The following is a 142822-nucleotide window of genomic DNA, read 5'->3' as shown; positions in this document are numbered from 1 at the left end:
AGGTCTTACTGTGCATTAACTCGGCTGAGCCCAACTTTTCCCATTGTTTCCTTAATTCCTACCTTTAGCTTCTTTGCCACTGTTTCTCAGGGTGTCATGCTGAAGCCAGAAAGCAGGAGTTTCCAACTGCCAAGCAACATAAACCATCTCTACATTTATACCAACACCTTGTGCTGGTGTTTACTTTTAGCAGTTTAACAATGCACCATGGACATAGAAAATACTTGTTTCTAATCGTCCGGCCTTTAGAGTTCTGTTCAACACTTGTTCACAGCGACCGATCAAATGTAGAAGCTATCTATCCGTTAACTTTATTAAATAGCTGTGGCAGGATCGATTCTTGTGTCTCCAAATTGAAAGAAGGGTTGTGCGTAATGTCTGCATGCGGCACAGCAACTTGATTAATTATTCAAATCTTCTAATCTGATATTGTGATCTTGAGATAGTCTTATTGATTGGAATGCTAAGGTAAGCTGTTGCTCAGAGACTCCATGTTTGTAGAATTCAGTTATAAAGGGAAAAAACATCCATGCTCAGGATGAGTACAACGCTTCCAGGATATCTTTGTGTTTGAAAAGTCAAAATATTGCTTTTTTCTGGAAAATTTGCAGCGTGGAACTCATCTGATCATTTAAAGCAAATAATAAGGGAGAAAATATAAAATTTGCTATAATGAAAACACTATTTATTTATTTGTATTGGGCCTATAAGTTACCCTTAGATTGTTGAGCAGCATAGAACAAATACAAATAAATCTCTTGGCATTATTCCTTTTTTTAAAAACAGTCCAGTTTTTACCGGAAGTACGTTCTACTGAAAATAATAGTCTCTATCAACACTGTGAAAGTTGTGTTTTGCTGGAGCAACCTCTATCCTCATTGGACTATCCCCCTCCTCAGAAATCCCAATGTAACCCCAGCAGTAACCGTAGCTAGATAAACATGTCATGACAACGAGATATGACTTAGCATACAGCTGTGGATTCAGCACCTTGACAATTTGTATTCACTGCCAGTACCATTATACCAGGTCTGAAAAAGATGAGCAGAGCCCCACACATGCTCATAACAAATTCAGCCACATGCACGCAGACACATAGCAGTAACCAGGAGGCAGCCCTAACTGGGCTCCCAACAGTGGGTTTCTGTATTAATGCTGAGGTAGAAGAAGGAACTGTAAAACTCCCCTGCCAGGAAGTGGAAAAAAGATAAACTGTGAGTCTGTATTTTAGGGCTTCCGCAGAATTTGCTTCCCTCATCACACGGGGAGAGTCGATTCCAGAGATGGAGCACACTCTCTCGCCTGCTGACTTCCTCTCATGTCAGTCAGGTAACGAGCAGACTGCAATCTGAGGGCACACGAGGACACACAGGAACAATGAGGTCAGATGATATGTTGCTGTAAGCCTGTGTAATGCCTTCTGTGATAACAGCAGCACTGAGGTCCTATGTCTGGGAGCCCTTGCTATATTTAACAATGCTTGGATTTATGCAACAGGGTCTTGAATTTTTTTATGTGGTAGTGAAATGAGAGCATGGGCTAGCGCAAGTGTAGTGTAAGAGTTACAGTCAGACAGTTCCTCATTTAGTTTTTTTCTCAAGCCAACTCTTAGTATTTGTTGTTGCTTTTAGCTTGTATTAACTGAAACTTGAATAACAATGTTCCCAGCAGAAAAGCAAAGTTTTCTTACAAACACTAGAAGTTTTCTTTTTTAAATGCTTATGAATTATAGTGAAGCAATATATTTAATTTTGTTATCATTTTGGTAAGCTTGGGTAAGATGAAAGTATTTATTTACCAGTTCTCCAAATCTTTCTGGTGGAAAAGTAACTCGGGACCTCCTTGCATTTATTTCCTTCCCCTTTTTTCTTTTTGTCTCTTCTTACGTAAGATTTACTTTCCACTCCTTTGACCTCAAAAGGTGCGACTACTGCTCACCGTGTTTATTTACACCACGCCTTGTTTCCCTGCTCTCTGACAGCAGCTTTACAGAGTAAACATCGACGTGTCACCTACCCCACCATTTCCCCTTGCGTTTCACCGCCATAATTATATGTATCAGTTTCTGGGCAGAGAAATAACTACACAGCACACCGCGCTCCTCAGAAAATTGTGACAGAGCTCCCTCCTTCAGGGAGTGCAGAGTGTGCTGGAGTTGTGGAAGTTAACGTACAGTACACCGCTGATTTATGAGCAGGGAAATATCTGCTGTGTGGGTGACAGGACTCAGATGTGTCAGCAGTGCCACGAGTGGACAGGAGCGAGGTGTGTGATAGTGTTCGAATCCTTATTCATAGTATGGCTCAGGGAAAAAATATCTTTGTTGGATTTTTTCAACTTTAATCAATAATTTATTTTGAAAACTATAATAACATTAAAAATATAGCAATATTTAGATCGAATATGGTTGAAATATAGGTTTACCCGTAGAAATAAAATAAGAATAAAATATATATTTAGTACAGTAATCCATCCATCCATCTTCTCTGGCCACATCAACCAGCTCTGACTGGGGGATCCCAAGGCGCTCCCAGGCCAACGAAGAGATATAATCCCTCCACCTGGTTCTAGGTCTACCCCTTGGTCTCTTCCCAGCTGGACGTGCCTGGAACACCTCCCTAGGGAGGCGCCCAGGTGGCATCCTAACTAGGTGCCCGAACCACCTCAACTGGTTCCTTTCGACGCGAAGGAGGAGCGGTTCAACTCCGAGTCCCTCCCGGATGACCAAACTTCTCACCTTATCCCTAAGGGAGACACCAGCCACCCTGCGGAGAAAACCCATCTCGGCCGCTTGTACCCGCGATCTCGTTCTTTCGGTCATGACCCATCCTTCATGACCATAGGTGAGGGTAGGAACGAAAATGGCGCGGTAGACAGAGAGCTTTGCCTTCTGGCTCAGCTCCCTTTTCGTCACAACGGTGCGGTAAAGCGACTGCAGTACCGCTCCCGCTGCTCCGATTCTCCGATCCATCTCACGCTCCATTGTTCCCTCACTCGAGAACAAGACCCCGAGATATTTGAACTCCTTCACTTGGGGTAAGGACTCATTCCCTACTTGGAGTGGACAGTCCATCGGTTTCCTGCTGAGAACCATGGCCTCAGATTTGGAGGTGCTGATCCTCATCCCAGCCGCTTCACAGTACAGTAATGTAAAAGTAAATAGCTTACATTAGCCTATCAACAAACTACACCACCGTCACATGACTAGTGTTTGGCATTATGAGGTTACGTTTTCTCATTTAGCCACATGCACATGCTTTTCTGAGATGCGTTACGCTTTTAAACTCGAGAAGGGAGTATTTACAGATTTATTGTATGTCTTAGAAAGAGAAGTAGAGTAGATGGGTTCAGGAAGTGCAAAGATACTCACATTTGCCATTGATGAAGCGCTATGCTTGTGCTAAATGCTAACTGAGGCTAAATTGAGTTAGTATTGCAGGTACTACATCATATATATATTTATAATAACGAACTTATGATGGATGGCCCTACAACATTTATGTCACATATATTTGTCCTGAGAAAGTCAAATAAGACGGTGTGTAAAAAAAAAAGTAACCACTTTGAACTATAGGCCAGTATGTAAGGGCATTCCACTGGATAATAATACCCCTGCATTATAGCAACAACAACAATAATAATAATAGCAATAATAACTGGGGGGGGGGGGGGCGTGGCTGTTCTTATGTTCTCTGAGGGGAGGCTCACCTTCCCACACTTTGAAAACCTCTGGTGTAGAAGATTGACAGAAACTATAAGATCCCAAAAAATAAGAAATAATAATAGATGAGACTTGTATAGCGCTTTTCTAAAAACTCATGTCAGTAAATGTGGAAACACATAATTATCCTACTTTGTAAAGTACTGTACATCGTGACTGGAACATTTTCAGCTTTTTCCCTTTCAGTCAGTGAGCCTAAAATAACATTAGGTCCAATGTGCAGTCTCTGATATGAAAACAATCAATTTGGTCACAATGAGATCAAAAATAAAAGGGACGTTTGAACAAAGGCACATTTTCTGTGATAGATTATCCAGCTGAGGAAATGTAAAAGCCTTGGTAGCAGCAGCAAGAAATAGCATCAAGCAGTTTCTTCTGAATAAAAATAAAAACAAAGCCTGATTTCTCTGTGCTGACTGAGTGGAGACAAACTGGAAACCACGACAACTTGAAAAAGCATCAGTATTATTCTTGTTATCCTTTGGTGGCCATGTAAGTGATTGACACGAGCAGACAGCAGAACCACCTCAGTTTGATGGACAGGAAGGCGAAACCACACCAGTTTGTCTCCTGAGGACTCATCTGTATCCCCACCTGAATATATCACACATTGTCATCACCTTCACCTGGTGTGTTTCAAAAAGACATACACAATATGTACAGCGCACAAACGGAGCTCATTTCATGGCAGAGCAGAGGCCCATCTGTGTGGCACAGCCTGCTGCTGCCGGGGTGAGGGGGGGGCCGGATGGATGGCAGGGCGAGGGGCCGTAACGCTCGCATTGTGCTCCATCGAAGGAGGAATTGATTATGTTCACTTGGATGGTTGCATGGCTTCTCGCTGGAGCGCCGGTCTGCATCTGATGGAGCTGTGTGATAGGGATGAGCAGGCACTGAGGAGGTCTGGAGGGAAGGGTACAGAGGGTGCTGCGGGACAGATGGGTGCAGATTGATAGATATAAAAGACAGATGAAGCCTACCTTATGGTTAGGCTTTTCGCTTTTTTCATCTCAATATAGATCATTAAATACTGGATACTATCCAGAAGATTACTAAAGCAGCAAAAACGTACTTGCTTTGTTAACATATAGTAGTGTTTTTTTTTGTTTCAGTCACACTTTCTCTGTGTTGTTATTCTTCTCTATACTTTGTTTACATTGCTGGTATGTAGTACAGCTGTTAGTGTTGACAACGTGGTATCGGAAGTGTAACGCCCTCTCAGGTTAACTTCGTTAGCTCAGAACCATTGTCGTTGTCAGTACTGTTCTTACTGTTTTGATTGTTAGCTGCTAGCTACCCTCTTGGCTATTACCATAATAACAGCTCATAAACATGCTCTGTAATTCTTGCACAGAACCATTTACAATTTTAAAATTCTGTAAAAAAATCGTAAAATGTGCCCAAAAAATTCAAGATTTCGCGAAAATTTTCATTTTGAAAATATTTGTATTTCACTATAGATCTTATTTAATTCTTCATCAGTAGCAGATTCAAATGCATGAGCAAACAAATCGACATTTTGTGCAATTACATCTGGAAATCTTAGGTTTTCTTTTCCTGTGTTTCCATAGAACTTTGAATAGACACTGTCATTAACACATATTATTATTAATGCAGTGAGAATATGAAATGCACGGTCGTAAATCGAATAAGATTGATTACTGCTCAGCTCAAATTAAAAGCTGTTCTTGAAAAACAAGCGATACATTACATTTTTCCTGAGACACTCCGAAAGCATTGATACGGATACACTAATAGATGAGATATGTTTTACCATGGTGACCTGAAAATAAAAGTATATATCTAGAAACTGAATTGCAAGGTCTTTCTTTATTCAAAATCATACATCAACATTGTTCCCAAAGTTAAATGTTCTATTTGTTAGATTAATTTTAATACGATCCTTTATCAGCATGTTCCCTAGTCACTTTATTTTATCCCTTTTGCTGCTGCATCGACCCATTTTCCGACAGGAGTCATTAAAGTTTCATCTAATCTTAATAAATTGTTAGACTCCTAATAGAAAGATGAGGATTATGGATGGAAAAATGGAGCGATACTCACACGGCGTCTGCAGAGAATCCTCGAGCAGCTCCCCTGTCTACAGGCTGTGAATGAAGAATGGATTTCCATCTCTGACTTTATCCTTTTGACTGTGTGCTTTTGTGTCGTTTGATTGAAGGTAGCATCGTTTGGGGGGGCTGAAAGAAAGAGAAAGCCACCGCTGTGTCGGAGGCTTCTCCCCTCCCTGTGCCATCGTAGAGTGAGGGAAGAGTTTTAATAGACATACTGGGAGCAATGAAGACGGGGCACCTTCTTCTTTTCCCTTTTCATTAGTACGTTTATCCATTTGTCAGCCCCGTCCCTAGCCTCAGCATGGATGATAGTTCCCTCTAATACTAAATATGCTTTTAGCTGGAGTGCAGAAATCTGTCTCCCCCCTCTGGCAAGGACAGTAAGTACATAGCAGTATCGACACGTGCTTATGACGATATGATATCTCCTTCTTTTCTTTTTTTACCTAAGGCTACTTTTCTATCTGGAGCATCGACTGCATCGTGTTTTCGAGGAAGCTTTTAAAGATTGTACCTTCGCTTTTACCTAACTCCCAGATTCTGCTCGATTGCTATAGTCTCTCCCCACTTTCTCCCCCCTTTAGCTCTGGCTAGTTGACGTAAAACACATCGATGTGGTAGAGTGGGACATTTGCTAGAACGCCATTAAAATACTTTGAAATACAGAGAGCTTCCTACGCGGCGAAAGGTGCACTCAAAATGTTGTTCACACATTCAGCGAGGGCTTGAATGGAACTGGGTTCTATTTTATGTAAATGTCCTCCAATCCAGATCTTAAAGAAAACAATAAATCGCTTTTAACTACCCCACATGCCATGCTATCAGAAGCCTAAAACGTGTAGCATCGTTTTAGTGTGTCTGACAGAAGGAGGGATGAGACGAACAGCCTTTTAGTGTCCAGAGGAGAGCTGAGTGTGAGGCTTAGGGGGAGACAAAGAGGGTCAGTGTGCGTGACAAAACGCAATGGAGCAGAGCCTGTCTGCTGACAGCGAGGAGATAGCACTCTGACACCTGTGGGATCGTCACCTCTCTTCATGGCGTTTCCGTGTGTGTGAGACTTCAAACATGTCTGCTTGCTCCTGAAATGCATTAAATGCTTGTCAGGTCGTTGCAAATTGCCTGCAGCGTTTATCATATACAAGCCCCCTGTCGAGCTGCAAAGTGCCATAATTGTTTGGAATACTATTTGTAAGTCATGTATGAACTTGTGTGTCTTAACATGTAGAAATAGTGTTGAAGGTAGGAGAAACTATTTCAGAAGGTGCCATTGTGATTTGCATTTTTAACCTATATTAAACCCGATAATGAAATGCATCGCAATGCAACAACGGGTGCTAACGACCTTAACAACGCATCACTAATGAGCACCACACACTTAATTATTTAACATGTTTATCATCACATAATGATAACATCAAATACAAAAATATAAGTTTGGCTCATAATATATATAAGATTTTGGCTGAAATAGATTTACTAAAATGTTCAAATTGTCTATCAAGGACATTTCACACAAGACTTATACTTATTTATAGAATAGAAAACAGTGAAAATGAACATAATACATTAAGGCTTCCGCTTTATTGCCTCCACCTTCATTCCTTCTGTGTGCTCTGTAAAGTGTGTTTGAAAAATGGCTTTAAATACTAACAGCATGCTTTGATTGCTTTATATCCGACAGTGTACATAGTTACTATCGAAGCACAAGTAAAATCTGTGTTCTGTGAACTGTGTGTCTTCCTCCACACATGCAGTTACACTCAAACCTTTCCTCAGCCAGGGAGAGAAACTGAGCCCTCCAAAGTAAATTCTCGGTGTCAGGTGTTAGCCGGGTGCCATAAATCCAGCCAGGCCGGCATGGGTGGGAGGAGAAGGGGAGCCCGGAGGTAATTTGTGGCCAAAAAATGGGGCATTTTTCCTAGCCGCTCATAAACTAAGACGCCAAGCCTGGCACACTAATCCATGGACCGCCAAACTTTCCCCATCTCTGGCTGAAGGGTTGACATCGCCTTCGATCATGTGTAAACCATTACGAAGGAAAGGGCTGTCATTTATTTCCCATGATCCCGTGGGAGGCTGCAGGTGAGCAGGGCAAAGATTTGAAGGCAGGATCACACAGAATATGATGACCTTTTTCTCTCGCTCGCCCTCTCTTGGCGTGTGCACACACGTGTTAGAGGGAGAGAAGAAGAAGGGCTGTGATTTCGCCCAGTGTGTGTGAGATAAGAGAGAGAGATAGTTGGGGGGGGGGTGGGCAGTTGGAACAGGCAGAGTTTTCTCATGAATCTATAAAACATTCACACACAACAAAGTATTGAATTTACAGCAGCAAAAATGACAGCCCACCACTAAACCAAGAGACCCCCTTAACCCTTTGATTGTGTGTGTTCAGCAGTGGTGGAATGTAAATAAGTGCTTTTTGGTTATTTACTCGAGTATTTTCACATTATGCTACTTTATACTTTCACATTACTACATGTTGTAGGCAAATGTACTTTTTACTCAACTACATTTACTTTACAGGGTTAATTATTTTGTAGATCAACGTTATTTTTTACAAATCTACAAAAAAAAAATCTATTATAACAGGTTACGCTACCCAGCAGTGCATTATAGATATGCATCAATGAAATAACACAATTATATGACATATACATCCAAAATGAGCCATCTAACATCATGAATACTTTTCCTGTTGTTACTTTAAGTCAATTAAAACTAATACTTTTGTCCTTAAGTTTAATTTTGAATGCGTACCGAGTGCTCTAACCTGTGCAGTGAGCAGTAACACGTGTGTATGCATGCAGCTTGCTCTTGTGTTTGTACCCGTGTTTAACGCTCAGAATACAAACACACACACCCTGTCCGGACGTTGTTTGCATGTAGACGTATGCACCTCTCCGGTCATTGCTATTACCACCTAATAGCTCGCTGGCTGTGGATTTATAGTCATGTGCGACTATATGTGTCTGTGCTGCCCGTCCCTTCATGGACCAATGCATTAAGGCCTTCTGCTTTGAATACCAAACCAGGCTTTGGCTTGCACCTCCAGCGGCGCTGTGCTGAACAGAGAGCACGTGGTCCCTCTCCTCCTACAGAAAGGCCTCCCCCCCCCCCCCCCCCCCCCCGAGGGGCCTGAGGAGCTGTGGTTCTGTTTAATAGCAGCCCCCGCCTGTTAGGAGTCAGTAAGCGGCACTCCCCACATGCAAAATGTATGACTGCAGCGAAACACAAAAGAGGAGCAGGGATCCAGTTCTGTCTCGCAGAGCAGATATAGGTTTTCAAATCCCACACTCCTATACCCCAAGATATTGTGCAGCTGTGTGACAGTGGCAGAAGGAGAGAGGGAAAAGATGAAAGTGTTCCTGTCTAGCATGTCTATTTTCATCCTGCTCTACAGAGTGTAAGAGTTTCCATCTTATTACAGTTGGAAGAGGGAGCAGACTGTGTACCCCAGAGAAGGCTCTGGGATTGGGTACAGGTGGAGGCTGGGCCCACTTTTCTGGAGCGATGAAAGCAATGTTCTCCGCTGGAGCTGACTATCTGAGGAAACAATGATTCATACTCAGTGCTGGAGACGAATGATACGATCTCAATATTACTGGCTGTCTTTTTTACTACTGCTAACAGAGCACGCTGCAACTTGATAGAACACAGGAAACGGACAATCAAGAGTTACCTTCAAAATCACTTCTGGTTTCTTTGAACCCACAACACTTTAATGGTAGTCTGTCGATAGTCGGATTCAACGGATAAATGACAATGTGTCAAGGCGGCAATTTAAGGGGAAAAAAAGGTTTTGGGTCTCCTAACTTTCATTTCTTTAATTCTTAAATCATTTCTGTATTTTTTTCCAATGTGAAATTAGAACAAAAAGGTCAATTTCCAAAGACTGCTGAAATATTCATCATCTTTCACAAACATTTTAACCAACATCAGTGCTGATCCTAACTACTAAATATGTATTTGTATTTACAATGTTATAATTTAAAATGCCCTTTGGTTACATAACCCCACTGTTTCAATCTGGAAAAACATACAAATAAAGTGATCTATACTAAATGCAGCAGCTATAAGCCTTGAGGGGGATAACATGATGTTATTCTCAGATCTGGTGGAAGGAAAGGCTGTAGATTGAAAGCCTGATATAATAGATTGTTTGATAATATACAGTAATGTGTGTGTGGGATCAAACCGTGTGTTTGAATAGGGACATGTTGGTCCTTTGGGGTCTTTTTGTGTTTTGGCAGTTTATTAAAGACTCTTTTTTCACAATTTTTTTAACCATTTGCATTAACACAGACAAAATATTTGAAAAAAACTCAAAATCCCAAATGATCCCTGGCGAGGCACAAGGGTTAACGCAATTATACACACAATACATTCCTGCCAATAGTTTCATATTATTTTAATGTCGAATAATGTTTCATCTCCCAACTGTTAAGGGCAGGAGTCAGCTTTCTGTTTGAGCAACACTAATAACTAGCAGCTGACTCTTTTAATGTTATTTTCAAATACGTATCTGGCATGTACATGCTTGAAACAAGTGTCTAGAAACTATTTAAGCAGCATCCCTAATTAATGCAGTGTAAAGTATATCAGTTGAGTGTGAATAATTTAGCCATCATAGCATGCAAACAAACAAATAGGCTGTTTAGGTCCAGCCGACAGCCCATGACTGATTTAATGGTTATATAGCGAAATAGCTGAGCCAAAAACACTAACAGCTGACATTTCCTGACAATAATGCGCACTGAAAAATGTTGACACATGATAAATAAAGCTTGAAGGCTACTTGCACCGCCCACACACGCCACTGAATTTAAGGACACTCATTACATGCTTGACCTCTGTCGCGTGTCTTCATTTCTTTCGACACTCATTAATATGTGTTCTCAAATGTCATTTTGCTCTTCCTTTTATATCGCCGTCCGCAGGAAGAAGTGATGAGACAGACGACGTGGGTGGATGAGCAGGTAATAGCTTGCCTGAGTTTGTGGTGTCTTGTGTTTCGCCGCCGTGCTGCACAATTGATTGGCCTTAATGTCCAAAGGCAGGAAGCTCAAAGGAAACAAAGTTGAAGAAAAAAAGCTGTCCAAAGTTCTAATGGTCTTATCTGCAGTTGTATCTATCAGTAATTATAAAGCAGGTGTCTTTTTTTTTTTACTGAAACAACTTCTGAACTTTTAAAAATAGTATTATTTTCTCTATCTCCTTGCTCTTGACAATGGTTGAGTCATACTTGATAAACACTTCTGAGTCTATGTGTCCTTAACTGAAGCTTCTTCCTGTGGTTGGTTAGGAAAAGGCATGTCTCGCCGTCACCCAAGGGATATTATGGGCTTCTATTTAATTTGATTTAGGTTTTATGTTTTTGATAAAAGTTTGTTAGGAGAGTTTCCATTTGGTACACAACAAATCATGTTCAGCCCTTGTGTGGCCAACAAAGAAAAAACATGTATAACAAAGCCACAATGTGTGCACTATTGAATTGTATGACCTGAAGTTAATTAAATCATTTTTTAAAGTTCAATACAATATAGATTGTTGCATCATACTTATCAACCTTGAGACCTCAGAAATCGGGAGCATTTAAAAATGCAAAATAGAGGGGGGGTGGGGTGTTAGTGGATCGTCGCCGGAGCTGTTAGATTAACATTAACATGCTTAGTGTAGTTCTAAGTGCAATGCCTTGTGGCCTGTAGCCATACTTGTCAACCCTCCCGATTTTCGCGGGAGACTCACGATTTCATTGCCCTCTCCCGGTTTCCTCCCGGGCTCATATTTCTCCCGCATTTCTCCCGATTTCTGACAAAATCAGATTTACACACAACTGTTTCCACTCGGACTTTAATACAGCTACACCATTGTTTGGGTTCCATGGTAACACGTCTCTTTAGTAGCGCGCGCAACTCAAAGTCTGAGAGGGTGAGGCAGATATTCACAGAAAACAGAACAAGAATCGACAACTACTCTACTCTCTGCTCACTCCTTTCCTGTAAAATACAGGTCCAGCCCACACATATGCTCCATCAAGGACGGTGCTACAGGCCGCAAGGCAGTGCACTTACAACTACAATAAGCATGTTAATGTGAATCTAACAGCTCCGGCGATCCACTATCACCACCCCCTCCCCCCCCCCAATTTTGCATTTTGAAATGCTCCCGATTTCTGATGTCTAAAGGTTGGCAAGTATGCCTGTAGCACCATCCTTGATGGAGTATATGTGTGGGCTGGACCTGTATTTTACAGGAAGGGAGTGAGCAGAGAGTAAAGTAGTTGTCGATCCTTGTTCTGTTTTCTGTGACTATCTGCCTCCTCACCCTCTCAGACTTTCAGTTGCGCGCGCTACTAAAGAGACGTGTTACCATGGAAACCAAACAATGTTGTAGCTGTATTAAAGTCCGAGTGGAAACAGTCCTGAGTAAATCTGATTTTATCCGAAATCGGGAGAAATGCGGGAGAAATATAACCCCGGGAGGAAAACGGGAGAGGGCAAGGAAAATCGGGAGGGTTGACAAGTATGTGTTGCATCGCACAGGGCAAGGTCATTATTTCTTTCCATTGTAAATAGCTATGGATAAAACTTCTTAAACTGAGCGTTATGTACTTGGGGATAAGTTATTAAATTGAATGTGTAGATTCAGATTTGTATTTTCTGGCCCTGAAATAACTTAGTTATGTTGCATTAATGGATATTAGCAAGTAAGATGCAGCAATTTCTCATTTGCCCCTGATTTACTAAACTGAAAAGAAATTGTCATTTTAATTAGATCTAAAAAGTGAGTTGAATGCTTTGTTTTAGAAATGATAATACATCTTAGATGTGTGAAGTTATGTAGAAAACTTTTCACCTACACAAAAAATGAAAGTCTGAAGTAAAAGTGAACTTTCCTCAATATAGACCAGTTATGTAACACGGTTATTTATGATTCATTTGTATAGACTTCTTCGGAGAGGTTTCGAAGGTGGATGATAAAATGTAATTGCCAGCCATATTGATATTCACTTTATTAAATATTCTAATGATAACGAGGAAATCATATGAAAAAGTCTGCACAACTCTGGATATTAATCCGAAGGACTATTATTTTCTGTGCTGCAAGCTCCATCTCTGCATCATTACATGCTCGAACACACACCTTTGAAAAGTTTTACCCAAATTCTATTAATTATTGCCGTCTGTGACATTCCCTTTTCTATTTTAAATGCATCCAAAAAAAGATCTTCATAGTTTCTGGCAGGCTTCCTAAAATGCCCATTAATCTTAATCTGGAGTTATATGAGTCTCGCTTTCCTCCCAGAGTGATAGTTAGTATTTCCACTGGCGAGGAAAATAGCTTTTTAAGATTGCCATGATGTGGCAACAAATCACATTCTGACATCACGGGAAAAAGGGTCAAAATCAATCAGCCGCCCAGTGGCCTTTGACATTCAATAAACGTCAGTGGGTATTTATATGCATCCCTAACCGATGTCTAAAATAACATGCCGCAGATGACAAAATATGATAACAATTAGCCAGGCCTCAGCAAAGGGGGGGGGGGGGGGGGCTCAAAACTGCATGGATCATGGTGGGAGATGGAAAGAGGGCAGCGATAGAGGGAGAGGAAGAGGAAGGAGGGGGTCAGACAGAGAGAGGCATCATCACGTTAATGTGGTCATTTACCAGAAAGCATCATTCAGCCCACACAAACCCAAATGCCAGCATCTAAATCCATCTTTAATTAGGCCTTCGCTGTGTGGAGAGGACAGAAGGCTGAGGGGACTAACAATATCAGTTGTTTACAATAACATCAACCGCCTTGTTATGGCGAATGTGTGACAGGGTGATAAGGTCACACATGGGACTCCTTTACAGCAAGCTGCTGGGAGCATTGATCCCACAGAGTGAAGCTTAAAGGTATTCCAGTAAAGCGTACTTAAACGTCAATTCTTACCTCATTGTTTTGCTTATTAAAAAATGGCAACATATGGCGAGAATTCTCCTAAGATATGGATAAGAAAAATAAAGCCTGTTATGAGCTATTGCGCATAATTCATGTACATGTCTAGATAGATAGATAGATAGATAGATAGATAATGGCTGTGGCTTGTGTCAAGTATGTCTGACTGCATTCATATTCAGCTTTGCTCACACGCCTGAGCAATGCCCTTCCACAGGTGCGGAAATAACAACCCCACCACTGTCTTAATGGCCAATCTCTGCCTGCCTTTCCCCCCCCCCCTTTCCTTCCCTTTGATTGATTGTTTTAATTTAAAAATAACCTGGGTCATCTATTTATTTTTGGTTTATTTATTTCACTGAAAGGGCTCCTATCGGTCACTGGCAGGTCGCACGATTCCAATTTCCTAGAGTCACTTCACACCAAAAATGCAGACTGAGTCTAATAATGCCCTTTCACTCTATCAGACTCCCCCCCGCCCACCTCCACCCCCCCTTCTCCTGACACTCTTTCTTTACCTTTTGCCTCTTGCAGTCAGTCAGTCATTGTATTCTTCAGAGCGGGTAGATAGGTCAAATAGACAGACGTTTGGCATTTCATGTGAAGGAATGTGGTGGAGTCCAAAGATTAAGTTGGCCATTCCATTGTCTACATTTGGATATAGGAACATATTCAATTCCTTTCAAATACAGGATATCGTGTCAGTGCTTATTATGAGTCTGGTGGTTTTGTTGATCGTAACATATGTAATATAAACTCAACATTTAACATTATAGTTGCTCTTATCCATTTTCTTTGGTATAAACATTGCATAACATGACTACCACTGCAGTTCCCCTCAAATCTACAATGTTAGCATAAGCTTATCATTTTGGTTTTCATTTAGATTTTTGAACAGCAAGAAGGCCGTTATAGGCCCACTGTTCACTACCTAGCATCTAAATCAGACAAAGTTAGACTTAAATGGGTGATCATAGTGGAGCATTAAGCAGCTAGAGTGACAATAATTTCCCTATGAAGTTGGAAGAGACCAAAACATAGCAAAAGATGTTTAATGTTGTTCAAAACTAGCTTGTGTATGAAGCATTTAGCAGCTAGCTCCAAATGTCCTTGAGGATTTGCTGAAGGGGATAATATATTGTACTAAGATACATTATTCAGGTAGCAGTAAACACAGCTGTACAGTATACAAATGCTAATGTTGCTCTGTAACCGCTAAATCTAAGCTGTTTGTTAAAAAGTTAGCCATTTCATTTCTGAAGGTGATTATTTACCAGTCCTGTGTTTAGATCATAGGTTTAGATCTTGTCTTCTGCTGCCCCCAAGTGGACAAAAAAACAAAACAATGAAGGCTTACATGTCATGCTAACATATTGCTAACTTTATTCATTATCATCAGAAATCCTTCTATCATCTCACATAGGGAGATGTACAATGTTACAAAGGCACAGTGAATATAAAAGAGAGAAAAAACAAGGAGCCTAACATATTGAATGACAGGACGCCATGTTTAATATAAAATCAAATATGTACACAACATTGGAACAAAAAAGAGATGATGGCTTGGTAGCCCTACTAGCATGAAATTACAGGAATATATTAACTGTCTCTTTTATCCATATACTTTTAAATGTGTCTCATACGTACATATAATGTGTAGAAAGTTGTACTTGATAGATTTGTTCTGCCCTCCAATCATGACCCATCCAGCTAAATAGTCTGAGGGACCTTCCAGAATGTAATTTCCAAGAGACTCCCCCAAGAGTGCCGGCTAGGTTGTGAGAATTGGTAAACACACAAAACGAGTGTAGTCCCCGAGGCCCTGCAGTGCCTAAGAGAATGGGTAAGTGAGTGTGGATAACACTATCAAACAATGAGACAGCGCAGTCGGCCAGTACGGGGCTTAAACTCATTACAGCTCGGAAAGGCTGGGCCCACATGTTGGGTTATAGGTGTCTACTTATCTCTGAGAAAATTTCCCTTTCAGTGCTTTCAGCGTTAACTGTAATCCTGTGGTAAAAGCCATTAGGTGCATTCCCTTGAACTGGAAATAGCTTGTATTAGATTGTGATGTTGTTTAGTGCAGCTGTAGAGTTAAATGAAAAACATGATTTACTTTCAGACTACACAGTGCATTTCCAGGCCGCTATTTTTTTATGTATCTACCAGATTCATATAACTCTTTAATAATTGATGCAGATGAATGGAAATGGATGAAAGGACATTTTAGAAATACAATCTAAAAAGGAGGGATGTTTAAACCATGAGTCAAAGGGTCTGCAAGTCAATGTTAGAAAGGTGCTCCTACTGTGTGAATGTTTCTGCTAGCCAAACAATTTTCAATTTCCCCAGGTTCATAGATCACCAACAAAGATTTGAAACCAATCTACAGAGTTCCCACCTGTTAAGGTCATAACCAAACAAACCAAATTAAAGTAAATATTTTTAGTAAAGCAGAAATATATAGGCTTTGGCAACTTTCAAAAAACTGATATTCTGTCTATTCTGTCTATTGAAATATATGGGCAAATGTACGTATTATGCTTAGCTCTTTAATTACTTCTCTCTTTAAGGAATTAAGAAAGTATGTCGTCTTCTTCTTCTTAATGGTGCAGTTCTCAAACCCTCCACTAGATGTCAAGGTTCAAGGTTCTTTATTTAGTCCTACGCACATAGCTACAGTGTAGTTATGCCGATGAAAATCTTGTGTCACAGGCTTCTCCAACAGAGCAACACAAAACACAGATAAACAGGAAAAGCATAGTGCAAGTAAATAGTAATAAAGTAAATACAAAAGAAAAATAGTTTTAAAAAAGTGAAATAGTGCAATAAGAGTCTATATGCAAGTCATTTAAATAATATATATAGTTAAATAGATAAATAATGTTTAAGATGAATATTTTGGATGTTATTTCAACTGTTCGGGTGTTTAACAGTCTTATTGCCTGTGGGATGAAACTGTTCCTGGGTCTGGGAGTAAAGTTCCTCCATGGATGGCAGCTCCGTCCTGGTGATGTTCTGTGCAGTTTACACCACCCTCTGTAAAGCCTTACGGTTGAGGGCGGTGCAGCTGCCGTACCAGGCCGTGATGCAGCCAGTCAGGATGCTCTCTATGGTGCACCTGTAGAAGGTCAGGATGCTCTCTATGGTGCACCTGTAGAAGTTGCAGAGTATCCTGGAGTCCATGTTGAACCTCCTCAGCCTGCGGAGGAAGAAGAGCCGCTGTTGAGCTTTTTTGGTGATGTGTGAAGAGTCCATGTCAGGTCCTAAGGGATGTGGACCCATTGATGGCGATGGGGGCGTGTCCCTCTCCCTGCTGCTTCCTGTAATCCACAATCAGCTCCTTGATTTTGCTGACGTTGAGATGGAGGTTGTTATCCTGGCACCAAGATGTCAGGTTTTCAACCTCCTCTCTGCACGCCGTCTCGTCGGTAATCTGGCCGATGACGGTCGTGTCGTCAGCAAACTTCACGATGGTGTTGGAGCTGTGTGTGGCCACGCAGTCGTGAGTGAACAGGGAGTAGAGGAGAGGGCTGAGCACGCAGCCTTGAGGGGCTCCGGTGTTGAGGATCAGGGTGGAGGATGTGATGTTTCCCACCCGCACTGCCAGGGGTCTGCCCGTCAGGAAGTTCAGGATCCAGTCACAGAGGGCGCTGTTGAGCCCGAGGTCTCTGAGCTTGATGACCAGCTTGGAGGGCACAATGGTGTTGAAGGCTGAACTGTAATCAATGAATAGCATTCTCACATATGTGTTCCTCTGGTCCAGGTGTGAGAGGGCAGTGTGGATGGTGAGGGCTATGGCGTCGCCTGTCGACCCGTTTGCTCTGTAGGCAAACTGCAGGGGGTCCAGAGAGTCAGGGAGGGAGGAGGTGATGAAGGTTTTGACTAACCGCTCAAAGCACTTCATTATGATGGAGGTGAGTGCTACTGGGCGGTAGACGTTGAGGCTGGGGATTTTGTCTTTTTGGGGACAGGAACGATGGTGGAGTGTTCGAAGCATGTGAGGACTACAGACTGCAGCAGGGACCTGTTGAAGATGTCTGTGAACATCTCTTCCAGCTGAACTGCACACACCCTGAGAACACAGCCAGGGATGCCATCAGGTCCAGGTCACATGACATCCTCTCCCACTCACACACCTGTAACCTCTCTCCTCGTTAGCCCTGCAGTCACACCTCTACTCTCTCAGCTGTTTCCAATGTCCCTAATTATCCATTCCCAAACACTCCTTGCCAGCGTGCATGTGCTTCTTGCCATGTGCAAACCTTTAACATTGCTTCTGAATTGTGTTTACCTGCTTGTTTCTTCTTTAGTCACCTGAACATTGTTGCCCCATGTTGGATTTATTTGCCTTTATGGATTCTCTTCCCTGTTTGAAACCTTCATGATTCATGTATCTGCCAGTAAGCCTAGTATTTTACTTTGGAAATCTATCTGAAATACTTGGTTCATATACTCTGCACACACCAGCCATGACAATACAAGTTAAATTAAGGTTTATTATTATTTCTTCTGACAAGATATTTTGTAAATACAAGTCTAAATAGAGAATATTAAATAGAACATTCAGAAAAATGGTTAGTGTTTACTTTAGAGTTAGGTACCAGTAAGATATCGTAAGAAATAATGTCTTTATTTGCCCCTCGAGAAACCTCTGCTATGTAAGGCTTACTCAACCATATGAGAACTTTTAGATTAGATTACTTTATTGTCATTACAAAATGCAAGCACAGTGTAACGAAATTAAGGAGGGTCTAACCAGTCAGTTATATACACAATTATCCGAAGTATGTACAAAATAAATGATAAAAAAGGTAAATAGATGTGAAATGTATAAATAAGAATAAATACACAGATAATAATAAATACAGTGAATACATTACTGTATATAGCAGTAATGTGCAAGGATAATTGCGCTTCAGCACAGCACACAACAACACTAGGCAGTATGGGACAGCATGGGGTTAATTGTCAGCAGTCTGACTGCTGAAGGGAAGAAGCTGTGCGTAGTCCTGTTGGTTCTGGTTTTGAGGGGAAACTCAACTCAGTCACACCCACGTGACCTGATCCAACATGGGGTTTAACTAACTGATCTGTACTCCTTGTATAGGTTACTGATGCTCCAAATCTGACTGATGATGAGGAAAAGAAAAGCTAGAGGAGGAGGATGCATAACAAAGGTCACTGGATGATTTTTTTCTATAAGGTAAGCATGTCATCCGTGCATCACCCTTTGATAATACACTTTGAAATGTCAACAATGTACCGCCTTCAAGGCCATTCAGCAACGATAATGTGTGCGTTAGTTATGCACTTTATGATGAAATGTTAAATGTTACGACGGTTGTGATAACCGTCAATTTACTTTATCGAGCACATGTGACAGTTTGACCGTACCTCTGCCAGAAATATAAGAGGCAGACAAAGAGAGGTTATGAACTTGTTTACTTTTTCTTTCATGACAACATCTTTTATAGGTGGAGAGTGTATCTCAAAACCTCAGCATTTAAAAACTACTTACAAATGTACTGCTGTTTTTGTGCAAAAATGCCTTGTTGTGTTAACACCCCTCTAGCTCAACAAAGAATCACTGAGCAACAACGAAGTTCATTTTAGGTTATTTATTTATATAAAAAGAAAACGTTTTTACATTCTCTGTATAACTAATGCACTTACAACTCCAAATCACTCTTTGTTTTTTAATAGAGAAAAAGTAAATATGGAAAATATTGTTTTTACATAATTAATAAAACAATACATTTAAATAAGTTCTGTAAATATATGATATAGCATGAAATGAGCCAAGACACTATAACACATTAACATAAGACTGATATTAGTAATGATCATAATAAAGTGTATCATGATATAACAGCAAATCACAGGGTTTTGATTACCATGCACACTTTTGTTAATATTTGATGCAGCTAGTATATATATATATATTCAAAAGTTTACTAGTCAGAGGAAACAGTTTGCAGGGATTTTTATTTAAGTAAATCAACCTAGAACTATAACAAGGATTTTGAAAAGTGAGGGGGACGTGCTCTTTCTCCTCCCTAGTGGAACTCAGGCCCTCATGTCCATATGCTAATAAAACACAGACAATGACCACATGTCAGAGTCAGGGCCTTTGGGTTTAAGCCAATGTAGACAGGCCCATGTATTTAATTCAATATTTCATGTGTGACCATTACCTTTTTAAATAAGAGTAGCGCTGGTGCTCACTAAATGAGGTCCCTGTGGCCATGTGTTTGGAATGAGCCCAGTGAACAGGAGAGATAACAGGACTCAGCATTTCCAACTCATATTTTATCAATATTTAATTAGAGGTCTGTCTGACCACCAGACCATCCCATAACTAAAAGGTCATGTAGTAAAACCCCTCATTTCTTCCTGGAAAATATCAAAGTATCCTCCATAATGTTCTCGAAGAAACGTTAAAGTTGGTGACATGAGAAAAGTTGATCTCTTCCAGATATTCTTACTAAAGTCAAATTGTTGTTGTATTTCTATTTGGTGAAAATCATATAAATGCGTCATTACATTTTCCACAAAAAAGACTTTGCCACAACATCTATCATAATCATTTTTGTAATGTTCAAACTGTCTTTTGTAATAACATCATTTTTGCTTTCAAACTATAAAACTATCCTTCATAATTCATTCATGTCAGAAAAAAAGTAATTCACAAAAGTGTAAATTAAATGCTGGCCCTAACAAGTACGTTTTGGTAAATGTGCTTTTTTGCTTTTTGCAGTGTTGAATATTTGATTCCACAAATGTAGATATGCTAAATATGCATTTGGAGCAGAAGAATATTAGCTTAGCTTAGCATTAAAACTGCTTGCTTGGCCAGATGTAAAAAGAATCTGCCCACAAGCACCTCTAGAATTAACATATTATATGTTGTTAATGGTGGACTTTCAACTTCCTTGAATATCCGCTGGTTGCCTGGCATCTTTTCCCAGCCAAGAAAAAAAACAAGGAAACGACTCAAAAACGTTGAATTGATGTTTGTTTACTTTGGTTTAGTGCTGAAAATTGCAGATGCCATTGCTTTATTGACCTGTAGGTATTGAACACGAGACATGTTCAGGCTTATGCTGCATTTCTTGTCAGTAGGAGCTCAGGAAGTGAATGATTTTGGTTCAATCTGATGCTGAGTGCTATGCATCATCTAATAGCTCTTCGACGTGTCCTCAATAATGTAACAGTGCCTCTACCTAAAACACACAGTGTGTTAGGAGCTAACGTTTTTATGCTTCAGCTGCTCTTTATAGGAAATCAGCTTAAATGCTCCTCTATCCATCTTCCCTCAGAATGCCATATATTTCTTACTTCTATTTTACTTGATTCTCATTGTCAGGCCCATCCTTTCCCCTCGGTCTCTCACTTTGTCTCTTACTCTTTTACCTCCATTTCTTCTCATTCTCCTTTATTGTTCCATCGCTCTCCTTCTGCCGTAGAGTCAATCTGTTGCCTCATGCTGCCTGGTTCTTCCACTTAGCCGCGTTTATGTTTTACCCATTTATTAATCTCAGTGTTTCTCCAGTCTGCGTTTATTCTAGTTCCGCTCCGTATTGATGTTCCTTCTGACAACAGCAGTATTTAGAGCCATTAGATATTAGCTCAGTCAGCTCTGCTGCAGAGTAACTTGTTTCCAGCTTGATTTACAAAACACACTAGTCAAACTCGAGCATTCTGCTGTCACATATCCCGCATATGATCATGTGTTATCACAGCTATTTCTGCTGTGGTGTGCTGAAAACAGCCCCATGCTTTGCATTTCTTATTCTAGCAGAGTTATGGTTGTCGTAGGATTTACTGAATGCACACATTGATCTAATGCAGAATTTTGAACACGCTCACTATTCCTTTTAAAATCACAGCAAAAATAATTTGTACTCCTATTAAACAAAATACATTACCATCAGACTTATCTGTGTTTTGTTATTAGAGTTATTTAGCAAACATTTAAACTAAAATGGTGAACACAGTAAAAGTTATACCTGCTAAACATCAGCATTTGTTAACATTGTGAATAGCGTAAGGCCCATTTATTTTGTATTTATTAAAGAGCAACTTCCAGGTTAAAGACACCTGTGAATAAATGTGTAGGAAAATGATGAATACACTAGATTTTCAAAAACATATACAGAAATATACACTACAGTGACATCTCTCACTTCCGCATAAAAGAGCCTCGGCACGTGACCTCCCGCGTGTGACGTAACATGGGGGAAACAAGGGGGAGAGCGGCCGGTGTAACGTATTAATAAACATGGATCCCAATGCTAGCTTCGACACAGAAGACACAGAAGAAGTTGAACATGAATATTCAAATGCATATGACGGACCACAACCTTATAATTATGAGCCTGCTAGCCGTCCAAGAGACCAGGAGCGGCCAAGGATTAGAAGAAATAACGGCCATCGGAGAGAAATTGAGCTATGGTGTGAGGAGAACCAGTGGAGAACTGGGCAGCTATCTTGGTGAGTGACCGGCGTTAGCTACAGAATGTTAGCTAACGTCACATCACAACATTGTGAAGTTAGCTATCATATATCAGGCTATAACTAAAGTAGCATTGATAATATAGTAACGTTACTGGCAGGACTGTTGATACTGATCCATAACAGAAACTAATGCGCGTTACCTAATGCAACTCCACACTACGGTGCTGTGTACCGGTGGGGAGACGCGAGATACGGCTGATACTTGACGATCTGGCGGAGAAAGGTTGTGGAGCCTCCGTTGATATGCCGTTGTAAATGGCTTGATGGAAAGCAGGTGTGTAGTCAGGGAGGGTGCACAGCTGATTGCAGCAGGTGAGTGGAGGTTGAGCCGGGAGCCAGGAGTGACAGCCACCACGCACACCAGCCACCACGCACACACCACGCACACACAAACAACACAGACAGGGGGAAACAAACACAAAGGAGACGGCTGGAGCAGTGCAGCCACCACAGCGTTACCTAATGCAACTCCACACTATTTTTTACGGTGCTGTGTACCGGAGGGGAGAGAGAGCAGCGAAGGGGGGGAGAGAGATGTAATACGGTTTCTTGATAAAGCTGTGGAGACGGAGTATGTGCTGCAGGGAGGTGGATGCACAACGCACCCAGGAACGAACGCTAGCTCCGGTCCTTTTCCCATGAGGGAAACTGTGGACTCGATGTCCTGACAGGCTGGTATTTGTGCAACCTGCACAAACACAATACTGCACCATGATTACAAATGGTGAAATACAATGTAAAACTACCGAAAAAAATACCAGCTCACTAAAACACAACCGCTCAACTCAACGCAACTACTAACTATACCCGCGGTCAGAGAGCGGAGATGTTTACCCTTTGTGATGTAATATGACGCGTTTGATGTATGAACTTAAAAAAAAGCCGTTTTTAAGAGCAGAGCTCAAAATTGCTCCTTTCCCTCTGAATTCCTGCCCTTATGTCTCGTAAAACATATCAAATCATACATTCACTTTTTTAATTGTAATTTTCAAGCAAGTTTAAGCATAAATGTAGAAAAAAAAAACTGCAAGATGCTCTTTAAACACTTCTCCAACAAGTAGAAGCACACACACACACACACACACACACACACACACACACACATACACACACACACAGACATATTTTAAATAAAAAGAGAAAAGTTTCTCACACCACTGAAAGCTGATTTGATAATGTTTGTAGGTGGCCCCTTTAGCCTCCATCATTTGTCTTTGCCATTAGTTACTGTGGGAATTAGTCACATTGATGAGCCATAAGACAGAGGGCAGTTTATACACTGCCCCCCCCCCCCCCCCCACCCCCCCCCCCCCCCTCCTCTGAACACAGCTCAGTAACTTATCTCTTTGTTTTAGATGGATGGCTTGAGTTTTTCAAGGTCACACCTCTTGAAGAGCTCCTCTTTAAAAGCAGAATAACAAAGTGTAATGGATCATTGTGTGTCCTGTTCTGTGTAATCTGTCTTGACTGGTCTTGTACCATCAGATAGCTCCTGTACCCTGCCGTGACCTGGCCTCTGTGTGGTTTATACATCTTTTCCTCTGTGTTCATATATATTAACTTTCAGACTACCAACACAACTTTGTTAACATTGGTGCTGTATAGAGCGCAAGACGTCACCTGAGTGCTTCTCAGTTTCTAAAAGTCACAAAAATGGTCAGTTGCAGCACCCTAAATCAAACATCAAACACTTGGTATGATGTATACCAGTGGTGCCTTAAGACTTACCCCTTTATAGTTTCCAATAAATGTGTCACAAGTTTCAGAAATGTTACGTTTTGCGGATGGACAACATCACTTGTTTTGTCACAGAACACATTCTTCTCCACTTAAAGGGGACCTATCATGCAAAATGCACTTTTGTATGTCTTTTACACATGAATATGTGTCCCCGGTGTTCCAGGGAACTCACCAAGTGTCAGAAAACACAACCCTCTCTATTTTCCTCCATACCCAAATCTCTTAAAAAGGGGCTGCAACGGATCTGATACAGACTGATCACTTCTATGACGTCACAGAAGTGGTGCTACGGCTATTGGGCCAACTCCACCAATCAGGAGCTTACAGCCACGGACATTGCCGTTCGAAAGTGCTGGAGACGCTGTAGTATATATGCCAGGCCTGTAGATGGTGCTGTTCTCACAGAATCAGCCCATGCAAAGACACTGTTAAATTGAGCGAAATGAGGAATGGATAAAATGCATGATCTGTTTGGTATTTTGAAAAATAAAACGTATAAATATACCTTATATAGGTATGTCCCTACAATATATTATTCAAATGTAGCACGACAGGTCCACTTTAAGTTAACACACTGTAGTCTCCATCCTTTTGACTCAGTCAATCATTAGATATTCTTTAAAGAAGACAGCTGTAGGAAATAGGAGAGTGAGGACTTCTGCATGTAAACATCAAATCTGATCTTTTTTATTTCCCTAGTCTATGTGTCAGGATCAAATTACGTCCAAACCGGCACACAGGCGAGCTGCTTATTTCCACAAATCTTCCAAACTAGCTGTAGAGGCGATTGCTAGTGTTGAATATTTAATGGTAAACAACATCTCCCTCCACACTTTCCACCTTTCAGCCATTATTGTCAAGCAGGTGCCACCATGGAGGATGTTGTGGTGGACGGGGTAGATCTTTCACACAGCAGCAATGTTAGAATAAAAAAACTGTTACAGGACTTTTAAGTTGTTGTTGACAATCCAGAAGTCCAAGTTATGGAGCTTTAGTTTTTATGTGTGATGTAACAAAGGTAGAAGGGCCGAACTGGGTGAAATAGTGTGGGTAGAACAATCATATCAATCCATGTAGCACTGCATATCTGCTCAAAAATGTGACAATCCACTTGACTGTAGAATTTGAAATGTTTAACACTCATTCAAATGTATTCACAAGTTCAGTGTTTGTAGTGTTTTTCTAACAATTGTTTACCCTTTTGATGGTTGTAAATCTATATCAACTTTTCCTGGCAGCTATATAATGTCAAAGATATCAAAACTAACCCACACATATTGTATATATTTTTCATAGAATAAATCAATAGCAATGTGTTGCATTTATAAAGGAACAAACTGCTTCCATCCATAAGGGTTTTTAGTCTTAATACAAACATCTCATTGGCTCCTAATCTATTTCTTCTCTTTTTATGTCTGCAATGTGGATAAAGCCGGATGTGGAAATCCTCAGCGGGTTGATGCATGAGCCCCTAAATAACCTCAATGGTTCCCAGTTTTGAAATTGAATAGGCTTCCTGAATGATTTAATGGCGAGCTTTATGGGAATAATGGAGGCGAGTGCGCTATCACAGTGCGAACAGGTAACAAGCTCAATAAACAAACACGTTGGCAAACATGATGCTTAAACTTATAAATGGATGCTCACACCGCACATAGGCCATGTGAAAAGACCGGCACATAAGAGACGAATACATTGTGTAAGCACACAGTAAAGCACATCAATCCTATGAACAGTGTTGTGCTTTTGAATCTATATTATCTGAGACTGTAAGGCAGCCACGAGGTCTGGAGGTACGATTATAATGCAGCTCTGCTTATTTCAGCTTTTTCTGTTCTTGTTAGAGTCAAATATGAGACCTCTTCTTCTCTGCTTCTCTATCATTCACACTCTTTTAGCTTTTATTGTTGAAATGAATGAGCTCTCAACTAAAAAGTAATTTGACATTTACAATGATTTTCATCAATGCTTGTCCATTCTCCATGCTGTTTCTCATCTTTCATTCACACCTCCTCGCCTGTCTTCACCTTTTAACCGCAAAAATCAGTCAAGTTTGTATTTCTTTTCTTCCTTTTACATATTACTTTTGCTATTCAGAAGCGCCGCTGCTCAACCACATCAACCCTCATTCTTTCCCCTTTTGCACTTTTTGTCTTTGAAAAAACCACACTTCTACGCTTTTGTGAAATATTTTATGTTATCCTCGTTCTTTGTGTCCACTGAAGGGTACATGAATAGAGCGTGGAGCAGATGTATTTTTGACAGAACTAACGGGGCTGATATTTTACCTTGAACAAGAGCCAATACCTCGTTGTGCTTACACTGATGTACAGTGGCTTTTCAAGTCAAGACATTGATACGTGTAATGCTGCTGTTTCAGTGAGGATTAGCATTCACCACACATAGCATTTGCAGTTTTATCACCTCTTGGCACCATGTGTTCATACAATTTTATCACCAATGGCCACACAGGGAATCAAACCACTAACCCTGCTAGTGTTACTGTCACGCTTTACCAGCTGAGCCTTACAGGAAGCTCTGCACTCGCATTGGATTATTCAAAAATATTCTGCCATGCTAACAGGAATCCCTCGACCGTTTTACTAGTTCATGAGTTCATGAAAAGTAGAACACTTTTCCCATTTTTCACACCGCCTTATAGTGTGGTGCACTCTTTTGGTGCAAGCTGTACCCAATCACAGCGCAGTCAAAGGAAATGCTAAACAAGATGATTGGCTAGGAGAGGGCCGCTTTCAGCAGGATCTTTTTCACTCCTCAGGCTAAAGTAAAAAGCTCAGATTTTTTGGAGCAGTGCTAATTTTCAGACATGCACCATGAAAATACAGGTGTGTACTTACAGAAACGCACAGAAAAAAATGCATGTTACAAGTAAAAATGTAACCCTGAATAGAAAACAGAATTTGTAAAAGTTAGAGTTAGATTTAAAGGGTGTTGGGTATATTTCCATATAAGTATAATAACATTTACTCCTGTATTTAATTTTTCTGTGCTCTTTTCACTGGCTTTAAAGCCAAAAGAAGCCCATTTGGAAAAGGTTCAATTGGCAGTTGGCAGTTTTCTAGTGGTTGTCAATCAAATCTGATTATGTCACCTTTAAAGAACCAGATTGACAAAGTATTTGAGTGTTTAACGCTGACGAAAAACTCACAGGTTGCCTTTTGTGAATGGTAGGATCCAGTGTTGACTCGTACATGGGGACTGTCTCTTCTGAATAATATGAAAGTATTAAACTACAATTCGATGGTTTGGACTTTACATTCAACAGTACAGTGGGAACGTTGTAAATCTTCCCTAAATATTTCCTAAAGGCCGCTACACACCAACCTGAGACCAAAGAACGCGTACCGAAGGCGTCCCGACTTTTACGTCGCCTGCGTCGGCTACGCCGCCCGCCTACGAACACACCGCAAAGACTTCAGTCGACGAGTGGCAATAACTGTCCTTACCAGCAGGCAACGGTAGTGTGTATTCGTCATTCAAAAGAGGCAACAGCCAATCAGAGTGATTTCTTTGGGCGACTTTCTTTGGCCGATTCAACATGTTGAACATGTTGAATCGGCCGTGGGAGGTGTGAAAATGTGCCGTAAAGCAACAACGGTGCGGGACTATGGATGTATAATAAACCTGAGTAGGGCGCCGCAAATGCCCGACTGCCTCTGACTCCCAAAATCGGGTAGGTGTGTCAGGGCCTTTAAAGTTTGTTTGTTTGTTTGACACTTATGGTCAACTCGTGCTGTGATAATTTGATTGATGGTGTAATCGTGCAATTAGAAAATGGCGTAAATGCATATTATGGAAAACCTTTGATAGTCTTTACTACGTAGTTAGAAATCATGTATTTGAGAAAATATACAAAATGATGGTGGCAGATAGACCCATCTGTTTGTATTTTGAATGTTTAACACTGGCTGAAATTACATTTTAACGATGCCCCATGGGTGCAATTGTTGCCAATTTTCAACCTTTATGCATGTTTCATGGATGCAACACTATTTTCTAGTACTTAAAAATAAATACAGCAAAACAATCTTTCACCTCTTTCTCTCTAACCCCACCTTTTCTTTCTTATTCACATTCTTTCCCTGATGCAGACTGTCGTCGCAGCTTTAAAATCAGCTGTGGTCTAGAGAGAATAATCAGTAAGGCGACACAATATTCGTATTAAAAGCAATAAGGAGCTTTATAGTTGCAAGTAGACGTCTCCTCCAAAGAGCACGTACTGTTCTGAGTAAAACAGGCTCTCTTTATAAGAGGACATCAAAGCAGATTTACATTACAACAACATTCTGGGAGGCCAGCTGATACCCCCTCTGGCACTGTATGCAAAACCTCACCTTACAAGACACGTCTGTTGACCACACATACATTTAATGTTCACTCCCAGAGAGATGACCTAATCAGAGAAACTAAGGTTAGCAATGTCAACACATTTGATTGCACACTTTCCTTAACAAGACGCACACTGTAGTGGTGTGGACACGGTGCTCAGACAGGCAGTGTGTCAGCCTGCACAGTGCAAGGCTGCCATCTGCTGAGGAGAGGGGAGACTTCGGCATGTTGGCACTGTATGTAGATACATTAATGTAGCTTGGTGTGTTATGTACTGTATCTAAGTATATGGATCTCTAGATTAGGTCGTTTTGCATCATGTTTTTTCCGCTTACAATAGGAATGAGTAGACATGAATATCGAATCTGTTCTGCATTACAATCAATGCAAAGGCATGCTAATTGTTCAGGTTTCTCAAAAACTAGAAAAAAAGATTACATATTTCCTGATTCAATTAAACTAAGAGAAAGCTAATAAGCTAAATGAACTGTGATGCTAAAGCCAAACTGGATGACTGCAGTAAATGAATATTCAATTCAACTAAATATAGGCTTTTATCAAATAATGTAAAACAATCATGTCACTTAATTTACCAGCACTTACCGTTATGTATTTTAATGTCTATCCTATGCTACAAAATCATTGCTTTGTTTAAAAAACAGTATATAAAAAGCGTAGTTGACTTTGTCATTAATTGTATATTATTTTAGAGATATGTTTATTAACACCCTAGTGTAAGCATGGTGACAACGGCTAAGAGTGTAAAGCCAAGCTAAAGGCTAAAGTCAGCTTGCTAACTTGCTCATGTCTTTAATATTCATGAAGCCTTAGAAGTTTTCGCATTAGTTAGTTTTGCAGGATTTTAAAAGGCGTCGGGGGTGAACTACAAAGAGACCCAGTGGGAATATTAATCCAGTACGTTGTTACTTTACATTTTAGCAGCGATTTAGCCGCCTAAATGTTCAACACCACGCACTGACAGTTTGAATAATTCCACGTGGTTGTCCCTTTTTTCAATCTCTGGCCTCAAAACTGCTCATTCCTCTTTTGATTGATTACTTTAAAAAAAGTCCCATTTCAATTACTAATTTGACCCACAGCAGCTTCCAGAACACTTAAATATGTATGAATGCTAAACACAGCCACTAATCACACTCAGCCTGTAAAACTGTGGATTAAGTAGGAATGTGTAGTGTGTACCGGCTTCTCCGCAGTTTTACTAATCTTTACATATCGTTGTTCATGACAGATAAGATGAAATTGAAGATCAACTCTTTCTCTTTTCATTTCGGTGTAGCCTACCTGAATGTATCTTCTGTGCACTTATCTTTCCTCGCAGCCAATCTGAAGACATACTGTAGATTCTAGAAACTTCATCTCCTCTGTTTCATCCTGCGCTGGGGTTCCTGCACTCTGTCACCAGCGAGCTCAAAGGGGGGAATCTGTGACTTGATAAGTCCGGGTAACATCAAGGAGACACGATGTTTTATTCATCGGCACAAAGCTCCTGTATTCCCTCAAATCAAATTCGCCCGCCTTTGTTTGAGAAATCGGGCTTGAGGTTTGAGACGTATAGAAATGATTGGATTTCTTAAACTTAAAAACAGAGTTATGAGTGCGGGAGAGGACAGGGTGGTGTTTTAATAACATTAGGAGGTTATTTTCTGCATACATTTATGTTTTCTATCAGATCTTGCATGATATCTTTTTTATTTTTCTCTTATTTGTAATATTTCCCACAATCCTCTGCAGCGTTGTCTCTCTCTCTAAGTCAGCCGCTCTCACATTCGGTGACCTTGGCCCCCCCCGCTGATTATTTTGTTTTGTTGCAATTCTTTCATCCTGTGTTTCTCTCTTTCTCTTATTTTTTGTATCCCTCCTCTCTCACACTCTGACACCCTGCTGCTGTCAAAGACATTCAAATATTGTCAAAGCAGCGCATACCGAGGTCAGATGTGATCTTCAGATATTTTAGGAATAATTTGTTCCCTCTTAGATTGGACAATGCCGTAATTGCAGAAAGGTCTCATCACTCGATAAATGCTCAATAAACCCGAGCTGAGCCCTTCAGGAATTAAAAATTATTAGGAGTGAGTTTCTACGTTCGGGATTTAATCTCATCTGCTCAAATGTTCTATTTTTTGTACTTCCTTTTGTTCTCCTTTTATCTTCTGTCTTGTTTCACCGTGTTTCATCAACTAAAGTAAATTAAACTAAACCCCTAGACTCCCAGAGTGTCAGCCGGCTCATAACCTGATCCAGGTCACTGCAGCATGTCACCGAGTCACAACGCTGCCGAGTTCTCCACTCAGATCCATACGACTCCTGAGCCATCCCATTATTGAACCAATGTACACTGCAGCCTCAGTATAAACATTGGCTTCTTTTTGGAAGGTGATAAGAATAATTTCCCTTTCCAATGAGAGCTGGCTCCAGGCTCCTCATTAGTCCAACAATTAATATCAGGAACAATTCTAGTCCTACTCTTCCATTGCAATTACTGTAAATGCCCAGAATGTAAATTGAAGCACACTGGGAAATGGTAAGAAAAATAATGCTGCTCAAGTTTTCCTGTTAGCTAGTTTGTATACTGTTAGTGGAGTAGCACTCAGTCAGATCTCAGTAGGGCTCAGCAATAACTCGGTTAGTCTTCTGACGCATTTTGATGTGTTTGTTGATAGAAGAAGTCATATACACTCCCTTTTTTTTCTTTAAATACAGTTAGTCAGAACGGCCAGTTTGCACTGCTTTTTATGTTAACCCCCTCAGCCACTGCCATGAGGAGACACATTTGAATTTGTTCAATGTTTTATTCACAGATATACTCAAAAACATCAGAGAAGGAAGCTTTGGTGACTGGATGGAGCGCACCTTGAGACAGTGGGTGTTTCTCAATGTCGAGGATATTGGCTTCCAAGCCAATATTTCAAGGATGCTACGTCATAAAGTGGCGCAGCAGGACCGTTCCAATGTCCAGCATACTTGGAATTCCACTGAGGCCGCGTTCTTGGTTTGGGGGAAATGTCGAGGCTGCACATGGGTAGACTTCGCATCCTTAAAATCCCCACAATGCTTTGCGCACCGACCAATTTCCCCAAATCTGTGGCGGAAAATGTAAGGCCTCTCATATGACGCACACCTGCACACTTGCTAGCCTGTTTCACTCTTCGCTTTCCGAATGCCAGGAAGGATTCTTGCCTAGCTTCTGAAGGAAGTGACTCGGAACACATGTCACTTCACATGTGCTACCATTGAGAAACACCTAGTGGGTGTTTCTCAATGTCGAAGAAGGATGCTCCAGAGCCACTATTTCAAGGATGCTATACGTCATCGAGTCCCGCCGGAGGACTGTTCCGATGTCCAGGCGTCCTTCGTAGCGAGACATTTCGAGGCTGCACATGTGTATCCTCCGCAGTCTTAAAATCCCCACAATGCTTTGCGCACGGACCAATTTCCAAATCTTTGGCGGAAATCACGCTCCATTTAATGCGGGGCCTCTCATATGATGCACACCTGCCTGTTAGCCTGTTCCACCATTCTTCGTTTTCCAAGGCTAGGAAGGATTCTTGCCTCGCTTCTGAAGGAAGTGACTCGGAAGACATGTCCTACCAAAGGAAGCGTCCTCGACATTGAGAAACACCTAGTCACTGCATCTTCCAAGTTACCAGACCAGACCCCGCCCAGAGGGAGGGAGAAAAGAGGAGAGGAGTTTATACTGTAAGCGAAGTGAAGAGAAGCGTTAGGAGAGCTCTGGTTTGTGATAGCTGTGATCACGTTTGCAAATCTCTGTTTTATCACTCTTAATCAATCATTTTATATTTAATTTTTAAGTCATTCAAGCTGACAAAAATTGATTTGTTCGTTGATCCTGATAAGGCCTCTTTTTCATCTGCTTTAGGACAGACAAATTAGTCTTACAATTAGGGTGCCTGTACTCCTTTTCAGAGGTGCCTTGAGATGAAATGTTCCCACAGGTTCATTAACTGTGTAATTAAATGCATCACTACATTTAACCTCTGTGCCAGACACATTAATGCATCAATAATCATCGTCCAGTCATTTCATATACAAACTGAAACATAATGAAATGGGCCAGTCTTTTCTCTTGGTACTTTAAGAATATTTTGAGGCCAGAGTTGTTGCTTATGAATATTGAAACCGTTTTTTAATGATATGCCACACAACTTGTTTGATGCTTTCAACACCTGAAACCACTCAGGTTTTGCGTATTGGAGAAGTGAAATGGTCAAAATCTATAATTTGATTTTAAGAAATAAAAGTCTATTCAATAGAAAGGTTTATCACAGGGAGGCTGCAGTTAGGCCATGTGCCTGGAGATGCATAAAGACAGACGAACCAAACCATCTGACCTGAACTGGGTTGTGAGCCCAGCCAGATCCTGACAACTAGTCGTCAATTAATCAGCAATAAGGTCAAATGTAGGAAAAGTGTCTCACAACCGATATTTCCCCATAATCTGTCATTTTCAGTATTTTGCCAACTCATTGTGTTACTTGCAATCTATATAGTCACCATCCATTATATTAATCTTTATTCACAGGTTTGTATCTTTAAAAGTGAATCAATCTTGGAATGTATAAAGATCCTGATTACTTGCTTTTGTTTCTTTAAATTATTTGTACCTTTGTACTCTGAGTGAATACATTTAGAGAACGTAGTAATTGATCTTGTAAATGTTTGAACATTATGATAGGTCGTCTAGTCAAAGTCAACTTTCAGTTTTGATACTCAGTGTTGTTATATCTGATTGACAGTATAGCATGTTAAAACATTTGAGCTAACTACAGTGTTATATGTTAGAAAAAAAGCATAATATTGGCGTTGAGAATATCAGAAATAACGGTATTGTATACTGTACTTAGATAACATGTAAGCAAAGTACATATATAGTGTGTTAAAAAAATTGAAAGAATTACTATTAGTATGTTGAATAAGTGAAAATAACGATAGAGCAGAAAACCCACTCGGATGGAGCCAGCTCTTTGGACGAGTACGAGAAGAGCAGAAGACAAAGGAAGATGAAGAAAAAGGTATGGAATGAGGAAATGAGAAAAACAGGCAAAGTACATTATGTTAAAAAATCTGGGAAATAGTATAGTAAGCTCTATGAGGAAAATAAGCCAAAATACGAAGTAGTATAGTATGTGGGAAATATACAAAATGCAACATAGTATTGTTATGTCGAAAATATGCCAAAAAACGACAGAGTATGGCAAAAATATGCAAATAACAACATAATATAGTACGGCGAATATGGACATAAAATACCATGTTTGTTTGTTTTTGCATTTTTTCGACATGCTATACTATTACTTGTTTGTCATTTTGGCAACATTTAAATTATCCAAGATTCTGTCCAAGAAAACAAATCTAAGATCTCGTGCTAAGCAATCAAACAAACGGGGTCTCTGAAGCCAAACAGCAGGGGGCGCTAGCTGTCACAAGATAGCTTCTAGTTTAGACATGACAGCAACGCTTGTTTGTTTTTGACTTCTTTTCTTTTTGACGCAAAATAGATCGTCACTTTGACTCTCTTCGAATTACAACATTGAAAAATGAAAACTCAACCATGAACTACAATGAAAGTTATTCTGTGGTGAGTTTTCTATCACATTTATTCGCTCGCCTGCACAATGTTTACTAAAAAGTTGAAACGCATGTCCCCATGTTTCTCCTCATAGAGCCCCAGGCAGCCCACCCTGCCTCCGGTCTCCAACAGGACCCTGACCCACCCGTCTTTCATGCCTCTGTACCTGACTGCAGGACAGCACGCCGACTGTGCGAGCCTAACAGGTAAACTGATTTTTAAGTTACCCACATTAGTTTAAAGCAGGTGTGTCCGTGTCCAAACTACGGCCCATTTTGAATCGGCCCTCGCCAAATAAAAAAAGTATAATGAAATACGGCCAACAAAGAAACTTGTGCTCTTCTTATATTGTACTTCTTAAATATATATGTACAAATATTTACACAGTATTATTCATGTGTTAATAAGACCACTTTTCAAATAAATTCAGTCAATAAAAGTTGGAAACATTTTCTTACAAATCTTAGTTTTTAAGAAAAAAGGCCCAATAAATTATTTACCTAACAAGCTTGAAATATACCCTTCATATGTCACCTTATTATAAGCAATCTGAGGCTTTTGTTGTAAGGAATGGGCTGCCAACAGAATAAAGTAAACCCTATGGAGAGCTGTGATGTAGGCTGTTTTTGTCTTAAGGCATTTACAAGCATCATTTACCTACATTTGATTGATTTTGCTAACTTATAACTGAACTTATGAGGCAATAAATTTCACCTCTAGTGAGCGGCCCAGACCTTCGTATATTTTTCTGTATGTGGCCCTCGGTGAAAAAAGTTTGGACACCCCTTAAAGCTTTATTAAACCTCCGATTTAAGTGGCTGCTGTTACAGTTGATAACAAATAAAGTTTTGAGATTACTCACCACTTGTGGAAGGCTGGGTTAGTAATGTAACAACTACAATTTCTTAATTAAGTATTAAGTTAAATTAAAATGTGTAAATAATCTAATTTGAAAATGTTTTGATGAACAACTGGAATATGAAACTAAAGCTTTTCATTTCAAGATATGCAATAATTAACCTTTTGCTCATGCACTGTACTGCTAATCAGACTGACATGCAAATGAATGTTCCTTAACATGCAGAAGTAAGAAATGATGATCAGTCATTTGTAATACTCTCAATATTTTTATAAGATGTTTAATATGCTATAAATAATGTAGTATTCTTGTTTCCATGCCCTTATCATAAATACATGATAATAATGAGCCTTTATTAGATTAGATTGGTTAAAGGAGTTTCTGTTACTAGATCATGTTGTAAAACTGACAACTCCATCTTCTTCCAGTCCTTCCCCTCGGCCCAGCAGAGTGTTTCTACTCTGATCCCACCCTGGCCTGTGGAAGGATCCCCAACGTAGTAAGTGATTTGAAGGTAAGTGGACTTCATAAACCCATATCTTAAAAAACTAATTGCCATGAACATCCACAATATCCGTAGAATGAAGTCCCTGGAAGACATGAACACTGACTTAAGTTGAATGTCTTAAATATAGTATTTGTTTTTGTTGACATATTGGATGTTTGTCGTTGTATCAATGTTTTAGAATCTATCTATATAAATTGGGCCTTTGTCAAGACTGTTGAGTTCAATGCATTTTCAATACTTTTTTCAGATTTATTAGATTAAAACTGGCCATTAACAATTAGGCAAAGTGAGCCCTCAACCGTTCATCCTCAAAGTAGTCAACTTGAATAATACTGAACATTTATTAAATGAATATGTGGGGATATTTCTGGTACATGCATATTGAATTGGCACAGGGTCTCTCTGGATTGGCGTACTGAACTGCAAAACAAGCGTTTTGATCAATATAACCCTGGATTGTGAGAATGTATTGAACACTGGTTGAGGTCCTGTCCTCTGTGTTTTGTATGTATTGTTTGTTGTAGAGAGCAGAGCTTATGGAGGGGATCAGGCAGACGATAACTTTTAATAAAATAGGCTCAGTCCTGTTAGGTGGAGCTAAGACCAGGAGACAGGATGGAAAGAGGCAGTTTGTTTTGACTGTAAAGACGTTATCAGTGTTTTTCATTTTAGGTACAAATATGAAAGATCTGCGATGATTGTATTATTGAAAGAAACCGAAGTTCACGTAATAATTGGGCCCTATCGCAGAAAAGAAAGGACGATGGCAGTAAAACATGCAACATGGACATAATCAGAAATGTAACCTTCTAAAAGTAAATGTTGAAATGCTTATATGAACATGAAGACATCCATGTTCTTATTTCCTCTGTTCAGCTTCAAGCCATCTCATGGTTGAACTGTAATCTTACCCGTTAGGCTCTATTTTCTATTAAAACCTCTTTTAAACGTGTATTTCTTTCAGGTTTTCGAGTGCTTCAAGCTCAACACTCCCCCACCAGTTATGTCCCCCTGCCCGGCTCCACCTCCCTGTCCAGACCCATTCAAATTCGGACCACACCCCACCAGGAATCTGGGCCACCTCACTCTGGAAATCAACAACCTCCAGCCTACAGTGCAGAAAGGCCAGGTTGTGCTCCAGCTGACCCAGGAGGAGGACCAGGCCATCACTAACCTCCTGACACTGCACTACCAAGAAGAGCCTTCGCAGATGGATGAGACCCTTACCAGTGTCAACCCCAACTCGTTCTGTCATCCAGAAACGATCGACTTCACTGCAGCTGAAGAACTTTCCAATCCCTTCCTTAGTGATCTGCAATATCCAGGGGAAACCATTGAGTTCCAGCAGGGAAGCTGTTGGTCAGAGACAGAGCTTGATGCTGCCAACACACTCTTGAGCTGCTCTAGACTGGTGGAGCAGGAGGGAATAACCCAGGGCCACAACAAATCATCAGTAACACTTCCAGGGAGAGGATAAGGCACCTCTGTAGAGTTTACTAATGTAAAGGACATCTTAGATTCTGAGGGAGAGGCTGTGCATGTCCTCCTGAGCCTAGGAGACACAGGAGTTTAGGAGTATTCTGATATATTGTTGTTACCTTCTTGTCCCTGTGTGTTAGCTTTACTACCTCATTATGCAAACCGCTGGTTGAACTTGATTAATATACTTCCTTGTTTTTCTTGGATGAGAGTTAATATCTCAAAAAGTCTACATTTGAGTTGCATATATTTTCCTAATGTAAAAATGATGAAGCGTTGAGCTTAAAAGACACATGTTTGTTTTATTAAAAGCGTTACTGTTTTTGAAGGAGAGAATCCCGCACTTATTATTTACAACATAATACATTTACAGCATATCAACATATAATACCCTGCCTTTACTGACCCCACGCAGCAGGGGGGGCTATTGTTCCACAACGGTTACTGACACAAGGTAGTGGACAGCACAATGACTAGCAGTACAGCTCGGTCCACATGCCTTTACAAAGCTATTGTGCCCTGATAGGGATTTAGAGTTTATTCAAAAGGCACTTCCTGATAATATGTATTCCAAAGTTGATCTTTTTCTGAGATAAATTGCTTTAAAACACTGGTAGTTATGAGCCTTCTACAAGATTGTAGTTCCATAAAAACATGTCATATCCTGTATTCTGGCCACAGAAGTGACACATGACAGGTTGTCGTGCATGGCAGGAATGAGATGTTTCAACTTGTGTGTGCATGTGACACAAGGGGCGTTTACAGGAAAACCCAACCCTTTTGCCTTCAGGTCTGATATGTACAATCTGGTTGAGCAATGACTAGAAAGACTGGCATTTCAAATGTGCAGCTGATGCAGAGCCACATGCTCGCAGGAGGCCAACTCTACAGCTGTGATGCTGTTATGTAATGCAAGTCATTCACAGCTCCCAGCCGCACACTCACGCACTCCAGTCATATAAATAAGGCGAGGATTAAAGGTCTGTCACGATCTCCTTTTATCTTTCATTTCCTGGTTCTGGAATCAAGAGTTCTTGGTCCTTTTTTTAAAGAGTGATTTCCTGTAAACGTCTGATCTCAATGAATGGTGCCGGCCTTGCTGCTAGAGACCATGCTGGCGGCCTGCATCACTCTGTAGCGCTCGCGGAGGTTCCGCCGCCTCACATGCTCGTTGGTGATCTCGATGACGTTTCCGATGGGGAACCAGCCCTTCTGACCGTCAGACAGGCGGATGCCTTCATACAGGCCTGCGAGAGAGGAGAAAAGGGGTGGGGTGGGGGGTAGAACAAACAAGGGGAAGATTGGACTGTCATGCAAGAGAGTCAAAACATATCAATGAACTGCTAAAGTGAGAGGATTGAGGAGTTACGGGGATCAGGGTGTATAAACAAGCAGAGTAACAGGAGGAGGCATGTTAGCAACACAAGGTCGAGTCAGTAGCTTCCACATCTGAAACAATAAGGTCAAATATAGACCAAGAGGACACGTTAGTTTGACGCAAGCACAGATTTCATATCACTTATATGTTTGAGGTGCGTGGTTGTGTTCTGTAAAACAGGAAATGTTTACAATCCTGTTCGATATAATCTTTTCTGATAATTCTTTGGGTCACAAGAACCTTTACTGGAGAGGTGGAGTTGAACCCAGTTCTACCAAGTGAGCTTTATGACGGCCCATCTCACTCTTTCTTTTATACTAAACCAAATGAACAACTCCTAGTTTGGGTTTCCATCCATGTTCTTACCCTCGTTGGTCTTCCGGATGACGTTGATGATCTCAGTGGGCTCTAGGGTGAGCTCGTCTGCCTGCTGGGCGACGTACTGCTCCACACACTGCACCTGGGGACAATCTGACACACACACACACATCACAATGAGTATGGGGAACGCACCACCACATACTGTACATTCACTTTGTGTGTGTCCTCACCAGGGTAGGTTTTTCACGACGGCCATGGCCGTCGTAGCCCCTCGGTCTGGCCGTTATTCCCCACAAATAATTGTACGTCCTACGGCCACCATGGCCTGTGTGCCCCTGATACTGTTAAAATCTCGAAGTTGCTTTAAAAGCGACAGAACAGTGTTTTCTGAACTGCATTATGCTGCGTTCCCAACGGACGCGATGCGAATATTCTCATCGCTCTAACCGCTGGAGTTTCACCGCGGCTGTCAGCTGTGTTTACTCCTGTCATTCAAACAGGACGCACTGGAGAGGGGGCGGGGCTTATGTCCATGTAAATACTGTGGTGGAAACCAACTACGACAAAATTAACCTTTACAGTGATTTAATTGTAATACACGTTTCAAAATGATGCCGAAGTAACTACATACTGATACCGGTTAGTAAAAAACATGAATTAATGCTTTGACAAGTCTGCAGACAAGACGACAGGCGAAAAAACCTTTTAAAATGCGTGTTTTCTGAATGGATCAATCAGGCTAAACTAACCTGTAGCTGCTCCGTCCACACTCACAACAACGTCCTAAACACAGAATTAAAGCAGCGACTGTATTCGCCATGACAGTCTATGGGTTTGTACATGTTTCACTTTTTTCCAGTTTCTGAACAGAGCTGGGAGGAGTACACACACACACACACACACACACACACACACACACACACACACACACACACACACACACACACACACACACACCTTAATGATGTATGTGCAGAGTTTGACCCTTGAAGGCTGTTTCTTCTGCTCTGAAATGGAATATATTTGTTACCTATTAATAGAATTTTAGATTTTTAATTTATTTGTGAATGGGAGAAGTAGTAGATGGAAAACATACCAAACACTAATTATTTAAAGTAAGAGTATTTTATTTTATATACGGTAATACTAAGGAGGCATAGGCCTATATGATGACATTATTGATATTAAAAAAGTGATTTTTCCATGTCATTCGTGTGTTTTTCTTATCAAAAAGTGAAGTTATTTATTTGTAAGCTCCAAATCCAAATGTTTCCCGCAATGGCCTTTGTGCCCTGAAAAAATGTGTGACACCAAAGGCCAAATGGCCTTGCCCCTAAAATGACGAAATTCCAAGCCTGGTCCTCACCCCAGTCCTCATAAATCACTTCATCTTCATCTTTGTCTGGGTTGGTGGGGTTGGGGAAAGCCGCCATCCACCTGTGCATGTCTGACCTGGAATAAATAAACAACGTTGGATTAAGAGGACTGTAATTGAGGCTGTTCACATGTTGGTGAGTCCCAAAGAGCTACTCACTGCGAGGGGGCTTTGAGGAGCCGCTCCATCATGCGCCCCTGGTGGTTCTCCAGCAGGGTTAGGTTGAAGCAGTGCTCCAGGGGGCCGCTGCTGCCCCCCCCACCTTCGTCTGCTGCCTGCACCTGCACCAGAGAGCGGTGGGCGTGGTCGAGAACCACAAAACGCTCCGTACTGTGGAAGAAAAGAAAGGTGAGTTTTTGGATGAATCTACATTTGCAGAGGTGAAGGCATTTAGGGCATTTTCTATTGCCATCATTTGTTCTGTCTGTGGCAACAATAACATGTTAGCTCTGTAATCCTGTCTTCCTCTTACGTCTCTTCAAACACTATTTCCAGCCACATTTGAGGAAGTTTGCAGTCATTTCACTTCTAATGACTCACTGTTAAAGAGTCCGGATTGCTTTTGCGGTCCGTGGTCACATTCTCCCCATGTTTAAAGTAGCATTACGAAAAGCTTTTGTTCTCACCAGGTTAATGATGAATGAAATGAAGTGTATGCATTTGAAACGGCATCTTTCCTGAGGCAAATACGAAACTTCAGTTACTGAACAACAACAAAGTCAAGTGGGGGGTATTGTTTTACAGAAGCTGCTGGAGCGTTTTTCTCCAGGCGTGTAGTGGTTCGCCGTTGGGTGTAACGTTGACTCAGCTGTGCTTAATAACTTACAAGCATAAGTACACACTTAGGCACGGCAGAGTGACTTAGCGCTGTTAGTTGACACGCATTGTCATATGTAGGTCAGTGTGAAGTCAAAAAGAGTTCTGTAGGAATTTGGGGCCCAAAGTCTTCAAATCTAGTAAGGACACACTTTGAAAAGAATTACACTTGAAATATGTGTTAATGAAATGTCTTTCAATGGTTTTATTTGATCTGCATGTGTGCAAATGACTTCAAAATATTAAGAACATGCAGTTCCATATATCCAAAGACTGAATTTGTCATGATAAGAAAAGAACATGCCATACACAGTGTTCATTTGTGTGAGGCTGTTCTTTCAGATTAATGCTAACACAATTATGCTTACTCAATGCTAACATGAGCTAACGGGAACATCGGCATGTATCTTATGTGTACAATTTTAGTTTGGCTTGTCCTTTGCATTAAAAAAATAAATCTGAGTCTCTTTGCTTTGTTATTTGTGTCGCAGGTAGGTTGGCGCTAGAGGAAGAAGTGATTAGGATTCATTCGCCCTGCACATTGCGGTCTGTAAAAGCTGTCAATCAAGCACAAATTAACTCAACTTACGCGACCAACTGATAGACGGAGACAAAAACATTGCAATTCAAAGATCTAGCCCACAGGCTCTGTCATCATCACTCCTTTCCTCACCCTTTCTTGGCAGCGATAATGAGCAGGTCGTTGAAGAGGAAGAGGTAGATGGGGGTGAACTTTGGCCTCATGTGGAAGAGAGTCGCTCCTTTGGACATTTCCTGCAGCTCTCCCTTCTTCTCTAAGTGCCGTGTCTGGGAGATGATTGGGACGGCCTGAAGAAAACACACAAATATAGCCTCGTTCTGGGACTTTTCTAATCAACTAAGCACTTACTACTAAACATTGCACACACAAGTTCACCTTGAGCTTGTCGAACTCAAGCGTCTGATGGATATGGATCAACTCCTCCATCTGCCTCATCTGTCCCACCTGCGTGTTACACTCGACAATGATCTGCGGTTGGAGATGAGAGAGAGGGGGGACAAAGATGAGAAGAATAAGCTGGGTAGACTTCTTTCCACACATTTCCTCCATCAGCTGTTATTTCAAACTAGCTCTCCTTGGGAGTATCAGGTTCCTTGCTTTGACTAATGTCTCCCTGTTTGTCTCACACCGCCTTTGCCCTCGCTGACACGCAGAGCTCACTCAAAAGGAAATCAGACAATGGGTGATGTCAGATATCCGGCGGCATGCGAATGATATGGATTTGAATGCAGACAGAGGGGTGAGGGTGAGGGGCGTTTACCTTGGAGACTGAGGCCAAAGCCTTGGAGGCCGTCTGCTCCTCTGCTGTCCTCTCCTTTGTTCTCTTCAGGATGTTCTGCAACCACAAACAACAACTTTCTACTTCTGCAGCGGACAAACACGACACATTTGTTCCATCTATATGCAAACAAGGTCAATAGGTTGAGACGAGGTGTGGGTTTGCTCATAGGTCAAGAGGCAGTGACAAGTGTGAGCGGGGAAGGTTACGCTGGAATGAGGACATTCCAGCGAGCAACGCACCGTGATGACTTTTGCCTTTTGATGGCTTGTAGCCGGGTCAGTCACACAGCATGTACTGCTGCTCAGACACCAGTGGAAAGAATGTAGCGTCTGCAAAGGCGAACTGCATTCCTGTGCCAATCACTAAACTGTGACACTGACCTGATTTAGGATACCTGCTCTACATTTATACAATTATGTTAGCTAAGAATAAAGAATGGTATGGATGGGTTACCGAATGTGCATTCACCTACAATTATGTTGCTTAAAGAGACCCACCAGAATGATACTCAAAGTGACAGCAAATTAACATTCAACGACTCCACAGAGATTTGAATAGACTACAAAGACAAACACCAACTACAAAGATAAACTATGAACTTAAGAATGATCAAAATAATTACAAATAAAGTACAAAAACACTACCGTGACATGTTCAAATGCTTTTTAAAGTCAAGTTGTGATTTCACAGAGAGTTACGGGCATGCTTTAGACAGCAGCAAGAAGCAGGGCTAGGCTAGCGTTATTTTTATCTAAATGCTAAATTAAGCTAATCCCCTTGTTGCTGGATTCATCAAACTTCTGTACTCGCTTACAGTAAAAGAAAAGAATGGCAAAATGTAACTAGTGTTGCTGTGATGCCGCAGCTCACCTCAATGAGCATCTTGATGCGTGTAATTCGCTGAAAGGGAAGCAGCAAGAAAGACATGAAGGGCAGCCGCTGGCATTTAGGAGACTCCTGCAGACGAGTGATGACCGTGGCAAACTGCATGTTGTTCTTCCTGCATACAGAAAGGCCTTAATGCACACGGAGCAGACAGGCATTTTGTTTGTGCGATGGGAGCATCATGCTTTCTATTCCTTACAGGAGCGAGGTGTAGGTCTTGTCCTGGTAGATCTGGTTGCGGACGTAGTCGATGTAAGCTGGGAAGTTGTGCTGGGCGTGGTAGTGGATGATGTCACAGATGTCAGAGAAGACCACGTCGTGGAAGATTCGGTCCTCCAGGTCCTTCAAGAACCTGCGAGTCAGACAGAAAAGGCTTTACTAAACATTTCTTATACCATTAGCAACAAAGACCATGCCCTATTCATAGCTGCTACCTTTTTGTGAGGCAAGGGAACTCCTACAGTACCATGGGGAACATTTGCCAAGGACACTTTTTTACTTCAATACTTCAGACCTGCTTCATAGTAATTAACACAAACACTGACTAGACCCTCCAGAAAAACGCGGGCAAAATTCCTTGATTATGCGATTAAACATGCAGGGTTTTTATGTTATTTTATGCGGTGAAATTGCGGGAAGTTGCGAAATATGCGGAAAGTTGCGAAATATGCTAAATATGCGGGGAAAAATAATAACAATTTTTTTAAATATTGAGCTGTCTTATTTATTCTCTCTCACACACAACCTGCCACTAACGTTTAACCCCTTTACTATTTAATTAAACACATTCAATGTTTATTTATTGTTAAATAACAGACAGGTGGCAATACTGAACCAACGGCCCTAAACAGGTTCTGATAGGTGTGTGTGTGTTTAAAGCAATTGGGCTATTTTAATCTCACACACACACACACACACACACACACACACACACACACACACACACACACACACACACACACACACACACACACAACCCCCCCCCCACACACACACACACACACACACACACACAACCCCCCCCCCCCCCCCCCCACACACACACACACACACACACACTTCTCCGCCTCATTCTGTTTTCATTTACTCGTTCGTTATCTGACCAGCTTCAATCTTGTAGGCTACTCACCTCGTTTCTTGTAGCCCTGAAAAGGGTTTTGGAGGATGATGCCTCGCTGAACATGAGTTGTTTGGCTTTCTTGTCCGCAGCAGAAAGCATTTTCAAATGTTTGAATGAATCAAAGTGGGTCGTCACCGTCGACTTTCTCTTATGCTCCAACACACAGTTGCACGGGGTGCAGAATAGTTTCCCCCCACTTTTTGCCCGGTCTTTAGTAGAAATGTTCGTCGGTAAATGAGATGGATTAGATTTTTTCATCTTGGTGTTTTCTCTATCGTGTGAGCTCCACACGTTCACTCTATACAGTGTTGTTTACATTCTGTGATGCGCGAGCTGATGACGTCACGTCAAGACGATTTAACTTTTTTTTCTCTCAACTTTGTGTGGAAAAATGCGGGGATTATGCGGCCTTTTGAGAAATATGCGGCCTTTTAAAAATCTGCGCCATTTTGCTGATTATGCGGTAAATTCTACGATCGCAGAATCGCGTTTTTCTGGAGGGTCTAACTGACCATTTAAGTCGTGAAAATACCACTTTCATTTGGGCTCAACTTTACAGCTTTAATACATTTAAGCAATTGATTCCATATGGTCCACATCTGAACATACGCAGTTGTTCATGATAAAGAATACATGTATTATATATAAATATATATCACATTTTTGAGGACACTCTGGCAGAGTGAACCGCTGCAGAAATCCTTTTGATGACTCATTGCATTGTATCCTTCCTATCTTTTGGTATCACAAAATGACCCGGTTGAAGTTCAACTCGTAAACCTCCTTCCTCCTTCCCTTTTCCCTTCTCTCTCTCCTTCCCTTCTCTCCCTCCATGCTTCCTTTTGCCATAGCTCACCTCTCGCTGACCTCCCGGATCCTCAGGATGTTGGAGAAGAGGGTCTTCTTCTCTCTGATGATCATCGTCTCCTCCAGCTCCCGGCTGTCCAGGAAATGTTCGGTCAGAACTCGCAGGGATCGGAGGTAAGAGGCCTCGGAGGTCAACACCTCGAACATACTCTGCCAGGGGGAGAGACACACACACACACACACGTCTTCAAATGATGCTCAGGAGTGTGACGTATTACATGGACAAACAGACTGTGGGTGACAAGAATCCACTCTATGAGAACATTGGGGCGTTCTTTATAAGGCTTGATGTGTTGGTGGTTGTGACACCATCATGATTTAGAGTCCTGCCTGATGTTGGAAAGTTGACTCTAAAAGCTTTCATGAAATATAATCAATAGTTGCTTACAGCAGTGAGTGATGAGCAGGGCAGAAAAACATCACTTTGAGATGTGATTTCAAACTTGATCCTGCATGTTCCATTCCTCTCCTTTAGCCATTAGCCAGCCTCCCCCCCCCTCACATCACTCCCTCACCTCCTGGTACTTGCACTGCTCCGAGGTCAGCTGCTCCAGCACCCCCGCCTCCCGAACAGCTGGGAGGTCCTGCCACAGGGTGCTCTGACCCGGCGTGGGCAGAGTGCTGCTCCGGGGGGTTCCGGACCCTGACCCAGTGCTGGACCCTGAACCGGTGCTGGTCCCCGACCCAGTGCTGGTCCCGGTCCCTGTACTGGCCCCTGGGCGACGGGCCGTCCAGTCCATGGCGTAGTCCACACTGGTTTTGCTAATGTTGCGACAAACTGTCTGCCGTCGGATCTCCTTGGTGATGACAGTGGCTCGGTACGTCTGGTACAGAGGCTCTGAGGCAAGGAGATGTTAAATACAATTATTTATAATGCTCATTTCAACCAAAAAGCCAGTTAAAAGGCTTTCAGTGTGAACGAAACAACATCATTTGCATTCTGTTTCTATGTAAATACTGTTATATTTTTTTATATTTTTCTAGTTCTCTATCTGGGTTTCTAATTTTAGTTTTGCTTTTATGCACGCACCACGACGTCAAGTCAAATTCCTCGTACGTGTCAACCTACCTGGTAATAAACCTGTTTCTGATAACATTACATTAAACACATACAAAGAACTGTCATTAAAAAGCCAAGAGAATATTAGTTATAAACAACAAGCTAATATAGAGGAAGACAGGTATTTCAATCTAATTCAAAGTTACATTGCAGAGTTAGATATAATAGTTTTCAGCCTTTCTCTCAAAGTGCTCAGTCGTTACAAAGCAGTGTCGGTGGTTGGCATAGCAACATACTGACATTGTATCCTCTCACAGGAATGAGCGTGACTCATCTTTGTTTTGTGTATAACAGATTGTCAGCCTACCATCCTGCAGGCGGGACTCCCAGCTGAACGAGGTCTCACTCCTGAGGGACCCGCTCCTGATTGGACGCCTGAAAGAGTGTGGAATGAAGAAAATAGGATTAACAAGGGAGATATGGAAACGTTCAACAAAAGAGTGACTGACACAGTTATTGGTCATCACACACACACACACACCAACGTTGACTTAGAGGAGAAGAATGTCTTATTGATACAAACCCATAAATAGCCCAAACCCAACAATGGCTGCATAGCAAGTCACATACTTTGTTTTGTAGCACATACCTGAGCTGAGCTTAAAAGGTATGTGCTGTTTCGCAGTATACATGCAATTGAGACAATATACTTCGACCTAACTTGAACTTTGATCCTCTGGATTATATACCTGCCGCGCAAAGGATTATGGGTGAGAAAAGCCAGAGCAGCATTCTGGCTTGTGTAATAGAAAATGCAACTGGATGCAGCAGGACTTACTGATATATTTCACCCATGCATACTTCGATAAACTAGGAATCTGGAGTCTGATTCTGTTATTCTAAATATGATGGTAGTTACTGCGTCTCTAAATACTATGTATCTGTATAAGCTCTAAACTCAGAGGGCTTTTGTTGGGATTTTTGAAATGTAGAACAATATGAAATATCATCATCCTAAAAAGAATGGAAGTGAGTTGGAATGCGAGGGTGCTAACTCACGGTTCTTCTGCTGCCTCGCCTTCATTCCCCCCGTTCTGCTCGTCCTCTGAAAAGACAAAGTGTTACGGTCATCAACGTGTGGTACCATTCATAGCTCCTCTCTATAATCAGGTTAGCTCGGTGCTAACCTCTTCTCTGTGTGAGGGACTGCATGGAGGCACTGCTGAGCCTCCTGGGGTCTGTCTTTGGTGGCGGAGGCGGGGGTCTGCAAGGGCTGAGTGGAGGAGTGAGGGCTCTCTGGGGGCTCAGGCCGCTGGAGACAGAGCCGCAGGGGGACGCGGGCCGCAGGTTGCGCCACTCCTCCAGGGTGGGCTGTGGGAGGGGGATCCCTGCTCTGTGTACGGGCGTGAGGCTGCGACCATCGGGGTGGACAGGCATCCTGGGGGGGATGGCAGGGGGCTCCTCGTCCGGGCTGGAGAGGGGTTCAGTGTCCGTCTGAAAGTCGGACGTGGGGTCTGAGGAGCTGTAGGGCAGCTTGTTCCGGCGGGCTGGTTTGCGCACTTTGATAAGAGGAATATCCAGCTCCTTGCACGCAGTCTTTTTAGGGGCGCGGTCGACCATGGGAAGGGTGGCCTCGTAAATATTCTCCTCCTCGTTCTGGGTGGGCTGGACCTGTGGGGACTGGGAGCGTTTTGGGGGGACAGGGGGGGACTCGGAGCGGATGGCGGCTAGCGAACTGAGAACACAGTGAGGGCCGGGGTCCGAGCGCCTCCTGTTGCCATCGGAGATTAAAACGTCCAAACACTGGTGGAACTTCGCCTTGTCCTGCTTGGACACCTCGCCCTCATCGATCACCGACATCCTTTCCACCTCGTCCCCCGCCTCGCTCTCCCCTTCCCCCAGCCTCTCCACCTCTTCATCCTCCTCCCAGTAGTCATCATCCTCCTCCTCCTCCTCCTGCTGCTGCTGCTGCTCTTCCACATCAGTCTCTTCATCGTCTCCCCCCTCCTCCTCTTCCTCCTCCTCGTCCGCGGGCACCCATATGAGTTTCATGCCTGGCCACTGCCGGTGACACACACAGCTGCAGCCCGGCTCACAGCTGGGACTCAGAGGGGTGTGAGGACTAAGCTCCGCCTCCACCTCACCCCCTCCCACCATCTGAGACTCCACCTCTTTTCCATCAGGAGCTGCATCAGAAGAAGCAACACATAGTTAGAGCTTCTGTTACTGAGCTCTGTGTAATGTCACTACAGGAAGATTATAGATGTGTTTATACCATTAGGAGACGCTTAATACAGGGTTCATGCACTTTTTCACCAATGACTTTCAATGACTTTCAATGACTTCTCAATGACTTCTCCATGACCTTTACCTAATTTTCCATGACCAAAACAATTACTCTTTCTCAGCGTTGCCACTGAAAATGGGTTATTTTAACATGGAACAGGAAAATAAGCAAAACACCTCGACAGTTAAATGCCATTTTACGTTTCATTACTATACAGTATGTATTATCATTATATTATTACTATTTCGGCGATTAGATAAAACATAAATTATATTTGATGCAACTTTAGTTACATTTCCATTACTTTTCCTAAACTTTTGGAAAAATATTCTTTTCCATAACTTTTCCAGGGCCTGGAATTTACATTTTGAATTTCCATGACTTTTCCAGGTTTTTAATGACCGTAAGAACCCTGTTAATATCTGTTCCAAGCCTAGAGACCCACCTGTTCCGCATTTTACTGATTCTGCTTATTATTATTTTTAACCTATTTTTTTTTTTAAACTCAACTCCCTAGTTTTGTATGTATTTTTATTTTAAATTGTTTTGATTAAATATGTTTCTTAGATCACTTTCTTCCTCATCAAATTGTGAAGAACCTTGAGATTACATTGTTTTTAAAGTTATACAAATAAAAGGTATTATTATTATTATTATTATTATCATAGGACTCAGGCTGACAGATATTGGGACCCCTGCATTCCACATTCTTCTTTATTTTTGCATATTTCTGTTCAATGCTATTCCTTAAAAACAGCTTTTCCAATATCAATTCTGATATATTACACATATCTTATATGTCATATTATTTTTAGTTTTTTTACATTTCTTGTGATCATTTCTTTGAATATTTTAAATGTTACAAAAGCATTTAAATTATTCTTATAAGATTCTATTTGTTGCTCCTTTTTTCTGCAGCCCATTTCCTGCTACTGTGTTTGTGTACAGTATGCCCCATTCTAACCCAAAGCAGTTCCCTTGTGTAAAGCTGTGTGGCTCTGAAGCTGGCTCTGAAGCCAATGGGTGTGAAGGAGCTTCCTGTTTCCTGTCCCCTCCTTCCCTTCATGCGTCTCCTCAGATAGGAAGGCTCTCTCTCATTAACAGCTGTTTTCCACTTTCACATTGCACGCCCTGAACCGTCAAGTCAGCAGTTCAGCACTAGAGAAATACAGCATTTCTGAGAGTGCTCTCCTAAAATATTCATGAAGATTTTTGGAAGGTTGCATGTGTAAAAAATCCAGTACGGACGAAAGGAAATGGAAGAAGTGGAGGAACGAGAGAGGGAATGGAGGAGGGAGAGTCACGAGTACAGTTAGGCCAACACAGACGAATTATGATATCTGATGATGCAGAGTATTTGTGTTTTCAGACACGCGTTGCATTATTTTAAGAAACAACATGAAACTTTTGTAGTTACCGATTGAAAAGCTGCATTAACTTTCATTCCATCTCGATCATTTCTGAGATATCACAACTAGGGCTTCCAAACATAGAGCAATCACTTTACACTGGATTCATCATGAAAGTTATTTTTCAGGGGAAACATTATCTGGACACAGCTTCTAAAATATGAGGGTTTTCGGCTTTTTCTTTATATACTGCATTTCATATTTTGGGGTTTTATGGACTTTAGGGAAATCAAACTAATGCAATTTGAAGATCTAACTGTGCATGGGCTCTAATTTGAGAATAATGAACAGATAATATAATTGTTATTTTCAGTCCTAACCTCCAGTAGAAAGATAATTGGATTTTGAAGCTAATATTGATACTGGTGGTAAGATGACATATCTCCACAGAACCTGCGCAGAGACCTCCTCTAGCTGATGGGGAACCAATAGGAGGAAGTGAAAGCACAGTGTGAGTAACTGGGGGTGGGTCACACATACACTATTTCCTATAAATCAGGAAAAGACAATACAATGAATGTATTTTCTAATAGTGTTGAGTCAGGCCAAAGGTGGACATCATGACACAGCAAAACATGTCTGGTGTAAAGGAGCTACAGATTGACTGAGATGGAAAGTCCTTGACTTTACGACTAGAGGATAAGGAGATCACTTATGATGAAAGAAACGCCATGGTTTCTTCTATTAGTCTAAGTAAGCACAGTAACCGTCACTTTCTGCTTTCACATTAACACACACACACACACACACACACACACACACACACACACACACACACACACACACACACACACACACACACACACACACACACACACACACACACACACACACACACACACACACACACACACACACACACACACACACACACCTATCAGAACCTGTTTAGGGCCGTTGGTTCAGTATTGCCAGTGGCACCACACCTGTCTGTTTAAGAGCTTATTTAACTTTAAAAGTAATAAAGCACACACTTGCAAAAGTCTCTGCCTATCTCTACGCCTTCTGCTTCCCCAACAATGTTTTATTCTTTCGGTTTTATCAATGAGATTGACCTTTGATCTCTGACTACACTGAGTGAGTAAAACGCTGTTTCCAGTGTCTTCTGATCTTTCTCCTGCAGATGAAAGCTGCTATGAGTATCTTTAAATGCTGCCAGGTCTGAACGGCAGCCAAAGGTAATAGTCTGACACATTTCATTTTCTAGAAATCACGTGACACGCCTTCCTGATATCGAGCTGGAGGAGTGACAACGGTTTTCTTTTTTAATACCGCCCTTGCTTTAATCTGTGGGTATTTGATCAATTGTATTGTTCACACTGAAACTTCACTTTGTACTTCTTGTTTGGGTGACAATCATGAACAACTAGTGAAACATTACAAAAGTCCAAAATAAATATAAAGAAATGGGCAGAGAGAATAATGCCGTCAGCCGACCCTACCTGATCGACCTCCTTCCACCCCGATGCTGTCCGCCTCCCCCTCAATCTCGTTCTGCCTCTTGATGGTGCGGCTCCTCTTCATAGGCAGCGGGGGGGCCTTCTCCCCCCCGAGCTGAAGCTGCAGACTGGCTCGGTTCGGTTTGGGCTTCACCGTAGGCGGCCTCTTGAAGCGCTTAACGGCCTTTGGTTCTGCAGCACCATTGGTGGGTTGTTCCTCTGCTTCAGTCGAGTCATTTTGACTAAACTTGCTCACGATCCTCTTCACCTTCCCTCCTGAAAGCCTCACGATGCTGCCTCTCTCCCCCAGACGAGGGGAGGTGCATTGTGGGGAGGGTTTCGGAGGGATGTGCGGTCGCGGTTTGGCCTCAGATTTGAGGGGTGGTGGCGACGTGGCCCGCCGGGATGTGTCCTGAACAGACATGGTAGCTAGTCTTCTCTCACGGTGTTTGAACTCCCAGCGCTGACCAATCAGAGGTCAGGCTTTCACGGCAAAGGTCAATGTGAGCATGACATCACCACCTGAAGAGTAAAGAAAAAGGAAGTTAAAACAAGCTTTTCTACTGTAGATATAGATAGATAGATAATTTGGTTATAGGAACAGCAGGTTATAATGGCAAACAGGAAAAATATATAGATATAGAGTATCTATAGAATAAACCATGTGACATTTAAATAATCAAGTAAAAAATTCACTATAACAAACTAATACAACTCAAATATAAACAGAGGGTGCTTCAAAGTAGTTTTTTGAAATGTATTGTTGTTGGCGGGAATAATGATTAAGAATACAGCCAACAGGGAATGCAGAGAAACAGACATGTTTTAAACTGGGGATGTAGTGATTACATGTGAGCGCATTCAACTTCTAAGTTAGTCGTTATTATCTTTTTAGGCCTGTGATTACTTAAAAAAGGCCATATCTAATTATTTTCTGAAGTTGAAATAAACATTTACACAACGCAATAAACACTACATATTTCAGTGTTTATATTGTAGTGTAATCCTTCAATTAGACTTTGAGCTCTATTCTTCCACTGTAAGGCCTCAGGGGAAAATGAACGTTGCACTGTAAGGAGTCCAATCCCTTCACATTCTCACAAACAAGGTGTTTACAAGGTGTTTACAAGGTGACGCAGTGGAGTGAAATCCAGTTAGAGATAATTGATGTTTCCATTGTAAAGTTGCCAAACATCTTAAATTGTTATTTATTAACGAATCAAAGCAGAAAAGCGTGACTCTCTTTATTCATTTAGTGCTTAATGGCTGGAATGCGTCACTGTATAAGAGAAGGGAAGCCGATCAAAGAGGTTTCGATTTCAGAGCCGTCATCCTTTGGAAATTATTTGCAAATGTAATATTATTCACTCAGCGTATGAAAGACACATTGAAGCAGCTAATCTAAAAGCCAATTGTCCTCTGGTTTGCTGATCATTCATATGTAATACCTGGGTAGCGAGACAACATTTTGAACGGCATTACTTCGATGGATGACACACTGTTGTAATTCAATTAATAGTTAACCACTGTTTCAATAAAAATCTTATTTTACGAGCACTCCACCCTGTCCACTGCTGCCCTAAACAGGTTGAAAAGCCTTCATTGCTCTTGACATAGAAGTCCATGTTTTCATAAGAAAAGCTACCCTAAGTGTGTTCTGTGTTTTCAATGTTATGCAAGAAAACCCATATCGGAAGGTCATTAAATATGTACACACATGACACTCGAGACGGCAGTAAATCCACAATAGGGCCGCACGATATATGTTTTATCTTAATTATTATTATTTTAATTTTTTTTTAGGACTTGCGATATTATGTAGGCAAATTAACTCAAACACATCATGTTACAATTATTTTGCTGCTTGCTACAAAAGGAAAACTTGCGTGGCTCTCATGCCAGGGGTACTTGAGTGAGTGACATGCTGGCTCTGCATGCACAGCAAACCACCAATCACAATCAAATCTCCACAGCGGACGGACCCGGTGATTAAAAGGTAAAAACACTGAATAAAGTAGTTTCATGTGTTTCTCCAGGGCAGTTCGGCGCCGCTAACCGAGCTAGCTCAGATTATTGCTCTGATAACTTAAGATCCAGACGTCCGTGACTAAAATCCTTCATCCGGTTAGATATGGTTAGAAAAATACCAATTGTATAGCATTAAAGTTCAAAAAAGGATGGGGAAAAAATGGTCTTTTCTTCAATTCCTGTATGTTTTCATATCGCAATATATAACGCAGGGGGGGGGGGAGAATCACGATGTCAGTTTTTTCCAATATCGTGCAGCCCTAATCCACACTGATTCAGTCTTTAAATATTCAAACACTGAGAAACGTCCGTATTTAAAAGACTCTAGTCAAATGAGACAGCCCTATAAGTGTTTATAAAAAGAAACAAATTCATTGGTCACCAAATGGCCATGCTGCAGATTCTCATCGTGTTTCTGATGTGTGTGCAACAGCTGATGCCTGCCTACCGAACCAAAGGAGGGTCTCTCACGTTATGAGTCATGCAGAGGAAGACGTCGCTGCACTACTTTGTGTGACTCTTTCAAACATGAATATTGCATGTAGCTACATGTTTTAGGGATTACACACGCCTCATGTAAAGGCTGCAACTTACAAACAGCTCTAATTGAGGATACATGTAGTGACTCAGTTTCGGATACATTGATCAATCATTTAGCAAGTGTTAAAAATAAAGAGACCAATAAGCAACTGGCAGTTATAAGGTATTAACCGCAAGTCATCGCATCATATGTCAACTAGAAGCATTTTTCTATGGATGTTCATGTTGGTTGGACCACTTGACCACTCCAGGCTGAAATATCTCAATAACTATCCGCATAAACAAAGGCTGAAACAATTACTGAAATTTAAAAATGAATGGCAAAAAAGGATTTTGTGAAATTAAAGTTACTTGTTGCACTTGTCAAATATAAGAACAGTTAGCTTTCCCTGGAAATGTACAATCTTGGGGTTTTGACAGTCTGATGGAGAAGAACAATCAATATGGTTTTGGGAAATGTAATGGCTGATTAATTGATAAGGAAAATAACTCCTGGTTGCAGTCAGACCCGGCGTCATGGGCGGGCCTGGTTGCAGTGCCATTTAGTCTGTGTTTTTGGAGCTTGAACTGACCTGCAGACATGAGATCTCACACTGAAGCAAATGGACACTTTACTGATATGTTGTATCAATCACTAAAAACATATTTGTGTAAAAGCCACACTTTGCCTGGGATTAGATGAGTGGGTAACATGACTTCACAAGAAGAAGAGACGGTAAGCGGTTTTCAAATGTCCTCCCATCCTGCCAAGAATATGCCTTGACTCAAAGTAAAAAAAAATCTTTATCAAATGGTTTTTTTAAATTATTTTTTACATTAATTTGTAAATGTATCTCTTGCAGTTCACCCACCATTAGGCAGGAGCAATACTAATTCAGTGGAGTGTTCTCTCGCTTGGTAAAAGATTACAGTGTGTTTTCCATCGGATGTAGGCGCCAGTGATTTTATATAATGTAGTGACCAGGCAACACCTTTGGGAAATTAAACAAGCGCAGTGTCTGATACCAGCAGGTAAACAAAAGCGTCACAGACAACAATCTATCTCTGAGCTCCTTTCCACACAAAGTCAAACACACGTTATTGAGAAAGCGCACCGGCTAGTCTGACCAGTTTGTTTGGGATGTGAATGCTGCACAGTCAGTGAGCTTATAAAAAAAAGACAGACAGGGTTTCATGTTTCAGTCTGTCAAAGAAAAATGCTTCTGGGTGGACAGACAACAATGCACTAGATAATTACAAATTCAGAGAGCAGGAATGAAATGCATTAAAACGTCAGGAGGTTAATTATAAAAACTACGCCCTTGTGCACTATTTTCGTCTTTGTCTAACAAGTTATTGCTTTTTTGAGTACTTTATAATCAATACTTTGGAAAACATGACATCACCACAGCAATGTTTGTGTTTATGGGTGTGTGTAAGTCTTACCAGGTTTCAGTTGTAGCCCTCTGGTTATTACCATTGTCCACTGGGTGACATAGAAACCTCAAATAGGAGGGTGTGTACACTCACAAAGCACTCTTCTACACAGTGGCGATAACACATTCTGACTGTGTGTCAATGCACTTATAGACCAAGTGAGACGCTGGACCTGAGGTAACAATTCCCCCATGACTTTCTTTCCAAAAGCCCCAATTTCACTTCTCTTTTGTCTCCGTTTGCTCTATTGACCTGGTTAGTTCAATAGCAACATCTTTTAGTTTACTGGACCCTACACACACTCAGGCTGGGTCAGTGGGCCAGTCAGTCATTCCAGTAAGTGTGTTTGTCCTGGTAAGTCCAAAAAAATCAAATATGGTGTGATCCCTTAAATCACACCTGCTTGAGAACAATCCTTAAGTGCTTAAAGGGGTCGACCATTAACACAATGCTCTTGAGTGACAGTGTGTGTGTGTGTGTGTGTGTGTGTGTGTGTGTGTGTGTGTGTGTGTGTGTGTGTGTGTGTGTGTGTGTGTGTGTGTGTGTGTGTGTGTGTGTGTGTGTGTGTGTGTGTGTGTGTGTGTGTGTACAGTACGCCATCTGGACACAAATGGGTCAGTGTGTGTGTGTATACAAACCGGGTAGAGGGGCTTCAAGAGAGCTACCATTACAATACATGTGAAGTGCTCCACGTTGGACAGGAAGAGGGGACGGAAAAGGTGTGTCGGTTTGGAAAACACACACTCATACACGCACAGGAGTGGGTTTACAGGAAAGAGGAATAAGCACACAGTTGGTTTAGTGACATAAGCAGAAAAAGAAAAACACACCTATGGATTTGCAAATGTAGATATAATGTTTAGGTCCTATTTGATTGTGATTTAAGGATATATCACATCTGGAGCTGCCAATGGTGGTCTACCCTATTTGATGATACTAACGAAACACAAAATCAACACAAAGACGAATTAAGTGTCAATGGGGGGCTATTCATAACATGTTAAAGTGTGTATTTAACGAAATTATGTGTATGCCTAAATCGCGTATTATATGGCGTAGAGTAGTATCGTCACCTACCTAGTACAAGATTGGGAAATATGTCGAAATATTAAACAAGATATTCCAAATAAATACCACAAAGCTTAAACAATTACCTTTCAGTATGAAAACGTCACTTTCATCTTTAAAACAAGTATTACATCGGTTTTTCTTATGGGAACAGGTGCTTCCAGAATCATCCGTAAACGCCTACCAAACCGCACCTTTAACTATCAGTAATACTACAATTTTAATTAAAATATGGAATAAAACTCACCAGTGTTATTCAGCCATGTCTGACTGTTTCTCTTCTGTTATTCGCCTCTAGTGTTGGCAGTCCAACATGAATAGCTTTGGAAAGAAAAAAAGCTTTACGTTAAAATCGGTCCAGTGCACAGCTACGTTACTTTAAACGTAAGTCGTTCCGCGGTGAAAAGAATAGTTAGTTAAAAAATATATATCCACAAAGTAAAAGCAACCCGGTTGAGTTTCTTATTGTTTTTCTGACAGGCTTGTTGTCTGAGCTCCCATCATCCCCCTGTTGTTGTCTCCTTTGTTAGCAGCAGCATGTATGAGAGGAGAGGACGGGAGGTAGAGCGCAGCAAACCCCCTGAGGACTGAAGCCTCCAAGTTACCCATGGTAATGCTTACTGGTTCCGGTGATGGATTTCAAAATAAAATATTTAAAGTCTGCCCATTTCTAAATGTAGGTTATGATGGTTCCCCTTTGTGAAAATAGGTGATCAAATGGATATTAGTGTATTAGTATTTTAACAATAGATGATTGGGTGGGATAATAATAGCTAGATGTACTCCATACATGTTTTCTCATGTTAAGCAAGCCTGTGTGTTGGATTATAGCATTTTGTTTTAAGTGTGCATCTTTTATGTTTTTTAAAATAGTTTTCTGTTCAATTCTGTGAGTGTCTACCTTTATATATACAGTATATGGTGTCTACATGGTTGCATGACAAATTACAGCACACTGTTTTCATTCAGAAAACAAAATCAAAGAATAATTAATTATATCCCCATATGTTTGCATAAACTATACAATTCATCGAAATCATTACAATTTGTGTTTCATTAAATCAATATATTAATTGACTTCTTTATGGTAATGCTTTATTTATTTTTTTTATTTGAGTTTACTCTTATTTTGAAAGTCAAAATGTGACAAATCGGAAACTTCCTGTGAGTGCATCTTCGTTCCTTCCATCTACTTACGTCCGAGAACTATAATACAAATACAAATATTTGTTGTGTTTTTTGTTGGTATCGTAAACAAATATGTTGTAACTGACGTTAAAATCCGTGCTTGAAAAAAAAAAACTGAGACCGAGTTTTTGTTTAAGTGGCTGAGATATAAAACAGGCACTCATTAACTAACAGAATTACTTTATATTGTTGCGTACAATATAAAACCATGTCAGATTACAGGTGCACAGAAGGCTGTACTTGGCTACTGTGTCCGGCCCTCCCTTAACTATTGTATTTTACTTTTGTATAATACTTCCACCTAGTGTCTTAGAGTGGAACAGACATGAAGTTTCCATTAAACTGGATTCCTTAGATATATTTGAATAGCTCTGCAAATCAATACCTTATGGAAGGCAATTTCTGCGAGGAAAATCCAACAATAGGTTAAAAGTAAGTCATGATCTATACCTAAAAGTAATTAAGTATCTTATCATTAAGAAGATTGAAGAAGATTCAACTTATTGTCATTACGTAGTACAGTGGTTTCTCTGCATTTGACCCATCCTAGTGTTAGGAGCAGTGGGCTGCCATTATGTAAGTCGCCCGGGGAGCAGTGTAGGGAACAGTGCCTTGCTCCGGGACACCTCGGTAGCACTTGGTCTTTTCGGGACTTCACCTGGTTATCTTCCAGTTGCCAAGCCAAGTCCCTATGGACTTCGCCACCACCGCCAAGAGTTGTTATTGTAAAATATTTGATTTAGTAATCCAAACTTTCAACTTACTATCTCATTAGTTTGACTTATCATATTTTTCACTTACCATATCATACATTTGACGTCATAATTAAAATCTTGATCTTATATTTTATTATTTTAAGTAGGCTAGCTAAAACTTTTTACTTAGTCTCATAACTCAACTTAATTACTAAAAATGTAATTAAAAAAGGCCACATTTATAATTGAATAGGTGATGATTTAAATGTATCAATCAAAGAGAGAAACTTTTATCTCATGATTTCGGCTTTTTAGGTCTTTGGATGATTAACTATCTCAACATGTACTTAGTAACTAAAACGATTGACTTACTATCTAGTAGTTTGAATTGACAATTAGAATACAAAGCATTTATAACTTTAGAGAAAGTATGACGCTCTGACTTCCTTGAGAGCACACAGGGCATCATGAATGATAAGTAGTCCCGGTCAGATTGACGGACGTTAGACGTTGCGAGGGCTGATAACTTGAAAACATTATTTCAATAATCAATTACTATCCTGAACACCACATATGACTCCTTTACACCTCAATAAAACATAAGGGTGTGAAGAACAGGACTAGAATCCCACGGATCTATTTAACCTGGATGCTCCTGTTGCGCAAAGATACTGCGGCATTTCCTTTATACTATGTGAGTCCAAGTGCATGCTGGTATCACTCCGCGGGCATAGGAAATGCTCGTAGACCAATCACATCTGTGTTTACACCATCACCTGTCAAACACACACCCTCTGCTATATTTCTCTCTGAAAGGTAGGAATTATGTATTTATTTCATATTTTCTTTTAATCTAATTGTGCCAAACAGTAGATGGATTCAAGAGTGTATGTGTGGAAGCGAAAAAGCCGGTTTTAACACAAAGGGAAGCAGCCTTTACAGCGCCCCCGGAGCTGGAGCTGGTTATATGTCCGCCTGTCTTGTTTTTTAGCCGATTATCAGAAAGTCCTTGCGCCTAATCATCTCCGGCTGAGGTCGGAGTACAGTGATGTGTGTTAGCCTTGCAAACCCGGCTGAATAATGTTTCAAACCCTTTGCATTTGTCCGCCTATGCTTGCAGATTAAGCCATGCAGTGCATCCTCAAGCTAGCAATACATCGGCTAAAGAGAGATGCGTCTCACTGAACCGTTAGCTAGCATGGTGCACAGTGGGATTAATTTCGCCGTCTTTATTTCATTTTTCCCGTAGATAACTGGTGGTACTAGTATTGTTAGGCACAGTGATGGCTAAATAAACGCTATACTGTATTACAGAGAACCACATGTTCTTTGTTTCTTTCATTCATTTATTGAATTTCAGTATAATTGTTAGCAATGTAACACAGTGTTAGCAGGCGCTGAGCCACAATGGGAAACTTGCGGCAGTAGTTACTTATTTAACCCCTTAACCAATGGTGGAAGAAGTATTGTGGCAATACCAAACTACACAATACAAACAATTAAAAGCACTGAGTTCACAGTTGTACCTGCTGTGCAAACGAGTGTGTGTGTGTGTGTGTGTGTGTGTGTGTGTGTGTGTGTGTGTGTGTGTGTGTGGTACATGTACCTAAGCATTAATAGCCAAATACATTATATGTCATTATATGATAACGTTCTCAGTCAGTTGTATTACGTTTTCTTATTACATTAATTATTATTGCTTCATTAACGTGTAGCCGTTACCTGTAGTATTTGTTCTATCTTGGGCTTATTCCTGCAGCTCTATTAGGTGTGCAATGAAGTAAGATCTATCATATTTCATAAATTCATTGTAGTTATGGTATGTATCTTATTTCTGCAAATCAATTGCTCAATAATCAAATTCAAATAACTGTAGATGTATTTCCATTTGAAATACTATAGTCTGTAGTAGGCTAACACAATCTGTAACAGATTGATTTCAGTTTTTCAATGAAGATGATTTCACTTTTGATGAAATATTAAACCCAAGACTCCATATAATCTGTGTCCGCACTATTCCTTAATTTGGAAATATTCCACATTTTCTCTACATCACCTTGTAAACTTTCTGAAACTTTACCGTAGCAATTTTGTTATCTTAGAACACATTTTCAACGAGCAATTAAAAACGAAGTTTAAGAGTTTGGGCTGCACAGCTGGGCCCCCCAAGCCCCCTGTGAACCCAATTCAACACTAAGATCCTAACCTAAAACAATGAAGAGAGAAAAGGCATTGCATAATCATTCTGTGTGATCAGCTACAGTATATTCTCATTGTTCTGTGGTTACATACATTTTCCAATTTCCTGAGCCAATGAGTGTGTAGAACTATGGAGGGAAGATGAGCAGAGAGATGTGGAGAGGGGAGGGGGGGGGGGGGGGGGGGGAGTGAATCAGATCCAGGCGGAGTAAGGTGCAGTGCAGTGTGGGTGTTCAGTGTTCATCCAGCCTCCGTGCTGCTGCTGCTGCTACAGCCTTTTTGATTTACAGTGTTCACTTTCAGTCTCTTCTCTCTGTGCACCCAGGAGCTGAAACACACACTCGCACTGAAGCGCCTACGGTAGCCGCTAACTGGACGGACTCTCTGGCAATTGACCTTTTGCAGGTAAGTGTGGGCTCACTTTGTAAAATACAATCTGATAGATTCTCCCACCGCTTTAACTTGGCGTTACTGTGTCCTCTTATATTGCCTACACGGCTGCTTTTCCCTCCATGAGATACTTCTTTTGTGTAGTTTCATTTTCTGGGCTTTTTAAGGGGGTCTTTACCAGCAGGAGGAGATTTCACTCGACAGCTATTATCTTCACTGAGAGCACAGTTACATTTCGGCAGAAGCCATCTTATTGGAGCATGCCACAGATATTTAGAGTACAACACAAAGTCTCTGTTGTACTCCAGAGGCCTTACGCAGCGAGGGGATGGATTTACATGTCTATTTAAGAGCGAGGAAAAACTTCTCTTTGCAGAAATAGTACGTACAAATAAAAGGTTCCAATAATCTAAGGATGCTCAACCGTTATTTCCATTACTCATTCCAAGAAATCCAATGAATAAAAGTAAAAGATTTTCTCCACTAAGTCTTAAATAGAAAACACATTTGTAGGGGTTTTCCTAAATGTGTGGTTTCTTTCAGGACTTTAATGATTGTATTGACTGCTGAATGCTTTTCTTATTGCTTATCGGTTTACAAAAACTTGCACAGTCAGAGGAACAGTTTGTAGATTTATAGTTCTTTCATTTGACTTTTTAAAAAGCACTCTGGGAAGACCCCGTGATTCTGAGCCAGCAGCGGGTGTTTTCAGACTAAGGCGGCTCTCAGACTTGTGATAACTCGCTCCCCGGGGCACCGTGTGTTTGTCTGAGGCCTCTAAAGTGTTAATTGGAGCATCTCAGGTGTAACATGTTGCATCGGTGCTGCGAAGCTAATCTTCTGGGATTCATGGAAAGCAAGCTTAGAGAAAATACAAACCAAAGGAGGGAAGGAGAACTATTATTGTGCCTTTTTGCGGAGGGTTTAACTATTTTAGGAATACGCAGATGTAGCAACTAATGTCTTTTTTTTTGTTATACTCCATCCTTTCCCACCTCTTAGTGGAATAGCGGAATAAATCTTAGACCATGAGCTCAGTGGCAGTGTTGACCCCGGAGAGCTTTGCAGAGCATCGCAGTGGCTTGAAGGACCAGGAGAACACAGGTAACCTCCGCCTGTCATCAACTCATCTCTTTATACTTTTAGTAAGAAGAAGAGGTTTACCTCAGAAGCTCGTGGCTAAAACGGTGAGGCAAACCTATTCTGCCTTTGCGGTACGTTTTTAAAGATTCTTCCTGAGGGTGGTGCGATTTTTGAGGTCCTCCTTTAAACATCATACCTATTCCTGTATTATCTATGTTTCCATTTGACATGCTCCTTCAACAATCCATACATGCATTCGGTGTTTTCCCTCTGTCCTTGATTTCATCCCTTCCTTCTTGTGTCTTCGGGCCAGGCTGCGTCCCGGAGGATGAGGCCTACATCCCCACCTACCTGGAGGCCTTCCCTCCTCTGCCAGAGAAGGAGGCGCCGGGGGAAAAGGCGGGGGAGCCAGCTTCAGCGTGGGGGGGCAAGATCAGGCCCATCAAAGCCTCTGTCATCACCCAGGTCAGGCAGCCAGTCACTAAGACCATAAACAGGAAACAGTATGTATATAAAGATACAAGTCTAGTCTGTGTATATACAGTAGACTCTTCTTGCACTATTTATATTCTATTTTATTTGTGTTTATTTGCAAATGCCAAAGCATTCTCTTGCACTAGTTTTTCTATGTCCTATATATATATATATATGCACTGTTGGAGGAGCCCATTTTTCATTGCCATATCTACTCTGTAGCTAATGTGCAAATGACAATAAAGACTTGAAACTAGAAGTCTTCAAATGTATTGGAAAACACTTGGTCTGTCATTTTAAGGTCTATTAATCATGCAATCTGTGTGTAGGTGTTCCATGTTCCCCTGGAGGAGCGTCGCTACAAGGACAACAACCAGTTTGGGGAGGGCGAGGAGGCCAAAGTGTGCCTGGACATCATGCAGCGCACGGGGGCCCACATTGAGCTGTCTCTGGCCAAAGACCAGGGCCTGTCCATCATGGTCACCGGAAAACTGGACTCCGTCATGAAGGCTCGCAAGGAGATCGTAGCTCGCCTGCAGACACAGGTAAACTGACCGCTGACATGTTCATACTGCTCGGGTACTGAAGTCATGGCAGGTTGTGTTTATGTTGATAAGATCTATTTAAAATACTGTCTTTCTTTGGCTGGATAAAGGTTCAGCAGACACCTTCGTCCAAATCATTTAAGGTCAAGTCCATTCTTGCAAATTAAAGTAATGTTAACAATATTGCAGCTGATTTTCAGAAAATATAAACTATATGCGTTGTTTTTCTATATATGCAATTTGTAGCCTTTGTTACCCAGTTGTAGAACGTCATAACATCACGGGAATAACAATAAAACAATGCCTATCATATCTTCTTGGCATTGATACAGTGCGTTACAATCTATGTTGGTGCAAGCCTGTTATGTGCTGGTGTCGAATAATTAGCTTCTGTTGATTACTCATTACTATTTTAAATTAATTCAAAACAAATGTATATACCAAAAGTATCAGATGTTTCTTTGAGCAAGTACAATGACCTGCTCCACTTCAACCTATGGGTTGGATCAAAGACATTTTAATTCTTCAATCCTTTTATTGCCATTTGTTCTTTTTTTCATACTCACACAAATTGATATAGCATAGCCCGTGCAGGCAGGTCGCTTTAGGACAAAAAGTTGAGTTGAAAAATGACCATCAGCTCCCGGCGGCCGCCTTCCTGGGCTTCAGCAGTAAACATGCTGATTTCCACTTCAATGCCTGCACTGAAGTCCACCTGCTTAGCTGAGCTGCAGTTATTGATACAACAGTACAGGAAAACAATCTGGCTCTTTCGCAAGGTCAAATGCTTCTGTTTGTGTTTACCTAACTAAAAAACACACATATTCCACGGTTGCCATTAATAATGTCCTTGGTAAACTAGAAATGTGAGAAACAAAACTAATTTTCTCTTCTCTAATATCATATGAATGTGGAAACTTCAACAATTCTATATTTTTAAGGATATATCTGAACCTTAAAGATTGATTTAATGCCATTTAGATCAGTTCCTGCAAGATAACGCACATTGATCCAATGATTTTCCAATGTGTACCAATGCAGATCTTACTCACTTCCTCCCTCTAGGCCTCAGCTACGGTCGCCATCCCTAAGGAGCACCACCGTTTTGTCATCGGTAAGAATGGCGAGAAGCTGCAGGAGCTGGAGCTGAAGACCGCCACCAAGATCGCTATTCCACGCCCTGACGACCCCAGCACCAACATCCGTATCACCGGCACCAAGGAGGGCATCGAGAAGGCCCGCCACGAAATACTTCTGATCTCTGCTGAACAGGTGAGCTTAAAGAACGTGGACCTGAAACCAGAAGTATAGGTTCAAATCCCCGGTCAGAGACTACATTTTTCGCTTCTTTGAAACTTGACTTTATGGCCTCTATGATCTTGGCAGTCCCTATTTACATATTCTATTGTTTGATTGACCCCCCCCCCCCCCCAACCCTCACGCTCACCAGGACAAGCGTGCGGTGGAGCGTCTCTCCCTGGAGAAGGCTTTCCACCCCTTCATCGCCGGAGCCCACAACCGGCTGGTGCAGGAGCTGAGCCAGGAGACGGGCGCTCGCATCAGCATCCCCCCCCCCAGCCTGCCCAAGGACGAGATCGTCATCACCGGGGAGAAGGAGGCCGTCGCCATGGCGCTCAGCCGCATCCGAGCCATCTACGACGACAAGGTGCGCTTCCTGGTTGACTTTACAATTGGTTTGTAATGTAAAATTGGTTTTGAAGAACAGCTGAAAAACGAAACCGTTACCTATATTTGAAGAAAGTGGTCTTAAGTCTGTAATCTAATTAAATATCCTTGTAGAGGAAAACTTGGCCGTTTACATTCCAACCATAAATATTGTTGATGAATCAGCTTAATTTAAACTCTTACCTGACCTTTAATATTATGATTAACTATTTGTTGTTGTTTTGTTTTTTTTGGCTGCTGTTTAATGTCAGTCTTTAATCTATATTTTTTACATATTTCTTTCAATAAGTGCTTAAGATATTTTCATTTACTGCTTAGGAAGTAGATTTTATTCGAAAATGTCAAAGTTTTCTAAATTAAGAATCTTAAGAAAACCTATCAATCTCAAGAAAAACCCAAAAGCAAAACAAGGAACTAAACAACATGAAATGGAATCATGGCAGTTGAGTGTACGCTGGAGTACTTCACAATTCTACCGGCATGTGTATTTGATCATCTGACATTTGGTCGCTTTGTCAGTTATTTATAACAACTTATATTCCCTGCTAGATAACCGAACAGATTGAGTTTATGGCACACACGTAGTTGCACATATTATCCTTCCACAAACTGTTTGTTTTTGGAATGAGGAAGTTGTATCATTATTTTCAACAGTGCTGGTGTTTTTATTTTCCACCACACACACACACACACACACACACACTCTAAAAGATGGATGAGATGTAGAGAGGAAGTGTGTGTGTGTGTGTGTGTGTGTGTGTGTGTGTGTGTGTGTGTGTGTGTGTGTGTGTGTGTGTGTGTGTGTGTGTGTGTGTGTGTGTGTGTGTGTGTGTGTGTGTGTGTGTGTGTGTGTGTGTGTGTGTGTGTGTGTGTGTGTGTGTGTGTGTGTGTGTGTGTGTGTGTGTGTGTGTGTGTGTGTGTGTGTGTGTGTGTGTGTGTGTGCGCGCGCGCGTGCGTGCGTGTTGGTAATAGACAGGCTGGAGATAATGGGGAGAGTAAATTGGATTTGGACAGAGAACAACAGGATGAGAATGCTAATGTCATTCAGTGCATATGCATGAGAGGGAGAAACAAATATATGCCCTCTCGCTCTCAATCACTCCGCTCACCTCCAGCCAGCTTATTTCCTCTCCCTGTCCGCCTACTGACTGACATTCATCTGTCCGTCCTTCCTGCTTCCTGTCCGTCCTTCCTCTCCCTGTCTCCTGCTGTGAGCCCATCCATCCCTCACTGTGCCACATCTGTCCTTCCTCCTTGCCACTCACGTCTCTTCTCCCCGTCTCCCCCTGCAGAAGAGAAAGACCACCACCATCTCCGTGGAGGTGAAGAAGTCTCAGCACAAGTACATCATTGGGCCAAAGGGCAACACCCTGCAGGAGATCCTGGAGACCACGGGGGTCTCTGTGGAGATGCCTCCTCTGGACTCCGGATCAGAGACCATCATCCTCAGGGGGGAGCCGGACAAGCTGGGGCCGGCGCTCACACAGGTGTACGCTAAGGTGAGGGGGGGAGGGGGAAATGGTATTGGTTACTAAAAGCCTTGAATTGCATAGTGGCATTTGATCAGTTGTTGTGGAACTTTGATTTCCAGTTATTTATTGCAGCTGAATCAGTCTGTAACATGCTTTAAAAGTGTTTTGTTTTTTTCGAGAGAAGTTGGATTTGAACCTTTAAGTCCTTGTGTCCCTCTTTAGGCGAAGAGTGTGATGGTGGTGGAGGTGACCGCCCCGGCCTGGCTGCATCGCTACATCATCGGCAAGAAAGGACAGAACATCGGGCGCATCACACAGCAGCTGCCACGGGTAAGAGAGGGATGATCAGAGACTATATGACGGACAATATGGAACAGTGCATTTAATGTAGAAGAGGGAAGTAGGCATCAGCATTATGGTGATTGGTTTATCTTGTGTGTGTGTGTGTGTGTGTGTGTGTGTCTGTGTTTGAGAGAGAGATTGTGTGTGTGTGTGTGTGTGTGTGTGTGTGTGTGTGTGTGTGTGTGTGTGTGTGTGTGTGTGTGTGTGTGTGTGTGTGTGTGTGTGTGTGTAGGTTCACATAGAGTTCACAGACGGAGAGGAGCGCATCAGTCTGGAGGGTCCGACAGAGGAGGTGGAACAGGCTCAGGCCCAGATACAGGAGATCATCAAGGACCTGGTGAGTAATAACACACAATGTGATTGATACCTATGGTATGATGTGAAAAAGACTAGTGAAAATGAAGACATAATAGTGATGTTATAAGTTTTACGTCGTCCAGGAAGATTGATTTACGTCTGTATTTGAAACTTAATATCTCTTAGGACTCTTCGTCAGATAAAACAAGCATTTTTAGAATGTTCTTCAAGACATTGTGATGGTCATTTTTCACATTTTACAAGTTAAATCACAAATGAGACTAGCTGTTAGTTGCAGCCCTACCTGGGATATGTATTATAGGGTAGTTCTCAAATACATCTTGTAAAAGGCTCATATTCTTTTTAAGGTTGTCGTCACTTTTCAACTTTAAATGACATGATTGCTTTTGGCAGTTCATTCGTATTAACTCTTAGAATAAAGACCCTCTGAAAGCTGATAATGCCAGAGGGTAGACTATAGAGAATACACCCAGGGTTGAAGGGTTCAGTTCTGTAGCTCTGGGACACGTTCAGTGACTTACTGTCCCTCTGCCTGCCCCCCCCCCCCCCCCTTCCCGTGATCAGCTGGTGAGGATGGACTACACCGAGGTCATCATAGAGCAGCGCTTCCACAGACACCTCATCGGAAAGAACGGAGCCAACAGTGAGTGCACTTGGTTCTGCTGATCTCAACAGGAAAACAATCTGGGACATCAACACTCCTGGGCTTTAGAGTTCAAATGGCAGAGCGACCAGCTTTTTATTTGCGGTTCTTTTTAAGCCACTGACTGAGTAAATTCAGCTTTTGGTTCACACTGTCGTAGTCAGCAGCGTCACATGTTGTGCAAAATTACTTGTTTGTTATTTATTGGGAACAGCTACTTCAGAAACACTGCATACATTACGGTCTCCACAATGCTCTATGTTATATGTGTGTTATATTTATTTAGTATCTTGCTGTTTCTACCTGGATTTTGACATGCAGTCTGGATATGTGTTGGGGCAGTTGCCGAGTCAAACGTATATACACTAAACACTGTATTTTTGTATATTTACAGACACACCAATTTAATTTCAGGTAATTCTGTCATTAGTCAAAAGGCACAATCTCATATCTGGTTGCCGTGTATAAATGATGGGCTTGCTGCCTTCATCAATTTGTAATTAAATGTCAAGTAAAAGCCACTGAAGGCCATCTGTACTTAGTAGTGTATACAGTCTGTATATTGAGTTGAAATGATTGTGTGATTATGTCATTGTTTCATAATGACGCTAGGTACTGGAAACAGTAGTGGAAACAACCAGTTCAATTATTATTATTATTTCACAGTATATGTAGTCGGCGGTTTTAACACAGTTATTCACATGGTTATCGAAATGCATTCTGGCATTCACTGAAACCCCAAGACAATTTCAGTTTGTTTTAATGAAATGGTCAATATACTGCGTTTATATGAAGCTTTTCCAATCTTTACGACCCCTCAAAGAGCTTTTAATTAAGTCTCGAGCGCTAGAAAAGGGAGCTGTAAAAAGACGCTAATATCAGCTGTCGTTGAGCATCATATTGGATGTGGTTATCCTCAACTCATGTCTGTTACAATTGACTGCAGAACAGAACCATGTTAAAAGTGTAAAGCAGCCAATATACTATATAACAGAAAAACCTACAACCCTTTTCCAGGCTTGCAGGGGGTTCGTGTTGTGCTCCTCAATTGAAACTCTAAAGTAATTAGGGTTAAACACTTGCAACCCTCTTTTAAATGTTTACCTTGTTTTCATCTGTTCCCTAACGACAGTCAATCGAATCAAGGAGCAGTACAAGGTGTCGGTGCGGATCCCCCAGGACTCTGAACGCAGCGGCTTGGTCCGGATCGAGGGCGACCCGAAAGGAGTCCAGATGGCCCACAGAGAGCTCATTGAGATGGTGCAGAGAATGGTGAGGATGGGGTCAAAGTTCAGGGTGGTTCATTCATTTATTTTTGTGTGTTGGCATAAATACATAAATGTCCAATTCCCAGGAAAACGAGCGCACCAAAGACCTGATCGTGGAGCAGAAGTTCCATCGGACAATCATCGGCCAGAAGGGAGAGAAGATCAAAGAAGTTCGAGACAAGTTCCCCGAGGTATCCGTCTCCTCCGACCCTTCCTGCACTTTATCTCTCCCATTCATCACGGAGAAATAATTAGTTTTGATCCAGATCTTAATTTAATTTGACGAGTATAATATCCTCTGCTTCCAGGTCATTATCAATTTCCCCGACCCGGCGCAGAAGAGTGACATCGTCCAGCTGAGAGGGCCGAAGAACGAGGTGGAGAAATGTGCAAAGTTCCTGCAGAAAATCATCGCCGACCTGGTACGAGCCCCCCGTATGCTTTCTCTCCATTTCTCCTTATCTTTCAACATTTGAATTCACAGCAGCTTTCTTTCTTCTCCAGATTGAGAATAGCTTCTCGCTCTCAGTTCCCATCTTCAAGCAGTTCCACAAAAACATAATTGGCAAAGGCGGCGCTAATATTAAAAAGGTGAGACTGTTTCATTTCGAAAAATGGTCACTTATTAAATTATTCATTTTCAAAGCCAAATCATTAAATAAAGCCACATTGAAACAAATCCCTCCGTAATATTCAGCCAGTGTTAAATGTTTACGGTTTCGTAATATTCAAAGCTTCAAAATACACATATTGTTTTTGCCAGATCCGGGAAGAGACCACCACTAAGGTCGACCTGCCGACAGAGAACAGTAACTCGGAGATGATCGTCATCACAGGCAGGAAGAGCAACTGTGAGGCGGCCAGAGAGCGGATCCTCTCCATCCAGAGAGAACTGGTAAGAACTTTTCATATTTTTTGCAACTTCCAGGATATATTGGAAGAAACAAATAATTTAAGATCCACCTCCCAGTTTTTTAAGAACTTTGAGCCATATCTTGTCGTCCTCCTCTTTGGATAAGAGAGGTGGTTTCAAATGTTGTTAAATGCAACAATGCTGGTTCGAATGTCCTCTCGCTCATTCCTGCCCCTTTCGACTCTTGCTTGCTATTTAAGACAGACAATGCTCAACAATTCTAATAAGTAAAGCTGGAGAAAGCTACTAAATTGATCTTGAAAACTACCTTTTTCTAAGTCTGATTAAATTAACACCATAAACTTGGCGAGTCTTAAAGTTTAGTGAGGGAATATTTTTGACATTCCTTTTATAATCAAAGAGAGATTAGGCGAAGGGAAAACAAGCTTGAAATGTAGGCGTACCTTAATGTATCCCTGGCTCTCTCCTCATCCCTTCAGGCCAACATGAAGGAGGCGGAGGTCGCCATCCCTTCCAAGCTGCACAACTCTCTGATTGGCTCTAAAGGCTGCCTGGTGCGCTCCATCATGGAGGACTGCGGCGGCGTCCACATCCACTTCCCCTCCGAGGGGTCCGGCTCGGATAAGGTCACCATCAGAGGGCCCGTCGAGGAGGTGGAGAAGGCTAAGAAACTGCTGCTGCAGCTGGCTGAGGAGAAGGTGGGCGGGGCAGAAAAGGGATGCAGTAACTATAGAGAGGAGGAAATACTTACTCGCTTTTCTTGTCCTCTGTCCTTATTTCCTTCCCTTTTCAGCAAGTCAACAACTTCACAGCGGAGCTCCAGGCCAAACCAGAGTATCATAAGTTCCTGATTGGCCGTGGCGGCGCTAATATTCGCAGAGTGAGGGACAAGACGGGGGCCCGCATCATCTTCCCGTCACCGGACGACACGGAGCAGGAACTGATCACCATCGTAGGGAAGGAGGAGGCCGTGCGTCTGGCCCAGAAGGAGCTGGAAAGCCTGGTCAAAAACCTGGTAATTACATTTCAATTACTTAGTTTTATCTCCTTTGATTTTTAAAAATTATATTTAAGAATGATTCCTTCATTTGTTTACTTTTTACTACTTTTTCAATCTTAAACAAGTATGCCTGCCTAATTTTCTTTTGCTCTTTTTGTCAGATTATCTTTCTTGTTTAATTCGGATTTTACTAGCAAAGTAATTCAAAAGTGCCAGGGCCATTTTTACTGTATATTTCAACAACAAAAGCTCAGTGAAAATGTTATATTGGAAAGGTTGATAGATTTAGAATAATCCAGCTGGCATATGAAAAAAAGTGTGTTACATTATAACGTATTCTTTTTTAAATATCCCCTTGTTCTTCTTGAATACCCTCCACTTCCTGTTGTCTCCTCATCTCCCTCTCCAGGACGACGTGGTGGAGGACAGCATGGTCGTAGACGCTCGCCACCACCGTCACTTCGTGTGCCGGAGAGGCCAGGTGCTGCGGGAGCTGGCGGAGGAGTACGGCGGCGTGGCCGTCAGCTTCCCTCGCACGGGGGCCAACAGTCAGAGGGTCACTCTGAAGGGGGCCAAGGACTGCGTGGACGCCGCCAAGAAACGCATCCAGGAGATCATCGAGGACCTGGTAAGAGACAATGAGAAATTAAGAAACCATAAGTCATAAAAAAAAAACGTATATTTCTCTGCATATTTGCACTTTGATTTTACATCCAGGAGTAATGGATGTGATCTGAACTCCTGTCTGTTTGCCGTTGTCACCCAGCTGTGTCCTCTCTTCCCCCCCCCCCCTCCCCCTCTCTCTACAGGAGTCCCAGGTGTGTGTGGAGGTGACGATCCCCCAGCGCTTCCACCGAGCCATCATGGGGCCCAAAGGCTGCCGCATCCAGCACATCACCAGGGAGAATGAAGTCCAAATTAAGTTCCCGGAGAGGGACGACAGCGCTGCAGGTCAGGAACACACGAGAGAACAAGAGCTGTGAGACTAATGATGTTGTTAATGTGTTGCCATGGCAAAGAGGGCAGAGTAATAAGAAAGTACTGGTGAGGTTTTAGGATATATGGGGATCTTCTGACACTGGGTGGTTACTGTTCGCTGTGTTCCTTTGTGATATTTTTTACATTTTGGCTGCTAGGAGAATGTATTATTCTGACATGAAACTGCTGCCAAACTGGCTTTAAATTCATGACGTATTGTCACATTTCAGGTCAGGATGCTCCACCACAGGAAAACGGTGAGGTCAGTCTAGAGGCGGAGTTCGTCCCCCGCAAGTGTGACATCATCACCATCGCTGGGCATGAGGAGAAGTGTGAAATGGCTAAAGCCGCCCTGCTGGTAGGCGCCATTATACTATTATTTAATTACGGATATGATGCTCCCTAATATCCTCTCTTATCATCCATTACCTTAATCCTGTCACTGTTTCCTCATTCAGGCGCTGGTGCCCATAACGGAGGATGTGGAAGTGTCTTACGAGCTGCATCGCTACATCATTGGCCAGAAGGGCAGCGGGATCAGGAAGATGATGGAGGAATACGAGGTGAGACCTGACTCTCTGGTGCTATCTAGTGGCCATGAGGCGTTATTGCTCCATGTAGAAGCCTCTGCCTTTTACAGCTGCTTTAAACATGCTTATATAATGTGATACGTCTAATTGGTATTTACTGATCTTTAAGTTATTGTTTGCATGTTGCAGGTGAACCTCTGGGTGCCGCAGCCGGAGAAGCAGCTGGATGTGATCAAGGTGACGGGGCTGGTAGCCAACGTGGAACGGGCCAAACAGGGTCTGATGGAGCGGGTCAAAGACCTGCAGGCGGAGCAGGAGGACAGGGTAAGGGTCCAACAGAGTAATCACAATTATTATATTGTAAAGATATGAGCGTTTGAGGTTTTTTTTAACGCTGCTCCATGTCCTTTCTCAGGCCCTGCGCAGTTTCAAGGTGACCGTGTCCGTAGATCCAAAGTTTCATCCAAAGATCATTGGTCGCAAAGGAGCGGTGATTTCTCAGATCAGGAAAGACCACGACGTCAGCATCCAGTTCCCCGACAAAGGAGACGAGCAGCAGGTACGTTATTGCTGCCCAAGATAAGTATTAAGTATGTGTTTTCTCTTGAGATTTTAATACATTTCCATTAATCTGCTGTTCCCTTTTTCTACATCCTGTTTTTTCCATCTTCAGGATGTGATTGTGATCTCGGGGTACGAGCGTAACGTGGAGGAGGCGAGCCAAGCCATCCAGCAGCTGGTGGCCGAGCTGCAGGAGATGGTGAGCCAAGATGTCCGCCTGGACCCGAGGACCCACGCTCGCATCATCGGAGCCCGGGGCAAAGCTATCCGCAAGCTGATGGAGGAGTTCAAGGTTGGTTTGGTTTTAAATCTTATTTGGTTTTCTCTTGTTGTTGTCTTCTTATATATTATAACGTCTCGTTCCTACCGTTCAGGTGGATATCAGGTTCCCTCAGCCAGGCTCCGACGAGCCCGACAAAGTGACGGTGACCGGCCTCCCTGAGACTGTGGACAACGCTGTGGACCATCTGCTCAACCTGGAGGAGGAATATGTGAGCGTGCAAAGACTGTAGTGGTAGCAACATTTTGAAATCCTAGCACTAAACATGGAAAGTGCTGACGAAGTAAATTGGGTACCGAGACCGTTTTAATGAGCGATTCTCCTTTTCCTCACCTCTCAGATGCTTAACGTGACAGAGACGGAGACCTTGGCAGCCTACATGAAGCCTCCGTCTCGCTATGGAGGGCCCGGTGGAGCAGGAGGGGGTGATGACGGCAGCGGGGGTCCGGCTAAGGGCTTTGTTGTGCGGGACGCCCCTTGGAACGCATCAGGGAACAAGGTTGGGCACACTGATTTTGCTCTTCTCTACAATAATGAATGTAGGGAGGGATGATATGTAGAAGCGTTAGAGAAGTAGTTTGAAATTGTTGAAAAGCAGCTTCTACTTTGAGAGAAATACTTCTGCTTTGTTCCTCGAGTGTGTTGCATTGCATCCTGGGTAAAGAGCAAACGTTGTGTATGTTTGTTCCAGGCTCCTGATATGAGCAGTGCAGAGGATTTCCCCACGTTTGGGACAGGTGTGGCCCCGAAGCAAACATCCGCCTGGGGCCCCAAGAAATTCTGAAGCCGCTCATCCTGCAGGAAAACAAAAACAAACGTGTAAAGTAGATGAGAGACGAATCTCGAATCAAATTGCTGCTCGCCTTCCTTCCCTCCTCCTCCTCTTTTTTAGTGACCTCCTTTTGTCTCTCTTTCTCTGTAAAGCCCTTGTACCTTCCTCCCACGACCAGCCGCAATGAATTCTGGGAGAACTATCCCTTCTTTCTTTTCCATCTGTCTCTTCCCCCTGAGAGGGAAAAACATTGAGTGCTTTGCTGTCCTGCTCTGCCTCTCGGTTGCACCACCCCTGACGTTCTAGCTGAAATATCTCAAAGCAACCTCCTCCTCAAAATCAAACTCTCTGAAGTACATTGTAAATGTTGAAACTCTTCAAGACTTGCTGAATCAGAGCAGTGGGATCAGAGGAAATGGGGCTTTCAGGGGGGTGGTGATTGTGTATCCAAGGAACAAAAGCAACATCTTGGATTTTTAAGCTAAAACAAAGATGGGGGTCTGTTTTAATGAGCAGGAAACGTGTGTAAATGATGACGGTTCTTTTCCTGTGGTTTATACAAGGAGGTTTATATGTGGCTTATCGCTAAAGTCACTGGTGTGGTGCAGCAGGTGAGGCAATGAGCTGTGTGTGTGTGTGTGTGTGTGTGTGTGTGTGTGTGTGTGTGTGTGTGTGTGTGTGTGTGTGTGTGTGTGTGTGTGTGTGTGTGTGTGTGTTTGTGGAGAAAAAACAGCTGCTGTAGTCAGATCACTGGAGCTTTTTCTTTTTAAGTGATGACGAATCAAAAGATGTGGAAATCCTTCGCAGACCGTTTGTACTGAAGATCATTTTGTCACTGTTTTATTTATTCAAAAATGAGCCATTTTATTTGAACTACTGTGATCATTCGTTTTTATAAAAGCCCTCACTGTAGCTTGATGCTTATGTTCGGGAGTGAATGTCGTACGTCAGGGTTCGGGGAAACATGTTAACGGTTGGTATGTGGAAGTGTACAAAGAACTTTTCGCTATTTTTTTAAACTGTCTGGGACTTTTGTTGCCGTTGGTTACTGGCATATTTGGAAGTTTGTATGTATGTGTGCGCGCGTGGAAGTTAAGATGTATATTTGAATGAAGCTGAACCAAACTTTTTCATCGTCTTTGTCCGTTTGTCTCTCTTCTCAGAGCTTTTACCCTCGCCATTAACACTTTAAATCTTTCAACACGCACACGATGCTGATTAAATCTCCCACAAAACAAAGTTAGTGTCAACAGCTTCACTTCAGTTTCTCTCAAACAATACTATTTTGTAGCAAAAACCTTTTGTTCCTTTTTCCGGTTCTGAGATCTTAAGCAAATTAGGCTAGATTTGCATCAGAGCTTATTGTGCCTGGAATCTGAAAGGAATAGTTTAAGAGTTTTTGAAGTACACTCACCTGCTTTCTTGACGGGAATTAGTCTGCACGATAAATGGATGGAGCCAGTAGTAGATTAGCTTAGCATCGCATAAAGACTTGAATCTGAGGGAAAAGTGAAGCAAATAAAAACAAGTTAACAAAATTACAAACAGAAATGCAAAAAAGGGTTACGTTATGTTACGTTAATGTACTTTAACTATTTATCTACTTCCCATAGAAGTACTGGGCGGATGGATAAAGCGTTGTTTGTCAAGAAGTAGTTCCAGCTATAGTTAACACCCTCTAAAACCAAAATAAATTTCTGTTTGTGTCCGATTTAAACAACATGAATGATCTTGAAGAAAGAAACGGATGCAAAATGTGGAACTATTTGGAGGAAGTGGTCAGGATCAGATCGGCAGCTCTAAGTTAGACATTAGAACAAAAAAGGGAAACTCAGGGTCCAATTAAAGTCAAAGCCTGTGCAGAAATGAGTCTTTAAAGCTGGCGACAGATGGATAAAAACAAAACCGACTATGCAACCAAACGGGATCACACACAGGATGGTCAGAGGTACGTTATTGTACTTCTACAATTTTAGCATCCTTTTTAGTTGATCATTTTCAATAACTCTGTGCATGTCTGTTCTTTAAATGCAAGACGAAGCAGCCACTATTTCTGTATAAAGCGTTGAAAGAACCCACTACCGGCCTTAATGAGAAATTAGTCAACAGCATTTTGGAAAAGGTGTGATTGAGTAAGTATGCTGCTATAACTGTCAGTAACCATACTTTTTTTTTTTCCTACTCTAAATCTAATTAAATAAATACAAAAAAGAACCAAAAGCACTAGTAAGTTGTCTTTTCTTCATCTTTTTTTGTTTTACAAAAACAAGAAACATCTTTACCCATACTTCTGTGCATACCGTCTGTCAGTTTATTTCATTTTTTATAAATCAGGAAGATATGATTTGTTATGTAACAGCCTGTACAACGCAACATACAGAAAAACAAATAAAGAAAACAATACAAATTAAAAATTGTACAAAGCAGCACTGGGCTGTAAATAACCCATATAATAATATCTTTCACATTTTTCTTTTGATTGGAAGTTTTTTCCTTCGGCCGAACCCCCGTTGAACTCCATCAGTCAGATCACAGCTGCTCTTAGAAGACTGAGCTTCTTCAATTTAGATTTTTTGAGTTTGACTTTGAAAACTGTGAAAAATGTCGGGGGGGGGGCGTGTTCAGTAAGCTTGTTTATCAAATTGGCAACAGGACTCTGAATCAAAGAGTGCTTTGAAAAGCTGTTCACATACAATCACTTGTTAGATGGATTAAATAAACCCTTGTATAAACATTTGACAAATCAATGATGTTAGTCGACAACAACAAAAAAGAACCGCAGAGCCCTAATGAATGACATTCACATGTAAACACTTCTGGAGGTCCTGCCAGATAAACAGAGTCAGACATGACTAATGGATCGATCAGTGAGGAGGTGTATGCAGAGTAAACCACGAGGGGGAAGCGAGGCAGTGGAAAACATCTTAAGCCTTTTGGCTTTAGTCCATTTATCTACCTTTTTAATTAAAAAAAGTACCATATTACGGGATATTTTCTAACTTGCTAAGAGTTTGAGTAGATTGATATCTCTGCAAGAGAGCTTTTCCGAATAATGTTGAACTTTTTCCCCTTTTTCTGTATCAAACAGCCTAGAATTAAATATTAATATTTAAATATCTCATGATGGACCGTCCCAGTTGTAACACACAAGCTGCAAGGCTGGAACATCATTGCCATTCATTATCTCAGCACAACTTCCCAATTTCCTTTCTTCCGTCAATCCTTCCAGTTTTTCACCACAGTTTAAAGCCTGTGACCGGATGAGTCAGGCGTGATGCTAGGCCACGAAACAGAACCAGGACAGATAAAGAAGCCAAAATGCTTATGTAGAGACACAAAGAAAAGACCAACATACACTTGTAAACATTTTTTTTCTTCCTCTAGTTTTAAAATCTCCCGCCCCCCCACTAAATGAAATAATCACAAGACACTCTTGGGATCATTCTCAGATTCAATTGTCTTTCTGTTTTTTTATATTTCGGTGAAAACACTTGTTTGTTTTTTTTACCCACGTTTCAGTCTTTTTAGGTGACAGTCCATGAACGTGCAGCTTGGCAGGGGACAGCTCCTCCCAAACTAAATAAAAAAACACTGACCAGAGCAGAGGTGTTGAAGTAAGTGCCAAATGAAAAAAAAAGATGTTTGTGTTGAAGAAAATATGTCGGGAAGAATTAGAACAAAAAAGTGTTAAAAAAAAAACGGTAGCGAATGAACAAACGTGTTGTGTCGAGTCGATGAAACGTTTAAAAATCGCCCACGAATGTCCGAAACATAAAGTGCAGGCAGTGTCTGTTCTTCTTTGAGACCGCCGTAGCCCCCAGCCATTAATAGAGTCCAAGAGCAAACAACCAAAAAAAAAAAAAATAAAGAATCTTAATGCTGAATTGTCAACAATCCACAGGTGGAACAGCTGGATTCCAGAGGAGTCTCTCGCTCAAGGCAGGGCTTGGATTTGGTTGTCAGTTTATTAAAAGAGTGGGGAGAGCCGGGAGAGCCGGGAGAGCCGTGCGGGCCCCCCCCCCCCCCCCCCTCCCACCCGTATGCCTCCCTTGTCTCTCCGTTGTTCACTCCACCCGGATGAGCAGTCCATAGAGGAGCGTGCCGCCCTGCTCCTTGGTGATCCACTCGATCTCTGAGTTGCTGAAGCGGGGGTCCAGGGCTTCGCTGTTACCCAGTGTCTGCGGCCCCATCTTGTAGGAGCCCGGACGCACACACACCTGGAAGCCCACCTGAGCCTGGTGGGCACGGTCAGAGCGGGGGTCGCGAAATCTGCATGAGGACAAAGAGAAGTATCAGTGAGTGTTCCACCAGCTTGTTCCTGGTTAGCTCTCCACTGTAAACCTTGACTTACTGCACTTTGGGGGCAAACATCTCCATGCCGGAGTAGCGCATGGTGGGGGAGAGCCGAACCCTGGGGACCTCCCTGCCGGGGGCGCAGTTCTCCTCCGGCTCAGTGTAGCCATTAGGCCCCTCCGCCTTCACCGGGGCAACCGAGAAGATCGACGACGTCCCTGCAATGACAAGAGTTCACAGACGTTACAGTTCTTATCTGTTCCTTACCTGAGATATTAGATGCATCAATATATTCAAATAATCTGCGGTCCATTTAAAGGGGCACTATCATGCTTTTTTTGTTTTTATATTCCCTGTAGTGTGTTAAATAGGTGTTTGTGCATGTAAATGGTCTGCAAAGGCTAAAATCTCAAAGTTTGATTTGGGGAGTTTTTCCCCCCACCTGCCTTAAACACCTTAATTGGACTCCTTTGTTTTGTTCCGTAACATAGTGACGTCACGATATAACTCCAGCACATTGTACGTGATAGGCTAAACGGTGGGACATCTCTAAGCTGTTGACCAATCACAACGGAGCCGGCCAGCTAACCAATCAGAGCAGACTGGACTCTGGTTTCAGACAGAGGGTGAAAAGAGGTTCTGTAGAACAGGCAGTATGAGAAAAATAAATACCTTTTTGAACATTAAAGCATGGAGACATGTCACATTAGAGACACCAAATACAAACACTAAGCTAAAAATGTGCATAATATGTCCTCTTTGAAGCACTCCTCTTACACTGAACAAAAATATAAACGCAACACTTTTGTTTTTGCTCCCATTTTTCATGAGATGAACTCAAAGATCTAAAACATTTTCTATATACACAAAATAACAATTTCTCTCAAATATTGTTCAGAAATCTGAAAAAATCTGTGATAGTGAGCACTTCTCCTTTGCCGAGATAATCCATCCCACCTCACAGGTGTGGCATATCAAGATGCTGATTAGACAGATTGATTATTGCACAGTGGTGGTCGAGTGGCCCATGGTTGTGGTGGGGCTATGTTATGGACGATGAACACAGGCTACTCGATTCACAACATTACCCTAACCCTAACCCTAACCCTCACACCAGATACTGACTGGTTTTCAGACCCCCCCAGACCCCCCCAATAAAGCAAAACTGCATGTTTCAGAGTGGCCTTTTATTGTGGCCAGCCTAAGGCACACCTGTACAATAATCATGCTGTCTAATCAGCATCTTGATATGCCACACCTGTGAGGTGGGATGTATATAGAAAATGTTTTAGATCTTTGAGTTCATCTCATGAAAAATGGGAGCAAAAAAAAAGTGTTGCGTTTATATTTTTGTTCAGTGTAGTTAACTGTGGAAATGTACCCACTTTAGTCAGAAAGACTAAGTCACAGAGTGTTTTGTAAAAAGGTAACCAGTATAGTCCTACCAGGCAGCAGCTGGCTGTGGTCCAGTGTGCGCCGCAGGGCTCCTACACTGGTGCCGTGGTACGCGATGTGCCACTTCTTCAGTGCATTAGAAACCTCACAGTGGGTCTTGATCCTGCACAAAGAGGGTACATGCACTTATATAGACTCACATGTGCAAAATCTGCAGATGTTCAAAACTCATTATTAAATACAGACAGAGAATGTTTTAATGTAATCACAGAGCCTTGAGTCCCTTCAGCTTTAGATATAGACACAAAACTCCCAGTGTTTTTCTCTCCCTGCATTTGTGATAATTCGCTGGTCATTCCATCCAATAATGGTGACTTCAAAAGGGTCATTTTATAAACTTCCCCCTGTCATGCATGTGACTGAGACCCGGTCCTCTCACCTGAGGGCGAAGCGGCACCACCCAAAGGGCAGGGCGTAGTCCCGGGGGGGCTCTCCTCTCTTGTAATAAGCCTCATCGCCCCGGAGCTTGTGGCAGGACTCACAGTAGCAAAGGTTGTACTTTGCGTCTTCATTAAAATAGCCATCTTTGTTAAGGAGACAAACGTTGCATTTGTTACATGAGTTTATATCTGAAACAGAGATGATGACTGAAAGGCTTTGGGGTGAAACTGACCTGGTAAAGTGAGCAGGTCCTTGAAGCGTGCGCACAGCGCCTGGTACTCGCACGTCTTGTTGGGGTTGACCTCTGGAGGGGGCGTCCAGCACACACTCTCTTTGATTCCTAAAAAAAAAGTAAAACAGACCAAAACACACAATGTTCAATTTCTGCCACTAGGGGTCTCTCATTTAAAACAATAACAGAAACTACAGCTTGGTGTGAAGTATCATGGGAGTTGTTGTCCACACATTTATTGCCGTCATAGCAGTCAGGTGGGAATACCTGCAGTTAATAACGTTAAAGAGGTTTCTAACAGGAGCCGGATAATCCGCAAAGGTCCGATCATTTAAGATCCAGATTTCCAATTACTTAAATACTTTATTCGGGTCAAATTCATAGTTTCAAAACGAACAAGGTATAACAATTGTACTTTAAAATGTTGCTTAAAACTTGATAGAAGCCAATTTATTATGTCAAACGAACACAACACCGAAGCATGCAGATCTGACAGGCAACTGAAATTAAGCGGCTTAAGTCATCTACATTTCTCTAGGTTCAAAAATGTGGGATAAAGCAAGTACACAACTCAATTAGACATTTCAATTCTAGTCTTTTTGATATGTAAAAAATGTAATTAAAGGTTGAATATAAAAGAAAAATGAACGACACCACAAATTGAGAGTTGGAAGCAGACCGTTTTTCCTTGTACGATGTGAGGGTCTAAGGACAGAGGGTGTCGTATTGTCATACTGATATTCTGTACAAACTGTGAAGTCCACTGAGACAAATGTAACATTTGTGATATTGGACTATATAAATAAACATTGATTGATTGACCATGATGTTGCATTACAAATAGGATAGAAAGCTTCCATGTCACTGTTTGCTTGTTTTTATTTGTACTTTGTTCTTTTTTCAACGGGTCTTTAATTCAATTGTATACTGAACTATATGTGGTTTTGTATGTTTATAAAAATGTCTATAAAAATGTAAGTGAAAAAAAAAATATGTAATATCAATATTTAAAAGACTGGACAGAACCTAAAAACAGATAAACAAGCAATTGGCTTCTTACCGTCAACCATGTCCGCTTTCTCCATGTCGCCTTGACAACGGGTCTCTCGACTCTCTCCACCCACAGCTGGCACGTTGTTTGTTACTATGGTAACCTATCATGATGACAACATTAATCGAATTGAGTTCTTAATTAAGTATTGCCGAATCGATAAATCCATCGGGAGGAATTCAAATGTAATTGACAAGTTTTAATCAAGCCGATTTATCAATTGTTTCAGGCATCGAGCAAAAAGCTCAACCGTTTTTTGATTTGAGGTTCTTAAATATTAGAATGTCTTTTCATCTTTTGTTTGCATCTGTAGTGTTACCTGTTCACACTGGCCATACAGGTCGATGAAGGTGTAGCAGGGCGAAGGAATGTCCTGCGCCGCCACACCCTGGTCCATGCCGTTGACGTAGAGGTGAAGACAGCTGTTGGTGTCCACCAGCAGACCCAACACCGTCCCCTCTGGACAGGTGTCCAGATTAGGACCATAGTTCTCACATATCTGAGGGGGGAGAAAAGCAGCGTTCATTTAATTTACGAAAACTGACTTATTATGTTTATTAACAGCTGTTTTAAAATGACTGAGACATGACAGACAGATGTATGTCAGTGTGGGTTTGTACCTTTAAGGAGTTGTGGAAGACGGAGTCCCTCTGCAGCAGCCAGGCAGAGCGCTTCAGACAGCAGGCTGTGGAGGGGAAGTTGAGCCGGTCGGGGGAGTGACCTATGACCCCTAACGAGAGCGACGATGTCCACGACGGGTTCAGACGGTCGATTTGAAACTGGTGACGAGAGAGAGGACTTTTAATGTCGTAATTCTTTGTATTGTTGCTGGTGAATTTATTCCCTGGTCTTTGTTTTAAACTCATCAACATGTGTATCAATAACAGTGATGTTACCTGGAACAGCTGCTGGCGGGCCAGCGGCTGGGCGGCCACCAGCAGGCCCTGGTTGTAGCTGGACACTCTGGCTGCTGTCAGGTTCTGGTTGGACAGCTGAATGTTTTTGCCGTGGTTTTCCAGGAAGGCCACGGCGGTGGGCACCAGTGCACACGGCTCGGTCTCAACCTGGAGGTAGCATAAAGAGTGAGTGTCTCTGGGAAAGTCCAATGATGCAGTGACTAATGCTTTTTGTTCACAGACAGCTGCTCCTACCTCTCTGACGGGGGTGCTCTCCTCCTCTGCCTCGCTGCAGCTCTCTGAGGAGAGCGACGGCGCCTTCACGCTCTCTATGTCCTCCATCAACGAAGAGCTCACAATGGACACCGCCGTTATCCGCCCATACAGGTCTAACACACCGTATACATTCTGCAGCGGGACAGAGAGAAGGGCTCAGTGGCTGCGTGGGGCTGAGAAGCTGTGTATTGAATTGTAGGGGTGTGTGTGTGTGTATTGAATTGTGTGTGTGTGTGTGTGTGTGTGTGTGTGTGTGTGTGTGTGTGTGTGTGTGTGTGTGTGTGTGTGTGTGTGTGTGTGTGTGTGTGTGTGTGTGTGTGTGTGTGTGTGTGTGTGTGTGTGTGTGTGTGTGTGTGTGTGTGTGTGTGTGTGTGTGTGTGTGTGTGTGTGTGTGTGTGTGTGTGTGTGTGTGTGTGTGTGTGTGTGTGTGTGTGTGTGTGTGTGTGTGTGTGTGTGTACCTTGGCTACTGCAGTGGCTGCAGGTCCCATGTCTTCTCCATCTATGAAGATGTGCATGGTGTCGTCACTACACCTCTTCACACCCACGCGGTTCCCCACCTGAGAAACAATCAAACAACGTGAAGAATTGTTGCTAGAAAAATAAATATTTAAATATCTACATTTATTTTGAAGTGTTCTTCCTGTGTCTTTTGTCTTTTTGTTTGATTATAGGAGGGGAAGCATGATCGTTAAAAATAATGATTCATAATAAAAACATTTCCCTCTTTAATTTACATTTTGAATAGCCTTTATATCATTGACTGTAGTATAACAATAATCAAGATTAAAAAACATTGAACGTAAAGGCTCCTGCATTAAAATAAAACACCATTATTCACAGCCATTTCACTTTAATGTTAACATGGAATAAGCATTTCTGGGTTGCAAAAAAACATCTCTCGGGTGGCATTGTGAATGCCAGTGCTTCTTATTTGTATAGCCGTATTAAAAAGAACACTATAATGCTTTGGCAATATTTTTATATGAAAACAAAATAGAAATAAAAAGGATGAGAGAGTAAGATGGTGAGGTGGTTAAAGAATCACAGAAAAAAAGAGATTTAAGATGTTGTAATGATTCCTGTAAGTCCCCTCTCTTTCAGACAATCTCACAGCTCTAAAAACGTCTTTATTCTTAAGCAGCAGCAAGGGCTCCTATTATGGATCTTTAAAAGAAGAAAAAGCTCCTGGAGGGTTTAAACGTCTTTGATGTGACCTCTATCTCACTGCACTGACAGAGCAGGGAGCTGCAGCTCACCGTCAGCCGGTCCAGTGAGCAGCCGTAGTTCTGCCGCTGCAGCACGCCGTTGCGACGGACCTCAGAGCCGCAGAGCAGCCAGGTGACCTTGGTGCGGAGCTGCGGGAGGGAGGGGGAGAGACCTGACAGTGGGCAGGACGGCAGCTCCGGAGGTGCCAGAGTGGTCAGACCGATATGCAGCGAACCGCACCACTGCTCATCCACCTCATCAATCCTCACCTGCAGACAGGGAGAGAGGAAAACAAGTAGCAGTTAGGAGAGGAAAACATAAACCATGTCATTGAAGAAATGTTTATTTCTACTGACGCAGACACAAGATTTTTAACAAAAAAAGGCAAGGTATGTAGCAGATTTATTAGAAACTGAATAATCAAGCAATTTTTTGTTTACCTCAAACAGCTCGTCTGCTTTGAGCTCCTTGGCACTGAACACGATGCCGTGAGCGTAACCTCCGACTCTGACGCCTTGGCAGCCGTCGCCGAGCAACACCACATTCTTACCATGTTTATTATGGAGTCGATGGGCAACACCTGCTACTGAAACCACACAGAAAGACAGAAAAGAAACAGAAACATGGAGATGAAGCTCAGAAGACAATTCATTTTTTTTATTTGCTATCCTAACAAACCAATACATAAAAAACACATTAATACCAAAATGGTCTTAAAATTCCATACATGAAGACTTTGAATCGTTCAACTAAATAGTGTGTTGATTAAACAAAAGATTCTGGTGGACAAAAGATCAGCCTATATATTTTTTGCAAACTAAGGGGACCTATGTAGGGGCCCTGAGGTGTACCTGGAGAGTGGATGGGGAAGCTCTTCTCTGTGATGTTGCTGGTGCAGAGGCTGTTGTCCAGCGGGCCTGAGGAGCTGGTGATGGAAACCTGAACACACTGACCATACAGGTCGATCACAGCATACACCTCTGAGAGAGAGAGACGGAGAGAAGAGAAATGGATGAAGTATTTGCTCATAATAAAACCTATACTCTAAACTCAAGACGGCTGTATCTCTGGCTGATGTTTACCTGGTGGCAAACCGGTGCAGGCGACACCCTGATCCACACCGTTGATGTAGTAATGGAGGTCACCACTGGCTGAGCGCATCATGCCAATCCGTGAGCCTGTGGTCAGGGAGTCCAGGTCACAACCGTAGTTGTTGCGCATTGTGTTGCCATCCTGCATGACGGCAGTTCCACTGTGAAAAAGGGAGATTATTACTGTTATTTTCATATGGTTTTATCTTGCAAATGTCTGACCTGAAAAGCCTCATTTAAATATTTCACATCTAATTGGCTTTTCATTCTTTTTCATATTAGATAAGAACACATTTGCGTTATGTTAATATTCATTAGAGGTATATAAAGTGGTCTACCTGAGCATCCAAGTGTCATAGTCAATATCGGTCATAGTGTTGGGAAACTCGAGCTCATCGGGCCTGATGGCTGTCACTCCTGGACACAGAGGAGGGAGGAGAAAATCTGTGGTGATTACACATGAAATACATTTTCACGTTAAGTCTTACATGTGGTTAGGCAACATACAGTAGCATTTATATATGGTCATTTTTGCTATGCAACGTAGTCACATATTAAAAAAGCAGTACGGACACAATAGAAAAACATCACCTGCTTCGATTGAACCCGACCAGCGGTCCACCATCTTCTGAATAATGATTTCAAACAGCTCTCCATCTCGAAGGCACCTGCAAGGAGAAAACAAGTTTAGAATCCAGACAAAATATTCTTTGAATTCCGATTTGCTCTTAGTTCATAATCCTGCTTTATGAGCAAGGCCACAGAAGACAAGCCCAGCCAAGCCATACAACACTTCCCAGTAGCATTTTATGATCTATAGGCGGATATGATCAACTGGAAATGATTCGTCATGTTTCCTCACCTGTTGGAAATGACGATAGCGTCGTTGAATTCGCTGCGGCAGTTCTGACGCAGGGCGGTGCGCCCCCCGTTGGTGATGACTGCATTCGTGCCGTGCAGATGGTGGAATCGCAGGTCGTTGGTTGTGATGGCTCCTCCCACCGAGCAGGGGCTCCCGGGGGACATCGCCGTGGGACACTCGGAACTGTCCTCTGTGAGAGGCAAGAGGTCCCCTAAGAAAGGGGGGAAACAGAGATAGGTTTACACCCTTCAAAGTTGAATATCAGTTATTTTCTTAAAATGGAGCCCTGTGTGTCTCTCCCCCTCTCACCCATGTCGTCCATGATGGCCATGTCGTCCATGATGGTGGCCTGAGCAGCCTGGCCATAGAGGTCCACTACAGCGTACACACTGGGAGGGACATTCCAGGCTGCGGGGCCCTGAGCAACGCCGTTTACGAAGAAGTGGAGGCTGCCGTCTTCTTTCCGCACAACGCCTACTGTGTCACCTGCCTGCAAGACGAAAGAAAGGGTTACATTTAAAGAAAGAGGCAAAGAAAAGCCTTGCAGGATAATGGAGGAAGGAATCAGGGTGATAGATGTAAAAACAAACATCACTCACCTTGAGGCGGTCCAGGTTGTGTCCGTACTCGTCCAGGATTGTTGTTCCGTTGTGCATTACACCATTACCCGTCATCATCCACGTCCCTAAAAATCACACAAAAAAGTTGTTTTTGTTGTAGGATCAAGAGTTGCAAAGAAATGTAGTAGAAATACCACGGTTATATTTGCATGTTACCTGAGCGAAGGTTGGTCATGGTGGAGGGCAGCTGGAGGTATGCAGGGTTGTGCGTCGTGACACCGATTTCGATGGAACCCGCCCACTTGTCCACCATCTTGTCTATGCGGACCTGGAACACCTCGTTGGAGCGCAGCGGCCGGCTGCTCAGCACCACGCCGTGATTAAAGTCGTCAGTCGCACTGTGGAAGCAGGGTTGTAAATGTATTCATGCGGAACAGTTTATGTTTGAAGTAGAGGAGTTCTACACATTCTCCATTGCTAAAGATAACCTACATTAAGAAGAGGAAAATGTTTTGTTTTTAAAATGTACTGCATATCATTCATTATCTATGTTGCTTTTTGGTGAATATTAAAAAGTGTAATAAAATAAATACCTAAATGTCAGATGTTTAAAAGACATTTCTGAAAGCAAAACTGACCAGTGAATGAATAAACAATATATTGTCTTGTCTTAAGGCTGTCAGTTGTCCATACAGACTTTAAAGTAATAGCATCCATGTAAAGAATAATAAAGCCTGTAAATAACTCAGAGGCATCTTGGGAGCTGGACTCACTGTGGCCGCAGCGCCGTCCTGCCCTCACTGATAATGGCGGCCTTCTGGCCACAGTTGTGGTGGAAGAGCAGGCGGTCTGCCCCCTCTGAGTCCGGGGTGATGGAGAGGGCTGGCCCACGTCGGCCCACGTCGGGCGATAGAGCCCTCATGATGGCGTTGTTGCGTCGGAGGCGGTCGCTGTGGTTGTGGTTGTGGACTATGGTGACTTTGACAGCCATGCCGTAGAGGTCGACCACACCGTAGACAACGGCGGGGGTCTGGGCTGCAGCGACACCTGGGACAGATAGTGAGGGGTTAGCAGGGAAACAGAGGACCTTTAAACACACATGCTCCACAGCCTGTGTTTATTATGCGTGTACCAGGGTTCATGAACTTTTTCACAAACGATTTTCAATGATTTTCACCTTTACCTAATTTCCCATGACCAAAAAAATTACTCTCAGAAGTAGCACTGAAAAAGGTTTATTTTAGCATGGAACAGGAAAATAAGGTCTGAAACATGTTGGGCCTATCTAAAAGAAATCAAACAGTAGGCTTAGTAGCTTCCACACGCTAAAGCAACTAAAATCTCTCACCAGCAAACTACCTCGACAGTTAAATGCCATTTTACGCTTCATTGCTATACGATACAGTATTTATTATCATGATAGTATTACTATTATGGCGATTAGATCAAATATAAATTATATTTGATGCAACTTTAGTTACATTTCCATGACTTTTTCCAAAACTTTGGGAAAAATATTGTTTTCCATAAAATTTCCAGGGCCTGGAATTAGCTTTTTGAATTTCCATGACTTTTCCAGGTTTTTAATGACCGTAAGAACCCTGGTGTACATACACAAAGACAATTAAATATCACAATCATTTGGACAAAACACCTTGATATTATGTATCATACATGGGATTTGGATTGATTGACTAAGTGGGCCAATAATAGAAAAGCTATATTTAAAAGCAGGAAAAGGCTACATATTAGAATATCTAGTCATGTCATGATGTCGATATAATATTTATAATAACTTGTATTTCCCAGCCGTAATATTGATTATAATTACAAAGGTAGTGTATCTTTAGTCAGATCTTAATATAGCTACAGATGCTTTTAACAGCCTCGGTTTGTGGGTATCCGGCCATTAATCCTAACCATTTTGCGATAAGTCAATAACAGATAATTAAGTAAAGCATCATGGGATAATACAAATCGGAACATCTGTATTTCACGGTTCGCTTTGCCACATTACTGTGACCACCCACTTCTAAGCCCCCAGCAGGGGCATCATACACACTGAATGAAGCATCTCCTTGAGCCTCACCTTGGTCGATGCCATTGATGTAGAAATGGAGCGCTCCGCTGGCTTTGCGCATCAGCCCGATGTGATCTCCCTCCTGAACGTGGATGAGAGGGGTTGATGGAGATTATTAACAGACACACTCACACAGCAGGTGGCGGAAAGAGTGTGTGTCTGCGTCATCACAAACCTGGAGCTCATCGAGGCTGAATTCACAGTACTCCCTGCGGGTGCCTTTCCCATTGGTCAGGATCCCGCAGCCACTCATCATGATTGTACCTAATATAAGCAGCCAGGATCATGTCAGTCATTTCACAATGAACAAGCACTGTTTCGATTAAAGCAGTTTCTGTGTGTATGTTTTACCTGATCGCAGATTGGTCATGGTTGCAGGATAGTCGAGGTTGTTGGGGTTGTGTGTGGTCACACCAATCTCTATTGAGCCTGACCACTTGTCCACCAGCTTATCAATGCGGATCTGAAATATAAAAGAAATAGATTTTAACCAATATAATACTGAATTTTGTGGTCTATTCTGATTAAAGCACAGGTAATGAATAGCACCAGACCATCAGGAATAAAGTACATGACATTTGTGTGACTAAAAAGGGAGAATACACTGTGTGCTGTATTTGACAGCACATTTCAGAAACACCTTTTATCAATAAAATCATATCATAGCGAAGAAAGGAATTTCAACCATTTTTTTTCTTTAGAAATTTGGCAATTTACCTTCATAAACAATTCCTCATTTTTTGCAGCTCCACTCTTGTTTGATGCTAAATATAAAACTATCAATAGCAACGCCTTTTGTCAGATATACTGTCATATTTATTATTTCAGTATCAGCTGGCTCTACTACAGTGACAACTATCTACAGAGACATCAGGGTTGATAAACCGTAGTGCTTCTCCAGCTATACTACAGTGTGTCTGTAATAGGTGTGACTGTATCACCTCAAACATCTCGTTGTGTCGGAGCGGCCGGTTGGTCATCACCACGCCGTTGTTGAACTCGTCGAGCGGTCTCCTCCGCTCCGCCGTCTTGTTGTTGTTGCTCAGTTTGATCAGTGTGCCGCATTTCTCGTGGAAGAGCAGCGCGTCGTTGGTGGTCATCACACCCGTCACGGCCGCCAGCCCCCCCCCTCCGTTACCAGACGGAGTGTTGTTAGTATTTCCACTGTCTCCACCACCTCCTCCTGGTGTCCCACTGTCGCTGTTAACTGCCCCTCCTCCACTGCTGCTCCCCCTGTCGTTTCTGGAAGAGGATTCAGATCCTGAATTTCCTCCTGCAGCGCTGCCGCCGCCGCCTCCTGGTCCTCCTCCACCATCTTCCCCTCCACCCTCATCCTCAGAGCGATAAAAAGACACTATTGCGTTGTTGAACACGTCAAAGAGCTGGTGCTCCGTTAGAACTGTGGAGAGAGAGAGGAGGATGCGTGACTGGTCAGAGAAACAACTCCACAGAACTAAACACATCTATGTTTAGGTATGTAAAGCTACGTGGCAATAAGCCAGATTCACATTTTGCATCAACGGATCTAAATGTTCCCGTACCTGTGTCAGGCTCCAGGTTGTTGGGGAACTTGTCTGGTCTGTTGTGACTGCAGCTAAGCTCAGGCACTGAGAGCGAGAAGAGAGAAAGGGGTGAAGCAATCAATCCCAGATAACAGGTTGGGGGGAAAAAGAATCATATTGATAGACAAAAAAAAGCCCCTTACCTTCATCTCCATTCATCATTCCATTCATCGCTGCCACATTCATCAGTGCCGTGATCCCCGCATCCTCCCGTCCCCCACACACCACCACCTCTTCCTCCTCCTCTTCCTCCTCATCCTCCTCCTCCTCATCCACCTCATCCACCTCCTCGTCCCGCTCTATTGTCTCTTTCTCTGTAGAGGGTGGCGGTGGCTCGCAGCTCACCACCGTCACTTGAGTGCATTTCCCGTACAGGTCCACCACCGCCCACAGTTTGGGCGGCAAGCCGCTGGCGGCCGCTCCGCAGTCCTGCCCGTTCACCCAGAGGTGGAGCTCCCCGCGGGCGCTGCGCTGGATGCCCACGCGGTCGCCCTCTGAGAGCTGGTCGAGGTCCTTGCCGTACTCCTCTAGGACCGATCGGCCGTCCCGCAGCACCGAGCAGCCCGACACGATCCAGGAGCCGCCCTTCAGGCCTGTGGCGCTGCTGGGGAAGTCCAGAGTACCAGGGTCAAGCGCCGTCACACCGATCTCAATGGAACCGCTCCACGAGTTCACCTGAGGAGGAAAATGTAATGTTTATATATCTCAATAAGACCTAGTCACGGTCAAGTCCTACTACAATAGCGCAAGACAGGTTTCAGCAGCTGTTACACCGATCACAAAAATACTCTAAGCCGTGATGTTAAAAGAGTGAAGAGCTGTGAAGGTAGATATCTGTGGAAAAACAAAGTGTGCCTTGTTGTATGATCCATCTTGTTATTTTTAGTCCTTCTGTCAGTGAAGAACGTAGCTCAGGGAGCATTGCTTTGAACATGAACCAGGACAGTGTGAACACACGGTGACACAATCCAACACGTTAACTCATGTGATAGCAAAATGTAGAAGCAATGACTGTGCGTCTTAGAATAATAGCTTAATAGTGCGAGGAAGAAGAATTCACCTAGGGTCAAACTAATTTATTTCTCATCTCCAAGTACACCAGCACTTCTAAAATTAGATTTGCAATACACATTGATGTACAAAGCCGTACTATATATAGACCAGTTGCAGGAGACAAGATTAAAGAGGCAAAAAAGAGAGTATGACACACTTCCTGTTTAGTCTTGTATACTTTTGCTCATTTAGTTGACCATCAAAATGTTTCTTTTCCCGTGTTGGCCACTTGAAACCCAAAAGGCATCCTGATTTGGTGCATCAAAGCTTCCATACAGTGAGAAGATCATCTCTAGTTTTTCCTTTTTCACATATATATTTTTTTTATAACGCCTAGACAATCCGTGGGGATTCTTGTGTTACTCAATAAAAAGTGGAGTAAATTATAATTCCTCAGCTTCTTGATTTACCAACGACACACTTATTTGATAATGTTTGCTCCTTTCGACTGTATAGTGACCGAAACAACAGCAAGAGGTTCAACGACCATGACGTATTAACTATTTACGGTCCAGCTGTGATGATTAAACCCGTGCGCACAAAGCAAGTCACAATCAACAAGAAAGCTTCCCCTTCACGATTGTCCTCCCAAAGATTCAATATATGAAAAGAAGAGCCGTTTCACCTCGAAGCTACCTTCGTCTCTGCATGACTTTGGAATCATATCGCATAACAGGCTGCAGAAGATATCCATATCTTCCCAGCAGAAACAGAAGCCTCCACATCAGCTCACAATAATGCGATACTTTATTGATCTCCGGGGGTGAATTCTATTTTTCATTGTGGATGACAGGAGTGCCGTGTCAGCAAGTAGTGCCGAGTCAGTGCAGCTGGCGGAGATTCGGAGTGTTGCTTCGAGATAATTCAGCCTGGCAGATGCTCGCCGACACAGGGGCACGAACCCTGGCTCGCTGCACTCCACCTGCTGCCCCCCCGGAGAACAGCCTCCCACAAAAAGCCATGCGGTTTGTTCCTCAAGAAAAAAGAATCAAGTCCCCGGAATTGTTGTTATCAATCTCACTTCCCTCTACGTTTTCCTTTCCTCCCCCCCCCTGGTACTCCGCGGGAATCAAGCTCCCTGATAAAGTGACCTTGAGCATAACATTGAAATCCCCGATTAGCTCCTGGGATCCTTTCTCTGCAGCTCACCTCCGCACCGAGGAGATAACAAACAAAGATTGAATCCGCGACGGTGTCATATTCAATATATTGTCTTTTACACAGCCTCCTCTCCTTCGTGTGCTCCCATGGTGTCCTCCTGCGCTCTGTGGCGGGTGCGATGTAAGGCAGTGTGCTACGAAAGCTTGGGTATCTGGGTTAACAGATATAGTAGTAACTCAGCCTGACCGGGCCAGTGTGTGGAGGAGACAGACATCTACTTCCTTTGCTCATCTCTTACGTAACAGAAGCCTGTGGGCGTCTGCCTCCCAGCCTTCTCTCTCCATGTCTGTTCTAAAGACCTATAACTACAGGATACATGCAGAGTAGGGCTACTGGGCAGCTTCCAAAAAGAATGAAAAATTAATTGCATCAATAGCAGAGCCTGCGAGACACTGCAAGGACTAATAGGAAATGCTTCTCATCCAACAGACCTTGTAAACAAATTGAGACAACATTATAAGTAACATCCTAAGTCCATGATATACTATATAAAAGGCATTTCAATAGTGGGTATGATATTGCAAAACAAAACTAATAACTAATTATTGGTCTTTACATGTCCCGTTTTGCTTTAATTTAATGCAAAACAGAGACATGCAGGACATTTCTATATATGTTATGGTCTGAAAACAACACAAGCATTTAAGACAAATGAAACAATTATTGATTATTTCATGTTGGCCATTATTTTTCCTCCAATCAACTTATCGCTCTGCTCTACTGATAACAGAATAATATGATACAAGTCGTATTCTAAGGGTAATATTTGCTATGGCACTGCAAGTGACAGTTATTATCATCAACAATAAATCTAGCTGTTTATTTTGTACCCAAACATCTGTCCTAAACTCCAATATGTTCATTTTACTATCATAAGATTTAGACAGTAACTGAAGATAGAGTGTAGTTTGAAGTAGAAATAGTAGTAGTAGTAGTAGTAGTAGTAGTAGTAGTAGTAGTAGTAGTAGTAATATAATTATTGATTAAATCAGCTCTTATAGGCTGACCAATAGCATACTGATACAAGCTAAAGTTTAGGGCATTTTGATTTTAAAACACGCACAGTATGTGATATTCCTCTGGATTTATTTAGATCAAAGCTTCACATACAAACTCTGAAGCACTGACAGCGTCCTACTCTGGGTAAAACAGTCCAATGAATAGCTTCATTTGTTTCCTCCTGCACTCGTTTTCCAAAATCCACTGTGGACATCAGTAGACAGGATGGCCAGTCATGCCCATCTGGGCGCTCCGTGATGGAAGAGTATTGATTTTCAGACAGACAATGCATGTCATATCAGAGCATGAGGCTGTTTATGAGAGCCCTCATCAGGGCTGAGAGCACCATAAGGGATGGATAATCATTGATGTTCACATACAGTGGGTGCTATTAAAACACATGTTCAGCCTCACTGTCTCACATGCTGCTGTGTCTTATCACGGCAGATTTTCCAAACAACCCAACTATGTCATTCTGAGGGTGTGTGTGGCCCAGTTGGCACTAACTCTGGAGGGGACATGTTGTTGACAAACTCAGAAGGGTGGAAGACTGCAGAGGCAGAAGCCATTATACCAAACTACGCTGATAAGAGCCAGAATGTAAACACTGTGGTAAAGCCTTGATTTGATATGGAGAGGTCTGAGTCGTTGATAAGCATTTATGTTGAAAGATTAAAAACTCAGGGAAACATTTGCTCTTTCACACAACTCAAATTAAATATGCAAGTATTCATACTGAACAGTAGTCATGGGGAAAGATAAACGACATTTTGGGGATAATATTGTTATACTTTATGTTATGAGTTTCAGCATGATAATGTATCTTTCTAAAATAATCAATTAAGCTATAGAGAGCCATCGGCACTATGATAAACTGGCTGCCAGCAAAAATGCAATCAATAAAAACTGATGCATTCCGTGTAACAAAAGGGAGACCTTTCCAAGAACATGTGAGGAACTTCTTAGGAAACTTAGGAAAGGACACTGGACATAAAGATAACAGAAATAAATCAAATTGTTCCTATAATTTGTTGATTTTTTATGTAAAATGTCTTGAAATTGTCACTGAGTTACAAATAGGTTAAATGAGAGCAAATGTCCTTGCAATAAAAGAGAAAGTGGTTTATTTTAGGATGTATACCTATAACTGTTCTAACTCCTTATGCATTATACACCAGCGGGGCTGCAGGAGCAGGTTGCTAGGGTCTGAATCATGGTCTGAATATGCTTTATATCTGGACCAAGATATGTGTAATAGTAACACGTCCCTGAATATCATATAAAGACAACTATGGTGACTAATATCAGCGGCTAATTGTCCGCATTTTTGTCTATTTAGGTTCACACATAGCATTTGAGTCACTAGCTCAACCTGGTATGAGCACTGCAGTATTATTAGCCACCGAGCCAGAAAGGAAGAGAGGCTGACAGGCACCTACGACTGTCACCGACAGAACCAAGCAGAGCTACGTTAACAAGCTTAGTCAAGCTCCCGTCGTGCAATAAACAACATGAAGTCCATGTCAACACACAACAGTGCTTCAATGGCACCTTCCAGATAAGCTAACCCCAGCTAGCCTGAGCTCGCACCGCTTGCTCCGGCTAGCGGCTCATTAGCATGGCTAACTGTCGGTACCAAGGCAACACAAGCAGGGTATCGTTAGCCAAGTCATCCGTTTAAAATGTCCACACAGTGTTTTTAAGTCCATGTGTCCCAGCTAAATCTCTGGCAGTGTTTGAAATATGACCCTGAATAATTGCAGCAACCTTGGTCGCTGTCAAGCAGCGTAAACCCCCCTGGTCGTCACTGCGGACAGAGGCAGACCCCCGGCCCGTCCCGCAGGCGCTGCTCCCGCATTCCCGCTGCTCTCCTCCCCGCTGAGGAGGCGCAGCAGCGGCGGGCCTGTTGTTGTTTACCTTCTTGTCAATGCGGACGGTGAAGACATCCCGGTCCTTCAGCGGCTCCTTACTAAGCACCAGCCCATGGTTGAACTCCTGGACTGGCTGGTTGCGCCGGGCAGTTCGGTTCGAGTTGGACAGGCCGATTAGCTTTCCGCTCCGCGGATGCAGCTCCGCCGCCATCTTCAGTGGGCGGCCAGTATTCACGACAGTAGCGGTTTGCGGCAGTTGCTAACGGTGTGTGGCAGCCGGTGGCAGCGGGTAGATAACTGACTGCAATCTGACTGCAATCCATAGGACTGGACCCGACTGGACCGCACCCCACCCATTTCTGTATTGTGTGCCAAATGTATTAAACCACTTTGAGCTGCACATGGTGTATGAAATGTGCTATATAAATAACACGTATAATTGTTATTATTTATTTTTTATTTCTCTAATAGCCTACCTGGACTTGGACTACAACAAAGATGATTAACTAGTTTATAATGTTTTGTTTACTTGAGACTGTGCTATAAAAATAAAGCTTTTTTTCAATTATTTGTATTATTATTATTTCTCTAATACGTGGACTACAACAAAGATGCTTTTCTGGTTGATAATGTTTTATTCTTGAGAATGTGCTTTATAAATAAAGCTTTTTATTATTATTGTTATTATTATTATTTCTCTAATACATGGACAACAACAATGATTACTTTTTGGTTAATAACATTTCATTGTCGGAAATGTTAAACACTGATCTAAGCAGGCTTAGCATGAAAGCTATTAAAGTCAAGAAATAATACGATGGAAATATTTCTCGCATAAAATAAGAATATGATTTACCAAAAAAACCTAGCCCGTGATTATTATTTTTTTGCCTGTGTGTTGAATTTTTATATGCACACAATCCTATTGTTCTAACACAAATATATTTAAGCCATGATGTTTGCAAATTATTAAATACCCAAATGAAAAAAGTCTGCGGTACATACAATTACTCAATAGAGCATTCATTTTCAACTGGACATTTGTTCATATGCTAAAATTAATTATTGGATGACAAACAATATAGTTTTCCTTTTGGTGTTTCATTGTAAGAGTAGCATAATTCACTCTGGATGGTTTGACTCTAACATTATCTTTCACAGTCCACTAGAGGGAGCAAAATCCATGTCCTAAATCTCCGCCTCCCTCATACATTACTCAATACTAATAACTAATAATTAGTGTTAAATCACAGTGTTTCAATTTCCTTCAGTTTGCCTTAAAATATGTCGTTTAATAGCCATATTAAAAACAATCATATTTTTTTCAAAATGTAGCTAGTGGGAGAGATATATTTTCAACAACAGATTAATAGTTTATTGAAAACTCTCCACCCTTTAGGAGTTTATTAATACAAATGTCAAATTTGCCTATACGGAAAAACTGTAACCAGACAATTTTTAGTTTAAAAAAATTGTATTTTTTTTGTTTTAATTCGAGCCAAGTGCATCTGAGTCCACATATTGAACATGTGTACTTTTATTTGTTATGCAGGGCAGCTGTGAGAGACGATTGATGGATGTTTGACGGTAAAATCCAAATCCAAATCCCTGCCCATAACCTGGATCATCTCCAGGCAGCCTGTCAAGAACTGGGAGCCCACATTGTCTTCACCCTCACCTGAAAAGTGGAAAAGAAAAACTGTTGACCTTGTATTGCAAACTTGTTATTTTTATGTGCCTTCAAATGTATGGTTATAAACGTTTCTATTGTGTGTTTTTTTCTATAAACACTGTCTGCAAATCAGATTCCTCTTAGATATAAAGACAAGCTGTTCAGATATTATTCAAGACTGAAAATGTCATTGCTGTTTAACCTTACCTAAGAGACCTCCAAAGGCGATACGACCGTTTCTCCAGGTGGTCAAAAAACCTGAGTTGCTCACTGATTTGATTTGTAAATCCTGAAATTTGTCTCGAACTTGAAATACTTGCAGCATCTCTTCTTCAAAGGTTATCACCAGCTTTTTGAAATTATCAGATTTCATACTGATTTTTTCTGAACCGAACGTGAGGGTGACCTCCTGCATATTCAAAAAAGAGAAACAAAGTTAAGGTAATATAGCTCTGTGAATACATTCAAAGTGGTCTCAAATATGTATATATCTGCAAATGTAAAGAGATGGAAGTGTTCTCAAGTTCAGTTCATCTCAGATGTGTGTTCATACCTGTGTGTTATTATTGGCCATTAAAGTCAGCATCATCTCTTGCCCAGGAGCCCTGACGCTCAAAATGGTCCCATGCATCAAAGTGAAATTTCCCCGAAATTCAATCTTGACCCCCTTCCCGTCCTCAACAGGGAAAACTGCAACATTTGAAATCAGGTGAAAAGTATATTGCTAATGCAATGCTATGTAAGAATGCATTATGCTAGCCTGTTTGAAAGCTTGTTATAATCTGGGCAAATGTTGTCTATAGCTTGTATAAGTGAGCCAAATGTTTCCACCTGAGGTGTTGAAAACAGCAAATCCAGTGCCAGGGAAGAAGCTGCCAGGAATGATGTCTTGATAGCAGGGCCAGAGCTCCTCCACCTCCACCTCCCAGGGGGCTCTGAGGTTTAGCCAGCTGCCTTCACGCACACAGCCGTCCATCTTAGGATCAAACTACGGCAAATAACAAAAAATGTTGCATTTAGGGGAGAGAAATGCAAGACAAACATGTGAGTGGCTCAGTATGCATTGCCACAGTCCTGTTACAGGGCGCTTAGATCACCAGAAAACCCCCTTACAGTACTGTTACAACTTACTAGTAAAACAAACAAAAACACACGCTGTAATTTATAGACCGATGTAATGGTGCTACGTCTGTTTTATTACCAAGGATAACTGACCACATGTTGACACTAAGTCATGTTGCAGTGTGGTGCAAGTCAATTTTCAGGTGTTAGTACTTCAAGATGAAAAACAAATTCCCCCTTAAAGACTCTTCAAATCCTTTTGTGATGACATTCAAAAGTGGAGCAAGTAATTTTAAATTAAGGTCCTCTAACTGAGCTTAATTGCAAAATTATTAAGACTTTATGTTAATTTTGTGAAAGTATTGTATGAAGTAAAATAATGTAGTTGACACATCTTGATGACAATTAGGCCATATCATTACAAAATAACAGGACAGAAAAAATGTCAACCACTACAAAGTATTCCAGGGTAAATGAACACACTATACCTGAATCATCATCTTTTCCTTGTCGATTAAGATCCCGCCGAGGGCTAGTCGGAGTTCCCCTGTAAGGACCTCCTCTGTCTGTTTGGATGACCCCCCCATGCCCACCACCAGCCCTTTGGAGCCGTCCACATCTAGAATCACAAAATTCTTTTGGTTGCTCACCTCCAGCTGGGAGAAACCAGGAGCACAAGAAGCATTCAGATTATTAAGATCTGTGTTATTTAGATCCTTATCACTTGCTACAAATTAAAACAAAACTCACTTTGTGCCATTTTCCGTCGTTGAGCTGGGGGCCGCCTTCTGCACTGACATGGTTGCCCCCGATGCTGAACTGCATCAGAGGGAGGCCGTCTTTCAAACCCAAAACAAACCAGTCGTCCCCGTTTTTGGTATCTCCGTAGAAAATGGCACCTTCCGGGTCAAAGGTCCGTAACTGGAATGTTGACTTTATACTGCAGAAACAGAACAAAGTAGTCTTAAATTCAAGGAGTTGTAGGTGATTAAAAAAAAGATGACCAACAATACTTTGCCTTACATTTTACCCAAACAAGGCTCACTGACAGACGGGTAAAGATCACTAATACAGTAGGAGCCTACAGTTGCTCAAAGGTTTTACAATGAAGGGGTTTATGTTATCAGAATTAAGGAGGACACTTTTCCAACATGACTAGAATTCCTATCTGGGCTTTCGTTTGCAAAATTTGATCCAGCTTACAGGTTCGGCATTAATGTTAATATGAAAGAGCCTTTTGCGTCCTACACCATATATTGTCAGCAAGAAGTTGATGTGAGGCCTTCCAGCTCCTGCTGACATACCTGCTGATGTCACTGAGGTTTGACGCGGTGTGGATTATTGGCCTCCAGATGTCTCTGTCCTGGCCGAGGTAGACGGTAGCCTCGCCTGATACTACTTTCTAGAAAAGGCACATTGTCAACAAGGCATTCATTTAACACGGTTCAGTTCTTTTTCTTGCACAATTCATGTTCATCATTATCGTCCTCATCTTGGCGGCCAAATGGTTTAAACCGTATTAAATTGAGGGATTTCGTTTTTAATTAGCTAATGAGTGGTTTAGCAAGGGAAGTGCAAGCAGTAATGTAGTCCAAAATCAATGTGAAGGAGGACCATATTGCAGTTACTTAATTACAGTATATTAATAAACAATGGTTATTATCAAACCAGAAAGAAAATCCTTGAATTGGGCCAAAACAGCGGATGTTTTGGATGGCGCCCTTATTTGTCCTCCTACGATCTGAGCAAAGTCCAAAGTGTAAATAAAGTATTATGAGGTTAGGAAACAGCTCTTCAACTGAAATCTGAATTGCATATGAGTTGATTTTAATCTTTGAATTTTATAAAGCACGTTTTGTATTCTCAATCTTTCATCAACCTATAAAACAAAGCATGAATTAAAAGACGTTTTTGAATTGTTTTTTGTACTTGCCGTTGTGACTGATGAATCTAAGAATTACAGAATGTGTGACCTCTAATCAATAGAAAATATATATATTTCACATATTCGGAACAATTAAGATATTTAGGGACTCTATTAAAGCTACAAAATGCATTTACGTTATCATGTTTATCCATATTCATAGGATTTCATGTTGAATCGAATGAATGAATTGACCACACAAACTGGAAGATTGACAATAAAGTTGATTTTTTGATATGGCCAATGAATACACAAGATTTAGACCTTAGACAATTTTAAAACAACAATCACACATACCAGTGTTAACATACCTTTGCTTGTTTACCGCCCTGCCCCTCAACTCCCCATCCCAGCAGAGTGAGGCTAACTGTGAGCAGCAGTCCAGCTGTCATTGGTTTCCAAAACACGGCCATCCTTCACTGTCTTCACACACCCAGGTCTCCCAGTGTCCAGACAGTTCAGCCCTTAGGTGGTTTGCTCACTCCAAGTTATACCTGAGGTGCAGTGATGGGCTGAGGAACAGAGTGCAGGAGGTTTTTGATGCGGGGGTTGAGCAGGTTCACTGTCCCGGGTCCAGAGAGCACATATTTATTGATGAATGCCCAGTATTGATCCACACAGGGTGCGGGGGTATGACTTTTGCAATTATGTAGGTTAGACAAAAGACGGGGCAGTAGTAAAACAAAGAGTTATTTAAGAAATAATCCAACATTTAGCAAACGTTTTTTCAATGTTAATTTATAATGGGCTGTATATCTCTGGCTTTTGTGGTGGCTCATGTAGAGTGAGTCAGGTGAGTGACCTAAGCCAGACTGATGTTTACCCAATACACAGGACTCACTTCTGTGTTTTCAAAGAGGAGAGTGTTGAAAGATTAACTCTGCTACAGTTTTTTTCTTTGCACGATTCAAGTGACACATTCTCCTTCCAGGAGGGCTGTAATTTCCGGGAAAAGTGACAATCGTTTTTTTTTGGTGTTATTCTGAAATGCATACCAAAACATAGCATTCCTCATGTTTGAACTCAAAGTCTGTCACATGTCTATTAAGTTTGGCGTGAATAGGTTTTTTTTTTCACAGTAGTTTTATATTGTAAGTGGAGGGACTACTTCTCTGGGACATTTGAAAAAAACACAGAGAATGGTAGATCATGTCAGCACCTGCGTTTTTTCTACTTTCGTGAACTAAAACGTCTGCTTTGGGTAAAATACCGTTTGAGGTCAAATCATTCCTGAAAATCTGAATTACTTTTGGCACTGTACCTTTAAAACCCAAAAGTCCCTGATGCAATACATTTACTTTTTTTATTTCATTAGTATCTCTGACATCACATTGTGAGAGTGCAAAGTTAAATGACTGACTGTTTCTGTTCAAACCACTGAGTGTCACTATTGCGAAAGTGCAAGCCATGGAATCAACTCCCTGAAATCAGCAACAAACAAAAAACAACACAGACGTGGCTGCGGTTAATTAATCATAAAAGAAAACACCAGGGAAGGAATTACCAAAGATAAAAAATACTATTTACAAGTAGGTATAAACCAGTGGACCATGTGCTTAAAAGAAGTGCAAATGTGATTATATCTTGTTCTGCTTTTATCAAATCACTAATTGTAAAATGAATATCTCAGTGGACAATAAGCACCTATTAATATCCAACAATGCGTAAATAGGCATACGCCAACTTTAAGCACATGGTTCATATTAAGACCTCGAGATCAACATGTAACGATTAAAAGAGACTTGATTTAAAAAACATGAGGCCAGACTAGTTTTGATTTCATTGGGTCATCAGGTTAATACTTTATTTTGTTTGATTGCAGCAAAGATAAAGGAAGGGAGAGACGGAAACAAGGGGGAAAGAGAGAGAACAGGAAGAATGTCGGAAAAAGGAGACTACAGACTTTGGGAGAGCTGTGGCTACAAGCCTTTGTATCAAATCTAAAGACAAAGTCATCAGGCAACATTAAAACATCTTTTAAAAATAACATTAACATATTTTGTAGGCTCTATATGGCACAGTATTACCCTAGACATGTACACGATACCAAAACAGTTTAGCCACACCCCTACGTCTATGAACAGCTTCATAGCAAATAAAGCCATGAAATCTATCTCCAACTCTTCGTCATTTCTCAAGAAAGCGCTTCATTTACTATTCATATTTCTTATGCCATAACAAGGCACCTTAACAGTTGAAATCTGGCAGATTCACATCATACTATAGATAATTATTTAAATATCAAAGCAGAGGCACATTCATTAAAAACGAAAACATACAGTGAATAGTCTTATATTACCACCAGATTCCAGTTCGGTCACTACAATACGTCGATTTGCATGCTTTTGGTTTGTATGATAACCATGATGGCAAACTATGGCATAAGAAATGGTCCAAAACACAAACATGTCCATCTATAAGGAATGGCTTGAGATAGTGTATTGGAGACAGCAAGGCTTTTTTACACTGAAACTAACCCACAGGAAAATAAAAAAAGAACAAGTGGCCCATATACTGCCAAGGGGTCTGCTGCTCCGGCAGATTTAATTTGGTTTTCATATTCGCACAGGCACTCACTCTCGTACACAAAACACGTACGTACGGCTACCCGCAAAAGGCTTGTAACCACACCCAAGGGGGATGCTTGTGCACCCCTGCAGTTGGTCACAATGTGTTTGAACACTCCTGTCTGATCCAAAAGGTGCCAGAGTACCATCACACATGCACACACACTGAAACATATGCACTTCATTCAGAGGTGTGCGAGTGTGTGTTTGAGGGAAGAAGGAGAATTCTCCTAAGTAGTGACTGTGAGAAGTAAATGTGGCCCCATGTTTTTATGGAATTGTCTACAATGAATACAAAAAAAAATGAGAAAAAGGTATGAGGATGAAGAGGCCAGAAATATCTCCAGAGGAAGGAAACGGAAACAAAAGCTGTGCGCACAATGCCAGATCTGCTGAGGATATAAACGGTTAGGAAGCAAGTGATGCTCATGCTTTGTGGATACAGAACCCAAGTTTACTGACATGTTCCTAGGACTACTGTATATATGCATACCAGACGTTATACGGTTTCTTTAACAGGTTATTTGTGTCAAAAGAGAGAAAAAAAGGAACCATCTCTACCATTAATGCAGCTGTACTTCATTAACCTCATGACTACATTTACATTCATATTTTAAAGTTTACTCGCCCTTTTCACTGAAGCCATTTCCATCTGGTAAGAGGGCTAAACAACATAAACAACAACATAGTTTAACAAAACAAACATATAAAGATAACATTACACGTAAAACAAAAAAGGCCCCAGGAGGGCACCTGGGGGGGTTTCGGCCACCGCTTTGGCTGCTAAGCTCAGCCTTTTCCTACCTTTTAGTAATAAGGGAAGGAGGAGAAATAGCCCAGGCTATTCCCAACACCCCTCAGTCCCCTCGGTTGGGGAGAAGGACGTTTTTTTGTCCCCAAAGTCATTTCTGTGGGTCTTTCTGACTCAAGAGTCCAACAGTTTTGTGCCCATATATTCTTTTCCTATACAGAAAATACCCTGAATCCATTTGTCTTTTTCCTTCCTTGCTGTCACTTTCTTCTTTCTGGCTTAGGAAATGGAGCCTTTTTCTCTTCCAATCAAAGAGGAAAAAGCTATGCAAGATGAAGGCTGACTGGTCTGTATTCTTTTCCTTATTTTACATGAAGGAAATGAGATGAGAAGCGGAAGTGCAATGGCCTACCAGCCTTTCTTTCTAACCCAGTGGCCAGCTACATATCCCAAGCAGCTACAAGTGTCCCCATAAAGTGACCTCTACTTTTTCTATTTTTGTGCACATAATATAAAAACTATGGTGAATGCTATAAAGATCCTACAGTGCCATTTGGCCCCCAAGTCGCCAGGTTAGTCGAGACATTAGAAGCTCAAATGATCTGTCATTGTCATAGACTCGCATCCAGCCATAGCATTTACTTCTTAATGATTTGGATATGAAGAATCACTTCTAAATGCACTTCTACACATTGACCCACAGCAGCCATTCCAAATCGGAGGAATGCTGTGCAAGTATCACACGGAATGATCTAGGCACTCACACACATACTCCAAAACACACACACTTCAAAGTGTACACAGTCATACCTGCTAAGGCCCACCTCCGCATGCACACATTCCTGCTCGCATGTGCATGTACATATTGTCATGGACAATTTAACGACAGAATACACCTTCATTCTCATTCACTCATACAAATAAGGATGCTTAACACTCCACGGCCAGCTGTGTTGAGTAAGGACTATTCTGTTTCATCCCTTATCCTGATCTCATCCACAAGCCTTCCCTGAAGACTGTTTATCCTTGTAACATGGTGGCTATAAAGGGAAGCAGAATCAACTAATGTGTCACACAACACACACCCTGTTAGCAGTTCTTATTGTTATTGATAATATAATGAGTCAGAGAGGAAGATTAATCAAGCTCTAGAACTACGACACACTACAGCAAGACAGGAGAGACGCTGAGAAAGGTGAGCGGGAGTAAAGAGAGGGGATACGTCACTAGAACACCAGCCCCTCTCCCTGCTCCTTCTCCTCCCTTCATCCTACTCCAGATGTAATGCCTAGCTCTGATCTCCACTCATTGAAAGAGAGGCAGGGATGCTGTGCGAGTGTACTCAGTGACCCAGTGAGCACCCACCCCTCCCCTCCCATCCCACCCTTAACAGGCCAGGCCGTCACCACTGAAATATATTCCTCAAGAGTGCTTCTGTGTCCTACGGTTTGCTGCTGTCTCGCGGCTTCTTGCTGCCGCCGCCACTGCTGCTGCTGCTGCTGCTGCTGTAGAGCCCTGGATTTGCCATAAACTGGTGAGGGGCTGCTCCCATGTAGGGGCCGGCGGTGGCTGCGTAGTTGAAGATGGCCGGGAGGAAAGGCAGAGGCTCCACTTTGTCCCCCCCAGGTGCCATCATGTTCAGAGTCACAGGAAGAGCAGCCAGGTTGTAAGGGTAGGCCAGCAGCTGGTGTCCGTAGAGTAGCTGGTAAGGATCCGGATAAAATGGCAGCTTAGCCAAGTCCCCGCCACTCGGGACCATCATTTTCCCCAGTGGGCCGAAAGGAAGAGCTCCAGCAGGATAGGAGGCCATGAGCAGGTTTTCCTCCTGGTTTTTACTGGAGTGGTAGCTGTCCGGCACAATAAGGGGCAGGGGGTAATTATGGGAATGGTAGCCCACTGGGGGGGCGTCCCTATCTCTGGAAGATACGGTATCGTGGTGCTCCGGCTCAGGTGGTTGAGGGGCCCGGGGGAGAAGCAGAGCGTGGGCGGAGGGGCGCTCACACGCACCAGCTGCTCCAGTGGGCAGGGGGAGTCTGTCGAGGCCTTGTGAACTGGAGTGAACCTGGCGATTGGCCTGAGCTATGAGGCCAATCGTTGAGGGGGACCGGCAGGGGGATTTGGGAGTGTGCCTGTGTGACAAAGATCCGTTCATAGTGGTTTGAGGGGGGATATGCTTGGGGGACGGCACAGGGCTCAAGGGCTCCTCTTTAGGGACCAACAGAGAAATCTGGAAATCTGAAATCTCTCTACTTATTTGACGGGACCTCTCCATCTCTTTTTCCCTCTCCCTTTCTCTCTGTCTCTCCCTCTCTATCTCCCTCTCTCTCGCTAGAATGGAGGACATGGTCAGGTCTTGTGCTTCGTCGGGAGAGGGACTCCTGGACAGCGACTGAACTCTGAGATCCTGGACCCGAGGGGGCTCCTCGTAAACCACGTGACGAAATATCCCGCTCCCGCCCTGCCTCTCTCTGTCCATAATGACCCCATCCCGTTTCATAAATCCCCCCTCGGAGCTGAGAGCTGTTGTCATGGAAACAGGAGGAGCAGCAGTGGTTATTCTGGTCTGTGACGTTGTGGGCACATTTTGAGAGGTGTTGCTGGATGCCACGATGTGCACAGGGCTGGGTATTCTGTGGATCTGGCTGTCTAGGCTCTTTTTGCCGGGGGTGCGGTAGTCCAGACATTCAGGTCCATTCATGACCAGCACACTCTGGAGAGTAGAGGGTGGGGCAGGCGGGAATTTAGCGGGAGTAGGGGTTACTGGGCTTTCTAATGGAGGGTCTGGACTGGTCTCTCTCTCTAGAACCGGATGTGTGAGCTCAGGTTTGTCAACGGATTCTGACATGTGATGTTCACGTGTGGGTTCACTGAGGGGGTCTTCACGCTGCCGTGAAGCCACAGAGTCAGTAGTGCTGGGCGGGTCTGGTGTTAAATAGCTGATAACTGACACAGAGAGAGCACTGGGGCCTTTTTCCGTCTCTAGGTCTCTGCTGACAGTGTTAACAACTGTCTCAGTCGTCTTTGGCGATGAAGCTTTATCTTCCTTTTCTCTCTCTGGGGAACTGCTTAACTCATGGCGTCGGATATGGCGAGTTAGCGCTGAAGATGTCTTGCAAACCTTGTGACACTGCGGACAGGTGTGTCGTGATAGCGCTCTTCTGCTTAGGCGACTCGGACTTGAATTCCTCCCTATTTGCGCCCCTTTTTCTTCATTTGCAATCTCTGGCCCAGGTTCAACTTGTTGGCCACGTTCCTCGTTGTGGGGTACGGTGGGGGCTTCAGCAGGCTTGGGATGCTGGGCTCTCTGGTGGTCCTCCAACTTATCCCTTGAGGGGAAAGTGGCCCGGCAGAAGAGGCACACAAACTCCAGCAGATGGTTCAGCTCGTGTTTGTCTCGCTTCCTGGGGCTTGAGAACCAGCGGCCGCATGTTCCACACTCTGCTGCGTTCCCATTGGTCCAAGGCCGCCTCTTTATTCCCGTAGGAGCCGCTGGGGTAGAGGGGGGAGGCTTTGGAGAGTGCAGAGGAGGAGTGGAAACCTCCTGACGGGCCGCTGTAACTTGTTCCTCTGCCTCTTTGTTTTTCTCCTTTAACGGGGCAAAGAGATCATCTTTCTTTTTCCCCTCTCCCATGTCTCTGTTAGATTTCGACACTTTTTCAGCCTCCTCCATTTCTTCTTCTTCTTCTTCTTGTTCTTCGTCTTGTGACTTCTCCGTTTCTTTACTCACATGGTTCTTGATTCTATCCGTCCTCCTCTTCAACCGGATGGAGCGCTTGAACTTCAGTTTCCTCTGCCAGCTCTTGACCCTCTGTAGATGTGCTTGGGCCTTTTTCTTAGGCTTGTAGGAGTAGTAAGGCCGCCATAAATTATCCTCTTCATCGTGGTCACTCTCCTGATGACGCACCTCCCTTCGGAAGTAGTACTCCCTCACTTCATCGGGCGATTTGGAGCTCTTTTGCTCTGCCTCCTCCTCACAATCTCCTCCCTCCTTATCACCCTCTTCTTCCACTCTGCGGTGGGGGCGGTGTTTATGGTGATGGTGGTGGGAGTGTGAGTGGCGTGTGTCCTTGGCATCCCGCACTGATGACGTGTCACCCCGTTTGGTTTTGGGAGGAGAGTGGCTCTTGTCTCTCCTAAGGTCTGTTTCGGAGATGCTGCGCTTCACTATTGCTTCCTCGCCAATACGTACAGTAATCTGGCACAATGGCCCCGCCTCTTTGACCTGTGACCCTACAGACGCTGACAGCAGCTTTGAGTTCGACATGTCGCTCTTGCTGTGGGATTTCCGTGATTTGTGAGATAATCTGCCCGTCTCCGCACCCTGTCTACCTCTTGAGTCCTCCTCTGTTGTATCTGAACTGTCTCTTGACCTTTTTCTGTGTCTATCTACGCTATCTCGCTGTCTTTTGAATGATCTGGGAATGCTTTTGTGTGAACTGCTGCTGGTTTCAGGGGACGGGCTGCTCACTGGGCTTTTTTCACTCCCAGAGGTGACCTGGTTGCTATGCATGATGACGGAGGATGACACTGCTGTTCCGTGAACTATCACAGAGGGTTTCGTGTGGCCATATGTTATCACAGAAGGCATGCTTGTTTCTGAGCCTCTATCAGTTTTGGGAGTTTTGGTTTTGCTGCTACTAGACATTTTGAAGCTGCCTCTCCCCTGCTCTAACTCCAGGGCCTCACTGTCATGTTTTCTAACTTGGGGCATGTCCGATTGGGGGAGGGGTGTTAGTTCAGAGAGGTCCTCGTCCTCAGCGGACACGGAAACAGGAAAGCCATTAGGGAAGTCATCTGGGTCAGGCTTTACACTCTGAGGGTGGGCCCCGCTGATGAGGCTTTGGAGGTCCTCAGGGCCCAGAGCACAGCCTAAGCCGGGCAGGGAGAGGGAAGGTGTCTCAGTTGGTGGCAGAAGCAGGCCATTATGCAAACTGTCACTGTAAGTCTTGTAGGGTCTCTTCTGGGAGCGCATGGGGAGAAGGCGGTAGAGCTTGAGTGCGTTCGCTTTCTGCTTGTAACCCCCATTGGCTGTCTTTTCGCTGGAGATGAGGCTGGGGTTAATCCCGTGGATGGTCTTCTGGTGTGTTTTGAGATTGTAGTAGGTGGCAAAGGCGTCCCAGCAGAAGATGCACTGGTAGCGGCGCTCTCCTGTGTGCCACACCTCGTGCTTTGTGCGGTACTCTGCCAGAGCGAAGACCTTGTCGCAGAAGTGGCACGGATACTTGCGTCGCCACGAGTGTACGTTAGAGTGCCTCTTCAGGCTGGAGAGGGTCATGTAGGAGCGCTCACACACGGAGCAGAAGTAAATGACATTGCCGTCTACCACCTTCACAAAATGGTGCTCATCACCTGCTAGTAGCTCTGCGGCTGCTGCATCATCACCTTGGATACGTGCCAGGAGGCTCCGGGCTTTCTTCCCCTGCCGCACCTTTCCGATCTCTGATTGTCCCACGATCACTCCCCCCTCCACTCTCACCTCGCCCTCCTCCAGCGGCTCCTCCTTTGGCTGCACAGTGAGAGGAGGGGGGCCCAGGTTGTTGGAGGGAAGGCCTGGCACCCGGCAGGAGGACTCATGGGATTGCAGTCTCTTGCTGTGGATGAAGACTTTGCCACAGAAGCGGCAACTGAGGGCGCGGCTGCCACGATGCAGCCGCATGTGGACTGTCAGGGAGGAGGCCGAGCTGAAAAGCCGATGGCACACACCGCAAATCAGCTCGGGCTTCAGGCTGGCTGTGGGGGGATAGGATGAGGAGTGAGGGGGGTCGGTAAGATCCTCCGACGGGGGAGGAGGAGGAGGCGGTAAGGGTGGAGGGAGGTGTAGGGGGGGCGGGTGAAGACTTGGTCCGTGAGGGCTTCCCACTTTCCCAGCTGGTCTTTTTTCTCTCCTCTCTGTATCCCCTCCTCTCTGATAGGCAGACGTGCCCAGACTGAAGAGGATCTGGGCCGTTTGAGAGGGGGAGGCGGTGCTGTTGGTTACCCTGTGCCTCTCGTCCCACCCGTCTCCGCCGTAACAGCCCGAAGATCTCGGGGGAGACCTGTGGAACTGAGTCTCTGAATTGAATTTGGAGCACTTCAGAGGAGGCGGGGATTTTATATCTTTCCTGCTAAGTGCATGAACAGTCATGGGAGATGAGGAGGAGGAAGGCGAGGAGGACGGAGAGCTGTCTCGCCTCGGGGGCTTAAAAGGCCTGTGCTTTACGTCCATGGTAGCATCCAGTTTCCAAAGCGACCCCTCGTCCGAGCTCTTGGAAGATGGCCGCCTTCGGTGAGGGGAAGGGGAGGACGAGGAAGAGCTACGACAGTGGTTCGGAGATGTGAGGGAGGCTGGGAGGGGGGCGGCACTAAGTGGGAAGCTTAGGGTGATTTTTGCATTTTTAGGTCCGTCGGCCATGTCCTCCAGCCTGTCCTCCATCATGGCCTCTCCCCGGCCTACGTGCCTTTTACCCTTCATCTCCACCGGTTCCCCTTCCTCTTCCTCCTCTTCTTCAGAATGAGAGGCCCCTCCAAGACAGTGGACTTGTTTGTAAAATCCTTCGATCTTGCTTGAGCCGTGGAGATTGACAGGCAGGCGTGAGGAGTCCCGGGCCGGTTGAAGGGTGTCTACAGCCACTAATGGCGGTGACGGGGAAGACAAAGGTGACAACCGCTGACTCTGTTGGCACGTGGTGTCCTTAATTGCACTGTGTGTGATTTTGCAGAGGGGAGTTAGCCCAGCAGCCAGGTGTTGTTCACTCAGACGTGACTGAATAAGGCCCGTGTGGAGGGGGTCCCACACCTTTTCACCGGACACCATGACCAGCCCCCGAAATCTGAAAGAGAAATCAGAAAATATGTCTTAGCTTTATGAACTTCTTCAGAGAAATGTACGACACTTACATTTATATCGACATGAAGCAAATAATTACATCCAAAGCTTTTGCAGTAGCAGCCATGATGCCTGTGGAACACTTTTGAGAAAGTGAACCGAATGCCCCAGCAAAACTGAACTCTAACGGCTCAGCCAGGAATGGTGAAAGGAGGGAGAGGGTAGGGGGGAGGAATGAATCTGCGGCAGTGCTGGTTTAGATTTCAGCGTGCCACAACCAAGCCTTCAGAAAGGCATTCCAGAGATCCATCTCTCTCGGCTGTGACACAACATTCCCTTTGCCTAATTGGAAGGCGTTCAGATTTAATCAAGATTCTCTCAGAATAGAGTGTTGACTTAGATCCGTGGCCCGAAAAGCACGTAAAAATAGTCCCACTCTCTCGCTGTTTGAGCAAGAGGCTTGTTAGCCATTCCTGGCAGTGGCCAGTGTTTGCCGGGCATGACTCTAACCATTTATTTGTGAGGGCGGAAGGGAAGGAAAGAGGGGAAGAGGAGAAGGGAGGGAGATTGCATGCATGTGCACAGAGAAGGGGTGTTTTTCTGCCTTCTGCATCCGGCACAATCTCAGCTAAGCTGTGGAAGATGAGCGACAGGCCATTCTCATTTCCATTCTAATTCGCCCGCCATGAGGGCGCATGCAGTTCTGCTACAAATTCACCGTACATAAGATAACTGCAGATTCTCGCCCGAAAGGCAATTTGCTGTTATTACTTATTCAAAACGGGTTCATTTATTTAGGTCTGCAGATTGGGGAGCAGAACGGAGACGGTATAAGGCCATAATGATGCGACGAGAAGAAAAATCCTCAGTCATGCTTTTCTGCTTGCGTTTTCAAGCAGCAAAGCAGCCAGGAAGGCAGGCCGCTGTAAAATTCCACAGGCAGCCCTGAACAGGCAGAAACTAGGTCAGCACTGTTATTGCAGAGGGAAGAGGAGAGAGAGAGAGAGAGAGAGAGAGAGAGAGAGAGAGAAAGAGAGAGAGAGAGAGTGAAAGGGTGATAGAAAAGGGAGAGAGAAGCTGAGGGTTAGTGGGAGAGCAGGAGACAGAGAGAAGGATAGAGAAAGAGGAAGGAGGTGGAGGGGGGGGGGGGTTTGAAACAGGAACAGTCAGACACACTGCACTGTCAGACAGACAGGAGCCCAGGCAAACAATCACATTCACAACAGCACATGACAAACACCACACGCATGCACACACACAAAATACAAACATGCATGTGTACACAGCACTGTAAATACACGTATGCATGACCACAGGCAAGACTGACAGGCATAAACAAAGCAGTTCAACAAGGATGGGCCCACTTGTAAATCACATTCAAAACCAAAAGGTGAACCTAAGTGCAACATGGCACTGACACTAAGTGGAGAACAAAGTCAAGTCAACAAAAGGACAACCATGGTTTCTATGAGTGACGTACTCACAAGCACATGTTTGTTCTTGTACTGGGACAACAAACCAGCCCAGGCCATACAAGATGTATAAAGAACTAGGACACAGAATTCTGTCTCGTCAGGCTTGTCATATTGCTCTGTTTGTATCGAAACAGGCCTTCATTGTCACTCACATTTGCTGAGCAATAGATGTTGTGCAGGAAATCCCTTATGGCAAGTCTGCTACAAGTGGGCGGAAACACTGAGAGACAGCGCTAAGGCTAAACATTTCACCATCTCAACTGATGCTTGCGCCGGGGACAGGAAAATGCGTATGTCGCCCCCTCGCTCTTCTTCTTTATCTCCCTGTGACGCACACAGGCGCTGCACAAGCAGAGCCAGCACGACACGCCATCTGACTGTGACAGGCAGCTTCTAACGTGCTTTGAATGTGCTGGATTCACTCGTATGTGTATACCAACGTATATGACACGCAGATATATACTTTTACCTCTTAATTACGTGAGCAGATGGATCCACACTAACATCGTTCTCAAATGTGACCATGAGTGTGGCAAGGACTCTGAAGCTAAATAAAGATAAACAGCAACCTTGTTCCCACACCTCGCTGCGACAGGTTGTTCTGCACAAAACAAACATGTTGGTCAACCTGTGAAGGGTTCATCTATTTAGGCCTGTGGCACCTCTAAACCGCAAAGCAGTAACAGGTTCTCAGCTGGTGCCGGACAAATGACTAACTAGACACACGTAAACGTAAAAACACCTACAAAACGCACTGGCTTTGGTATAAGGACAAATCATCTTCACGAACAATGGCCTGCTTTCATCTATACTCATGGATTCAACTTGTATCCCATATCTACGGAAGACCATTAGTAGGGCCACATGTTATTTTAAATTTTGATTTAGCTTTGCGAATAAAGTCAGAATTGTGTTAGACTTTTTACTAAGAAGCATTTCAAATGACTAAGAAGCATTTCAAATGACAGATAGGAAGCTTTATTCTGGGAATTTTCATTCTTTTGAGTTCAAAATTATTAGAAAGTTGCAGAACTCAAGGATATCCAAAGACCTACTTGGATCGTAATCCTAACAAACCGTCCGCTTGAATTTTGGGACCAATTCCAAAGAGCTGAAGTTACACTATTTTACTTTTACTTTACCATTAGCATCCGGAGAGCATGGATGAATTTGGAAACTATTAGTTAGTAATCCACTCAGTTTAAATGGTCAATCAATCACTAGGAACATCATTGCTAAAGCGGCCTTGCATAACATGAGGCAGGACGGCAGAGTCGTTTGGTTGGTGCCAACTCAAGGCCTTGAACCAGCCGTTGAGCAATCTGTTTATTCCAACACTGAAACGAGTTCTTGTAACTGTAACTGTGAGGATTAAATCACCATGCTTGTTCTTTTGTTTTTGTTTTTTTGCCATCTTCCATCTCAAAGAAAAATCCTTCAAAAGCCAACCACAAGCATTGTAATAATGTGCGGTTCAAACTGACACATACTTTGGCTCCAAATTCAAAAGGTTTGAGCCTTTTTGGTCAAATACTTTATATAATTGAGGATTATCACAGCAAATTACATTTTAATACTTTTTTAGTACCACTCAAATTACTTTAAAAATTCAATGTGATTGTAAACAGCTAACAATTTTGAAAACCCCTAAGATTACAGCTAAAAAGATCAAGTCATATCTACTTTCCCTACACTCTAACCATTGAAACAAAATCCGGGTTGATTATAACTTAGGTTTTCTTTTCATAGGTATGTCCACTATTGGGAGTTTTTGAGATCTGGGAACACAACGTCGCAAAAGCATAACCGTGTGAGGCCAAGAAAAACTGGTGATCAGGCGACAGGCTTTAAATGAGCCAACAATTTAGAGAGGACCTAAATCACTGTATTTTGGGATGAAACAGACAGCGAGCACACCCAAAACGTTGGTAATAATCCCTTATTACACAGGAAACCTATGTTCACAAGGCAACAGTAATCTGACTGTACTGGTGCCTGAAATACTGAAGGCCAGATCTGAACCAGGAAGTCCGTTTTTATTTTTTGTATTTCACTTATTTTTTAGCAGCGTCATCGCATTCGCAGATCCAAGCATAAAGGTTACTCAGTGCAAAGTTATATTGACTGATAAGAGTGAGGGTCATAACTTTAAGAATTCAAATAAACCAAATTCATCCTTTAACCAAAACATTAACGCTGATGTGCTGTCAACATACTGTATGTGTGTGTGTTTTTTGGGAGGGGGGGTTAAGGGGAGTGCCTGGAACGCAGAATGTGGGGGGGCCTCGGTTTTCCAGCCTGTGAGCCAGCCAGCCAGCGGCGTGTAGCATGTGGGAAGAGGAAGGTGTCGGTTGGGCTTTCTCCCCAGTGAGGGGCAGCCAGAGGGGCCCAGCGATTGGAGCAGCAGTTGGTCTCTGAAGAGGAGAGTGTATGTGTTCGCAGGAAGATGTGTGTGTGTGTATGTGTATGTGTATGTGTGTGTGTGTGTGTGTGTGTGTGTGTGTGTGTGTGTGTGTGTGTGTGTGTGTGTGTGTGTGTGTGTGTGTGTGTGTGTGTGTGTGTGTGGGTAGGGGGGCATCGTTAGCAAGAAAGGCTACTGAACTCTCCACAACCCCCCGGCCAAAAGAGCGTGGTGGAGCCGGCCAGATGGGATAGAGGGAAGTAGGAGGTAAGGGAAGTTGGGGAGTGGTTGAGTGGAGGTGGTAGTGGTGGTGGTGGGAGCTGGGGGGGGGGGGGGGGTAAGGCTAACTTCAAACACGTCTCGCCCATGTTCGCATTTCATGGTTTCCTTGTCTTTCAGATCCCCCCTCAGCATGACTGACCCTCTCCCCCCCCCCCCCCCCCCCCCCACTCACGTGTAAACTGTTGTATTGGTGGTGTTTTCGGATGCAGCTCCACGCACCAGCGAAACCTGCCCATGTTCTAAAATCGCCACACTCTCCACGCTCCGTTAACTCCCAGCCCAGCACGTAATTCCAATAATGCCGCTCGCTGCAACACAATCATAGGAGGCCCCTCGGAAACAGTAGGGCCACAACAGTAACGCCGGAGAGCGGTAACACTACACCGGTGACCTTTTTGAGGTAATTTCCACAAAATCATTTTCAATTTAATGCATTCTCCTTGTTTAAAAGGGGTGTGAAAGTCCCCTTTGGAGTTCTCAGTCTCAAACTACCAAGACACATTTGAGTTTTAGTAAGGCTGAGCCAGAACGGCATGTTACAACAGTCACCGTAAACTGCAAGTAAAACTATGGCAAGTTATAAAAGATGAAGCGCTGCACCGAATTGCATTCGCATCCTTATGTTTGTTGCACATATTAAAATATCTGCATAATCAAACAAAGCAAACCAACTTGTTCTTGAAGTCTTTAAGAGTTGCATGATAACATATCTATGAAGAGTAGAAAAAAAGACAAATACTATTCTCCAATGGGGGACCCAGGCACAACTGACCAAAATACAAATGACAGCATCATCTGTGTGACACCACCGAGCAGCGAGAAAGTACACTTCCTCTTGCTGACCTATGACCCCTACCCTACTGTAGCAGTGTGCATCATATATTCCATATAGAAAGCAGAGGGGCTTGGCTTGGCATCCATGGAAACCAGGAATGTGGAGTAGTTGGCAGCAGATGCTGTGTTGTTGTTGGAGAAAGAAAAAAAAGTAAGGCTTCGGGCAGCAACAACGGGGTTAGTGACATCAATATGCCCTCTGCTGCTCTACCAGAGACAACCTCCAGCCGAAAAACAGGCTGGGAAAATGGAGGACAAACTGGGCGGCCCGTGACCGAAATAAGAGACAGAAACAGCCGGTCGAACCAGAGATGTTTACCGTCGCCAACATGCAAGTTTGTCCGCTAAAACACTTCCTGGGATGTTGCTCTTAACTTGACGAGGAGGATTGGAAGATGGGCCCACCATGTTAAGACCCCTACAACAAACCTCTCATCTCTTCTGACGTGTGTTTGGCAGCCCCCCCACCCGCCCCCTTTCTGCGGTGTATCACAAAGAGGCTTTCGATACATTAAAAGTTTCATCACAATCACAAAACGAGTCATCGCTCTTCAAAGAGAACTGCGTGGTGCGCCAGCCACAGAGAAGAGGATGAGGGAGACGAGGCCTGTTACTGGCACACACACACACACACACACACACACACACAAACACACACACACACACACACACACACACACACATATATACACACAGGCAGATCCAGTACAGGGGGACACACACACACAAATACACGTCCACATACACACACTGCATAAAAAACACACTCACGCCCCGACACACGCACGGTTTAATAAAAACCTTTTCCTCCTCTTCACGCGCAGAGCAAGCAGTGCCACAGCAGCAGAGAGAAGCAGGAAAACAGGCAGGAAAACAACAGATTTCAGCGTCTCTTCCTCTTATTCTCCCCGGCTGTCTCTCAGGAAGGCAAGCATACAAGAGAACGTACCTCGGAAAACCTCCTGCTGCATCTCTGCTGCGATGTGTTCTCTCCCCTCACACTCCCTCTCCCTCTCTCTCTCTCTCTCTCTCTCTCTCTCTCTCCCCCTTGGTCTGTGTATGCGCACGTCCGAGTGTGTGAGAGCGAGGGGAGAGAGAGCGCAGGGAGAGGCGGTGCACACACACATGCATGCATACACACACACACACACACACACACACACACACACACACACACACACACACACACACACACACACACACACACACACACACACACACACACACACACACACACACACACACACACACACACACACACACACACACACACACACACACACACACACACACACACACACACACACACACACACACACACACACACACACACACACACACACAGGCAGCAGTGTGTGAAGACAGAGGGCAGGAGCGATTCTCACACTCGAACTTGCTCTCCCTGTCTCTCTCTCTCTCTCTCTCACTCCCCCTTTTTCTTGCTGCCTCTCCTCTCTCACTCCAGTTTTTGCCTTTGACACTCGATTCTTAGTGTTTTTGCTCTTTTTTTCCAGCAAGTGAATCCCCCCCTCCTTCCCCTCTGCACCCCCCCCTACCCCCACCCAATCCAAACCCCCACTGAATCCAATCTTCTTTTTATTTGGAAGTGTTGTTCCCTCTCTCCCTTTCTCTACACACACACACACACACACACACACACACACACACACACACACACACACTCATGCACACACACACTACTTTATATACACAAAGCCCAGCGCTAGGGAGAGGGAGGGAGAGGCAGAGGGAGACAGAGTGGGAGAGCAAGCATGAGGACGCCATTTAAGCAGTTTGTTACGAGCACTGCAAGTCCCCAAAATGGCTGAAAACAAACAGGAACCACGCCAACTTGAAAAACCTGGGCACAAGGACGAACAAACTCGCAGACAGGGAGCGCGAAGAGAGTGAGTCAGAGAGACGGCGAGGAAGGGAGACAGAGAGAGGACAAACTGGTGGTAGTCAAATGGCGGATGGGAACACTGTGGGAAACAAGTCAAGTTCAGGGAAAGATGGAGGCCTTAAAGGAGAAATCCAGTGATTTAGCACTTTAGGGACAGATTTCAAAAAGAAGGCCAAAAGTAGAGGCCTTGAAATCTGACTAAAAGTCTCTAGTATTGGTCAAGCTCCAATAATGCTGTATCCTACATTTCCCAAAATGCAACTTGATAGCGTCTTTCTCAAGACTCCTTACCCATACCTGGCAAATGCTCAAGTCCTTTCAAACTCCACTTCCCTAGTTTCAAAGGCGTTCAGATCCAAAATACCAGGCGTGAAAACAACGCAACAAGCTTTGATGATGGTAGAACTCTGGAACGTTTTCACAGCGACAACAATCTAGCCAACCAAAAGTAGATTTAGGGTCAAATCCTGCCATTGGCCACGGCTTTTACCCTGCATGCACTTTCCAGTCCACCATCTGTGTGTTGAGTTTGCATATTGTGCTTTCTTTGCGTCCCCCATAATGATTGTGATTGCTTTCAAGAACTGCAAACAACCCAGAGTGTTTTGAGATCTGGCTAGCGACAATACCTCCATTTTGACAATCGGCACATAAACAGTTGTCTGCCATATTGGCACACATTTAATAGGCCAACTCAATTCTGGTGCTAGAAGACGTTTCCTTTGGTTGTGGGAAAAGTAGAGCCAGGGGCCACTTGTACAAAGATTGAATGGCGAAAACATATCGCAAAAGGTGGTGGCATCCACACGATTGCAGGCTTTATATTTCTAATTTGGTCAAATTATTCTGAGGATCAACTTTTTTGTCTGAGCCCTCTACAAATGTGCCAACGCGGTGGTAACAAAATGTTAAGAGGCCCATTTTCTATTTTCTCATACTTTATAACGCTCCCTCCGGACTATTATACAGCTGTTTTCACAATGTGAATAGTACTCCCGATGGCAAGTACACTGGTCCTCATATGTAAAATCATTGGAGTGCCTCTTCAAAAGAAAAAAGGTGGTAAAGGTGGACAGACAAGAGCAGAAACTGGAGCAAGGACACTATTTAGTTGTCCATGCCCTCTGCTAAAAGGGTTCAAGTGCTATCAGCAGCCATGTCAATTAACTGCTTTTATGTCGGCGGGTGTATCTGATTCTGACACTGGCGGAACTTAAACTGCCGGTGACAAGTTATTTTTACATCACAAGCTCTCCTCAACAAAACTAAGCAAAGGTGCGGCCATCACGTCCTCGAGCTGGATATTACTTCTGATTCACCCGTATCCATGCCAAATGCCTCACAACAACAACCCTCTTCCTCCTGGTTTTCTCCCGGACCATGCATGTCACGGTCAGTGGAAATTCCACATATCTCTGCTCTCAATCCCGCTGCCATGAGCCACTCGGTGGCCCTAGATCAGGAGGTACTCTGTCAGCTGGGACAAGAGGGCATGAAAATGAGAGGAGGGGTGGAAGAATGTTCCAGCACTGCTATGCTTCAACCAATTATACTTCCCACTGTCCTTTTCAGTTGAGCTGCCACCCCACAGACCCCCCCCCCCCCACCAGTACCCACCAAGTGAACCTTGACGCCAACATCCCGCCCTCCTCCTACTCTTCCCCTGCCCTTTCCCTCTCTCCCTCCCTCCCTCTCTTTCATCACTCGCTCCAACCCTCATTGTACGCTGCCACACTTGTCTCCATGGGAACCGCTCTGGGATTGGGTGTTGTTCCTGTGACCTCTCTGGCTGTTGGAGTTGGGTGAACTTTCTCCCCCCCCCCCCTTGTCCTCTCTCATGTACTCCTGCACGCTTTCAAGGCATGCTGGCTGTGTGTGGATGGGACAGCAGTTGTGAGTAGCTTCAAGATAGGACAGTGGAATTCAAGCTAGATGGAACAATTTGTGAAAAGTGAAAGAAAGAGAGGCTGTTTGTGTGAATCAGATTGCCCGTTGGAGAAGACAATAGTGTGTGTGTGTGTGTGTGTGTGTGTGTGTGTGTGTGTGTGTGTGTGTGTGTGTGTGTGTGTGTGTGTGTGTGTGTGTGTGTGTGTGTGTGTGTGTGTGTGTGTGTGTGTGTGTGTGTGTGTGTGTGTGTGTGTGTGTGTGTGTGTGTGTGTGTGTGTGTGTTCCAGGAGTGCGACCGCTCGGTCCACACATGTGTGCTGGCATTGTCCCGTGGCTGCAGCCGGCCGCACAGTCTGTATTCAGAGGCACCCCTGTTGTCCAGACGTCCCTATTCATGGGTGTTTGACCAAACGTGATCATAGCTTTTCATGCTGTGCTACCAAGCGACACACACATCTGAACACACAAAGATGGAGGAACCAAGGAAGACATCTTGGCAGAAAATTCAACCATTAGCTCACCATTATTGAATCTTAGCATGGAGGAAGTAAGAGATACACTAGGAAAGAAAAGAATATAAGCAGTTTGATATTTGACCGTTAAGATTAGTCCTTCATGAGTTGTTTGGCTCATTTTTACAGTACATTTACTTAGAGTTTTGATTTTATTTTTACAAGACGTGGTCCAAATTGTTTTCTTTTTTTACAGGGGCCCTATTATGCTTTCTGGAGTTTTTCATTTCCTGTAGAGTGTGATGTAGGTCTTTGTGCATGTAAATGGTCTGCAAAAGCTAAAATTCCAAAGTTCCCTTTAGAGCAGGGGTGTCAAACTCAAGGCCCGGGGGCCAAATCCGGCCTGCGACTTCATTTTATGTGGCCACGCAAGAGCTTGCAAATAATATAATACGTTTATTATATGGTTACATGCCACTTTACAAAAGCACGTTGCCCATAAACTACATGTCCAACAATGCATCTCATTTTGTGACATGCGCACTGAAGAGACTTGCAATTATTTGCCCTAGACTTCTGCTTTCAGACATAGTTCATTACTATTATCCTATCCGATAATAATCCAATTCAGAGGCAATAATGTAATATAATATATTATTTTATATATATATTATATATTTATATAGTTACAACCGGCCCTTTGAGCGCAACCTTTATGCGAATGTGGCCCGCGATGAAATGTGTGTGTCGCAGATATGTAAAAGGGGTAAAGAAAGACACACTTTTGTTGACTGTGAAGGGCAGTAAGAGAAGACAACGTAATATGACCGAGCATTTCACATTTAAATGTTTTGCAAAAATTTTATGAGGTATAAGTTAATTAAAAGTTGTAAAAAAAACAATCATTTTTTGGGCATATCACCATCTTTTCAGTTGACAATAAAATGTGTATTTACACATCCAACCATTTCAGAGCTTTGTCCACCTCCTAAAAGCTCTGCCATATTCATAAGCAGCTTGCTAACCATCTGTCTGCTCCTTAATGCTGGTACAGAGGCTTTTTTATATGTTAGAAACTGCTGTCTACTGGTTATAAATATTTCTGGATTCACTTCTTTAAACAATCCCTGTTACGCTACTTTTATCATGAAAATATTCATTATAGCTAACATTGAAACAGGGTTATTTTAAATGTCACAACTCAGACTTCAATGACCCCACTTTGACCTACTAAATGTGCTCTGTGGCTTCTAGCAAAAACGCTGAGTGAATAGCTTTCTCTTTTCCTGATAAGGGAAAAGTTTATGTCAGTTTAAGTGCAACGGAATCTTTGGTTGACTTGCATATGAAAAATCAAATCTTTAGCTTGGTTTTGTTTGAAAGATTGTCAGTACAGAAAGATACTTCAGAAGAATATAAGGGCAGCAAGATCAGTAAGAGTGCATGAGTCCATTGTCTGCAACATTTGTTATTCAGACTGAATTCCTACTGATACATGTGTGCGAATTTATCCTGAGGCATGCTCAGGGGTTTGTAAACATCCTCAATGATCTCAAAGTTGGGATGACTAACCTGCTCGCCAGCTGACTTGGACTGAGATCAAAGTGGGTAGTCAAACGATGCTCGAGGAGTTCAAATGTCAGTGGTTTTCTTAAAAAGGAAGCAGGGGTTTCACAAGGACGACGCTGCATTTCCTGTCTGCAGCCTTCACACAGAAATCTGAGAACAGACAGATGAAGTGAAAACACAACACATGCATTTTCTGAAAGTACGTGTTCAGATAAGCATGATATATGTACACATTTGTACTCTCACACGCAAACAGATGAATGGGTGTTTAAGCCCTCAGCATTGTCTTACAGACTTAGGGGCGGGACAGTTGGTAACTTGAGGAAACCTCTCTTGGAATAGTGAAATCTGAGCGTGCGGGAGCCTGTCCTGAGCTAACACCTCTCTGCTGATTACAAAGAAATGTCAGGGCCGCATTCTAACAATATGGAATAGAAAACACACAAACCAAACAGCTTAAGGGGCGAAAACCCTTAAGTTCGCATTTTAAGTGATATCCCCTAATCTTTATCTGTTAACCAATGTAAAATCCCTTTTATGTAAGCACTTGTCTATCAAAATGTTCTCTGTGTTAATAGAAACCACAGAATTTCATCTATTCCAGATGAGCCATGACGTGCATTATTAAGTAAGAATGCAGCCTTTAACGGTCGAATTGCTGTATTACTCCACTGTGAATCGTATTGTGCCAGATATATGTCAAACATGCAAAATGCATATTCATTCATTTTTCTTAAGAAATCCAAGCTTATACCTCGCAGTAAAGCTTCCAAATACTTTCCGGACACATCAAGGGGTGTAGAAAAAGCAATCAAGTAAAATATTATATAAGAGATTTTGAGGAAACCGGGCTCGAACTAAAGAAAGAAGAATGGGATTAAAAGTTATAAAGTATTAAGAGATCCACCCTGACGTCTTGTATTATCACGTACAATGTGTTGGAGTGCTTGCAAAAAGAAGCGCAGGTGTGACATAGTGATGTCACTATGTTTCAGAAGTAAACAAAGGAGTCCAATGGAGGCGTTTGAGGAAGGGGGGAGGGTGTGGGGAAGAAACTCCTTCTACAAGGAACTTTGAAGGTGCATTCACACCGCAGAACTTTTCCCACTAAGGTTCATGAGAACTTAGTTCATGAGAACTCTTTATTACAGATCGCGTTCACACCGGAATAAGTTCCTGGCGAAGGGTGAAGCAAATGAAGCCGCTGATGTCACTTCTTCTTCTGCTGCTGCTTTGGGTTTACTGGCAGGCCGCAAACAACTTCACGGCGTATACTGCCACCCGAAGTCCCCGGCCGGATGTCCCCGGAGTTGGGGACTGGCTTCAGTAGAAGCTGCTGGGACTCCACCGCTCCCATGTTTCCTTTTGTGTTGCCATAAGTTAGTCTCTCTGCGTTTCTGCGCTGGGCTAATGCTAATTCTAATAATGCTAATGCAAGGATAATAAAATGGCGGCTTCACAAAACTTTTGGGGAGTTTTTACGGGGCGTGGTTTGCAATCCGCCCAGCCAATCAGACATAGGAACCTTTTTTCTCCCACGAAAGTACCTGCTCTCTAGCAGGGACGGAAAAGGGGGTAAAAAAGGTTCTGATTAACTCATTTTAGTTCCGGATCTTTTTGGTGTGAACGTAACATTTCGGAACTATATCGGAACTAAAGTGGGAAAAGTACTGCGGTGTGAACGCGGCCTTTGAGGTTTTAGCCTTTGCAGACCATTTATATGAACAAACACCTTTATAACACAATACAGGAAAGGGAAAGCTCCCAAAAGCATAAAAGGGCCTCTTTAATAAAATATTATTTTGACCTCAAGAAAACAAGTTTATCATGTCAAGATCTAAAAGTCATTTTCCAGTGATCACATGAAAATGGAAGAGAGAAATCTCTGATGATGTACTCTGTGACCTTTTGTATAAAGCGCTGCAGCTTATCAACTTCCTTCTGGCTCCGAGTGTTACAGCTGATGAAATGATCCGTTTCAGTTTGATGAAAAACTTCAAACAGCTGTGAATGCCTGAATCTTTTATGTTTTAGTAGAAGGGTTAGAGAGTGTAACGCTGCCCCACAGCCCTCGCCTGCGAGACAACACTAAGGGACTAAAACGCACAAATCCCACAGAGGCCATTCTGAGCAGATGTCCAAAACCTGCATGCTGCAAAGTTGAGGGAATGTCTGTATGCTGTTCAGGATGAAAGCACCGACAGGATTCAAAGAGTTATGTTGACAAGTGATGTCAGACAGTGATATAGTTGTGCTTTAGACTTCTAATATAACTCAACGGGCGGCTCCATCAGAGTATCAAATGACAGAAGTAGGGGTTTCATCAAGCACTGGCTTCAGAAACATTGAGGTTCAGCGTGTTAGTGTGAGCGGTAAAACACTGCTGAGTCACACAAACTAGCCTTAGGCACACACAAGAGATAAAATGTTAAGAGAGTAAAGTGAGTTAGATGGGTGCAGGCCACACAGGAGTTACAGTTGGCATGACATTTAGTTTGATACGCATAATCCGCTGTCAAAATATGGTTGTATAACAGGAGAAATAATAAAGCAAAGAAGAAGAGGAGGAGAGGGGTTTGGAGCATGGAGGTTGCCAAAGGAGACTGGAGAGGATAGGTGGAAAATCATCCGGGAGGGGTGTCTGATACGGTGTGGAGGAGGGAGGGAGGAATGGAGGAAGGGAGGGGGGACGGACGGCTGGTTTTTCCACTGCCAGAGAGAGGACGGCTAAATCAAATTAATTAGCTCCTTCATCTCCAGGCAGCTACTCAGGCATGCTGTACTGGCGAAAGAGAGTCGAGGGGAAAGAGGGGAGGGGGGGAGTTGGCATAAGAGAATGGGAGAAAGGGAGATAGGACATGGTGGAGGGGTGAAAAGACTGCTGTGTATGTGCGCCATTCAGCAGGACGGGCACCGAGGGGAGGGGTGCATAATTCTCTGATAAGCGTGAGGGTTGTTTTGCTGGATTCTCTGTTCAGCCATGAGGAGGAGGAGGAGGAGGAGGAGGAGGAGGAAGTAGCTGCATGTCGGCTGATGCTGTGTGCTGTTGCGCTTCGGGGTGATGGTACTTCCTGTTTCTAGACAGCCTGTATTTTGAGAGCACTGTAAACAACCCTGCTTTTCTGCGCGCCTCTTTAAATAGAAACTTCAATCAGAACCTCCCGGAAAGACGGGAAGCTGAGAAAGTCTCGCAAAGATAAAGGGAAAGAACAAGTTTTTAAGGAATGGCAACATGAAGTATCCTGTGATCAAAAATAAAGTAATAAATAAATAACCCATATTTACTGACTTCAGAGGAAAAGCAGCAGAAAAGCAGTAACAAGAGGGAAAAAGAAAATGAGGCAGATGGTTGGAGGCAATGGCATCGAGCCAGGGGACAGAAAACAGCAGCAGAGCAAGGAAACCAAACACAAAACAAGTGAGAAAAGAAGCAAAGCAAGCTGTATGGCAACTGCAGGCAGCATGTGGTCATCTCAGAGGCTCAGTGCACAGGAGAGCGGGGTGAGGGAAAAGCAGCGAGGGAGGGAAGATGAGACGGTGGGAGTCAGAGAAAAATATGAAGAAGGTTTGTGCACAAGTGGGAGGTTCAGACAATAAAGGAGACACGTCTGCGAGGTAGGAAAAGGGATCATGTGACAGAGAAGAGGTAGGCCAAGTTGATTCACAATTTTGAAGAAAAGGCTTCCCAATGAGTGAGAGGAGAATGTAAGCCAAAGGGCAGCATGACAGACAGGGCCAGGGGTCAAATCCTCGGGAGAAGAGCGCAGTGGACAGCTCAGCGCTGCAGCACTGCCTGGGCGAGACTTGGCGGCACTGTGAGAAACCCAGATTAGCACTAAGCCGATTGCAACGCGAGGTAGGATCAAGAGCAATTAATTTAGCACCCAGATAGTTCCAGGAAGAAGCTGAAAGAACCCTAACAAAACCGGCAAAACTCAAATACTAGCTGACTTAACATTCCTACTTGAGTCTCTTCTCTACAAACAGCGGAAGAATCCTGCGTTAAAAGGAGACTTTGGAAGGTCTGAAAGGGTGGAGGATAAAAGGAAGGATAAAAGGAAAGATGAAGACGCTTGGCTGGGGCTGACATCAGCCAAAACAAGCATCTAAAGAACAGGACATTCTTTTGCAGACAGAAATGGGCCGGCCTGTTCCAATGGGCTCGGAGAGAGCATGCCTCCAACCGTGCGTCACACGCTTTTATTACAAAATAACATCCTGGTGCATGACTTAAGGGGAAATGTGGATGAGCACAGATAATTTATTATCATTCATATCTCTCCTATTTTGCTTAAGATACACACATTTCATAGCAGTTTTTGGTGCTGCATATTAGGCTGATACTGTAGGGTTTGTTATTATTACAGCAATATGTTCCCAGAATCTAATACACACTTGAGACTTTTTCCCACAAAATTGCCATGGTATGCATGTCTGCAGGGATGTTGTGTCCAAAGAAAATCATCACAGCCTTCGGGACATGTGGCTTTGGTTTTTGGAGGTCATTCATGCTTACAACAGTAACTGAATTGTTTAGAGAAAATGCAAGAATATACTTCTTTGTGCTTCGGATTTGATGGCTCGCTAGCTGTGTTTATTACTGGAGAAGCCGGAGTGCCGTTATAGTTTAGCTCATTAATTGTAAATTGGCGAGAGAAAAAAAGTAGTCTGCTCCTCCCACCATGCTTAGCATCTGCCTCGATGTCTCTCCCTCCCTACTTGTACGCCTATTGTGCGACAGAGATCCCCCTTCCCCTACTCTCCACCAACCCCTGAAAACACTCACTGTCAGGCTGACACCAACAGACAAGAGCACCCCCTAGATCCATGAATCCTCATCCACTTCATGAATGAATGCCACTGGGAGGAATATACATGCTGCAACAGGCACATATATTTTACATGTTAACTGCCAAATAAAGACATAATACCTCAATATACCTATAGTCTAAATATGTCTGCTGGAGAGCCACACAGAACCAAAACAATCCATAACCAACAACTGCTCTTTAGCAAGGCCTCATGTCATTGAGATAAGCTTCATCAGCCTTGATTGAAGACGGTTCATAGAAGATTAAATACCGCAAATTAGAAATAAAATGTATGACTTATTCCATAACTAATTAAAAATATCAGAATATCAACAGTGGGGTTCTGAAAACTACAACAATGCCACATATCTTTAATGTGTGATATTGTTCAACCTTATTTATAAAAATACCTTTGCTTGGTTTCTTTTTTTTTTTATTCGTAACCCATTCCCTGCAAACATCTAATAAATGTAAACCAACATGTTTTAACTGCAGCAGTGGAAGAGTCAAACACATAATACAATACCATTAAAGCACTCAGTTAGCTCTAGTAAAATTAAAGAAGTATTTGCAGCAAAATATACTTAAAGTATCAGAGTAGATTTTTAAATGTTCTTATAACAGACGGCTCCTGTTAAAGCAAAAGCTTGTTGAAGTTTAGAAAAAAATATATCATGCATGTATCAAATGTGCAATAATGTTTTGCTTACAAGTCCAAATTGACACAATTCGTAAATCATTTGTATATGCTTTGGTTTATGTTGTCATTGTTACAATCATGCCAATGAAGGATATTATATTGAATGGATCTCGGTTGTCATTATGTTCACAAGCAGTAGCCACATGTGTTTGTAATATTTTACATAAATGGTAGATTGTACATGTATTCAAAACGTGTGGATGAATTCCTTCCCACAGTATCTATGTACTAACCTCCTTGCAGCAGTAGAGGGAGCTCCTTTGACAGCCCGCCGAAAAACACTGAAAACGTGGTTGTGCAATGTCTTTGTAACGCAGACAATTCTCAATATGAGCCAGAGGAGGGAGCCAGCTGGTCAATAATGAATCCTTTGTATAGTCATGGTATAGCATGGCACATGGTGAACAAAGTGATTCCCTGTCACATTCTTCTACATGTCAAACCTAGCATACAAATGTGTTATATTCATTTGAATTACTCCAAACAGAACATGGTTTGACTCCATAAGGATACTGTAGATCTGTTCTTACTTCTTGGCTTGCATCCTTCCTGTGCTGAACCTACCAAAAAAGAGATGAGGGCAAACAGGCAAGCTCATGCTGCTAGCAGCACATCATTGATGAGCAGTCCCATTTAACTTGACAGTGATATTAGAACAACTATGGTTAAATTAATTGTTCATTTTTTTTCAAAAATAAAAAAAATCACACAGTCCACCATATTGGTTCAGTGTCTTTATTTAAACAGAAGGCAGTAAAAACATGTTTCACACAAGGTCAACATTCTGAGTTACATACTGTTACATATAAATTACATTTAATTAGACAATATCAGGTATACAAATACCTATGCAATAATAGCACTGAAATATAAACAACAGCACTATTTAGATGTTACTTTCATTTCTTTAAAATGGAGAAAGAATGCACTGCCTGCCAAGAGCAACATATTGTTCTAAGGAAATATAAAGTACTTCTTGTTTGGGAAGATAGAGATGTATGCCTCTCAAAAAGGACCATACATTAACAGTGTTCCCTTCTACTTTTAAACACCAATATTGCCATTAACCCAGGGCAAACGTCTTCCCTTCCCTTCCGCTGTAAACAAGGAGAGCTAACCGGATAAATCTATTGTGTAACAAGCTAATGGCATCTCTAAGTCCCTGGAGACAAGATAATTACTTTAACCTATAACACCTAAACTTTAAGTAATCGTTAGATTGAGTAAAAGGGTGGGATGCCTCCAATGTCATATTCACTGAAAAATCAGTTGTAAAAACCCTATTATTGAGTAGACAGCAGGCATATTCTTTCAATAACAGACTAATATCAACGTAGTTAGCTAGCAAAATGGCTTCAACTTCGACGAAGAGTAAGGACTATTGAAACGTATCCACACTTTATATCCAATCACGTTAAAACTAGCAATTTAAAACATACACTGAGCCGCTCCTTATTTTATCAAGGTACTCAACATTTGTATTTATTTTCTAAATACGTAGCTATGTGGCCAGTCAAGTTAGCCAACAAGAACATCCCAGACTCCATCTTTCTCAACAAGAAGCATATCGTTGAACACCGCCATGTTGGGCGCTAGAGGAGTCCAACAATGCTAGCTTAGATAGCCTTTATATTTGACCTCGGGGTAAAGTTATAACACAATACAAACCCTATCTGCTGCTATAACAAACACTCTTGTACTATAGCATTAACACCAAGACAAAGGTAGACTAGCAGAACCGGCGATTTACTAAGCTAACGTAGCTATTGCTAGCAACTAGCTGGCCGTTTGGTCCCGCAGCGTTCTTTCCGAGGCTAAACTATCCTGGTCCTTTCGCTTACTTTTTTTGCATCTTCTGAGCAAAACCCAACTTTCAAATACTATATTTATTCATATGAAAGCCTATCAAGTTAACTATGTATAATAAGTGTCCATGGGTACGATACAAATACAGAAAGCAGGGATCATACCGTCGTTGTCGGCAAAGTAATCATACGTTGAGCTAACCTGGCTCTAATTGCTAAGAAAGCTACATTTGTTATTAAAACTGTCCTCAGCTGGCTAGTATATTAGTTGTAATGATCATAGTTTCGAGTGATTAAGGTTAGTTTCCAATTAAATAATGAGCGAAGTAATGTAACTTAGCGTTAACCGCCAAAACGACAGTATATCAGACTGCTTTCGAAACGTGGCCTACGACAACGTTTATCCTTTTAACAAATATATTGAAAATATAACAACAACTGAACAAAACAATTACATATATATTACACGCATAACATCTTCATATACAATTCGTGAAAAACTGCTGAAAAACAAATGTAGAATGAACACTTAAGGCTTCCCCCAGTCTTTCCTATAGGGCGTACGGAAAATCCATCCGACTTGCCGGACACCACTCGGAGGAGAGTCCGAGGCTTGAGACAAAGTCCCATAGATCCAAAATTGCACAGGACGGAAAACCCAAGAGTCGATGTGTTTCTAAAGTATGTCGAAAATAATCCACGATGCAATGTTTCGAGATGGAAATATCATGTATTTCGACCATTTCCCCATGTGTAATCAAAGGTCTTAACAGGCCTCAGCCCTGAGCCTCTTTTCTTAGAGCCCAGGCTGATCTACAGCGAGACGAACGGGAGAACAGAGATTTTTTTTATTTTTGCTCAGAGGGAAGAAATTCACATCGGCAACATTCGGCAACCATCGGAAGCAGGGCGGGCTTTGTAGAAATTATTCTAAGAAGGTTCATTTCTTCGTAGCCATTGGTCATCGCTTTTCAACTACTCAATATTAATAAGACAACGGACGAATAGAAATGATTTAAGTTGAATATTCACATTTTGCATGCAAATTAGACATCGCACCGCCTACTCCGTTTTAATAAAGCCAATCGGGGTGAGCTTAGATTAAATCAACGCCCGCCTTTATTTGTGATTCGTTAAAAAACTAAACGTGCTCTGTAATTGGCTGTACGTGTGGCAACATTAATTATTCATGTGACTGCATTGAATGGCCAATGAGCGTTTTACTACAGAGATCCATGTCCCACCTACCAAAGAGTCAGCCCCTGTCTTTCTGCCTGTGCAACCCCGTAGTAGGCACTCAGTCTATAAAACCAAACGTTGGAGCGCTTCATGTTCAGAAGCGCTAAGAGCGCTCCAGAGTCTAGACCTTAAAAGGGAAGGGAGCAGTCGGTAGCCATCTTACTTAGGACCAAAACACAAATATCTCGACTATAAAGGCAACCGACAACAGAGGTCCCTGGGATATCGCCTTCGGAGACTTTCCGGTCACCGTTGGCGGCCTGACCAGAGTCGTGGTGACAATTTAAAGACTGTTCCTGCTCACAAAGCGGCGTGCCGAGGAAGGACGCGTCTCTTTGAATAGACAGGATGCATGGACCGCCCTCCGGCGACAGCGCATGCCCATTGCGCACGATCAAGAGAGTTCAATTCGGCATCATCAGCCCAGATGAGCTTGTAGGTTTTCTTTTTGGGGGGGAATGGGGTATTTTAATAATTTTCGTTTAGATCACACACCACTCTTACATTTGCTTCATTGATCTTGTAGTTTAACATATATGGCAAAGACATGGTTCTGTTTACGACGTGAAATGCTCGCTGTTAGCCTAGCTTAGCTAACTAGCTTTATCAGGCTGGTGGAGCTTGTGCTAACTAGCATGTTGCAGGAAGTTTGAAAACTTAAAGCACAACATTCTCAAAAAGTATACATGCTATCACATGAATTAAACCCCCTTTTAATGTATTCAATGTACCTTGTAGGCCCATCAGTAAGTAGACATTTTGCTTACTTTAATGCTTTCCGTTATATAGACATGGCTCGCTTGGTTTTACCACTGATACACCGCATTGTACTCGCTATAAACGAATAAAAGGGTACTTCAACAATCTTCGATATGCATGTTTTCTTTAATTTAAGATGAGGTGTTGTAGTTTTAGGCATTAATGTATACTAGATTAGGAATGCAAATGTAATTGAGCATACCATTTCATATAATGGTAAAAGTTTATGTTTACAGAACTGTATTTGTCCTCGGTTTTTCTGTGAATTTAACGTTTTAAACACTATGATGTTTAACAAAAAAAATTTGTACCTGATGTCGATTAATGCTTGATACAAATAAATATTTATAACATGTATGTGCAGAGGTATTTTTATTTTATTATAGGCAGTAGGTGATCAACTTCAGATTATTGTCAAATGTGTAGCATCAACTATGATGTGTTTGTCTGCAGAAACGGTTGTCCGTTACGGAGGGGGGTATCAAATACCCCGAAACAACAGAAGGAGGACGTCCTAAAATGGGTGGCCTTATGGACCCCAGACAAGGGGTCATAGACCGATCTGGGCGATGTCAGACATGTGCAGGTATAATGTCATTTTAGCACTTCCTACCAAAATATATGATCAGGTGGCTGCTGTCCTTAACTGGTGTAATTAATCATAATAATATAAACATGCTTTTTGTTTCCACAGGCAACATGACAGAATGCCCTGGCCACTTCGGGCACATAGAACTGGCAAAGCCAGTCTTCCACGTCGGCTTCGTAACAAAGATTATGAAGATTCTTCGTTGCGTCTGCTTCTTTTGCTCTAAGCTTCTAGTGGATCCAGTAAGTACATTCAGTATTTATCTGTACGTTATGATGATAATCTACCCATTTTAATCCAACAAAGTAAGATTTCAGTGTTGTTCATAGCTTTTCTTTTTGCTTTTATCTCCAGACCAATCCAAAGATCAAAGACATCCTAATAAAATCTAAAGGGCAGCACAGAAAACGTTTGACACATGTATACGAGCTGTGCAAGGGAAAAAACATCTGTGAAGGAGGAGAGGAGATGGACAACAAGTTTGGAATGGAACAGCAGGATGCTGAGGAGGACCTTACCAAGGACAAGGTATTTGGGTTTAATCTTGTTGTCATTGTTAATGGGCATCTTGTCTCAACATTTACGTCGCTGTGCAAAATATTCTCGTTCTCACTTTATTTTATCCAACCATGTGACTTACGCAGGGTCACGGTGGCTGTGGGCGTTACCAACCCCGCATCAAACGCACCGGCTTGGAGCTGTACGCCGAGTGGAAGCACGTTAACGAGGATTCGCAGGAGAAGAAAATCCTGCTGAGTCCTGAACGTGTGCACGAGATCTTCAAGCGCATCTCCGATGAAGAAGACGTCATCTTGGGCCTGGACCCCAAGTTTGCCCGACCAGAGTGGATGATTGTAACGGTGTTACCTGTGCCTCCCCTGGCTGTCAGGCCTGCTGTCGTCATGCAGGGCTCTGCTCGAAACCAGGTAAAGCAATAGGATCACAGACAAATTATTTTTTTCCTGCATGTTTAAGTGATGTAAAAAAATGTGATTAACAATGAATCATCCCTTAACTTGTGTTCTAAAGGATGACTTGACCCACAAGCTGGCGGATATTGTCAAAATCAACAACCAGCTGAGAAGAAACGAGCAGAGCGGCGCTGCGGCTCACGTCATCGCTGAGGATGTCAAACTGCTCCAGTTTCACGTAGCCACCATGATTGACAACGAGCTGCCAGGTCTGCCAAGGGTATGTATGCAATTCCTCCAGCCCTGTCTGACCATTTCTGTGTTTCCATGGTGCTTATTTGACTATATATTTTTTCTTTCACAGGCAATGCAAAAGTCTGGCCGTCCTCTAAAATCCCTTAAACAGCGTCTAAAGGGGAAGGAGGGCCGAGTCCGAGGTAACCTCATGGGTAAGCGTGTGGACTTCTCCGCCCGTACCGTCATCACGCCAGACCCCAACCTGCATATCGACCAAGTAGGCGTGCCTCGATCCATCGCAGCCAACATGACCTTCCCAGAACTCGTCACACCCTTTAATATCGACAGGTACTGCCGTGTAGAGAGCAGATTCAACTTCATGTAATGTGGGAGAACCTGTATTCCAAATTATGGAAAGTGATGTCATCTAATTAATGTCCGTCTTAGATTACAAGAGCTGGTACGAAGAGGCAACAGCCAGTACCCAGGAGCCAAATACATCATCCGGGACAACGGAGACCGAATTGACCTTCGATTTCACCCCAAACCAAGTGACCTTCACCTGCAGATCGGCTACAAGGTAAGATTCAAATATACCTATAAACCACTGCATTTTTTTGTTGGATGATTTAAAAAAATATCCTTTAAATCTTCTCACAGACTAAAACTGTTTGAATTTTTTTCTTACTCAGGTTGAAAGACACATGTGTGACGGCGACATCATCATCTTCAACAGACAGCCTACACTACATAAAATGTCCATGATGGGGCACAGGGTCCGAATCTTGCCGTGGTCAACGTTTCGACTCAACCTCAGGTACCAGATAAAAACCACACATCCCTTGTCTTCCTTGAAATATACAGTAACCGTAATAATAATAATTGTGATTTTTGGTTTTAATTGGGTCTTTATACAAGTTCCTGTCACTGTTACATTGTCCTTTTACTGAATTATGCTGTAGCTGCTCTTACATCCCATTCTCTCCTCCTCCCTCCAGTGTAACCACCCCATACAACGCTGACTTTGACGGGGATGAGATGAACCTCCACCTGCCTCAGTCCTTGGAGACGAGGGCTGAAATCCAGGAGCTGGCCATGGTGCCGCGTATGATCGTCACCCCCCAGTCCAACAGGCCCGTCATGGGTATCGTGCAGGACACCCTCACAGCCGTGCGCAAATTCACCAAGAGAGACGTTTTCTTAGAGAGGGTAAGGGGATTGTTACAAGATCACCAGCTGCGTCTTTCTCCGCCTTGAAAGAGGTTTAACACGCTGCGTTTGTCCACCACAGGGGGAGGTGATGAACCTCCTCATGTTCCTCTCCACCTGGGATGGAAAAGTGCCTCAGCCGGCCCTCCTGAAGCCCCGCCCTCTGTGGACCGGGAAGCAGATCTTCAGCCTAATCATTCCCGGACACATTAACGTGATCCGCACACACAGCACCCATCCCGACGAGGAGGACAGCGGCCCCTACAAGCACATCTCACCCGGGGACACCAAGGTACTTTCCCTGCATTATCATGTATAGGTGAAACGGGGGGGAAATGGACGACAAGTGACCTCATGGTGAACTCTGTCACACACAGGTCATAGTGGAGAATGGGGAGCTGATCATGGGCATCCTGTGTAAGAAATCCCTGGGAACCTCCGCCGGCTCCCTTGTCCACATCTCGTACCTGGAGATGGGCCACGACATCACCAGACTCTTCTACTCCAACATTCAGACTGTGGTCAACCACTGGCTGCTCATCGAGGGTACGTGAGCACACCATTATTGCTGTATGACAACTGATTGTTTTAAGGAGTTTTTGCAACCAAACCTTCAAATGTAGTTTTCCCCTAAAATTGATGAGTATACTCTTGATATTCTCTCCAGGTGCTTCCATTGGTATTGGTGACTCCATTGCTGATGCCAAGACCTACCTCGACATCCAGAACACCATCAAGAAAGCCAAACAGGATGTGATAGAAGTAAGCACAACATTTCTAATTTAACTGGATTTTCAGCAGAAATTACCAACAGAAATGTTAATTATTTCCTTTGCCTTTTCGTCTGTTAGGTCATCGAGAAAGCCCACAACAACGAGCTGGAGCCGACCCCCGGTAACACTCTGAGGCAGACCTTTGAGAACCAGGTGAATCGTATCCTGAACGACGCTCGTGACAAAACTGGATCCTCCGCCCAGAAGTCTCTGTCTGAGTACAACAACTTCAAGTCCATGGTGGTGGCCGGGTCCAAAGGCTCAAAGATTAACATCTCACAGGTACAGGAAGCACTCCTTTTCCCATCTCCTAGATGAGTGACCGCTTTGATTTACTCTTAACATCTCTTATCTTACCTCTTTCATCCAGGTTATCGCCGTGGTGGGGCAGCAGAACGTGGAGGGTAAGCGAATCCCCTTCGGCTTCAAACACCGCACGCTGCCTCACTTCATCAAGGATGATTACGGTCCTGAGAGCAGAGGCTTCGTGGAGAACTCCTACCTGGCCGGTCTGACGCCCACTGAGTTCTTCTTCCACGCCATGGGAGGCAGAGAGGGTCTTATCGACACAGCCGTCAAGACAGCCGAGACTGGTGAGTGTGGAAGGACACAAGTCAGGATAGGCTTCATAAATATACAGGGAAATGTTTTTTTTAAACATGTTGCATCTGTTTTATCCCACCAGGTTACATCCAGCGTCGTCTGATCAAGTCCATGGAGTCGGTGATGGTGAAGTACGACGGCACCGTGCGTAACTCCATCAACCAGGTGGTACAGCTGCGCTACGGAGAAGACGGCCTGGCAGGAGAGAACGTGGAGTTTCAGAATGTGGCAACGCTCAAACCCTCACACAAGGCCTTCGAGAAGAAGTATGTCAGACATCGTACACTCGGAGAGCATTTTCACTTGTGTTTGTATATCATTGAGGTAGAGAGTTATGGTCCCAAAAATGGCGTACGTTTCTCAACTATGTAATAACATATTTTAATTTAATATTAACCTTTTTTGTCTCTAGGTTTAGGTTTGATTGCACCAATGAGCGAGCACTGAGGCGGATGCTGCAGGAGGACGTAGTTAAAGACGTGTTGACCAATGCCAATGTGCAGAGCTCTTTGGAGAAGGAGTATGACAGGATGAAGGAGGACAGGGAGGTCCTCCGAGCCATTTTCCCCACCGGGGACAGTAAGGTGTGTGTTCTCTCCTGTAGACATGCTACTGCTTTTTACACCTCTTGTTCTGCCAAATCAAAAACATAATCATATAACGCAATTCTTATCCTTGCCTTCAGGTTGTGCTGCCATGCAACCTGGCCAGAATGATCTGGAACGCTCAGAAGATCTTCCGCATCAACGTTCGGACCCCGACAGACCTCAACCCTCTGAGGGTGGTCGAGGGTAAGCTAAAAAATAACAAACCTTGTGCAACATGTCACCACTCTCTGTTCGTTCTTCCTCTCGTTACATTAGCTGTTGACTTACACAGCCAAGTTGACACTCAGTTTCCTCACCACATATTAAGTTACAGGATTTTGTGAACTGTGTAGAAACACCTGCTGTAGAGTTTAGAAATGGTGGACTGAGCCTGACCTTGGGTGAACCTTTAAGCCACTTTAAGCCCACTGGTGGATCCTCATGTGTTTACATAACAGGAAAAACACTTCACGTCCATGTCGCTAAGCTAGAGAGAGAATTGTATTGAGGTACATCTCAAATATAACATTGTCTTGGAGAAAGAAATATGATTATTGCCTCATTAAAAGTGTTTATGCTAGTGCGCAATTTGTATAGCTTATGTTCTGTGTTTATTTAGATGATATAAAACAACCCCAGGAAGCTGTATAAATGTAACCAAAAGTCTGTAGCATGAGTCTGAATCTGTGTGCTCTTTGCTTCTCCAGGTCTTCAAGACTTGAGTAAAAAGCTGGTGATCGTGAACGGCGAAGACCCGCTCAGTCGACAGGCCCAGCAGAACGCCACCCTGCTCTTCAACATCCACCTGCGCTCCACCCTCTGCTCCAAGCGCATGACGGAGGAGTTCCGCCTTTCCACTGAAGCCTACGACTGGCTGTTGGGAGAGATCGAGGCCAAATTCAACCAGTCCATTGTAAGTTCAGCGCCTTAAGAGTTCACTGCTAGACTTTGGGAGATTTCGTCGTCAATTGACCTCCGTGTTTTCCTCTGTTCCCAGGCTCACCCAGGAGAAATGGTGGGCGCTCTGGCTGCTCAGTCTCTGGGAGAGCCCGCCACCCAGATGACCCTGAACACTTTCCATTACGCCGGTGTGTCCGCCAAGAACGTAACACTGGGTGTGCCCCGTCTAAAGGAGTTGATCAACATCTCCAAGAAGCCCAAAACCCCCTCGCTGACCGTGTTCCTGCTGGGTCAGGCGGCCCGTGACGCCGAGAGGGCCAAAGACATCCTCTGTAGGCTGGAGCACACCACACTGCGGAAGGTGAGCGACGGAATGAGATTGAACGAATTCGCCTGACAACTTACTTTTAAAAAGCAGTGACTAAAAGCTATTCTTTCTACTCAGGTGACGGCCAACACCGCCATCTACTACGACCCCAACCCCCAGAACACGGTGGTGGCCGAGGACCAGGAGTGGGTGAACGTCTACTATGAGATGCCCGACTTTGACGTGACGCGCATCTCACCGTGGCTGCTGCGTATCGAGCTCGACCGCAAGCACATGACCGATCGCAAGCTGACCATGGAGCAGATCGCAGAGAAGATCAACTCAGGTGGGTGGTGTGCAGATATGATGTTTATTTTATATAAACTCAATGGCTTTTTCTAACAACCCCTTTTTTTTTTTTACCTCGAAGGTTTCGGAGATGACTTGAACTGCATCTTCAATGACGACAATGCAGAGAAGCTCGTTCTGCGAATCCGAATCATGAACAGCGACGAGAACAAGTTCCAAGAGGCGAGCACTGATTGGATATTCAACGAAAATACTGGCACTGTTGTTGGCTTTATTTGTAATCATAAATATTTGCTTGTTCTTCTAGGACGAGGAGGTGGTGGACAAAATGGACGATGACGTGTTCTTGAGGTGCATTGAGTCCAACATGCTGACTGACATGACCCTGCAAGGCATTGACCAGATCAGCAAGGTAGACCCCAACCCACCCACCCTCAGTCATTGGTAACAAAAGGGATATATACCTGCCTGTGGCCATGAGTCAAACCTCCCTCTCCTCCTCCAGGTGTACATGCACTTGCCCCAGACTGACAACAAGAAGAAGATCATCATCACGGAGGAAGGTGAGTTCAAGGCCCTGCAAGAGTGGATCCTGGAGACGGACGGTGTGAGCCTCATGAGGGTCCTCAGCGAGAAGGACGTGGATCCCGTCAGGACCACCTCCAACGACATCGTGGAGATCTTCACGGTACGAAAGCATTACAAAAAAAGCTTGGTTTCAACAAAAGAACTGGAGTGGAAAAATGGACACATACTAGTTTCTCCTAACATTCTTTCCTACCTAGGTCTTGGGAATTGAGGCGGTGCGGAAGGCTCTGGAGAGGGAGTTGAACCACGTCATCTCCTTTGACGGTTCCTACGTCAACTACCGCCATTTGTCTCTGCTTTGTGACACCATGACCTCCCGCGGTCATCTGATGGCCATCACGCGTCACGGCATCAACCGTCAAGACACAGGACCGCTCATGAAGTGTTCCTTTGAGGAAACGGTAAATAAACTGCACTCTAATATGTCTATCCACTGATTGGAGAGAAAAAAAAGGACCACTTTAAGGACGCTCCATGTCTCTGTCTTCAGGTGGATGTGTTGATGGAGGCGTCCTCCCACGCTGAGAACGACCCCATGAAGGGTGTGTCGGAGAACATCATGCTCGGCCAGCTGGCCCCATGTGGGACAGGATGCTTCGATTTGCTGTTGGATGCGGAGAAGTGTAAATACGGCATGGAGATCCCTACAAACATTCCTGGCATCAGCGTGGCTGGACGTGAGTACAGAGAGTTTGAGCTATAATGCAGAACGGTTTCTGTAGAGTAGGAGCTATGATATTTACATTCTGTTCCCGTCCTATTTGCAGCCACTGGAATGTTCTTTGGCACGGTGCCGAGTCCCATGAGCGGTATGTCGCCTGCCATGACCCCCTGGAACACAGGAGCGACACCCGCCTACGGAGCCTGGTCCCCCAGCGTCGGTGAGTGAACTCCCGGGCGGTTGTCTCTTATTTTTTTGTGTTTTGGATTTCTTTTTCTGAATTTTGCCCTTTTGTGTTGTTCCTCCAGGAAGCGGCATGACCCCCGGAGCGGCAGGTTTCTCTCCCAGCGCGGCGTCAGACGCCAGTGGCTTCTCTCCCGGCTACTCCCCCGCCTGGTCTCCCACTCCTGGCTCTCCGGGGTCTCCAGGACCTGCCAGCCCCTACATCCCATCTCCAGGTGAGACACTGCAGAACACACAGGTTGCAGGGAATTGTTGAACATTTTTGCTTCATTCAATATTTAGTTTTCTACATAATAACACAACTGTTTGATTGGATCCTTTGATCTTAATCATTTTGTGAAATCTAATGTTTCAAATTTGTCTTAAGAAATGAGCTTTCACTCATTATTAAAAAACAAATCAAATGCTGAAACTTATCTTAAAATATTTCTAAACTTTTGGAAATATATATCTAGTATTTTTGCATTTAAGTAAAAAAAATGTGCTAAATATTCATCTTAACCGTAACTATAGAAACAGCTCTCACAGTACGTAATAACCGGATCAGTATTTGTTGACACATTAGTAGGACTTCACGAAACAAACAACGCTTTGTTAAAGTATTTGTTTTTCCTCCCTCAGGTGGAGCCATGTCACCCAACTACTCCCCCACCTCCCCCGCGTACGAGCCTCGCTCCCCCGGAGGGTACACCCCCCAGAGCCCCGGCTACTCCCCCACCTCCCCCTCCTACTCCCCCACGTCTCCCTCTTACTCCCCGACCAGCCCCAACTACAGCCCCACGTCTCCCTCCTACTCACCCACCTCCCCCAGTTACTCCCCGACCTCTCCGTCCTACTCTCCCACGTCTCCCTCCTATTCCCCCACGTCTCCCTCCTACTCCCCCACCTCCCCGTCTTACTCCCCAACATCCCCATCCTACTCCCCCACCTCACCCAGCTATAGCCCGACGTCGCCGAGCTACAGCCCGACGTCACCCAGCTACTCCCCCACTTCACCTTCCTACTCCCCCACCTCCCCCTCTTATTCTCCAACCTCTCCATCTTACTCCCCCACCTCCCCGTCTTACTCCCCCACCTCCCCTTCCTACTCGCCGACCAGCCCAAGCTACAGCCCGACATCGCCCAACTACACCCCCACCTCTCCCAGTTACTCCCCCACCTCTCCCTCTTACTCTCCAACATCGCCCTCCTACTCCCCGACCTCCCCCAACTACACCCCGACCAGCCCCAACTACTCCCCCACCTCCCCCTCGTACTCCCCCACCTCTCCGTCCTACTCGCCCTCCAGTCCTCGTTTCACCCCTCAGTCTCCCACCTACACCCCCAGCTCCCCCTCATACAGCCCCAGCTCCCCCTCCTACTCCCCCACCTCCCCAAAATATACCCCCACCTCCCCCTCGTACAGCCCCAGCTCCCCGGAGTACACCCCCACCTCTCCAAAGTACTCCCCCACCTCGCCAAAGTACTCCCCAACATCGCCGAAGTACTCTCCTACTTCGCCCACCTACTCCCCGACGACTCCAAAATACAGCCCCACCTCTCCAACCTACTCCCCTACCTCCCCCACGTACACCCCTACCAGCCCCAAATACTCCCCGACCTCTCCTACTTACTCTCCCACTTCACCCAAGTACTCACCCACGTCTCCTACGTACTCGCCAACTAGTCCCAAAGGCTCCACGTACTCCCCCACCTCTCCGGGCTACAGCCCCACGTCGCCCACCTACAGCCCGGCCATCAGCCCCGACGACAGCGACGAGGAGAACAACTGAGGGGAGGAGGAGAAGGGGGGGCGCCTGAAGAAACTCACCTCATGGGGGACACTTGAAGGACAGCACCCCGTCACCTGAAGGACAGCACCTTTAACCAGCTGGAGGTGACAGTGCTTCTGGACACAGGATGTCCCGATTGGGGCGAAATCTGTTTATGCTCCATCTAAGACCCGCCCCCTTTACCACATGTTTAAACTATTATGTGAAGACTTGACTGCTCTGCCTGAAGGAAAGAAAAAAGGCTGCCTTGTTGAAATAGTTTTTTATTTTATTTCCCACGGGGTGTCGGTGCAAAACCCAAGAGGGAATGACAAGGAGAGGAGGATGTGGTGAACACATACCGGGGGGAGGAAGTGTCCCTTTTTAACTTTATAGTGTACTGCATCCAGTCTCTCTCTCATTCTCTAAAAACATCGGGTGTATTAGTTGTGGGAAGCGTACATATTGCCAAAAGCCTTTTTGAAAAGTGGATTGTATTCATCACTAAAAAGAAAAAAAACAAGGAAGGAAGGATTAGACTTTGTTTACTGCATACTTCACCACGGTGTATTTTGTTAGATCCTTTTGCTGCTTTTGTAAAAGTATAGTTGCTGCCAGTTTTGGGGGTTTTATGCAACAAAAGTGGAGCATTAGGTTTTAAAATGGTCGGGTCAGATTGTCCAAAGAAGAAAGTTGGATTGGAGAGAGAAACTGGCTTGCAGGGAAAAAGAAATGTCTCTTGAACATCACTACTACATAACTGTATGTACCCATTGCCCTCTCCTCCTTCTCCTTCACACCCCCAAAGACAAAAACTGAAAGATGTCATGAAAACACCCACCAGCATCCTCTTGTCCTCTACCATTTTTGAAGACTTGTGCATCGAAAGCAAAAAAACAACAACTTTTCAAGATACTATTCCCTTGACACTGGGAATTAAAAGATTTATATGGAAACAAAATAATAGAATGATTATTCTGTCTTTAATTTTGATTCTAGGAGGAAATGGGGCTCGCGTGGACGAGGGAAAAGTAGTGTGGCGTTGCTGCTTTGTCATTGTTTGCATGAGTAGCACATGTTAATACATTTTTAATCAAACTTTAGGTTTCAAATGTGTTCAAATCCCTCCCACTTCTCGCTAATCTTCGTCCCATTTCTGATAGCTGATGTGTACACAGGATTATTTGAACTATTCAATATTATTTAAGAAAGACAGTTTACTATTCAGTGTGAATATGAATAGAGGAAAACTAAGAATCTTTTTTTTTGGCTTTTTCTCTTGTTTTGCTTTTGGTGACTTTGTAAACCTGTTTGCAGGAGGCTCGTGTTCCTATGCTGTGGATGAAGGGGCAGGGGACGGAGGGGAGGCTTTTTATTTGTTATTGTCGTCCCTGTTCTTTCTCCAAACAGTTTGATTTTGTTGCCGTTACGGCGACTGCTCTAGTCACTAACATGTTGCATGATGTCACCATTTTGTGACGGAGGCTAAAAGTTTGGGGTTTTTACTTCTCGGGAGGCCAGAGGGCAACATTTGTCCTCCATTTTGTTGGCCTTTGGAACAGTTTATTCTCTTTTTAAGCAGAGATTGTCAAAAGAAACAGCACTTTTGGGCTCTGTAAAAAAACACACAAAAACAACAACCTTACCCACTACATTAGTGTGAACTTTCTTTTTGAATATAGGTGCTTTCTCACATGATTCAACTCGGTTCGACTGTGTTAGGGAACCGTCTCTACGCCCGATGATGATAATGGAAACCTTTTTTTCCTCCTCCTCCCCACGGTTTCTGAAATTATCAGACTTAGCTGGGTCCCCTCCCTCTTCATCCACAAGTGATCCTCATTTCTGAAATCAGTGTTTCTTTTTTTTCTACCAGTGTATGTACCTGTGAAGAGGGGAAATCATGGGGAAGGGGGACGTGATGAATCTGACTGGGAGTCCTGAGGAGATAAAACACAGCCAGTAATCTTTTTGGTTCTGAGAATGTTAAAATGAGTTGTCATGATTTTTGAAACATTGCTGCCAAGATGGGTCTTGAATTGAAATGACTGCGTCTTCTGGCCTTTTGAGATAAAAGCAGGTTTGGTAATTGCACTTAGTAAATATTGTGGTGGACCGAAGCCCCAGACATTGTGATATTTGTTTCCACTGTTTGCATCTAATCCTGTTGTCTTAACTGTGCCGTCCATTTCAATTCAGGGCATCGGGGCTCCCAGGTGGTATGAATGTGTGTGTGAGTGTGTGAGGGCGAGACAGGGTTTCAAACTGAGGAAAGACTTCACATGTCTGGGCAAAGGAAGGTTTAACTTGAAATTGCCGCTGTATAGAAATCAATTCATTATCTCATTCTCTGTATCTTTGTTCTGTTTGTTTTTTGACTTGGAAAAAATGAATAAAAGTTTTACTACATGTCTGTCTTTTTTTTTATTGAGTAATGCATTTCACAATATGTAGGGAAAAGAGAACACTGCATTTAGTAAGTAACGAAACAAAGTACAATATATTAAAGCTTTTTTTAATCGGGCTACTAATTTGCTTATTCAAGGCCAGTTTAATCCAGTATTTTTGTAAATGGGGCAAAGTATTTACACATGCTAAACAAATTTAAGACATTATTACAAAAAAAACTACATTTTAGATTTAATTTTAGTATCCAATTGTTAAAATATGTAGATTAATTCACTTATCAATGAGCAGTTTGCTTAAACTTCAATTCATCTGAAAATAATTTCTACAACAGCTTAATACAACACTCTTTAAAGTGATACTTACTCATGATGGCTACTATACCGTTTCATGATTTAAAGTAAGTTATCCTGCACTTCAATGAACGTTAACATTTAGGCCCTAATTATGTACAGTTGCTGTGCTATATTGTTTGTTTTATTTATTTATTTGATCGTTTATTTAGCAGGGACAATGCACATCAATGAACACTTAAAACAATAAAATGCGTCAAGCGTAAATATGCCAGATTTAGCTTTGAGCTCATTTCCATTCGCATAAAACATTTAAGAAAATGACATTTTACAAACATAGCAAATACATGATATGCAAAAAGTGCAAAAGAGCAAGAGCAGCATATACAAGTTATTATCACATGGTAATACAATCTAGCAGCAACGACATGTAAAGTGCAAGAGAAGATACAAGACATAAAGTGCGAGAGGAGATGCCCCTGTGTTAAAGTGCATTTAGCGCTGATTGCACGTCTGTTTGTTTCTCAACCATTCTTTGAGTTGACATTTGAGCTATTGAGAGTGGGACAATCCCGTATCTCAGTTGGGAGGCTATTCCAGAATGAGCTGCCCTTAACGGAGAGGACATTTTGTCCAAAAGTGGTCCGTCTGCGGTGGACTTCACAGTCTCCTCTGGTTTCTGACCTAGTGCAGCGTTTAGTGTGTTTTTTGTGGATGAATTCCCCTAAGGGAGGGGGGGGCAGTCCATGTAAACATTTATAAATAAAGCACATACTTTTAAAAGACTTAAAATGGTCAAATCTCAAGAAATTGTGTTTTTCAAGAATGGTACAGTGGTGGTATGAATAAGGCTTTCTGTCAAAAACCTTGATAGCTCTCTTGTACAGCTGTTCTATGGGTTTCAGGTTTGTGGCACAAGCAAACGACCAGTTTGTAAAGCAGTATTCAATGTGGGATAGCATCATACAGTGGAGGTATGATTTTGTAGCATTGACAGTTAAGAAGGGTCTAATTTGTTTAACATTTTGCAAGTTGAATTTGATACTTTCTTAATGTGTTTCTTAAAAGTCAAGTTCAAGTCCAGTATGACTCCAAGATACTTGAACTGGGAGACTAGTTCTATTTCTGCTCCGTTTAAAAACACGTTGGAT

The 142822-nt window shown here is 43.1% G+C and overlaps 7 protein-coding genes across 12 annotated transcripts; 3 read left to right on the top strand and 4 right to left on the bottom strand.

Moving 5' to 3' along the window:
- Positions 1 to 31202: 31202 nt before the first annotated feature.
- On the top strand, positions 31203 to 37143 carry LOC307033112 (uncharacterized protein). Its single transcript, XM_079671398.1, has 5 exons — positions 31203 to 33404; positions 33891 to 33970; positions 34056 to 34167; positions 35249 to 35334; positions 36293 to 37143. The coding sequence occupies exons 2-5, from the start codon at positions 33944 to 33946 to the stop codon at positions 36803 to 36805; spliced, it is 738 nt and encodes a 245-aa protein (XP_079527524.1). The 5' UTR covers positions 31203 to 33404; positions 33891 to 33943; the 3' UTR covers positions 36806 to 37143.
- arhgef15b (Rho guanine nucleotide exchange factor 15b) lies at positions 37090 to 64238 on the bottom strand. 4 transcript variants are annotated; one of them, XM_079671363.1, is made up of 18 exons: positions 64100 to 64238; positions 63705 to 63945; positions 63219 to 63380; positions 51030 to 51548; positions 47079 to 48077; positions 46951 to 46996; positions 46259 to 46326; positions 45407 to 45729; positions 44881 to 45041; positions 43104 to 43256; positions 42890 to 43019; positions 41999 to 42073; positions 41614 to 41706; positions 41371 to 41525; positions 40041 to 40211; positions 39873 to 39958; positions 38552 to 38656; positions 37090 to 38054 (listed from the first exon to the last, which is right to left on the bottom strand). In XM_079671363.1, the coding sequence occupies exons 4-18, from the start codon at positions 51448 to 51450 to the stop codon at positions 37885 to 37887; spliced, it is 3156 nt and encodes a 1051-aa protein (XP_079527489.1). In that variant the 5' UTR covers positions 51451 to 51548; positions 63219 to 63380; positions 63705 to 63945; positions 64100 to 64238; the 3' UTR covers positions 37090 to 37884. The 4 variants fall into 4 exon arrangements, with proteins under 4 accessions (XP_079527489.1, XP_079527488.1, XP_079527490.1 ...); XM_079671362.1 differs by lacking the exons at positions 63219 to 63380; positions 63705 to 63945; positions 64100 to 64238 and adding an exon at positions 61884 to 62018; XM_079671364.1 differs by lacking the exons at positions 63219 to 63380; positions 63705 to 63945; positions 64100 to 64238 and adding an exon at positions 56326 to 56970.
- On the top strand, positions 58539 to 74505 carry hdlbpb (high density lipoprotein binding protein b). Its single transcript, XM_079671361.1, has 28 exons — positions 58539 to 58777; positions 60486 to 60565; positions 61553 to 61654; positions 61947 to 62098; positions 62437 to 62652; positions 63718 to 63924; positions 64103 to 64318; positions 65631 to 65837; positions 66033 to 66140; positions 66385 to 66489; positions 67035 to 67113; positions 68246 to 68385; positions 68468 to 68572; positions 68690 to 68803; positions 68886 to 68972; positions 69145 to 69276; positions 69735 to 69953; positions 70049 to 70270; positions 70665 to 70883; positions 71065 to 71206; positions 71464 to 71591; positions 71692 to 71796; positions 71953 to 72087; positions 72179 to 72322; positions 72437 to 72616; positions 72699 to 72815; positions 72945 to 73103; positions 73296 to 74505. Exons 3-28 carry the CDS (start codon positions 61579 to 61581, stop codon positions 73386 to 73388), a joined length of 3807 nt encoding a protein of 1268 aa, XP_079527487.1. The 5' UTR covers positions 58539 to 58777; positions 60486 to 60565; positions 61553 to 61578; the 3' UTR covers positions 73389 to 74505.
- A 1159-nt stretch (positions 74506 to 75664) lies between these two features.
- Positions 75665 to 94682, bottom strand: neurl4 (neuralized E3 ubiquitin protein ligase 4). Of its 2 annotated transcripts, XM_079671359.1 has the most exons (29): positions 94453 to 94681; positions 89466 to 89997; positions 89302 to 89367; positions 88702 to 89159; positions 88112 to 88223; positions 87936 to 88024; positions 87770 to 87842; positions 86454 to 86727; positions 85897 to 86078; positions 85720 to 85805; positions 85430 to 85610; positions 85121 to 85331; positions 84850 to 84926; positions 84597 to 84675; positions 84250 to 84419; positions 84019 to 84147; positions 83608 to 83753; positions 83218 to 83436; positions 82420 to 82518; positions 81940 to 82092; positions 81685 to 81852; positions 81409 to 81567; positions 81108 to 81287; positions 80798 to 80891; positions 79738 to 79845; positions 79504 to 79648; positions 79115 to 79227; positions 77728 to 77887; positions 75665 to 77645 (listed from the first exon to the last, which is right to left on the bottom strand). In XM_079671359.1, exons 1-29 carry the CDS (start codon positions 94615 to 94617, stop codon positions 77441 to 77443), a joined length of 4833 nt encoding a protein of 1610 aa, XP_079527485.1. In that variant the 5' UTR covers positions 94618 to 94681; the 3' UTR covers positions 75665 to 77440. The 2 variants fall into 2 exon arrangements, with proteins under 2 accessions (XP_079527485.1, XP_079527486.1); XM_079671360.1 differs by having other exon boundaries at positions 81685 to 82092; positions 84597 to 84702; positions 94453 to 94682.
- Positions 94683 to 95925: 1243 nt separating this feature from the next.
- On the bottom strand, positions 95926 to 99638 carry shbg (sex hormone-binding globulin). Its single transcript, XM_079671376.1, has 8 exons — positions 99376 to 99638; positions 98445 to 98542; positions 97891 to 98080; positions 97629 to 97796; positions 96910 to 97066; positions 96632 to 96768; positions 96286 to 96487; positions 95926 to 96084 (listed from the first exon to the last, which is right to left on the bottom strand). Exons 1-8 carry the CDS (start codon positions 99475 to 99477, stop codon positions 95951 to 95953), a joined length of 1188 nt encoding a protein of 395 aa, XP_079527502.1. The 5' UTR covers positions 99478 to 99638; the 3' UTR covers positions 95926 to 95950.
- Positions 99639 to 100835: 1197 nt separating this feature from the next.
- On the bottom strand, positions 100836 to 115347 carry zbtb4 (zinc finger and BTB domain containing 4). 2 transcript variants are annotated; one of them, XM_079671357.1, is made up of 2 exons: positions 115129 to 115347; positions 100836 to 109191 (listed from the first exon to the last, which is right to left on the bottom strand). In XM_079671357.1, the coding sequence occupies exon 2, from the start codon at positions 109173 to 109175 to the stop codon at positions 103824 to 103826; it is 5352 nt and encodes a 1783-aa protein (XP_079527483.1). In that variant the 5' UTR covers positions 109176 to 109191; positions 115129 to 115347; the 3' UTR covers positions 100836 to 103823. The 2 variants fall into 2 exon arrangements, with proteins under 2 accessions (XP_079527483.1, XP_079527484.1); XM_079671358.1 differs by lacking the exon at positions 115129 to 115347 and adding an exon at positions 114981 to 115122.
- Positions 115348 to 128635: 13288 nt separating this feature from the next.
- On the top strand, positions 128636 to 141381 carry polr2a (RNA polymerase II subunit A). The gene is made up of 29 exons (XM_079671356.1): positions 128636 to 128980; positions 129758 to 129890; positions 129999 to 130135; positions 130248 to 130421; positions 130538 to 130819; positions 130923 to 131084; positions 131169 to 131389; positions 131489 to 131621; positions 131734 to 131858; positions 132040 to 132250; positions 132333 to 132542; positions 132628 to 132796; positions 132918 to 133012; positions 133102 to 133305; positions 133394 to 133616; positions 133709 to 133892; positions 134039 to 134210; positions 134312 to 134417; positions 134921 to 135126; positions 135211 to 135474; positions 135559 to 135766; positions 135851 to 135951; positions 136037 to 136141; positions 136235 to 136417; positions 136515 to 136718; positions 136808 to 136994; positions 137085 to 137198; positions 137287 to 137436; positions 137843 to 141381. Exons 1-29 carry the CDS (start codon positions 128894 to 128896, stop codon positions 138991 to 138993), a joined length of 5901 nt encoding a protein of 1966 aa, XP_079527482.1. The 5' UTR covers positions 128636 to 128893; the 3' UTR covers positions 138994 to 141381.
- The last annotated feature ends 1441 nt before the right edge of the window (positions 141382 to 142822 follow it).

Source organism: Notothenia rossii, assembly GCF_949606895.1.
Source record: "Notothenia rossii genome assembly, chromosome: 3".
NCBI lineage: Eukaryota > Metazoa > Chordata > Actinopteri > Perciformes > Nototheniidae > Notothenia > Notothenia rossii.
This window is presented reverse-complemented; position numbering and strand designations above follow the sequence as displayed.

Bases quoted from the DNA above. Each gene is read 5' to 3' on its own strand.
- polr2a (XM_079671356.1), top strand. From the start codon at position 128,894: ATGCATGGACCGCCCTCCGGCGACAGCGCATGCCCATTGCGCACGATC. The intron at 130,136-130,247 runs GTAAGTACATTC...TTTTATCTCCAG, and splicing joins CTAAGCTTCTAGTGGATCCA to ACCAATCCAAAGATCAAAGA. The intron at 131,859-132,039 runs GTACCAGATAAA...TCCTCCCTCCAG, and splicing joins ACGTTTCGACTCAACCTCAG to TGTAACCACCCCATACAACG.
- zbtb4 (XM_079671357.1), bottom strand. From the start codon at position 109,175: ATGGTGTCCGGTGAAAAGGTGTGGGACCCCCTCCACACGGGCCTTATT.
- LOC307033112 (XM_079671398.1), top strand. From the start codon at position 33,944: ATGAACTACAATGAAAGTTATTCTGTG. The intron at 33,971-34,055 runs GTGAGTTTTCTA...TTCTCCTCATAG, and splicing joins ACAATGAAAGTTATTCTGTG to AGCCCCAGGCAGCCCACCCT. The intron at 35,335-36,292 runs GTAAGTGGACTT...TATTTCTTTCAG, and splicing joins ACGTAGTAAGTGATTTGAAG to GTTTTCGAGTGCTTCAAGCT.
- neurl4 (XM_079671360.1), bottom strand. From the start codon at position 94,617: ATGGCGGCGGAGCTGCATCCGCGGAGCGGAAAGCTAATCGGCCTGTCC. The intron at 84,703-84,849 runs GTGATGTTTTTC...TAATCACCACAG, and splicing joins GTCGGGTTCAATCGAAGCAG to ATTTTCTCCTCCCTCCTCTG. The intron at 79,846-80,797 runs GTAAGAAGCCAA...CTTTTTTTTTAG, and splicing joins GAAAGCGGACATGGTTGACG to GAATCAAAGAGAGTGTGTGC.
- arhgef15b (XM_079671363.1), bottom strand. From the start codon at position 51,450: ATGTCTGTTCAGGACACATCCCGGCGGGCCACGTCGCCACCACCCCTC. The intron at 41,707-41,998 runs GTAAACGCCCCT...CTCCAACCGCAG, and splicing joins CTTTGGCCTCAGTCTCCAAG to ATCATTGTCGAGTGTAACAC. The intron at 38,055-38,551 runs GTAAGAACATGG...CCTCTCTCGCAG, and splicing joins CATCCGGAAGACCAACGAGG to GCCTGTATGAAGGCATCCGC.
- hdlbpb (XM_079671361.1), top strand. From the start codon at position 61,579: ATGAGCTCAGTGGCAGTGTTGACCCCGGAGAGCTTTGCAGAGCATCGC. The intron at 66,490-67,034 runs GTGAGTAATAAC...TCCCGTGATCAG, and splicing joins AGGAGATCATCAAGGACCTG to CTGGTGAGGATGGACTACAC. The intron at 71,797-71,952 runs GTGAGACCTGAC...TGCATGTTGCAG, and splicing joins AGATGATGGAGGAATACGAG to GTGAACCTCTGGGTGCCGCA.
- shbg (XM_079671376.1), bottom strand. From the start codon at position 99,477: ATGGCCGTGTTTTGGAAACCAATGACAGCTGGACTGCTGCTCACAGTT. The intron at 97,067-97,628 runs GTATAGTGTGTT...TATTTGCCGTAG, and splicing joins AGGAAAAGATGATGATTCAG to TTTGATCCTAAGATGGACGG. The intron at 96,488-96,631 runs GTATGAACACAC...TTGAATATGCAG, and splicing joins TGGCCAATAATAACACACAG to GAGGTCACCCTCACGTTCGG.